Genomic DNA, 112,797 nt, shown 5'->3' on the forward strand with positions numbered 1-112,797 from the left:
GCCAGTCTGCCCAGCACCGCCAGTCTGCCCAGCGTCGTCAGTCTGCCCAGCGTCGTCAGTCTGCCCAGCACCGCCAGTCTGCCCAGCGTCGCCAGTCTGCCCAGCGTCGCCAGTCTGCCCGGCGCCGCCAGTCTGCCCGGCGCCGCCAGTCTGCCCGGCGCCGCCGGTCTGCCCAGCATCGCCAGTCTGCCAGACTCTTCCAGATCTGCCAGTCAGCCAGACTCTTCCAGATCTGCCAGTCAACCAGACTCTTCCAGATCTGCCAGTCAACCAGACTCTTCCAGATCTGCCAGTCAACCAGACTCTTCCAGATCTGCCAGTCAACCAGACTCTTCCAGATCTGCCAGTCAACCAGACTCTTCCAGATCTGCCAGTCAACCAGACTCTTCCAGATCTGCCAGTCAACCAGACTCTTCCAGATCTGCCAGTCAGCCAGGATCTGCCAGTCAGCCAGGATCTGCTGAAACCACCAGCCAGCCAGGAGCTGGTAGATCTATCTACCTGCCTGAGCTTCCTCTCACTCCTGAGCTTCCTCTCACTCCTGAGCTTCCTCTCACTCCTGAGCTTCCTCTCACTCCTGAGCTTCCTCTCACTCCTGAGCTTCCTCTCACTCCTGAGCTTTCTCTCACTCCTGAGCTTTCTCTCACTCCTGAGCTTTCTCTCACTCCTGAGCTTTCTCTCACTCCCGAGCTTCCCCTCAGTCCCGAGCTGCCTCGGTCCCGAGCTGTCCTTCAGTCCCGATCTGTTCCTCAGTCCAGTGGGGTTCTGGGTGAGGACTACTAGGCCATGGTCGGCGGCGGGGTGGACTATCCAGGGACGAAGGGAGAGGGGACTAAGACATTAAAGGAGTGGGGTCCACGTCCCCGCGCCGGAGCCGCCACCATGGACAGACGCCCACCCGGACCCTCCCTATTGTTTTGAGGTGCGTTCGGGAGTCCGCACCTTAGGGGGGTTCTGTCACGCCCTGGTCAAAGTATTTTGTGTTTATCTTTATGTATTTGGTCAGGCCAGGGTGTGGCATGGGGTTTTTGTAATTGTGGTGTGTTTGTCTTGGGGTTTTGGTGGTGGTATTGGGATTGTAGCTTAGTGGGTTGTCTAGCAAGGTCTATGGCTGTCTGGAGTGGTTCTCAATCAGAGGCAGGTGCTTATCGTTGTCTCTGATTGGGAACCATATTTAGGCAGCCATATTCTTTGAGTTTGTCGTGGGTGATTGTCCTTAGTGTCCTATGTGTACTCGTTGTTAGTTTGCACCAGATAGGCTGTTTCGGTTTCGTTTATTGTTTTTTTGTAAGTTCGTGTTTCTTTGTGATATTAAACATGGATCGCAATCGACACGCTGCAGTTTGGTCCGACTCTCCTTCATCACCACTAGAAAACCGTTACACTGTTGTGCTTTCTTCACCACATTGTCTGTGAGGGTGTGGATCATTGGGGCTGTCAGCAAATTGGAGTGAGTCTAGAAGTGAGTCTAACTTTGTGGAAATTCATATTTGTGTCATTCTCAAAAATTTTTACCACGACTGTTCAGTACATGGAGCATTAGTATCAAGGTGCAGGTCTGAGTACTGTAAAGGTAGCTGGCTAGTGATGGCTGTTCAACAGTCTGATGCCCTGGTGATAGAAGCTGTTTCTCAGTCTCTCGGTCCTGGTTCTGATGCTCCTATACTGTCTGTCTGCTAAATGGAAGCAGAGTGAACAGACCGTGTCTGAGGTCCTAAAGGATCTTCTTGGCCTTCCTTTGACACTGAGTGCTGTAAATGTCCTGGAGGGCAGGCAGTGTGCCCCCGATGATGCGTTGGGCTGACCACACCACACTCTGGAGATATCCTTGATAATAAACACATTTAGCATCTCCTGGCTTCCACGCATTGCATACAATATTTTTATTATATTATAGTATGAAGAATACAATTGAACATTGCTGAATAAAATAGAAAGGATATTTTCTCCAAACTATTTAAAAGGAAGTGCGCACCTGTGGCTATTCTGTGTTGAGAGGTTAACAAACAAACAGGTCCTCCTAAAGTGCATTTGAAAAGTATTCAGACCCCTTGACTTTTTCCACATTTTGTTACATTACAGCCTTATTCTAAAATTGATTAAATAGTTTTTTTACCCTCATCAATCTATACACAATCCCCCACAACAACAAAGCAAAAACAAGTTTTAACTTTTTTTTGCAAATGGATATTTAAAAAAAAAAGTTTTAAAAAAAAGTTTTCAGACCATTCACTCAGTACTTTGTTGAAGCACTTTTAGCAGCAATTACATCATTGAGTCTTCTTGAGTATGACACTACAAGCTTGGCACACCTGTGGAGAGTTTCACCCATTCTCTGAAGGTGAAAATTATCCCCACAGGATGATGCTGCCACCACCAGGCTTCACCGTAGGGATGGTGTCAGGTTTCCTCCAGATGTGATGCTTGGCAAAGAGTTCAATCTTGGTTTCATCTGACCACAGAATCTTGTTTCTCATGGTCTGAGTGTCTATAGGTGCCTTTTGGCAAACTCCAAGTGGGCTGTCATGTGCCTTTTACTAAAGAGTGGCATCCATCTGGCCACTCTACCATAAAGGCCTGATTGTTGGTGTGCTGCAAAGATGGTTGTCCTTCTGGAATATTCTCCCATCTCCACAGAGGAACTCTGGAGCTACGTTAGAGTGATCATTGGGTTCTTGGTCACCTCCATGTGTTCTTGAGGACCTACAATGCTGCAGAAATGTTTTGGTACCCTTCCCCAGATCTATGCCTCGATACAATCCTGTCTCGGTACTCTACGGACAATTCCTTCAACCTCATGACTTGGTTTTTGCTCTGACATGCACTGTCAACTGTGGGACCTTATATAGATATACAGTATACTAATTAATATGTGTGAAATTAGTTTTGATTTAGCCAGAACAATTATCATGAACCTGTCTCGGGACAGGGGCATGGGCGGATTTTAAATCTATTAACTTAAATTGTGAATAGAGGAAGCTTTTCCTGTGGTTCATTTTCATGCCAGCCAGGTAGGCTTTTGACTGCCGTCATGACTCGTGACCGCCAGTGTGCCAGTAATACGGTCTCTATAACAGCCCTATGCACTGTAGCAACATTGACAAAATCATCACAGAATGTGCATGACAAACATACAGTACTGTAGCTTTTTGATGACGCTGGTGATTTCTGGAATGCGGATTTCTGGCTCAAGGACCCTGTATCCTCGTATCTCTCGTCATGTGGTGAGAGTACATAGTGTCCCTCAGGCCATATGCCCTCACCTGCCCTCTACCCACTCTGATAACATACCTCTCGAACCCCCTCCACCCTTCCTCTGCCCCCATTCCCCTTTCCCTCCCCTTTTTCTCTCTTTTCCATTCACTTGCTTTTAATCCCCAACCTTTACTCTTTCCCCACTCTCCACCTTCCAACCACAACCCCCCACACCACCACTCAGGTTTCTCTATAGGTTTCAGGTGGGGGGCGGGGGGGTCTGCGGGTTAAGGAGAGTGGAACACACACTGGATTGAAGGGGTCATGCAGTGGTGACTATAGTGAAAGAGTGGCCAAACCCTCTCTTCACGTCTCCCGAATGAGTTTACCTCTGAAACATGAGATGGGAGCCTTGGAGGGACAATGGGGCTTTTGTTATGCAATCAGGGAGGGATGAAGTTCCCACAGTGATGAAAACTGGGGGTCAGAATGCAGGGTGCATGTGTACCTGTGTTTATGTGTGTTTATTTGTAAATGGGGTAGCTGTTTCTGTATTTGGGGGTGCAGGTCAGGTCCTAAAGGGACCTTGTTCTGTCCAGAGGGGCAAACCAGGGAAGTAGTGACTGGAGGAAACACGGGTCTCCTCACATTCAATTATTAACCGGTGTCATGACGTTGTCCTGGGGGGTAGATTTATGACAGTCATAAATACCTCTTCCTCCCTTTTTCCTCTCTCTACCCTACTGATGTTACATTTGAAAAACCCTTGGTTAACATAGAGATTCTGGGAACATCAGAAGGTGGAGGGAAATTAACTATATTCTGGTAATCAGACCAATTGAACATATGTGGTGGTACTTAATGAATATGATGTCAGTTCGGTTGTCATCTGAGACATTCTCATCAATGATAAGATTACATAAACTCTACAGTGGAAAGTCTACACATCAGAGTTATCGGATTCACATGGAATTGTTGTTCAATTTAAATGTTTGAATATGAAATGATTCGTGATGGGATGAAATGTGATTTTAGCTTCTAAAATGTGAGATTTGGGTTTTCATAAGATAGGGCTCTGCTCAATCAGTGGCCCGCCCCTGTGAAGGGACATGGGCTATAAAACTTTTCAAACACGCCCTCCTCTCCCTTCCTATATAAGCCCTTGACGACAATGTAACCTCCTGTTCCGAGGATGTGAGGACGACGGTCCTATGTCAGAATGGTTCAGATAATAACTACAGAACGAAGCCAACATCAGCGTGAGCTTTGGATGCGAATGGTATGAACTTTGAACTCTTATTCACTACAGAAGTGATACCTCCTAGCCGTTGAGATAGAAACAGCCGCTGCAAACGAGGATTAGGAAGGAACAGACAGAGTATCCTGTCTACCACACAACGACGTTACTACAACTTATTCAATTTACCAGCAGAGACATTCTTCAAGGGACAAAGGACTCAGTTGGGCAACACGGCCTTCCATCTACCACCAACCTGCCGAAGCGCAGCTCAGAGTAAATATTTATTGCATTTTCCTTTTCCAAATGGGCGGTAATTTAGAATGCATAAGATACTGTATTTACGATAGCACAGCTTCACCCTTTGTTCCTCAGTCTTCCCGCTCTTTCACTTAAACCCAGCCCCTTTTCTTTTGTGTAACCAGCTGTCATATCTGTTCTGCCCGCTATGGACGTTTTCCTTTATGACGTAATTTGTAATCAAGTTATGACTTAAATATGTGTATGTGTAATTCTGTGTGATTAGTTAGGTATTTAGTAAATAAATAATTAAACCCAATGTTGTATTGCTGATTCAACTTGTTAGCCAGGGTTCGTGCAGATAACCAAGAATTTACAACTTTCAGATGAGACTGAAATAAGGGGACGATTAATATTGACTGCTATTGATGTAAAATATTACTAGGTCTTTAAGAGTTTATTCGGAAGATAACAGCTCTATAAATATTATTCCGTGGTGCCCGACTCTCTAGTTAATTACATTTACATGATTAGCTCAATCAGGTAATATTAATTACAGAGAAAGTAATTTATAGAATAGCATGTCATATCACTTAATCCGGCATAGCCAAAGACTATGTAAATGTAACTTTATGTAAATTATTGAGGTGTTTTTGTTTCTCCTATGTCACCAAGAGCAACAGGAAAACACTAACATGTGAGCCCCACTTGCTGACTGTGCATCTTACAGTGAGCTCTCCCAGTGACCATAACTTGAGCATCTAAATGTGATTGAGGGTAAGAGCGGATTACTGACACAAAATCCAGATCAGACCTCATCTCCTCTCAAAGTTTTGCAGACAGAGGATTTGAAGAACGAAAAAAAAAGAAGCCTCTTTTTGGAGAGTTTCCTTACCAAGACCCTTAGCATGTTGATTAATACATGGCTTATAATCTCAGCAAAAAAAGAAACATCCCTTTTTCAGGACCCTGTCTTTCAAAGATAATTCGTAAAAATCCAAATTACTTCCCAGATCTTCATTGTAAAGGGTTTAAACACTGTTTCCATGTTTGTTCAATGAACCATAAACAATTAATGAATTATTATAACAATTAATGAATTATTATATTAATTATTATGAATTAATTCCTCCTGCAGTACTATGTATTTAAAAATTTTAGGTCCACTGTTACTTAAAATGATCAACACAGCCGTTCACAAAGGTTCATTTGAAAGGGATGTAAATACTGCACTAATTTCGCTTTTGTTTAAAAAAAGGATGCCACCCAGTGCTCTCACTTTGATAAACACAGATATTAAACTATTTTCAAAACTTCTGTCTTCCCGTCTCAAAACATGCATACCCAAATTGGTACATCCGAACCAAAGCGAGTTTGTTAAATAACGATTGTCCTCAGATAAGATATTACATATCTTACACGTTTCATCAGAAACCAAAGCTCCTTGGGCAGTTCTGTCTCTCGACGCAGAAAAAGGCTTTTGATAGACTAGAATGGTCATATCTTTGTCCAGTTTTGGAACATATGGGGCGGGGCTACAATTTCATTAATATGATTAAAATACTATATGCCAATCCCTCAGCCATAATAACAGGTAATGCCTGCTCTGTTTCGTTCTGAGTTATTAGAATTATCAACAGCGAGAATGAATGGTGCTAGTCAAGGAACAATAGAGGCCTGGGCAAATACACTTGACCCTGTAAAGAATAATCTCAGCTAAAGCCCAACACATACAAAAAACAATATACACTTTGTGTACAAAACAATAAGAACACCTGCTCTCTCCATGACATAGACTGACCAGGTGAATCCAGGTGAAAGCCATGATCTCTTATTCATGTAACTTGGTAAATTCACTTCAAACAGTGTAGATGAATGGAAGGATACAGGTTAAACAATTGTTTTTAAGCCTTGAGACAATTGAGAATGGATTGTGTACGTGTGCCATTCAGAGGGTGAATGGGCAAGACAAAAGATTTAAGTGACTTTGAACAGGGTATGTTAGTAGGCAATGTTGTTGGGTTTTTCAAGCTCAACCGTTTCCTGTGTCAAGAATGGTCCACCACCTAAAGGACATCCATGGTGGGTGACCATGGGTGACTGATGAGCAACCCTAGTTGTTGGAGGTGGTTGGAAAGGGGTGGGAAACATGATTTTTGGGAGGGCTGTGTGTTGGATGGGGATATGTTAGCTGGGTGGGGTTGTGGGAATGGGATGGGAGGTTGGGGCTCACTTTTCTTTTTTTTTTTACAATAGAATAGATAAACTTTTCTACTATGGAGGATAGAAGATTAACATAGGCTAGTGATTTTTCCTGTTTGTTACTCATCTTGTTGGCATCTTCAAAGTGCACATCAGAATTAGGTAAGAAGGGCTGCACATCGTTGCATCCTTGACTTGCATGTTCTGTTAATATGAATTACCATAATCTAAATGTAATTTCTGGCATTCTAATCACCATGAGTGGAAACCCTGACACACACACACATATATTGTTATTCTTTATGCATATAACTGTGTATATATATATATATATATATATATATATATATATACTATACAGTGGGGCAAAAAAGTATTTAGTCAGCCACCAATTGTGCAAGTTCTCCCACTTAAAAAGATGAGAGAGGCCTGAAATTTTCATCATAGGTACACTTCAACTATGACAGACAAAATGAGAAAAAAAATCCAGAAAATCACATTGTAGGATTTTTTATGAATTTATTTGCAAATTATGGTGGAAAATAAGTATTGGAGGTGTACCTGTGGATGTATTTCAAGGCTTACCTTCAAACTCAGTGCCTCTTTGCTTGACATCATGGGAAAATCAAAAGAAATCAGCCAAGACCTCAGAAGAAAATTTGTAGACCTCCACAAGTCTGGTTCATCCTTGGGAGCAATTTCCAAATCCCTGAAGTTACCACGTTCATCTGTACAAACAATAGTACACCAGTCTAAACACGATGGGACCACGCAGCAGCCATACTGCTCAGGAAGGAGATGCATTCTGTCTCCTAGAGATGAACGTAATTTGGTGCGAAAAGTGCAAATCAATCCCAGAACAACAGCAAAGGACCTTGTGAAGATACTGGAGGAAACAAGTAAATTCACCAAACTTATTGTGGGAAGCTTGTGGAAGGCTACCTGAAACATTTGACCCGAGTTAAACAATTTAAAGGCAATGCTACCAAATACTAATTGAGCGTATGTAAACTTCTGACCCACTGGGAATGTGATGAAAGAAATAAAAGCTGAAATAAATAATTCTCTCTACTATTATTGACACTTCACATTCTTAAAATAAAGTGGTGATCCTAACTGACCTAAAACAGGGAATGTTTACTAGGATTTAATGTCAGGAATTGTGAAACAGAGTTTAAATGTATTTGGCTAAGGTGTATGTAAACTTTCGACTTCAGCTGTGTATGTATGTAAATTGTAGTCTTTTTGTCTGTATTTTTTTTAATGTGATGGGACCCCAGGAAGACTAGCTGTCACCACTGGCGTTGGCGAATGGGGATTCTAATAACAACCATAAAATGATGCGTGGTTTATGCTTATGTGGACATACCTTCAGTAAAATGAAGAGGCACGTAGCATTCTATAGGAAGTGATTGATGCCTTTTTATGTTAAAGCATTTCACTGGGTCATGCATTATAATTGCATGAGAATCATGGTTGTTGTTTGCTCCCTGATCCTATCAGTTGACCTTTCAGAATGGTTTACCTCCCCAACATGCCCACAAAAGCAAATCTGGTTCACACTGGTTCTAATGCTCCATCGTAGCCTTTCAAATAATTAAAAGTTGTCAGGCGTTTGGTTCAAGCCTCCAATTGCTGTTTGTTTTCACACCACAGAGTGGTAAAGAAGTGATAATGTTGCACCACTGAGGCACAATAACACATGTTCAAGTGAGTGGAACTGAGCCCTGTACTATGAATTAGGTTGAGGATTTACTGAGGTAACTTTGGTCAACTCTGATTTCAACTCAGGATAACCGGTCACACAAATGTGGCTCACCTTTAAGCCAGGTACATTTCTATGGCAATGAATCCATCAGAACTAACCTACTCTGGGACAGGCTAACTTCATTGATCCATTGATTCAAGTGTCTGAGCTGCCAGTTGAGAACACATTAATTCAGATTATCTTCCTCTCGCAAAGATATCATCCCCTTCACTTGACTTATTAAATATTGTATTAAACAAATGTTTTTTGTGTTAAAATAGTCATGTTAAAACACCTATCACATTACACATTTAGTAATGACAGATTGCATTTGAAAATTCACCAGAGTAAAACTTTTGCATGACCTAAATACAATTATTTGATCTATAGGAGTGGGGGGGAAAGGTGCTCCTGCATTGATAAAGCCAGCTAGCTCTGTCTCACGTCAGAATTAGACATTCATCCATGTTTATCAAAAGTCAAATTTCAAAGTTGTTGCAAATGTCAAATTTCGAAGGGTTTAAGGTTAAGTTTAGGCATTAATTCAGAAATCTTAAGGTTAGGCATGAACTCCAAATGGTTAAGGTTTGGGATAGGCTTAAAACAAAATGTTGTATTGCTGGAATTGAACATGCAACCTTTCGATTCAGAGGTAGATGCCCATCTGTCATCCCTGTCCACAATGCCCTAGCAAAACTGAAACCTACTTGATGGTACCAGTGCTCACTGTTGCCCCTAGTGGCCGGTTTCTACATAATCTCCCGGCGTCCTCAGACATGGATGGTCGTCGAATAATGATTTGTATCACGGGTGACCTGGCTGGATAAAGCATTGATTTGATGGCATTAAAGATGGCATTAATGATACACTTAGTAAAAGAAAGACTGCACTTCTAACACCCTATTTCACACCATAGACTGCTGAATTTGCAAGATAACTTTTTGATTTTGGCACAAAAGAAAATGTGGTACTGACTCACCCATGGAATGATGATTCAGCATTGTCTCAATGAAGTGTTCGGCATTAGAATAGCCATGTGCAACATGAACGTGCAGTTACAAACCCAGCTCGAGCAGGCTCGAGTAAGCGGTGGGTGCACGATCAATATCCACCTCCGTAATACGGATATAGCCTGAGTGGAAATGTGAAGCTAACTGAAGCTAGCTTGCTTTATAAAAGCCTGAATAGATGTACTGTACCTTGCTTCATAGTATACCACTCAGGTCTGTGACCTGCATGGATAAAGGTTACATTTTTACACTTAGCAGACGCTCTTATCCAGAGCGACTTAAAGTAGTGAGTGCATACATTTTCATAGTTCAATGTTTTATCTGTCTTGGATACCACCAAGTTAGATTTTAAAGACTCATAATAACTTACAGGACCTTTATACATATCACCTGCCAGTTCATCTAGTCTGTGTTTTCTAGCCTCCAACATCACTGTGCTTAACACTTGTTTCACTTCACATGTTGACTTTCTAAAATGCTAAGGCCATAATCATCATGTAAGACCAAGAGGTATGAGAGCTTTCCTGCTGTTCTTTTATAGATGTTTATAGAAACAGCCTACTTTACCTCAATGCTAACTACAACAGTAAACACCATGCAGGCAGTGGCATGTAGTCATGGATGCCAATGGAAGCCAGGCTTCCCCCAAATACGTATGTATAATTTATCTTTTGTCTCTCTGTGTTTCATAATATTCCTTCAGGCTAAATGTATCTCACAGGAGAAAGCATCCGAGGGAGCGAAACAGCGCCCCTGTCTCAGCCATCTATCTGATGCTGTCTGGTCCAAATGAGTATGACATTGTTTACGCCCATAGCTTTGACAGCAAGGGAAGACAGCAGGGAAGACAGCGGATCTGGGTTCCCTTGACGAAAAAAGTATAAACATTTTCCAATCAGCATTGAGCTAAACTGAGCGAGCTCAACTGTGAATGGTCCTGGCGCACCAAAAAAAAGTATTTCGGGAAGCCAGCTTGGATTTGGCTTCACTCCTATCGAATCCCATTGAGAGCATATGTCATTGACAGAAAATTTTGAATTTTTGCATCTAGTTGTGTTGTTGTCCTCCGGTGGCCAGCCAGCTAGCTAAAATTGGCCCTTTCTTTAATTAGCCATAGATGGAGATAGGGATTTGGACTTGTGGGTTTACTTAATTCTCTGTACTGGCCAATGATTATAACGGCAACTCTGATCCAACTATTAATTCATACATTGTTGTGCCCCCGGCCTGAGAGAATGGAAGTTCAATATGTAGCTAGATGTAGAAGGCTAATGTTAACTAGCTAACGTTTACCATGAATGGGTGTTAGGTTAGCGAGCAAGCATTTTAGCCAGTTAGCCTAGGACAACAAAAAATAAAAGCGTGTACTGTAAGTGATAGATCATTTTGTCAACATGAAAGAGGGGAAGATGGCATTGGCGTTTCTCTACAAGTAGGGTGAGTCAACATGTTTTTCTACTTGCATGAACACGCACACACACACAAACAAAAATCAGAACCATGGACAGCCACATCATATTTAGCTTATGGTGACTGGACTAAATGGTTTTTGGTATCTTTTAGTTGTCACTGGCTTCCCCAGTGATTTTACCAAAACACCGCTACTGCATGCAGGTAGGAGATGGGATGCAAAGTAAGACAAATGGATGTAAATCAATGCAAATTCCTTCCTCAGAAAATGACTGCATGCAAAGCGCAGACTGTAGAAAATGGGAGCAATGAGGACTTGCCTATGAAAGTGATTTTGAGAGGGAACACTGATGCTTGATGATCCTCACTTACCAGGCCCTGTTAGCAAGGCTCATGTAGAATTGTCAGTGTTTCATCTTGACACGTGATCTTTTTGTTTCTTGAGCAACACTACCACACATCTGGCAGGTAGCCTAGTGGTTAGACCGTTGGGCCAGTAACCAAAAGGTTCCTGGATCAAATCCCTGAGCTGACAAGGTGCAAATGTGTCTTTCTGCCCCTGAGCATGGCAGTTAACCCACCGTTTCCCAGGCACCAAAGATGTGGATGTCAATTATGGCAGCCCCCGCACTTCTCTGATTCAGAAGGGTTGGGTTAAATGCAGAAGACACATTTCAGTTGAATGCAGTCAGTGGTACAACTGACTAGGTATCCCCCCTTTCATTTCCCATCCCTATGAATGGCAAAAATGTTCTGACTCTGAATTAAATAACTCCACCTCAAACACTTCATACAAAACACAATTCCCCTGGTGCACCATCAGCACTTGTCTTGTTGCCAACCAATACAGTACACAACCTTTACAGAGCTTCACTGTGATCCAAAGCAGGATTACTGGAAACTAAGGAGATGAACATGTTTGGTTGATGCATATAATCCTAGGGTTGGGTGGTTTAAGTGACTGATAAGATGCTTTGCTTACAGGGAGCAGAGGGACACAACTATTTGATTGAAACAAATCTTAAATTACCACAATCAAAATCTTGTCATTTAAATTAACCATTGGAAAGAACTTCAGGCTCTGCTTCTAAATCTGAAGAAACAATATGAATCTTGTCAAGTGATTTAGAATGTAGATTACCCTTCCTTTGGACAAGAGCCAAAAAGCGAGACCCAAAATCAAGATAATGGAAGGATTCGAAAAATACAGAATCCCACTTTTTTGATTTAGATCAAATATACAAAAGCAGGTTGTTTATTGTCATGAATCTCACACTGGAGGCAGCTCTGCAGTGGTCGATAACTGGCACAGCCACAATCATAAAAATCTGATTTTAAACATAACCCTCATCTTAAATTAAGACCAAAAAGGTCATTTTTGTTTGCATACATTTTTACGCTGTAGCCAATTTTGACTTTGCAGCCGAAAATCGCTCAATTCTGCCTCCAGGGCAAGATTCATAACAATAAACAACCTGCTATACAAAATGCAGACAGCCAGTAAGCATGTTAAGAGTCATGAAAGTGGTGCCAAGTAGGCCACCAAATTAAATTGGTCACATTGTTTGAGATAGCTGAAAAATGGCTGCCCTTGAATGGCAAATGCTAAAATAAGGACATAAGGTGGACAGTCAAACCAGTTTTTAACTCAAACCACTGGGAGGCCTAGATACAGTTAATTCGGGAAAGTATTCAGACTACTTGACTTTTTCAACATTTTGTTACGTTACAGCCTTATTCTAAAAATTGTGGGGTTTTTCTCACCAATCTACACACATTACCCCGATAATGACAAAGCAAAAACAGGTTTTTATAAATGTTTGCAAATGTATAAAAAAAAAACTATATATGACATTTACATAAGTATTCAGACCCTATACTCTGTACTTTGTTGAAGCACTTTTGGCAGCGATTACAGCCTCAAGTCTCCTTGGGTATGACGCTAAAGTTTAGCACACCTGTATTTGGGAAGATCCTCTCAAGCTCTGTCAGGTACGATGGAGAGCGTCGCTGCACAGCTATTTTCAGGTCTCTCCAGAGATGTTCGGTCGGATTCAAGTCCGGGCTCAGGCAGGGCCACTCAAGGACATTGAGACTTGTCCCGAAGCCACTCCTGCGTGGTCTTGGCTGTGTGCTTAGGGTAGTTGAACTAAAGGTGAACCTTCGACCCAGTCTGAGGCCCTGAGCAGGTTTTCATAAAGGATCTCTGTACTTTGCTCTGTTCATCTTTCCCTCGATCCTCACTAGTCTCCCAGTCAGTGCTGCTGAAAAACATCCCCACAGCCTGATGCTGCCACCACCATATGGATGGAGCCAGTGTTTCTCCAGATGACACTGCATTCAATCTTGGTTTCAGACCACAGAATCTTGTTTCCCATGGTCTGAATGTCTTTAGGTGCCTTTTGGCAAAGTCCAAGAGGGCTGTCATGTGCCTTTTACTGAAGAGTGGCTTCTGTCAGACCCCTATCATAAAAGGCCTGATTGGTGAAGTGCTGCAGAGATGGTTGTCCTTCTGGAAGAATCTCCCAGCTCCACAGAGGAACACTGAAGCTGTCAGTGATCAGGTTCTTGGTCACCTCCCTGACCAAGGCCCTTCTCCCCCAGGTTTCTCAGTTTGGCCAGGCAGCCAGCTCTAGGAAGAGCCTTGGTTCCAAACTATCATTTAATGGAGGCCACTGTGGGACTACAATGCTGCATGAATGTTTTGGTAACCTTCCCCAGATCTGTGCCTAGACCCAATCCTTTCCTCAAAGCTCTAGACATTTCCTTTAACCTCATGGCTTGGTTTTTGCTCTGACATGCAGTGAACGGTGGGACCTTAGGTGTGCCTTTTCCAAATAATGTCCAATCAATACCACAGGTGGACTCCAAGTTGTAGAAACAGGATGCACCAGAGCTCAATTGCAAATACTATTGCAAGGGATTTGTTGCAAAGAAAAATGTCTAAACCCGTTTTCACATCGTTGACAGTCAAACCAAGTGTAGTGTAGAGTATCCAAAATATTTAATGAATTTTATAAGTCTAACTTGTTTAAGTCAAGGGGTCTGAATACTTAATGTTAGGCCTTGCCACAGAAGTTGGTGTAAGTGCCATTTGAAGACAGCATGGATTTCTATGGTGACCCATTAACAGATTTTCCCCCAACAGTTCTAGCAAAAATTGCCCTTTGCTAAGCAGCAATAGAAAACTCTGTAAGGCACAATTGTTAACCAGTCATTTGAGAAAGACCTGCAGCATTGGATTTGTAAGACAGACAAGAAAAGCCAATGAATGCCAAGCTTTGGAATTGACAGGATAAGTTAGTTATATTAAATGTCATATTTTATTGTACAAGGACATTAAATATTAATCATGACAAACACATTTCAAAGCTTTATTGAACCTGACATAAAGAGATCTAAAAGCATCACTGACTTACATAAGTCACATGTTTACAATATAAAATGCAATAAGTTCATCACAAGTGTAGGCTACATCAAGCCTCTGACAAAGTATCCATTGCAGTTGCAGGATTAAGAATAGCACTGTTAAGGACATAAGTGCCACAGATCAGACAAATATAGGCTGTTATTTTCCAATGCACCTCAAACAGTTGCTGATTTCCCCAGGCACAGCCAAAATGTACACAAGATAAACTCTGCTGTCTGAAATCAGGAACAGTGGGACCAAGTGAAGCAAAGGAGTAGGGGCGTAACTTGATTAAGAAACGCACTTTGACGCGCACCACTGGTCCGTGGCCATGTAGTTCACGTTGGGGACAACAGTATCTAAAGCTAACACTTTACCTCATTCTCCTAACCTGGCACACAAAGTCACCTAACCGACCACGTTAACTATCCTTACCGACCACGTTAACTATCCTTACCTGCCTTGTAAACAAATGTCAAGAAACGGTCTCAACACCAGAACTGACAAATTCAGGGTGTTTTACCAGGAAAACCAGGCACCAATGTGCTTCTCCTGATATCCAGAAACCCCATGAATTGCAGTCTGCAATTACACAATATTGAGTCAAAGAATAGAGTTTAATAGAGCCTCATGGCCTGCCTCCATGGAGGCAACAGCCAGGTCACTAAAGAACCACTGCAAAATTAGACATCTTTCCAGGTAAGCAGGATGTCAGGAGATTACTTCAAAATTGGCCACTAGGGGCAACGGTGAGCACTATTACCATTAATTAGTCATGTGTTCAATCCCAGTGCTAGGCACTTTAAATGACTTGACCCTATCCCAAACCTTACCCATTTGTGAATTAATGCCTAAACCTCAAAAAGGTATATGGACAAATGTCCCATTCTGCAGTGAGACAGCTTGTTGCCAGGCCATGGCCTTGGGGCCAGTGAGCAGAGTGTAGGCCTACGGTTTGAAGCAGCCAGGAGGTGCGAGCACAAAGTAGTGTTTTTGCCCATGCCGCCGAATCCCGCAGCTTAGGTGCGCAAATGTCTACCTTCCGAGAATTAATGTGCTCTTTGTAAAACATTTGCACATCTAGGCTGCCGATGTTAGTCTTGGCTTTTGTTCAGTGCAGATGAACCCTCTAGAAGCAGCCCTGTAGGAGCGAGCCCACCACAGGGATGAGGAGCGTGAATGCACTGGACTGCAAGGTCACACTGGCTCCTTGAGGAATGGAGACATTCGTGGTACTGACGTTCGTGGTACTGACGTTCGTGGTACTGACGTTCGTGGTACTGACGTTCGTGGTACTGACGTTCGTGGTACTGACGTTCGTGGTACTGACGTTCGTGGTACTGACGTTGAGCATCGAGGAATTCGTGAAGTCAGCTTTGGTCACATTCGTAGGAAGGGACTGTGTGGTAGTGTTCTGCGCATGGACCTAAAACAAGAGGAGAGGGGCACATCATTGACTGGGCATTGGCCAGATGGGAGAAACATAAAAAGTTAACCTGAAACATTTGACAATAGGGACAAAACATCTAATAACTTCCGGCCAACTCATTTTGAAGAGCAAAAACACATGCGTAAAGTTTAGATTTAGGCACACAAATGGGTGTGGCATAAGACAATCCTATGGCAATATGTTTTAACATAATGTATTTAAATTAATACGCATGTTATTGGTGTTGAGTGGCATCACCTTTTGGGAAATGCGTTTCCCTAGTCTAGGCCTATAGGGTGACGGACAATATCCTGCAGTTGAATTTCGCAGGGGAGAGAAAATAGTCGCACTCAAATGATATAAACCTATCTGAAGTCATTTCACGTCAAGACTATCTGAAAGGAGGCATTACGGTGTCATGTCTCTTGACTCAAATTATGGCACACTAGGTCGCCAAATATTCTAAATGACTAACTGAAAACATCTGGAGGCCAATTACCCGCGCCATCATTAGTTTGTCAATGAGAAAATACATTAAGTAAATCCAACATTTAGATTGAAACCGTAAAAAAAAAAAAAAAAAAAAAAAAGGAATAGCCATTTTGAATGTTGCACCTGTTGAAATGCCTTTATTTTCCAGAATGGGTAGGTAGGTAACGTTATCCTAATGAAAACTGAGTAGACTTAAAATCAAACATGCAACGAGTTTTGTTAGAAGAAACGCTCTTACCTGTGATGAAAAAAGCATGGCAAGGAGAAGGAATCCAATGTAAACGGTCGTCATTTTGTTGGCTGTCTCTGTTCCAATTATCTACGGTGTGACTGCTTTGTCTACGGCTTTTCTCACTGCGAATGACTGCAGTATAAATTCAGGGGATTTTTATAACCCCCACCGATTGTGACGTCGGGTCAACAGTGCGAATCCCCAAAACCAACTGCCTATCCAGTCTCCCTGTCCCCCTATCCATAGAGATAGATAGAGGACTCTAGTCCCCCAAGCGCTATTGAGGACTTTCACCATTTTTAAGTAGTCAACTGGGAGGGACATCCTATAGGTTATGGAAGGATCACATAATTCTATACAGGTCGGCAGGCGGGATCAGCCAATAAATTACATTCATCACGCCGGCTACCACCTGGTTACTCAACCCTGCACCTTAGAGGCTGCTCAACTGTAGACATGGAATCACTGGTCACTTAATAATGGAACACTAGTCACTTTAATAATGTTTACATACTGCTTTGCTAATTTCATGTGTATTTATTATATTCTACTGTATTTCAGTTAACGCCACTCCAACATTGCTCATCCTAATATTTATATATTTCTCAACTCTATTCTTTGTGTGTGTTGTTGTGAATTCTTTAGATTTGTGTATGTTGTTGTGAATTGTTAGATATTACTGCACTGTTGGAGCTAGGAACACAAGCGTTTCACTACACCCACAATAACATCTGCTAAATATGTGTATGTGACCAATAAAATTGGATTTGATTTCATGAGCAAACATTACATAACTGCAGTATATCGCCAACCTTGGCTTTTTGTTCAAACATCACAATCCTGGTGGCAGTACGCACACTTTATGTTTGCTTGCCAACTCAGAAGTAGTAGTTTAAGAACATTGACTAATTCAAAATGGAGATGGCCTCAATGGTGCTGCCTGTGCTTTCACAGATGCCATAATGGGACAATGATGGGATGTCTATTTAACTTTATGAGTTTATTTGAAACCTCCCATAAACCACACCACTGATGCTGCATTCATAACCAAGTGGGAATCCACATGAACGCCCCTCCAACTTGTAATTACAAGTGGAAACTTGTCTATAATTCCCTGAGCTCCAATTTCTTCCACATGCAGACCTCTGATGCCATGTACTTAGGAAATTACCTTGATAAATGTAACTATAATTTGTTTGTGATTATGATAGCGGCAGCCTACTTTTAGTTTATGGTTGACACAGTTTATTGGCCATTAGCCAAACGAATTCAAAGCATGTGAATGCATCCAACTGATGTCTACGACTTCACAACTGGTAATTACCACATTCACACTTGATTATGAATGCCGCATTAGGCCTCTTCCTTTACATCTTAGGGTGTGACATCAGTAACACAAATGGCCTGCATTTATTATTTAACGGTCAGAAAATATTATAACAGGTTTATAATTTGAAAAGCTTGATACCATTATGGTCTCTCCTCCTCAGAGTTTATCACGGTTGTCCTCCCTGAATGTGATGGGGTCATTTTCTACAATAGTAGGCCTATAGGTTGTCTAGCTTATGTTCAAAATAAAATATAATTTGCCTGATAAATGGCAACAACAAAAAATACTCTTATATCGACCTCTTCCGGTAAATATAAACTATTTACCACAATACTATTTCATTCATATGTCCCTTCAGTAGTGAATTGAAGAATGGTCAGATGAAGTGAATGCTACACTACAGGACTGTTTTGCTAGTGTTACCCTTTCTATGAGCTTATAATATAAACTACAACACAAAAGGTACTGTTTACTTTACTTTTAATCATGTCAGCAGAAGTAACAGCAGTTTACAGCACTTTTTGTTCATTTTTCTTCCTCTCCCCAATTCACTAAAACAATATTTCTTTATTACCCATGGGTTTCACCAGAGTACCCCCTAGTGGCTGGAAGACAACTTTATTAAGCCCCTTAAAACACCCCCTTGCAAAAACTAAATTTTGGCCCAAATATTTCACTGGCCTCAAAACAAACACAGAGGATCTATGTTCTGGTCTTGAGAACACTAGGGAAAACTGGGCTAACAGCCATATAACTATATAGACATGCCCAGTTTACCTTTATGGACAAAGACACAACCCCCACTAAATATTATCACATTTGGATTAGTAAAGTTAAACAAGAAAATATATACACATCTGAGCATCTCTAGTTTGTATCCTGATAAGAGCTTTGGCAGCCTTAAAGTGTTATAGGTTAGAATGTCTCTGGGCCTCCTCTGCCAGGCTGAACGGCAGGGCAAGGTCATGGGTGACCCCAATGAATCAGTGTCCACTTCGTCATGAGATGATTGAGTCTCTGAGCCTTCAGCTGTTTCCATATTTACCCCCGTCCTCTCTGGGCTCTCCCTGAGGACTGGTTGGCACTCCTTCACAGTGAAGTTTCTATCAGTCTGACCACGTTTCTCAATATTATCTGATACTAGCTGTGTGCTACTCTGTCGGCTCTCTTCATCCCTACGTGGCCTGTTGATGACTACTGGATAAGAATCCTCATCTGAGCTCTCAGACTCAGCGCTCTCTGCATTTTGCTGATTTTGCAACAGTTCACTTTGTTGAGGTTGGTGATGATCCCCTTCCTCTTCATCAGATGCCTCTTCCAGGCCTTCTTCTTTGGGGGCGTGGCTTGCCTAAAGATGACCTGTTGGGGAGGGCTCACCCTCACCTCGTTGGGCATGTCCCCTTGAAGCGGTTGTTAGAGTGCGTGCATGGTTGACTATGTAGCCCTCCAGTCGCCGAGGCTGCTGTATCTGCCGTCGTGGATGCTGACATTACTATTACTTTAAAAAATTAACAATAACAATTTATAGTAAGAGAAAAACAACAGACCATAATTCCTCTCAGGAGAATTAACATTAGGCCTACCGATACACCAACTGGTGAGCTAATCACATAATGGTAAAAAATGGTAAGAGAACTGGTGAAGAAGGTTAACACTCTACAAACAAATTACTTGTATTTACATATAACAATAGCAACAGGAATATTATAAATGTGAAATATTTGGTCAAAAGCAATATTTCTCCCTGCAAAGGAAAAATGGTGAGGTCTCGGCCAAAGCCAACTGAAAACTAAGAAAAAAATGTTCCGTTTCTAATCTAACAATTGGCTGCCATGGGGAATAATCCAATACTAATTGGTAAAACATGAAAAACAACAGAGTTTACCGGAATCTCTAAATAAAAAATACTGGCAGATTAATCTATTATCCTTGTAGATCTAATTAAATTTAGCCCAATCACTTGAATGCCCCTACAACTCATAATTACCAGTGGGTAACTCAGGGTCTATCATCCCTGAGCCCCGACTTCTCCCACATGCTGACCACTGACATCACCTGTTAATAAGGAAATAACCTCGATAAAGGTCTTTTCGGGGGAGCCAAGATGGCGTCGCTGTGAGAGGGAGCATTTTCTCTATTGTCCAAGCAACTTTGAGGGTTAGGTGGTTATCAGTCTAATATTGGCTATCAATGTAGCAAGAAACGAACTATAACTTGTTTTAGCTACGTATGGCAAGTTTAGAGTTGGTTCTTCCCAAGTTGAATGGGAAGAACACGACAGAAAGACAACAGAAGACGGAATATCCAAGCCTCACAAAAGATGGCAGGCATGCTAGCTAGCTACGACAAGAGCCAGAGCTGTGATTGAGGATGATTTCCACTCAGTTTCCGATTCACCTGGGTCAATAGAAGAAATTAGAGGTTCTGAATTAAATTAAAAAAGGAAAATCACCTGGTCCTGATGGCCTGTCAGTTGAATTCTATAGACAGTTTTGGGAGTTGCTAGAAGCCCCTAATTTTTATGTTTCAAGGTTGTATTGAAAATGGTGAATACTTATTTTCCACCATAATTTGCAAATAAATTCATTAAAAATCCTACAATGTGATTTTCTGGATTTTTTTTTCTCATTTTGTCTGTCGTAGTTGAAGTGTACCTATGATGAAAATTACAGGCCTCTCTCATCTTTTTAAGTGGGAGAACTTGCACAATTGGTGGCTGACTAAATACTTTTTTGCCCCACTGTACATATTACTTCAACTAACCGGTGCCCCTGCACAATGACCCTGTACCGGTACTCCCCTGTATATAGTCTCGCTATTGTTATTTTACTGCTGCTCTTTAATTACTTGTTAGTTTTATTTCTTATTCTTATTCATATTTTTTTTTAAATGTTACTGCATTGTTGGTTAGGGGCTCGTAAGTAAGCGTTTCACTGTAAGGTCTACCTACACCTGTTCTATTCGGCGCGTGTGACTAATAAAATGTGATTTGATTTGAAACTTCCACATGTACATTTTTGTACATATTTTTCATTGCCAGAGTAATCTAATGAATTTCATTTGTCATTTTAGCTAAAATAGGGCTATCACCTCAGTACAAACTTATTAGGCTAGTTAATATCGCAGCCAGCCACCATTACTGTGTAGATATGCCTATTTCTCACATCAATACAGACACAAGGGCTTATTTGTTAGAGGTAACCCTATTCAGAAACAAGAGGTAGTCTCTAGTGGAGCCTTCAAAACAACTTGGAAGTCGGTAATCTCTGACTTCCGACAGTGCGTTCAAGACAACTGAGAACTCTGGATAAAAGCGAGCTCAGTCAGGGGTAAAGTGGCTGAGCAGCAGGATAAAAAAATCATAGCAGCAACATATGGCGTGTGTGTTAGGAGAGAGTCAATTGAATAGAGACACTGCAGATAGTGCTGATGACTGTTCTGTCCGAACCACAAATGAAAAACGGAATCTATTTTCGGGGAGCCCGTTTCTGCCCTGCCCTTGACTTTGGTGCAGGTCAAGTGATGTCCATAGCCTCTTTGTCGCAAAACTCCTTGATCTTCTCAAAAAGATACGTTTGTCTAGCTGTGTCCAGTCCAGATGGTGCATGAAAAGGCAGACCATCTCAGGGACGAAGGATGTCAGCATTGCGCAGTAGCTGAAACCTGGTCCCGACTGAGTCTGAATGCTCCTTGGCGACAACACCACCAGGCTCCAGAGCATTGAAGCTGTAAAACAGGAAATAACAAAAAAATAAAAAATGAGAAGACATTACAACCTTGCCCAACATCAATTCACCTCCCAAGTTTAGATAAGAATAAGAATAACCTCATACAATGCAATGAAAACGATATTCACCTGAAGTGCTGGTCTGCTGGTCTGTGGCAGTGGCCTGAAGTACGGAGTCAAGTGTTGTTGCAAGCCATAGCTTTCCAACAGCACCGTACCATCCTCCAGTCCAACCAGCTGTGGGATGTAGACCCCTGTCATGGTGCTGTACCTTCACAACACCAGCAATCTCAGACAAAGTATTCACTCTGGTCTTTCTGAAGCGCTGCTTGATGAGCCCGAAGCACCAGTCGGGGGCAAACTTGGTGTGGCCTGTGATCAGGAAGTGAAGGTCCAGACTGTGGTGGAGCTTGTGCATGGTCCGCCAGACACAATACCAGAGCACAAACTTGTTCTTGTTTTGGCCACTGCAGTTATCACAATTCCGATGCACACGTGTTTCCCCAACTCCGCAGTTGGTGAAGAAATGGTGCATGTAGTTGATGACTGTGCTGCCTTTGCTGGATGACATGCCTTCATGAAGTACAGTTGAAGTCGGAAGTTTACATACGCTTAAGTTGGAGTCATTAAAACTTGTTTTTCAACCACTCCACAAATGTCTTGTTAACAAACTATAGTTTTGGCAAGTTGGTTAGGACATCTACTTTGTGCATGACACAAGTCATTTTTCCAAAAATTGTTTACAGACAGATTATTTCACTTATATATCCCTGTATCACAATTCCAGTGGGTCAGATGTTTACATACACTAAGTTGACCGTGCCTTTAAACAGCTTGGAGAATTCCAAAAAATGATGTCATGGCTTTAGAAGCTTCTGCTAGACTAATTGGAGGTCAATTGGAGGTGTACCTGTGGATGTATTTCGAGGCCTACCTTCAAACTAGGTGCCTCTTCGTTTGACATCATGGGAAAATCAAAAGAAATCAGCCAAGACCTCGGAAAAAACATTGTGGACCTCCACAAGTCTGGTTAATCCTTGGGAGCAATTTCCAAACGCCTGAAGGTACCATGTTCATCTGTACAAACAGTAGTATGCAAGGATAAACACCATGGGACCACGCAGCCGTCATACCACTCAGGAAGGAGACGTGTTCTGTCTCCTAGAGATGAATGTACTTTGGTGTGAAAAGTGCAAATAAATCCCAGAACAACAGCAAAGGACCTTGTGAAGATGCTGGAGGAATCTGGTACAAAAGTACCTATATCCACAGTAAAATGTGTCCTATATCGACATAACCTGAAAGGCCTCTCAGCAAGGAAGAAGCAACTTCTCCAAACCTGCCATAAAAAAAGCCAGACTACAGTTTTCAACTGCACATGGGGGACAAAGATCACGCATTTTGGAGAAATGTCCTCTGGTCTGATGATGCAAAAATAGAACTGTTTGGCCATAATGATCATCGTTATGTTTGGAGTAAAACAGGGGAGACGTGCAAGCCGAAGAACACCATCCCAACCGTGAAGCACGGGGGTGGCAGCATCATGTTGTGGAGGTGTTTTGCTGCAGGAGGGACTGGTGCACTTCACAAAATAGATGGCTTCATGAGGTAGGAAAATTATGTGGATAGACTGAAGCAACATCTCAAGACATCAGTCAGGAAGTTAAAGCTTGGTCGCAAATGGATCTTCCAAATGGATAATGACCCCAAGCATACTTCCAAAGTTGTGGCAAAATGGCTTAAGGACAACAAAGTCAAGGTATTGGAGTGGCCATCACAAAGCCCTGACCTCAAACCTATAGAACATTTGTGGGCAGAATTGAAAAGGAGGAGGCCTACAAACCTGACTCAGTTACTCCAGCTCTGTCAGGAGGAATGGGCCAGAATTCACCCAACTTATTGTGGGAAGCTTGTGGAAGGCTACCCGAAACGTTTGACCCAAGTTAAACAATTTAAACGCAATGCTGCCAAATACTAATTGAGTGTATGTAAACTTCTGAAACACTGGGAATGTGATGATAGAATTAAAAACTGAAATAACTCATTCTCTCTACTATTATTCTGACATTTCACATTCTTAAAATAAAGTGGTGATCCTAACTGACCTAAGACAGGGATTTTGTGAAAAATTGTGAAAAACTGAGTTTAATTGTATTTGGCTAATGTGTATGTAAACTTCCGACTTCAACTGAAGTCTTACATCTTAGCCAAATACATTTAAACTCAGTTTTTCACCATTTCTGACATTTAATCCTAGTAAAAATTCCCTGTCTTAGGTGTTTGTGTCCTGGGTGGCATCCTCGTAATATTACTGCATTGTCCTCTGCATAGTTGTTGATGAAATTCACCACTCGCAGCAAGTCCTCATGCTTCAGGTGTAACCAGCAAGCCTTAGCTTGGGGTCTTTTATTTAGACATGTCATTTTAACATTACCTAAATAAAAAAATGAAATCAAATCCCAATCAATAGAGTAACGTTAGCAAGCCAGCTATCTAACCTCCGCTACTGTTAGCTAGCTAACAGCAAGCTTTCACCTGGGGTCTTTTTGTTTAGACATTTAACATTAGCTAGCTAAAAAATGAACTCAAATCCCAATCCATAAGAGTAACGTTAGCAAGCCAGCCGTCTAACCTCAGCTAACGTTAGCTAGCTAACAGCAAGCTTTAACTTTGTGTCTTTTGTTTAGACATGTAACGTTTTTACCTAAATCAGGGATTTCCTCATCGTCTGATTCATTTTCAGAGTAAGAGAGAGTCATCATGGCATGATTGTCCTCCAGAAAGTAGTGCATCACAACTTTTTCCAACTGACTTTTGTCAATAGTGCCTGATCAATTCAGGGTAGCAATGTTATTGAGAGCAGAAGCAACATATTTGCAGTTCTCTATGGCTAAGGTTATATCTTTCGAAAAAACTGCAGTAGAAAGGATTATCTACGCATTACGAGCAGCTCATTTTATAGACACAAGATGCAACACCACAGACCAATCCAAACTCATCTCTCAGCATGTCCAACCCACTCATTCTCAGCCAATCATGGCTAGCGGGAAGGTTGCTCCCTTTCTCTGTGGCGAAACCAACTCTGCTTGTAATTTATTCCTATTTACAGATAACATACAAGTTTGATATTAAGGCACAGGAAAGTTCACATGTTCTAGAAAGCATTTCTGTCAAAAAAAACACATTTTGAAAAAAATATTTACTTTCGAAAAGCTCTCTTATGAAGTCGTGACAAACGACATACGCCAAGATTCCTGAATCATGTCACATATGCTACCACTTGTTTTCTTTGCTATAGAAAAAGTAACAGTCCAGATTATAAATTCAGCAAAAAAAGAAACCTGCTCTCACTGTCAACTATTTTATTATTTTCAGCAAACTTAACATGTGTAAATATTTGTATGAATATTTGTATGAACATAAGACTCAACAACTGAGACATAAACTGAACAAGTTCCACAGACATATGACTAACAGAAATTGAATAATGTGTCCCGGAACAAAAGGGGGGGTCAAAATCAAAAGTAACAGTCAGTATCTGGTGTGGCCACCAGCTGCATTAAGTACTGCAGTGCATCTCCGTCTCATGGACTGGACCAGATTTGCCAGTTCTTGCTGTGAGATGTTACCCCACTCTTCCACCAAGGCACCTGCAAGTTCCTGGACATTTCTGGGGGGAATGGCCCTTGCCCTCACCCTCGATCCAACAGGTCCCAGACGTTCTCAATGGGATTGACATCCGGGCTCTTCGTTGGCCATGGCAGAACACTGACATTCCTGTCTTGCAGGAAATCACGCACAGAACGAGCAGTATGGCTCGTGGCATTGTCATGCTGGAGGGTTATGTCAGGATGAGCCTGCAGGAAGGGTACCACATGAGGGAGGAGAATCTTCCCTTTAACGCACAGCATTGAGATTGCCTGCAATGACAACAAGCTCAGTCCGATGATGCTGTGACACACCGCCTCAGACCATGACAGACACTCCACCTCCAAATCGATCCCGCTCCAGAGTACAGGCCTCGGTGTAACGCTCATCAGTGAAGAGCACTTTTTGCCAGTCCTGTCTGGTCCAGGGACGGTGGGTTTGTGCCCATAGGCGACGTTGTTGCCGGTTATGTCTGGTGAGGACCTGACTTACAACAGGGTGGAAAAATGCACAAAATGTTTCTTGAATTTAACATAGAAATGCTACCAAAAATATGCTGAAATGCGTTGCAAATAGTCATCCATGATTCAAATCATATTTTGAAAGAGGAAGCAAAATATTAAACATGTTCTCTTTTCAGTTTCCTCTATATTCACAGAATGATGATAACTTAAGGATTTCTTACCTAATAATAATAATGTAAAATTAACAACTTTACAGAAAGACCTGTATGAAGGCCAACTCATAGAAGAGGAACTTTGAGGCAATAAAATATTTTCAGTCTGGAAAAACACGAGGGCTTGATGGTATATGAGTATAGGTATATCAGACCTTTTTTTATGTACTCAAAGATCCATTATTGGCATGTTTTAATTACACCTACAAAAATAGCAGACTTTCAGGTATTCATCAAGGTCTGATTTCATTACTACTAAAACACAGGTAGTAGTATAAAGATCCAGTCCATTTAAAAGAACTGGAGGCCTCTTATAATGTGATGTAAAAATCCTGGCAAAATGCATAGCACATAAAATAAAAGTGGTTTTCCCAGATATTGTTCATCCTGATCAGACATGTTTTTTACATGGATGATATACTGGAGATAAAGTTGAAGTTTACATACACCTTAGCCAAATACATTTAAACTCAGTTTTTCACAATTCCTGATATTTAATCCTACAAAATATTCCGTTTTAGGTTAGTTAGGATCACCACTTTATTTTAAGAATGTGAAATGTCAGAATAATAGTAGCAAGAATTATTTATTTCAGCTTTTATTTATTTCAGCACATTCCCAGTGGGTCAAAAGTTTACATACACTCAATTAGTATTTGGTAGCATTGCCTTTAAATTGTTTAACTTGGGTCAAATGTTACAGATAACCTTCCACAAGCTTCCCACAATAAGATGGGTGAATTTTGGCCCATTCCTCCTGACAGAGCTGGTGTAACTCAGTCAGGTTTGTAGGCCTCCTTGCTCGCACACGCTTTTTCAGTTCTGCCCACAAATTTTCTATGTGATTGAGGTCAGGGCTTTGGCCACTCCAATACCTTGACTTTGTTGTCGTAAAGTCATTTTGGGGGTGTACCTGTGGAGTACGTTCATCTCTAGGAGACTGAACGCGTCTCCTTCCTGAGCTGTATGACGGCTGCGTGGTCCCATGGTGGTGTCCCATGGGGGTCTACAAAAAGATGTCTGAGGCCTTGGCTGATTTCTTTTGATTTTCCCATGATGTCAAGCAAAGAGGCACTGAGTTTGAAGGTAGGCCTTGAAATACATCCACAGGTACACCTCCAATTGACTCAAATGATATCAATTAGCCTATCAGAAGCATCTAAAGCCATGACATAATTTTCTGGAATTTCCCAAGCTGTTCAACTTATTATATGTAGACTTCTGACCCAATGGAATTGTGATACAGTGAATTAAGTGAAATAATCTGTCTGTAAACAATTGTTGGAAAAATTACTTGTGTCATGCACAATGTAGATGTCCTAACCGACTTGCCAAAACAAACTATAGTTTGTTAACAAGAAATTTGTGGAGTGGTTGAAAAACAAGTTTTAATGACTCCATCCTAAGAGTATGTAAACTTCCGACTTCAACTGTAATATTCAACAATTACTTGAAACAATTGAACATTATGAAACATCGAAGATACCAGGCCTGGTCTTCAAAGGAGATTTTGAAAACGTGTTTGATAAAGTACGACTAGAATTTATATATCTATGCCTGGATTACTTTCATTTTGTTGAATCTCTTATACAAATGGGTTAAAGTTATGTACAGCAACCCCAGATGTAAAATAGTATATAATGGTTACTTCTCAGAAAGTATTGAGCTTTTAAAAGGAGTAAAACAAGGTTGTCTGTTGTCTCCATATATATTAATTATGGCCATTGAAATGCTAGCCATTCAAATGTGATCCAACAAGAACATTAAGGGGTTAGAAATCCAGGCGATAAAAAATGTCAATGTATGCCGATGACTCAAGTTTTAAGTCCTCAAACTGGATCCCTGCACAGTCTCATGGAAGATCTTGATCACTTTTCTAGCCTTTCTGGACTAAAACCTAATTATGAGAAGAGTACATATTGGTTCGTTAAAAGACAGCATTTACCAATAAAATGGGTGGTGAAGTAGACATACTTGGTATTCAAATCTCAAAAAATATGAACTTACCATAATCAATTTCAATAGAAAGTTTGCAAAAATTGCTATGATTCTGCAACCATGGAGAGGTATTTGATAAAGTACGACTTGTCTATTAATGGGGGGGTGGGAAATCACATTGTCTATTAATGAATCACATTTATGAACTTTCATCCTATAACAGTTTACTTACTGGTGCTGCCTACTCCAGACTTAAAATCATGAGCAAGAAAAAAATTATTTGGACAAAATTAAATATACCTATTTATATGAATGTGTGTTTGGGGGGGCAAAAATTATGAATGCTTTAAACCTCACTAAAAGCTTCACTCATGCATAATACTTAAAGCCCAAATGGTTCTCCAGTAGATTAAGGGTCATCATTTCTTTATAAATTGCCTTTATACAGTCTACTTCTCATTTCCCAAATAATTGAAAATTAAATTTTGGAACCCTAGTGAAACGGAGACAATTTCTACACGCTGTGTGGCATGTAGAAATCCCATTCTGTGTGGCATGTAGAAATCCCATTCTGTGTGGCATGTAGAAATCCCATTCTGTGTGGCATGTAGAAATCCCATTCTGTGTGGCATGTAGAAATCCCATTCTGTGTGGCATGTAGAAATCCCATTCTGTGTGGCATAACACTGAGCCATTGTTGCTTTTAGACAATATAGCGCAACCATAACACTTAATCAGGGCAGCTATAGTAGGAAAGAAAATGAAGACTTATCGGCAAGGTGGTATCTGACAGTGCTACATTCAAAGTCACTGAGCTCTTTAGTACAGGTCATTCTGCTGCTAAATGTTTTTTTAGTAAGACTGCATGCACGGTGGCTGAACTAGCCAATCCACCAATTTGAAGGTTTGTCTACATACTTCTGGCCATGTTGCGTAGCAGCCTTTATGTAGGCCTACAGTCAAAGTGTCATGAAAATAAAGCTTGAGCCATCAGCCACAAGAGTCTCACAGCCAGCCAAAGACCAAAAAGTAATTTTAGTTGATGGGAAAAAGTGCTCAAGTCTTATTTCTACACCATGCTAAAGTATGGACTTCCATTTGACAGGTAGTGTTATTCATTTTATTGTACAACATTGAATATTAATTGTAAATGTCATAGCTTTATTAAATCTGGCAATACAAAATAAATCTAAGCATATTACATCACCGCTTAACAGTTAAAATCAAAAGTCGAGAACTTAACATAAAATGTTGACAAAGTATACATTGCAGTTTCAGGAGTAGAAATAGCAAGTGTAACAGGTGTGAAGTGACTAGCTGGTTAACAGTGAGAGGCAGTTGTGTTCAGATGGTCACTGGTTCAAACCCAGGTTGGAGCTTGGACTCAAGTGCCAGAGAAGACAAAATATAGGTTACATTAATTACAGAACGCATCTCAACCAACATTATATGCAGTTGATTTCCCAGGCACAGCAAACATTTAGCTTCAGAAGTTACAAAACAGTCCAAAACGACAGCCTGCTGTCTGGACACTGGAACCAACAGTCAAAAAGCAGAGTTCAGTACATCCTCATGGCCTGCTGCCATTGAGGGGACCACACCATAGGGCCAGTAAGCAGAGAGTGTATGACTACCTATACTGGGTTGAAATAGCCGGGGAGGTGTGATCCAAATAATTCCCATCAGTAGAAAGGTGTTCCGTTCCACCGATTGTATTCGTGGCAGTGTGTTTAGTGCAGATGAACCCTCTATAAACGGCCCTGTAGGAGCGAACCCGCCAACATGAGAATGAGCAGCGTAAACGCACTGGACTGCAGGGACATGCAGGCTCCTTTGGGAATGGTGATGTTGGTGGTAGTGACAACATCGGGTACCTTGGTCATATTGGAACGTGCGCCGCCGTCAACTTTGGTAGTGTTCACAGTCATCGCCGGGGACCTTGTTGTAGGCCTACGCCTAATGTTTTGTGAGAAGACCTGAAACATGAGCATAATAGGGGCGCGTCAGTGGCAACAAACTTCACGTATAGAATTTTTTTTTTTTAAATCCCAATTTAAATCTCACTTTCGTCCGACAAATTTTTAAAAAACGCAAAAAAGTGTGAAGCTACCCTATGGCAGGCAATATGTTTAATTGAGAACTTACAATTACGTGCCATCACCTTATGAAAGAGGCAATTTTCCCCAAAAATTACCTTTATCTTGGATTCAGTATCTGAAGGCATTACGGTTTGACATTGCGCTCGTCTCATTATTAAAGACACGTTAGATTAAACAGTCCAGTCAGACTGGAAACACCCGAGGCTAATTAGCCACGTCATCATTAGCGTGTCACTGAGAACGCGTCTATTTGTAAACTATATGCAATAGCCTATGCAATTTGACCTTTCAGAATACCTAGCGTACTCCCCAGAATGTTGGGTAGGCCTAACGTCATTTAATTAAATAAAGTGTATATTTCACAAATCAAACATTACAAATAATTTCAGAAAAAAAAGTATCTTACTTGTGATAACTGCATGGCAAGGAGAAGGAAGCCAATGTAAGTGATCACCATTTTACTCATGTTGTCAGGTTCTTTCTTAGCCTCAATTAGGTGAGTAGCGTAACCTGTCTGTCTATTGCTATTTTCCCCACTCGCGGTAAATGAGTAGAGTGTAAATCCAGGGGATTTTATACCCCCACTGATTGTGACTTCAGGTCAACAGGGCTCGTCCCCATAACCACCTGTCTAGTTTGCCCCTCCAATGGAAACCTACAATTTACCCTAAGCCTCCCATAAAACATGCTTTCTAAAACTTGGTCCTGGCCTTTCAATTAGGACATAGACAACCAGGTGAGGGGAGTTCCTTGCTAATTAGTGTAGCGACTTTATTTCATCAATCAAATACAAGGGAGGAGCGAACCGCAGATACTCGGCCTCATCCTGGAATGAGGTTGACACGTGCTTTACAGCGTCTTTGATTTACTGTCAGCAATTCAAATAATAACCTTTGTGTTTTTAATCACTGTCTTTTTTAGGCCTATATATCACGGTCAGTGAATATGCCTATTAATTCACAAGTTTATAATTTGAAGAGCTTGACACTATTATGATCTCTCCTCAGAGTTTATCACCTGTTGTCCTCCCTGAACATAATGGGGGCCTATAGGTAGTTTATGATGTTGAAAATATTGGCTATTATGTTATATCCTGATGATAAACGTCAAATGTTTTACACAAAAACAGGTCTAACGGTAAATATAAACTATCTACCACAATGACAACTAATTTGGCCTTTACATGTTCGATGCACTGTTGAGAGCTACATCCTGAGGGGTTCGTGCTGATTGTATGGAGATTGTGACAGCCGGTTAAATGGCGTCCCTTGACAATGCAAGAACAAGATGTTGGTCAGGAGAAGTGCAGTATTATCACAAGGAGAGTGACCGACCCTAAATGTGTCATCTTTCATCCTCCCATACTGCTCAGTCAGCAACATTAAACCTGTCCAGCAGGTGGTGCTGTTGACCAAACAATAAAACCAGCAGATATCTTGACTTGCCACTCAGTATATCAGTAATGTTCAGAATAGTACTTTAATATGATATGATCCAATATACTTGGAATATGGAGGAGGAATGGAGGGAAAGAGAGAGAGAGGGAGGAAGAGGGTGAGCTTGGGTCAGTTAAATGATGGGAAAAAAAGATGGTTTGTTAAAGAAGAATGGTAGAAAGTTTAAGCAGAGAGAGTTGGACAGGAGGAGAAGTGAGTGAGGGGGAAGTATTGGAGGTGGTAGGTGTGGGCAAGTTGTCGGGGCCCGAGGCTTGCATGGAGGGTCAGGATAAAGATTAGTCTGTGAAGTTTTTGGAAAAAGTGGACCCTTGCCTATTGGCTGATCCATTTGAGGTTTCAGGGTCAATGAAAACAGAGTTGGTGGCTGTGGAATTGATGAGGGTAACCAAAAGTTGAATTGTGATCATTTTATTGTATTACTGCTGGTCAGAGGGTGCAGGCGCTCTGTGTTAAATGAAAGGGGGCAAGAGATGTGAATTGTTTTGCTCTCAAAAATAGGGCGCCATTGAAAGGAGTCATTACTGGGGTAGCGGTAAATGTGAAAGCTGACCAACTGAAGGGGAAGATTCCCGGTGTTTGTGATGCTTGTCGTTTGGTGCGACGCAGACAGGGTGGCATGTGTGGAGAAACAGAAATCATTGTCTGTTCTTTTGAGTTTTGTTGAGTCTTTGCCCAACAGTGATGTTAGGATATATAAATGATCCTCTATGAGCTTTTATGCCGACTACATTACGTTGTTACAGGTGTCAAGCTTAGGGGCATGTGGCAGCAGTCTGTAGGAGGGAGGTTCCTAGGTGTGAGAAGAGTGCAGAAGGGCATGAGACAAAGGAATGTGTAACATTGGGGAAAGTAGTGGTATGTGTTGATTGTAGGGGTGCCCATGGGGCTGGGGATCAGAAATGTCCCGTGCGAGAGAGGCAGGTTAAGGTTTCCAGGGATAGAGTAGTACAGAAGTTGTCATATGCTGAGGCAGTGAAGAAAGTAGAAAAAGATTTGGTCAAGGGGGAGGGATCTGAGAGGAGTGGTGTGAGTAGTAGATCTGTACCAGTACAGAGGGATGGGCCAACAAGTGATATATGTTTCAGTAAGATTTGACTTTTGGCATTTATAGTAATGGTTATCAACTGTACAGCAGGGATGGAACGTAAGTCGCAGAAAATAGAGGTTGTGGTTGCAGCTGCGGAGAGGTATTTGTGTGTGCGAGACACAGGGTGTGTCAAGTGGTTGTGTCCCATCCTTTCAGGCTGTTGGCCTGAAGTAGGACTAAATGCATTTAAATAGTGGAGTATGGCATTTATTATTATTTTTGTTTGTGTAGTGTTAGATGGTTGGGTATTTTTTTAATTTATTTTTTATATAAAACCCCCCACAAATTTAAGCAAAGTATAAGGGAGTTATACTCCAGTTTAGTAGGTGGCAGTAATGCAACATTTATTGGATGCCAACAACCGTTGAACCTAATCGAAGAAGACAACTAATTTGTCCTTTCACAGTTTCCGTAGTAGTGTGTTACGTCCAGTACTTCCGGAAAACAAGAAAAAAACGATCCAATACTCTTAAGAGGTCGCAATCAGATCGATCACAACAACAAACCTGTTTTAGAATTTTGGTAGGTAGAATAGTACGAAGTGTTTGCCTCTCCATGCTGCTGTGCCGCATTTCAGCAGTTAGCCAGAGCGTAGCGAGATGGGGAACGAGTGTTCGGAGAGGCGCCCTTCTCCACCCCGCACTCTCCTTCAACACCAGCCGTTGTCAAAATGTCAGCTCCACCGAAGGTACGGTTCACCCTGCAGCCGCCCAGGGTGCCGGGCCGTACCGCGACAGTGTGTTGCTTCCCCGTACTGAATTCCCCATGAAACTAACCGGACAGAATCTCATCGACCGGGAGGTACAGATACAACAGGTAAGACGAGTGCTCTAGTCTAGCATGCTAATGTCATACTAACTAGATAGCTTACCAGTGAGCCACATGTTTCGAAACGGGCGCGCGTGACCGATTGCTAAAGAATGTCAGATAAACAAACAAGAGGTTAACTAGCCACTGCAAGACTCATTTTGGTTAGCTAACTAACTAACCTTTCTCAATGAGACTGTGTCTGAAATTCAGCTCTGTGCCTGTGTTATGACTATAGACTTGACAGTAATATGTCAGTGTATCGATTCTGTCTGTGTCTAGGAGTGTGGCTTTGCAGAACTCTACTCATGGCAGAGAGAGAGGAAGGCCAAGAAGGAATACTGTCTCCACGATGGCCCCCCATACGCCAACGGGGACCCACATGTGGGACATGCCCTCAATAAGGTGTTGTTATTTGCTCATTTTAGTCATTTAGCAGAGAATCCAGCTGTGCAATATTTCTCAACTGGACTTGAACCCAGAACAGAGATGAATCTGTGATGGCTCTCACTGGCAAGACGAGGCCTTTATCATCATGATTCTTTGGTGTTGTGTGTTCCAGATCCTCAAAGACATCCAGAACCGCTTTGAGATGCTGAGGGGGAAACAGGTTCACTATGTCCCAGGCTGGGACTGCCATGGGCTGCCCATTGAGCTGAAGGCACTGGGAGAGCTGGGAACCAGTGGACTGAGCCCTCTGCAGATAAGACAGAAAGGTCAGTGGGGCAGGGAACAGACAGCTGATACATTACTGGTCACTTATTGTGGATGGATGGAACTGACTAGGTATCAAACCCAGGTCACCAGCGAGACCTGGCAAGGATCATGTTAGCCTATTGAGCTGAAAGTGTAGGCTGTTAAAAGCGTAGGCATTCGCTTTTGGAGCTTACACAAATATTCAGGTCTCAGACAAAATTACTCATCACATGACTGTGGTTCACTGAAACACAAAAACAGCTCTGCCTATTGATTTAATAGAATCTGATATCCCCCTGTGTATGTATGACACCAGAAAATCAGCTGTGTGTGTTGATGAACTGTGGTCCCTCTGCTCTCCAGCTCGGGAGTTTGCGGAGGGGGCGATCGCTCGTCAGCGCGCTGCCTTCCAGCGCTGGGGTGTGATGGCGGACTGGGATAAGTGCTACTACACCTTTGATGGGACTTATGAGGCAGCTCAGCTTAAGGTCTTCCAGGACATGCACAGCAAGGTGGGATATATTCTATCAATTTGGGTCAGCCTGCCTCGCCAGAAGATCTGACACTCATTCTTTCGCTTGCTCACTCTCTCTCCCCAGGAGCTAACTGTTTGTTCTTGTGTTGTAATTTCTAGGGTCTGATCTACCAGGACTACAAGCCAGTTTTCTGGTCTCCTTCCTCCAGGTAGGCAGCACTTAGTGGCTTCTGGATATAGTCTCTGCTACATAGCTCTTCCACATACTTTTGGCCATGTAGTGTATGTGGATACCCCTTCAAATTAGTGGATTTGGCTATTTCAGCCACACCCATTGCTGACAGGTGTATTTTATTTATTTAACTAGGCAAGTCAGTTAAGAACAAATTCTTATTTACATTGACGGCCTAGGAACAGTGGGTTAACTGCCTTGTTCAGGGGCAGAAAAACAGATTTTTACCTTGTCAGCTCTGGGATTCGATCTTGCAACCTTTCGGTTACAAATCCAACACTCTAATCACTAGGCTACCTGCCGCCCATGAAGATGAAGCAAAGCAGTGCGACAAAAACAACAACACAGAGTTGCACATAAACAAACGTACAGTCAATAACACAAAATAAAATAAAAATAGAAACATCTATAGATCTGTAGAAGAGTAGGGAGGTAAGGCAATAAATAGGCCCTAGAGGTGAAAATAATTACAAAGTAGAGATACTGGGGTGCAAAAGAGCAAGAGGGTAAATAACAATATGGGGATGAGGTAGTCAGGTGTGCTATTTACAGATTGGCTGTGTACAGGTACAGTGATCGGTAAGCTACTCAGATAGCTGATGCATAAAGTTAGAGAGGGAGATGTAAGACTTCAGCTTCAGTGATTTTTTGCAATTTGTTCCAGTCATTGGCAGCAGAGAACTGGAAGGAAAGGAGGCCAAAGGAAGTGTTGGCTTTGGGGGTGACCAGTGCAATGTACCTGCTGGAGCGTGTGCTACGGCTGGGTGTTGCTATGGTGACCAGTGAGCTGAGATAAGGCGGGGCTTTACCTAGCAAAGACTTATAAATGACCTGAAGCCAGTGGGTTTGGCGACGAATATGTAGCGAGAGCATACAGGTCGCAGTGTTGGGTAGTATATGGGGCTTTGGTGACAAAACGGATGGCACTGTGATAGACTACATCCAGTTTGCTGAGTAGAGTGTTGGAGGCTATTTTGTAAATGACATTGCCGAAGTCGAGGATCAGTAGGATAGTCCGTTTTATGAGGGTATGTTTGGCAGCATGAGTGATCGATGCTTTGTTGGGCAATAGGAAGCCGATTCTAGATTTAATTTTGGATTGGAGATGCTTAATGTGAGTTTGGAAGGAGAGTTTACAGCGTCTAACCAGACACCTAGGTATTTGTAGTTGTCCACATATTCTAGGTCAGAACCTTCCAGAGTAATGATGCTAGTCGGGCGGGAGTGTGTGGGCAGCAATTTGTTGAAGAGCATGCACTTAGTTTTACTAGCAGTTAAATGCAGTTGGAGGCCATGGAAGGAGTGTTGTATGGCGTTGAAGCTCGTTTTATTTATTTTTTAGCACAGTCTCCAAAAAAGGGCCAGATGTATACAGAATGGTGTCGTCTGCGTAGAGGTGGATCAGAGAATCACCAGAAGCAAGAGCGACATCATTGATATCTATAGAGAGAGAGAAGTCGGCCAGAGAATTGAACCCTGTGGCACCCCCATAGACTGCCAGAGGTCCAGACAACAGGCCCTCCGATTTGACACACTGAACTCTATCTGAGAAGTAGTTGGTGAACCAGGCGAGGCAGTCATTTGAGAAGCCAAGGCTATTGAGTCTGCCGATAAGAATGTGGTGTTTGACACAGTTGAAAGCCTTGGCCAAGTCAATGAAGACGGCTGCACAGTACTGTCTTTTATCGATGGCGGTTAGGATATCGTACATGAGTACAAAAATAAAAAAGTTTTTAAAACGGGTAACAAAAACTTCTAATTATAAATGAATTGATCAGTAACTATGATCACCATGCGCAATGTCAAGCATCGGCTGGGATGATGTAAATCTTGCCGCCGTTGGACTCTGGAGCAGTGGAAACACATTCTCTGGAGTGATGAATCACGCTTCAGCATTTGACACTCTGACAGACTAATCTCCATAGACAATTATTCCTCCATAGAAAAGATTGTAAACGGCCCTTCAAATGAGTGGATTCAGCTATTTTCCGAATCCACCAATGGCATGCTCCTGGCGGATGTCAGCATAGTGCCAACTGTAAAGTTTGGTGATGGAGGAATAATGTTGAGGCTGTTATTCGAGGCTGTTTTTTGTGGTTTGGGCTAGGCTCCTTAGTTCTAGTTAAGATAAATCTTAATGCTACAGCAAACAATGACATTCTTGATGATTCTGTGCTTCTAACTTTGTGGCAACAATTTGGGAAAGGCCCTTTCCTGTTTCAACATGACAATGCTCCCATGCACAAAGCGAAGTCTATACAGAAATGGTTTGTTGAGATTGGTGTGGAAGAACTTGACTGACCTGCACAGAACACTGACCTCAACCCCATCAAACACCTTTGGGATGAATTGGAACGCCGACTGCGAGCCAGGCCTAATCGCCCAACATCAGTACCTGACCTCACTAAAACTCTTGTGGCTGAATGGAAGCAAGTCCCCGCAGCAATGTTCCAACATCTAGTGGAAAACCTTCCCAGAAGAGTGGAGGCTGTTATAGCGGCAAAGGGGGGGGATCAACTCTATATTAATGCCCATGGTCTTGGAATGAGATGTTCAGCGAACAGGTGTCCACATTCTTTTGGCCATGTAGTGTATCTCTGCTGCGTCTCTCCCCCCACCCCTCCTTTCATTCTCCTCCTCCTTACCTCTAATTTTCTCTCTCTCTCTTGCTCTCCCCCCAGGACAGCTCTTGCAGAGGCAGAGTTGGAGTATAACCCACAGCACGTGAGCAAAGCAATCTATGCCACCTTCGCCCTGGCCACCCTGCCCCCTAAGATGGCGGAAGCTGTAGGGGAGTTGGGCAGCATTTCTGTGTTGGTGTGGACCACCCAACCATGGACCATCCCAGCCAACCAGGCTGTCTGCTTTATGCCCAATGCCCAGTAAGTGCTACTGTCAACAGACATCCCCTCACACACCTACCTGCACCTTCAGTACTATACGGTATAACTCCCACCTTTTGTAAATGTGTTTTAATATCTCACACACAGGTACTCCGTAGTGAAGAGGAGAGACAGCTCACAGCTCCTCCTAGTGGCCACTGAGCGCGTTTCCAGCCTGGCAACACTGCTGAGCACAGAGCTGGAGAGTGTGGGCACTTTCACAGGTAAACTGGACACACACACACTCAGACAGACAGACACATAAACATTGTCATGTCACTTTCTCTTCCCATCCCCACCTCCAGGTACAGAACTTGAGGGAGGAGTCTGCCAGCATCCCACCATTCCCAGGAAGGAGGTTCCATTGCTTCCAGCTAATTTTGTGACCATGGGCAAAGGAACGGGACTGGTTCACACAGCTCCTGCCCATGGGATGGAGGACTACAGTGTGGCCTCCCACTTTAAACTATCAGTGGTGGGTTCCTTTACTAATATATAAATGGGATTGACAGAACAATATCAGTTGGCTAACTTCAAAAACATTCTGGCTTCCAGGCTAAAAGTCTTCATGAACTTCCAATGACATCTGTCCTAGAGATGGGCACGGTTTGTATTTCTAATAAGGATTCCCATTAGCTCTTCCTGGGGTCCAATCTCTTCCTGGGGTTAATGTTAGTATTTGTTTACTTGAGTGGGTGTTCATTTTCAGAGTGAACCAATTTCAGGACTATTTTAACAATGAAAAAGCTTTTGTCTAAATTACATTATCCTTGTGACATTTTTACTTGCAATGATATACCCAAGAGTTTAATAACCACTACATTTGACATTCCTAATTTAATGAAACTGCAAACTTTTGAGTGTAGTTTTTATAATGGTGCATTACATTGCTATTGCCCCACTTCAAATAGCAATTACAGGCGCTCATCTAAGAGTTTCTACAATACCTGACACAGATCAATGCAAAACACTCACCAGAAACACTTTTTGTAACAATCAGTTATATCTTAGTGAAAATCACACTTCTCGTTCACTGTTGCTGTTAGCCAAACTACTGATGAAAAGCAGCATGGCCTCTGTTTACCTCTGCCGTGTGCATTTGTGTCGTTCTGATTGGTCGATAGTCTATAGTTTTTTTGTGTAACTCTTTATATAACAATGAGAATTTTGACTCCGTATATCTGAACGTCATGATATTATTCAAATAGTAAAATCATTTCAATTACCCACCCCTAATCTGTATGGCTGTGTGTGTTTCCTCTGTTCTAGGAGTGTATCGTGGATGAGGAAGGCAGGTTCACTGAGCTGGCTGGGCCTGAGCTACAGAGTCTGTCTGTGATGGGGGAGGGCAACGATGCAGGTAGGAAGAAACGGTGTGAGAGACAGGGAGGATAATGCTTAACTTGTATTGTCTAGTTCAACTTCTTGCTCTCTTTGTACAAGCTTTTGTGTGTGTTTTGTGTGCATGTCAGTGATCTCCATGCTGAAGGCTGTCGGTTCTCTAGTGAAGGAGGAGGAGTGTGTCCACAGTTACCCGTACGACTGGAGGAGTAAAGAGCCTGTAGTCATCAGACCCAGCAAACAGTGGTTCATTGACATCGCCAGCCTCAAAGACAAGGCCAAGGTAGGAATCACACACTGATGATAACTCTTACTTACTTCCTGACTTTATTGTCCCCGTGGAGAAATTCTGTTGCAGTGTCATGTCCACATTCAAAGTGGTGTTTAAATACAAAACACGATTGACAAAACAACTTTCATAACATTTACGCACCAATAAAAATAATCATAGTAAGAAATAAAACATTAAAAAGAAGAAAAGACCAGCCTGCTGGCCTTACGGGGGTCAATGGGAACATTCGCCCGAGCTATTTAGGAGGGATATCACACCTGGCACAAATGATTGTCTCGTTCTGTTTTTCCTGCTGAGAGATGCCCTATACCTGCGCCCAGAGGGGAGTAGTTCAAAGTCCAGGTACAGGGGGTGGCTTGGGTCTAATATGATTTTGTGAGCCTTACGGAGAGCCCTGACCTTAAAGATCTCATCCAGGCCTGTCTGTTTGACTCCAAGTACCTTGCTTGCTGTGGTAATAATCCTTCTCAGCATGTTTCTCTGGCTGACAGTGGCATTGCCAAACCAACAAACAATACAAAAAGTTAAAATACTCTCAATAAAGGATTTGTAAAACAGAGTCAGTATAGTACAGTCGACATTAAAAGAACCCAACATTTTTAGAAAGTACAGTCTCTGTTGGCTCTTTTTGTAGATCAGGTCTGTACATTTACTCCACTGAAGCTTATTGTCCAAAAAACACCCAGATATTTATATTCCTCTACGATTTCTATATTCTGACCTCTGATAGATGTTGCAGAGGTAGGTGTTGTACACTTCCTGAAGTCTGTTCTGACCTCTGATAGATGCTGCAGAGGTAGGTGTTGTACACTTCCTGAAGTCTATGTTCTGACCTCTGATAGATGCTGCAGAGGTAGGTGTTGTACACTTCCTGAAGTCTATGTTCTGACCTCTGATAGATGTTGCAGAGGTAGGTGTTGTATGCTTCCTGAAGTCTATGCACATATCTTTGGTCTTGTTGGTATTAAGGACCAAGTGTGATTCGTCACACCACTCTACAAAGTCATCTAGGACCGGGCTATGATGATCCTCGTCATCATGCAACAGGCTGATCAAGGCAGTGTCATCAGCAAACTTAATGAGGTGTCTGTCAGTATGGGAACTAGTACAACTATTAGTGTACAAGATGTACAGAAGTGGGGACAAAACACATCCCAGAGGACAGCCTGTGTTGGTATTGCGTATGTCCGACACACATGGGGACCTATTTTGACTCTCTGTGAGCGTTGGCTCAGGAAGTCCAGCAGCCACAAAACCAGCCCCCCGTCTAAGGAGAAGTCCTGAATGAGTCTCTGTGCCAGAATGTAAGGCTGGATTGTGTTGAAGGCAGAAGAAAAGTCAACAAACAGAACCCTGACATGGGATTTGGCTCTAGATGTCTATAGACCATGTTAATACCCCCTCTAGATGTCTATAGACCATGTTAATACCCCCTCTAGATGTCTATAGACCATGTTAATACCCCCTCTAGATGTCTATAGACCATGTTAATACCCCCTCTAGATGTCTATAGACCATGTTAATACCCCCTCTAGATGTCTATAGACCATGTTAATACCCCCTCTAGATGTCTATAGACCATGTTAATACCCCCTCTAGATGTCTATAGACCATGTTAATACCCCCTCTAGATGTCTATAGACCATGTTAATACCCCTCTAGATGTCTATAGACCATGTTAATACCCCCTCTAGATGTCTATAGACCATGTAGATGTCTATAGACCATGTTAATACCCCCTCTAGATGTCTATAGACCATGTTAATACCCCTCTAGATGTCTATAGACCATGTTAATACCCCCTCTAGATGTCTATAGACCATGTTAATACCCCCTCTAGATGTCTATAGACCATGTTAATACCCCCTCTAGATGTCTATAGACCATGTTAATACCCCCTCTAGATGTCTATAGACCATGTTAAGGAGGGTAAGAATGGCATCATCAACTCCTCTGCTAGGCTGATAGGCAAACTGAAATGGGTCGAGGACCTTCTGGGTGACACTGAGAATATGACTTTTCACAATTTTCTCAAGGCATTTCATAACTAAGGATATCAAAGCGACAGGGCGATAGTCATTCAGCACAGAGAGATTAGATGCTTTAGGAATTGGTATATATTTTTTTCTTTTTTTCACAACACTGGAACGTGTTGCTGGTTGAGTGAGGATTGGAAAATGTCTGTAAAAACACCAGCCAGTTGTTCAGCACAGTGCTTTAACACATCCCCACGTATTTTGTCTGGGCTTTTGTATGTGTTACATCCCCTGAACAACTTAAGAACATCAGACTGTTGAACAACAACTCTCTAAAACATTTGTAATGATGCTTCCATTTGTTTTACTTCCGACACGAAGTTGTCTGATTCAAATCTTGAGAAGAAAACATTGAGTTCATTAGCCGTGTTCTGGCCCTCATGTCCCCCAAAGTCAGCACTGGTTGTTCCCCTGCCTATATGGGGGGCACTAGCCATGGATTTAATGCCATGCCAAGCTACCCTTGCATTTCCTGAGGAGAGGGTCCTCTCCACCCTTGCGTTTCCTGAGGAGAGTGTCCTCTCCACCCTTGCGTTTCCTGAGGAGAGGCTCCTCTCCACCCTTGCGTTTCCTGAGGAGAGGCTCCTCTCCACCCTTGCGTTTCCTGAGGAGAGGCTCCTCTCCACCCTTGCGTTTCCTGAGGAGAGGGTCCTCTCCACCCTTGCGTTTCCTGAGGAGAGGATCCTCTCCACCCTTGCGTTTCCTGAGGAGAGTGTCCTCTCCACCCTTGCGTTTCCTGAGGAGAGTGTCCTCTCCACCCTTGCGTTTCCTGAGGAGAGGCTCCTCTCCACCCTTGCGTTTCCTGAGGAGAGGGTCCTCTCCACCCTTGCGTTTCCTGAGGAGAGGGTCCTCTCCACCCTTGCGTTTCCTGAGGAGAGGCTCCTCTCCACCCTTGCGTTTCCTGAGGAGAGGATCCTCTCCACCCTTGTGTTTCCTGAGGAGAGGCTCCTCTCCACCCTTGTGTTTCCTGAGGAGAGGATCCTCTCCACCCTTGCGTTACCTGAGGAGAGGCTCCTCTCCACCCTTGTGTTTCCTGAGGAGAGGCTCCTCTCCACCCTTGTGTTTCCTGAGGAGAGGCTCCTCTCCACCCTTGTGTTTCCTGAGGAGAGGCTCCTCTCCACCCTTTGCTTGTTTGCCTCCTTGTCCACCAGTATCTGTCTTTTTGTCTCACGTTGTACATCTCTTAAAGCCTGTCTATCACCCCTAGAGATGAATCTGTTCTCACTGCGATACATTGAGGGATTCTTTCAAACAGGTGATGATTCTCACTCGCATACACTTAGGACAGGTCCCACTCAGTAAGTTAGACTCTTAGAAACTGAGAATGATTCTTCTTATAGAGCAGGGATCAACTAAATTCAGCTGCGGGATGAGTTTTTTCTTCTTCAGTGGATGGTCAGGGGGCCGGAACATAATTACAAATCATTTTCTGGACTGCAAGAAGCCCAAAAAAAGAGAATATTTGACTAAAACATTTAGTTGTGTCTTTCTGACTGTGTGTAGGAAGTGCTGGCTAAGGTGCGTGTGATCCCAGAATCGGCGAGGGGCAGTCTGTTGGCCCACCTGGACAGAAGACCGTACTGGTGTATCTCACGCCAGAGGAGCTGGGGTGTGCCCATACCTGTGTTCTACCACAAGGAGACAGGAGAGCCTCTCATTAACAAGTAACTACACACCCACAAACATACACACACACACAACGCCACCCCGCTCTGACCCCTGCTCTCTCCCCCTAAAGGCACACTGTATCCCATGTGACCCAGCTGTTCTCAGAGAAGGGCAGTGACTGCTGGTGGGAGCTGCCCCTGGAATCTCTACTGCCACCAGAGGTGCTCAAGAAGGTGAGTTACCGCAGCACTTTCACTCACAAGTCAGTGAATATGGTTGTATGATTAAAAGAGGATTTTAGCACCTTGTGTGTGTGAAGGTTAATGTATGTGTGTGTTTGTCAGAGTAAAGCAGGAGAGGTAACAGACTATGAGCGTGGAGATGATGTGTTGGACATCTGGTTTGACAGTGGAACCTCCTGGGCTGCTGTTCTTGAAGGTGAGGCTCTGTGTTTAGCTAACCTGGCGAAGCTACGTACGACATCTGCCAAGTGTTCTTACACTAGCGATTACGCGTGTGTTTTCTTAGAATTCAAGGCTGTGTCCGAAGGTTGTTTTCTTAGCTAGGCCTAGCTAAATCACAACTTTCTAAGTGTCCTTACTGCACTAACCAGTTTTTGAATACTGTACAAACTGCCTGGTGATGCTATCTCTCTCTGGCACATGGCTTATTGTGAATTGTTTATGCATTAGAAATGACTTCTATCTAATATGAAGCGTGTGTAGTCCTCGTACATCAGCCATTAGCTTTATCTCTCTCTGGAACACACCTTACTGAAGTGTTCTATAGTCACATAATAAGGAAGACTTTCATTTGTTAGGATATTGTTCTTGTTGTGGCATTTGGCAAGACTGACATCCAACATCCAGCCACACAATTTCCCAAGGTTTACCCATGTTGTCCATGTGAGTGGTTGTGTTGTGTTTTCAGAAATGAAGGAGGAGAGTGACACTGACTCTGAGTCACGGCTCAGCTGGCTCCCTTCCTCCCTACGCAAACCCCTGGTGCCAGGTTAATAAATCCCAGACCCCTCTTCTACTCATCCCCCCCCTTCTACTCATCCCTCCTTCCCCCCTCTTCTACTCATCCCTCTTACTTCCTCTCCATCTCTTCTCTATATTTCCTTTTTTCTATTGATTTCTGTTTCTTTCTCTCACTATCCCCCCCCTCTCTCTGACTCTCTCCTGCCCTCTTCCCCTTCTCTCCTCAGCATGTGGGAATCTGATCACCTTGTTTGGGAGCTGAGCACCTTAAAGATTGGTTATCTATAAGATTCACTCCCTGACTGCACTCTCTGTTTAGTCAGCAGTCTCTCTCTTTGGCAGCAAGGGAGCCTCTCCCCCTGAAAGCCTGGTGGCTGTACCTGTGCTATTGTCTAAGGCAGGAGCACTACGGTCTCTAAGCCTCTCTCTAACCTCTACAGTACCCCGTGGCTTTGGAAGGCTGCCTCGCCATGTAACGTTTCTGTACTGTCTCTCCCAAGGCTGGCCAAGGTGGAATGTCTGTCGCTACCACTTTCACGCAGGGCAATCTTGGTATACTTGTCATGCATTGTCTCAATGTCCTCACTACCAGTGGCTGTGGTCTCTGTCCCTCTAGACTTGTCCTACCTCTTGTGGACAGAGTCAGTGACGTTCCCCTGATACTAACCATCTGCCTTTCTTCTCTGTTTGCATGAATTGGTTAAGAACAAAACACTGCAAAGAACTAAACATGTTTTTCCGCTCGCTCGCTCTCTCTCTCGTCAGACTCGAGGGCTGATGTGTATGTGGAGGGAAAGGACCAGATAGGTGGTTGGTTCCAGTCCTCTCTGCTCACCAGTGTTGCTGTGCAGAAAAGGGCTCCCTACAAGTCAGTGAAATGCTTTTTATATCTATGTGTGCTTGTTGTAAATGTGTCTGTAAGAAAGCCAGAGAAGAATCTGTATTCATAACTTTCTCTCTCAGGGCTCTGATGATGCATGACTTTCTCTCTCTTTCTCTCTCAGGGCTCTGATGATACATGACTTTGTGATAAGCGAGAAAGGAGAGAAGATGTCCAAGTCTTTAGGCAACGTAGTAGACCCCGATACAGTCATCCACGGGGGGGAGGTGAGAGGCTGTGGATGAGACCTAACCTTTCTGGAGAAACATACACACACTCCCAGGGTGGTCAACAGTGTTAGTCCTTAAAGGCTTTCACCCTACCCCACTCTCCTATCTCTTTCCCTCTATTTCTCCCAGGACCCCAGTGTGTCTCCTGCCTATGGAGTGGATGTGTTGCGTTGGTGGGTGGCAGAGTCCAACGTCTTCTCTGAGGTCCAGATCGGCCCCAACGTGCTCAACTCAGCCAGAGACAGCATCAATAAGGTGAGTGTCATGGTGTCTACTATCTGTCAGTCTGTGTAGGAGTCTTGTTACCTGCTTCTCCACACTGCTGTAATAACTCTTCCTCGTCTCGTTCTAGTTGAGGAATACCCTGAAGTTCTTGCTAGGGAATCTGCAGGGTTTTGACCCTCGTACTCAGGCAGTGGACCCTAAAGAAATGCACTACATTGACCAGTACCTACTGCACCTTCTACGGAACTACAGTATGAAGATGACAGATGCCTACAATGATTTTGGTGCGGGCAGGGCCATCCGCCTGCTCCAAGCCTTCATCACCAGAGACCTCTCCAAGTTCTACTTCAGCATCATCAAGGACAGGTACTGATACTCTTGCTAAATACTACTACCACTGCTATTGTTATTACATTGTCTACTACTACTCTGTTACACTTATGACAACACTATAATGACTAATGTCATTGCTACTATATGGCACTATTAATAGTCTGTTACTCTCTCCCTCTCCCAGGCTGTACTGTGATCCTGAGGACTCGTTGGGTCGGCGGTCCTGTCAGACGGTTCTAGAGGAGATTCTGGACGGAGTGACGCGCTCCATCGCTCCTATCCTACCTCACCTGGCCGAAGAGGTCTACTTACATGCCCCAGGACATAACGGTATGGCCTTGTGTGTTTGTGTGTGCGCGTGCGTGCCTGCATGTACCTGTGTGTGTGTGTGTGTGTGTCTCAGTGACTCTGAAAGTCTCTATCTTCAGAGGGGGAGACCCTGTTCAGGAGTGGCTGGATTAAGAGCAGTCCTGTGTGGCGGAGGCCGGGATTGGAGGAAGCCGTGGAGGGGGCATGCGCTATCAGGGATTCCTTCCTGTCCTCTATCCCAGGACGCAATGCAGCCGAGTATGAGCTTACCATAGAGATTGAGCCTGGCCTACTGTTTGAACTCATTGAGGTAAGGGGGCAGAATGCGCTCTCTGATGTCCTCCTCATAATCGCTATACCACAAATGGCTGAGATGTAGTTGTATGGAAGGGACGGTCTTTCAGGTCTCAGAAAAGAGACTCCAAGTTTTTTATTTTTTATTTTATTTCACCTTTATTTAACCAGGTAGGCCAGTTGAGAACAAGTTCTCATTTGCAACTGCGACCTGGCCAAGATAAAGCATAGCAGTGTGAGCAGACAACACAGAGTTACACATGGAATAAACAATTAACAAGTCAATAACACAGTAGAAAACAAAGGGGGGAGTCTATATACAATGTGTGCAAAAGGCATGAGGAGGTAGGCGAATAATTACAATTTTGCAGATTAACACTGGAGTGATAAATGATCAGATGGTCATGTACAGGTAGAGATATTGGTGTGCAAAAGAGCAAGTAAATAAATAAAAACAGTATGGGGATGAGGTAGGTGAAAATGGGCTACCACAAACTTTACCTATCTAATCTCTCTTTCTCAGTCTCTCCAAGACGAACCTACTTCTTCTTACTCTCAGCTAACAGAGCTGATGATGTCATCGCAGACAACCCTGACTAGCGCCCTGCCCAGAGACCTGCCCGCTGATGCCCTCATCAGCAACGGCAGTTTCCTCATCAACCTTGAGGGTGAGTCCCAGCTAAGCTAACACTAGTACATTTACAATGCTGTAGTAGCTGAATACAAAATGAAACTCAGGGTTCTATAGGGCCCCCGAGTGGTGCAGCGGTCTAAGACACTGCATCTCAGTGCAAGAGGCGTCACTGCAGTCCCTGGTTCGAATCCAAGCTGCATCACATCCGGCAGTGATTGGGAGTCCCATAGGGCGGCGCACAATTGGCCCAACGTCGTCCGGGTTTGGACGGGGTAGGCCGTCATTGTAAATAAGAATTTGTTCTTAACTGGCTTGCCTAGTTAAATAAAGGTTACTTTTAAAAATGTTTTTATATACAATCATATCCACTTTAGCTGACATCCACAAAGCGGTTGTTTTGGCAGTGTAGGAGGTAGAACTGCGTTAGAGCTGTCAAATCCACAAGCAGCTCCTTTCCATTGGCTGCACGGAGTCACATTAAGAAATCCCATGCAGCCTTGTTTACAAGTTTGAACAATAGAATGTGAGATGTAATCTACACCTTTATTATGATGCAAATCCTCATTTAGTTTAAGGATTTTTTAAAATTTGAGCGTCATTATTTATATATAGCCTAGACTTTCTCATTCTGAACTTCTAACGCGAGTGGGGTGGATGTGGCTTCATGACACTGATCAAGATAAGCTGCTCACCTTTTTGACAGCTCCAACACAGTTAATAGCCAATTCATACTTGCTCTAGCAATGCGATCCGGAGGCTCCGTAAGGAGGGTTTGACAGTTGATGGTAGGTGAGGCAGGAGGTCCTGTATAAACACTCACCTTCTTGACAACTTCCTTCACAACATCTCTGCTCAGGGAAGCTCAAGAAGTATGTATGCTCTGACTACTTCTACGGAGGCTGCATCGCAGTAAATTCTGTACAGCCACTGCAGGTGTCGGATTGACCTTTTAGGCCTACACCTATATTGCGTTTATACAGGACCTACTGCCCCCACCTACCGTCAACTAATAATGTACATACGGAGCTATAAGGAGCCCTCTACATTGTTACAAATTTTGGGAGGCGCACAGAGATGAGGCTCCAGAGACTCCGAAATTGCATCACACCCACCTTACGGAGCCTCTGGATCGCCAACCCGGAATTGGCTTTTACACCTCAGACTAGTGTTGAACGGTATACTGAAACTTCTGTACTTTTTGAAACTAGAATATGAAAAGGGTTCGGTACTATAATTTCTGTTACTTTCCAGAAGTGTCACGTGGGTAAAATCACACGGGAAGCCAAGCCAGAAATAAAAACTAAAAAGCCATATTACAACCAGTGATGTAGTGGAGGGTAAACACTGTTTACACCTTTTTTTTATTTGTGAAAAAGCATTTACCTTTTTGGGTACCACTGCTCTAGAAAGTTGAGTGAAGTTCAATCTCATGCTTCACTCGGTGGGCTGATAATTCTAAGTGGCAAATTTTATTGGTCACATACGTGTTTAGCAGATGTTATTGCAGGTGTAGCGAAATGCTTGTGTTTCTAACAGTGCAGTAATATCTCACAATTTCACAACAATATACACATCTAAAGTAAAGGAATGGAATTAAGAATATATAAATATTTGGACGAGCAATGTCAGAGCGGCATAGACTAAAAATAGTATGTACAGTGGGGCAAAAAAGTATTTAGTCAGCCACCAATTGTGCAAGTTCTCCCACTTAAAAAGATGAGGCCTGTAATTTTCATCATAGGTACACTTCAACTATGATAGACAAAATGAGAGAAAAAAAATCCAGAAAATCACATTGTAGGATTTTTTATGAATTTATTTGCAAATTATGGTGGATTGGTGGCTGATTAAATACTTTTTTCCCCCACTGTACATATGAGATGAGTAATGCAAAAATGTGTAAACATTATTAAAGTGACCAGTGATTTCAAGTCTATGTATGTAAGGCAGCAGCCTCTAATGTGCTAGTGATGGCTGTTTAACAGTCTGATGGCCTTGGGATAGAAGCTGTTTTTCAGGCTCTGTTGCAGCTTTGATGTACCTGTACTGACCTCACCCTCTAGATGATAGCAGGGTGAACAGGCAGAGGCTCAGGTGGTTGTAGGTGTCCTGGAGGGCAGGTAGTTTGCCCCCGGTGATGCATTGGGAAGACCACACCACCCTCTGGAGAGCCCTGCGGTTATGGGCGGTGCAGTTGCCGTACCAGGTGGTGATACAGGATGCTCTCAATTGTGCATCTGTAAAAGTTTTAGGGTTTTAGGTGCCAAGTCTAATTTCTTCAGTCTCCTGAGGTTGAAGAACCACACTCTGTATTGGTGGACCATTTCAGTTTGTCAGTGATGTGTACGCTGAGGAAATTGAAGCTTTCCACCTCCACTGCGGTCCCGTCGATGTGGATAGGGGGTGCTCCCTCTGCTGTGTCCTGAAGTCCACAATGAGCTCCTTTGTTTTGTTGACATTGGGTGACAGTTTTATTATTCTGGCACCACAATCCCAGGGCCCTCACCACCTCCCTGTAGGCTGTCTCGTCATTGTTGGTATTCAGGCCTACTACTGTTGTGTTGTCTGCAAACTTGATGATTTGAGTTGGAGGAGTGCTTAGCCACGCAGTCATGGGTGAACAGGAAGTACAGAAGGGGCCTGAGCATGCACCCTTGTGGGGCCCCAGTGTTGAGGATCAGTGAAGTGGTGTTGTTTCCTACCTTCACCACCTGGGGGTGGTCCATCAGGAAGTCCAGGTTGCAGAGGGCTGGGTTCAGACCCAGGGCCTCAAGCGTAATGATGAGCTTGGAGGGTACTAGGGTGTTTGATTGCTCAGTTATAGTCAATGTACAGCATTATTACATAGGTATTCCTCTTGTCCAGATGGGATAGGGCAGTGTGCAGGCGATTGCATCGTATGTGAATCTATTGGGGCTGTAAGCAAATTGAAGTGGGTCTAGAGTGTCAGGTAAGTTATATGTAACCTTTATTTAACTAGACAAGTCAGTTAAGATCAAATTCTGATTTACAATGACGGCCTAAGTTAGAGGTGATATGATCCTTGACTAGTCTCTCAAAGCTCTTCATGGTGACAGAAGTTAGTGCTACGGGGCGATAGTCATTTAGTTCAGTTAACTTTGCTTTCTTGGGTGCAGGAGACACAGATCGGATACAAGCAGAGAGGGGTTAGTAGTACAGTGGTTCCCAAACTTGGGGTCGGGGATTCATACGGGGTCCCCTAAAGTTGAAATTATCAAACATATTAATAACTTATCTTTAAATGGGTATAGAATCCAATATTTTAGAGTAAACTTTTACTGTTAGAATGCACTTTAATGTCATTGTGTTGGGACAGCCTGTGGAACCTAAAATTGATTGAAATATAAAACTGCTTTACAGATAGTAGTGACACAAACAATGTGAGGCTGAGGCAGGCTGCAATGCAGGAAGCAAACAGAGGTTACAGTTGTTCCCAAACTTGGTTGGTGGGGTCCCCTGAAATGTAAATGTGGTCCCCAGAGAATCTAATCTTAACAAACACAACAAGTTCATCTTCAAATGGGTATACTGCCCTTCCAAGCAAAAAGGCAGTAACTGTTCATAGCGTGGAACTGAGAAATGGCTTTTATTTACCTTGGTTTCACAGTCACTTTATGCAGTTACTGCTTTTCTCCAGAACACAATACAATAGAGGCAGGATACTTGTCCACATATTTAAGCATGTATTTAATTTAGCAAAAATGACTTAACTAATTTTTGACCAAATGAGCAGTTACTGCCTTTTTGCTTGGTAGGGCAGTATAGACTACAACATTTTAGATTCAACTAAGGGCTTTTTATACGGGTGCACTTTAGGTGTTTACAATACAGAACTGAATTACATGAGATACTAAGAACATGAACGTGATATACATTAGGCCTTCCCAATAGACCTGCATGAAAATCCAATCAAACAATACAGTTCTAAAAATGTTTTGGTTTATATCGGTGGTTGTTCGTCTTCTCTTTAGTTTACCCCTGCTCCTTTTCTTACCACTACATCCCTGATTACAACCTGTGTGTTGTGATTGCATTGGTTGCTCTAGAACCTGTTAGTTCATATGCCTTCCCACCGTGATAATATAGGCCTAAGTCAGAGACTATAAGAGACAGAATAAATTCAGCCACACCTTTTTCATCACAAAACCAGAGAGCAACATCCGGTTTCGTCCACAAAGCATATTGTCCGGTTTCGTCCACAAAGCATATTGTCCGGTTTCGTCCACAAAGCATATTGTCCGGTTTCGTCCACAAAGCATATTGTCCGGTTTCGCATGGTAAAGCAAGTTAACATTTCCGACTACTAAACAACTATGGATTTAGAACCATGGAGAGTTACCGCAAGTCACAAAGAAAACAGGAGCTCCACTATTCCAGCACCATTTCAGCTAAATGCTTTGTGAACGTTTCAACATCATCAAATAACTTGTGTTTTAGTCTAATGCAGTGATAACTAAAAGATTCCAAAAACAATTTAGTCCAATCAACGTAAGAGATCACATGGCCTTCCATGGTACTTATGTGTGTGTGTGTAAGTAGAAAAAACACAGTTGACTCACTCTACTAGTAGAGAAACGCAAATGTCATCCTCATGTTGCCAAAATGGTTTATGACTCTGTCATACAGTACACACTTAGTTTTTGTTGTCCTAGGCTACCTGGCCAGGCCAGAGGCACAATGTATGAATTTATGGTTTGATTAGATTTGCCGTTATATTCATTGGCCAGTACTTAAAATTAAGTAAAACCACAAATCCAACTCCCTATATCTGTCAATGGCTAATTTAGGAAATGTCCAATTTTAGCTAGCTAGCCACCAGAGGGCAACAATTACATTTTTTTCTGCCAATGAAGTTTGGGTTGATGTGAAGCCAAGTCCAAACTGGTTTCCCTTTACACTTTTGTTTTGGTGTGCCAGAACCATTCACAGTTGAGCTCACTCAGTTTCTCAATGCTGATTGGCTATTATTATATACTTTTTTTATTAAGGGAGGCCAAATTATTTGTAATCTGTAGCACCATGAAATCAGCTAAATCAAACTCAATAGCGCAGTGCATGCACACACTTATTGAATATGCATTCATTCACCTGTATTGTGAATAAGCCTAGGCTACATCGTGACTTACCGTTCAAATAAATTATTACCATTGTAGTTAAATTGATTGTGTGGTTGATTTATTAATGCATACATGGCTGTCTTTCTAAAACAATCTAATGTGATAATAAACAGCAGTTTCTCTGACTTTGGCTAATATGCCTTTTTTCGCATTGTGATACTAAACCTGGTATCAGTATCTAAGTCAATTCTGGTGTCTGTTATCGCCAGTTAACACTTGATCTGATTGAATCTTTGCCTTAGGCTTCTTTTTTTTTATAGGCAGCCCAATTCTGAACTTTGTTTTCACTAATTGGTCTTTTGACAAATCAGATCAGCTCTAAAAAAACAAGAGCTGATGTGATTGGTCAACACCAATTAGTGTAAAGAATATCAAAATTGGGCTGTCAGTTTAACGCAATCAGTCTGTTCAAAACAGCAACCTGGTTCATGTTCACTATACACCAAACCTTAACTTGTCGAGTAAGAAACGTTTTAATATGGTGTCTGGTGTGCACTAATGAATATGACCTTTTAACCTCACTAATCATAGCCCCTAGTAACCTTTTCGCTCTGTCCAATCAGGTGGGGTTATCCGTGAGGACAGTGCTTACCAAGTAGCGGCAGTGCCCACCTCCATGGCCCGGTGCCCGAGGTGCCGGCGGTACACCTCAAGCTCTCCAGACTGCCCCTGCCCCCGCTGCCAGACCATCCTTACTAGGGCGCAGTGACACGTCCGCCCGCACCATCACAACCTGCAAATTGCCGTTTAACCCGGTCTGTCTGCTTGAACTGACTCCTGACAACCAGGGGTCAACCAAGAAAGACCCTGCTTAGCAACGCACTGAGAGGGGAAACAGCGACAGCCAGACTGTCTGGCAGTTACCTAAATGACTATCTTTCTTCAGCTCTTCAACTGACATTGACTCTGGCATGTTGCCGCATGCAGTGAGGATGGATGGTTTACAAGACAGGCTTCGTAAAACAAAGCACACATTTTATTTTGATAGAGGGAATTGTCATAAGAGCTATGCAGTACTTTTGTTCATAAGACACCTCTCCCAAAGAAGGGCACATCAGTGATGTTTCCTAGAAAGGGACATGTATTGATAGTCCTGGACCCCTCCTATGAGGCACAGAGTGCAGTAATATACCTACTAAGAGAATCAAGTCATCGGGTCTGATTATTGTATGTATTAGAAGGATATATAGGGGATGGTACAACACTGAGCGCTTAGTTTTTTTTATTTGTATTCATGTTTAATGATAATCTGTATAGTTCTCCCGTCCACTTGTACGAATTCTATTAAATAAAGGATGATCATTAAAATACACCCTGAAGCCAAATAAGTGCAATATTCCTAAAAATCCTCTTAAACCAGTGATTCCTATCACCCTTTGAAAACCAAGGTGTCATTCAGTAGGGTACAAATATCTGATTCTACCTGAATGGTCTGGAGAGAATCCCATGGCGGTTTGTACTGAACGCCACATTTCCCCAAAACGTTCTTGAGACAGACATTGAAGTACGTTTGCTCCATTTAGTGTGTGGCTTGACATATTAAGGGCAGTGATGCATTTAACCCACAACACAACCTCTCCCCATTTTTTCAGAACAGCACCGTTTCCATTACTCAACGCAGCCATGTACTGCTACCATTTTTGTAAATGACCAGTGTTAACTGTTCTTACCCCAGGCCCAGAGAGAGAGAGAAACCATGCTGAGCATTAAACTTTTTTATTCTGCTGTCTGCCCCCAGTGGGGTCCCTCAGCCAGTGTCTAGATTACAGCTACAGAACAGTACAGCTAGTAGTACTGCAGCATACATCACTAATCTGAGGGAGGGATGCTTACTGAACAATCATACGGCACACACCCTGCAACCCCCTTTTGAGTGGGTTTTAAGTATGTTAAAAGGTAGAGTACTGGGGCTGCTAGGTATAGCTGGGAGACAAAAAGTGACTTCCAACTCCATCTAGGCCCCCCATATTCCATTCTGAAATACAGACTTGGCCATTGATCAACCTATTACAATGTTACTTATTTGAATTGGAGTAAGATGAGTGAGCACTGAATTAAATTAAAAACCCATCCTACCCCACCCCCCCATCATCATTTACACTTAATTAGATTCAACCTTTTTCTCAACTGAACACAAGTGTCCCTCTCATAACAGGGTACCTCTGCTTCCTGTACTGTACATGATAGGTAATATACCCGTTCACTACCACTCTCTCACTCCTATATTGAATGCTAGCAAGAAAAGCAAGAACGAAAATGCACAGAAGCCCATCTAGTTCCCTCGCTTCTACTCCCTCTCTCCCCCTCTCTGTCCTCTCTCTGCAGGTCTTCTACTCCCCCTTTCTCAGTCCTCTCTCTGCAGGTCCTCCACAGCCTCCAGTAGGTGTAGTGCCAGGCTGTACTGGCCGTGGTTCTCAGGTAGGATCTCTATGAGGCGGCTCACCAGCCTGCTGGTCTGACTCAGGGGCACCGATGGGCACCCCAGCTCACTGGGGTCCTGGGGAAAACACACAGATACACATGAATAGCATCAGTAACTCACACAACTAGGGGGTTGAATTAGTTACGCAAGATGATGTTCAGTGGTTATAGGATGACGTCGAAGACTAGCTGGTCTCGCCATGGCCTTAAGTGTTATGAAGGTGCCATAACATGTGGTTATAGTGTGTATTCAGGAGGCTGGTAAGTCTCACTATAGGCTTGAGCCAGGTGTTCTACAGTGGTTATAACATGTTATAAGGTAACACAGAGGTTGATCTCACCATAGCCTTGAGCCAGGTGCAGAGTGTGGGGGGGAGGCGAGCCAGCAGCTCCATGGCGGGCCGGGTCTGGGTCTGGGTGTGGAGCAGGGAGTAGCTCAGCCTCTGGCCTGTTAGAACCAACAGCTGGGAACCCAACACGTCCTTATCCTCCACCTCAAACATCACCTGACAACACACACACCGCAGGCTTCAATGTCATATTTTGTGTGAGTGATCATATTCATTGTGTGTATAAAGTTATTAAATATGACAAGTGACATGTGTATGAATATGTACACTCATAGGATAGTTTTAGGTACACCACCCGCTCACAAAAATGGATCTCTCCTACAGACAGTGAGTCACGTAGCCGTGGCTTGTTTTATAAAGCAGACCGACGTCGATGCATTCGGTTACTGTTCTATTGAATGTTAGAATGGGCAAAACCAGTGACCTAGGTGACTGAGCGTGGTATGATCATTGAAGCTAGGCACTCCGGATCCAGCATCTCAGAAACAGCCACCCAGGTTTACAGAGAATGGTGAGACTGACATAACATCCAGTCAGCAGCAGTCCTTTGGGCGAAAACAGCTTGTTGATGAGAGAGGTCGAAGGAGAACGGCAAGAACCGTGCAAGCTAACAGGCAAATAACAGTGCAGTACATCAGTACAGAGCGGCATCTCTGAAATGCACAACCACCCTGGGTTCCACTCCTACTAGAGAAAAACAAGAGGGCTCCAGTGAGAACACGGTCACCAACACTGGAAAATTGAGGAGTGGAAGAACATTCTGTTTACTTGAGTAGCCTGGTCAGTCCCCAGACCTCAACCCAATAGAGCATCTTTGGGATGAGATGGAACAGGCTGTTCGCAGCATGAATGTACCAACGTCCAATCTGCAGCAACTGCATGATGCCATCGCGTCAGCATGGACCAAAATCCATGTGGAACATTTCCAACACCTTGAAGAATTCAGGCTGTTCTGGAGGCATAGGGGAGTCCAACCCGGTACTAGATGGGTGTACCCAATACACTCACTGGGGGGGTTTATGTTTTAGTATGTGTATCAGTTTCTATCCAGTTACCAGCAGATGTGTATTGAGGACCTGTTGGTGTATGACTACCTACCTGCTCTGCCCGTGGGTCCAGGCCCTGGTTGTACAGCTCACACACCAGATGTCTGCGCAGGATGTCTGGGTTGACCTGCAGCAGGAGTCCCAGGTCCAGACACAGAGAGGGCCACGTCTTGTCCCCTGACCCAGACCCAGGGCCCTCCACCGCCTCCCTCTGGGTCGTCACCCAGCCTGTCAACACCCTGAGCAGGAACTCCTGTCTGAGGGAGACCAGGCCAGGGTCCATGTCTCCACTGGGCATCAGCTGGATGGACGACAGCTCTCTAAAGAAGGCATTCTTACCCTGGAAGAAGGAAAGACTCGCAGTGTATAGTGTAGGTCAGTGTTTCCCAACCCTCTCCTCAGGGCCTCCCAGACATTTCAAATGTTTGTTTTAACCCTAAAAACTGGCACACCTAACTCAATTAGTCAACTAATCATCAAGCCTGTGACTAATTGAATCAGGTGTGCCAGTTTAGAGTTAAAACAAACATGTGAAACATCTGGGGAGGCCAGAGGAGAGGGTTGGGAAACACTACTGTAGGTGTTATGCATGTGTGTACTCTTTGGTTTACTCTACGTGTTTGTCTCACCTTGCTGTCGAACAGGCTGAGTGGTTTGACCCTGAGACTGAAGGTCATAGCAGTGTGGAGTAGAGAGGCCAGGAGATAGTGGTGTTGTACAAGGGGGTAGTGAACTCCCTTCTGCTCCAGGGCTAGCTCTGCTAGGGAGGCAGGACCCTCTGCTTCCCCCCACACCTCCTCCACACACAGCTCGGGAGGAGTCACCTCTTCTACCCCCGAGTCTGCCTGGAGGAGAGAGGGGAGAGGGGTTCAGAGTAACCAAGGACCAGCCTCACTTGCCAGTATCACTATTAAAAACCATCCAAAGCGCAGTCTATCTGTGCAACTACAGATGCTTTAGTTCAAAAATAATTATTCTAAATCCCCGTGCTGCAGTAATGGTACACTGTGACAAACTCTCTTGCATGGTGACATGCACATATACCCACTTGCATGCAGCACATGCTTTTTACCTGTGCTGCAACGCAGGGAAACATTTTAATCTGCCCAACTGTATGCATCCATCCATCTTTTTTGATCCGTACCTCCATCAGAATCTGTAGCAGCTGAACACAGGAGCCCAGGAATGCTGTCATGGCACAGTCTCCCATTCCCACATCCTGAATACACAGACAGACGTTATCTACACGTCTATTCACAACCAAAACACAACAAGAGAGGTGTGTTTTTCCCAATCAGAGAGGTATGTAGCTGTAAGGCTGAATAGGGCAGGGCTGCTCACCCGTCGACACAGGCGGTCCTTAGGGGCCTTCCCCACCTGTGGAGAGAGAACACAAACAGACGATCAATTGGAGCACTATGAAGAGGATCAGAATCAGGACACACCGGGGACTGATTTGAATGTATTTATTTTATTTGACCTTTTATTTAACCAGGCAAGTCAGTTAAGAACAAATTCTTATTTTCAATGACGGCCTGGGAACAGTGAGTTAACTGCCTGTTCAGGGGCAGAACGACAGATTTGTACCTTGTCAGCTCGGGGGTTTGAACTTGCAACCTTCCGGTTACTAGTCCAACACTCTAACCACTAGGCTCCCCTGCCGCCCCGAATGGTTACATCCCTACAGAATGTTTGTTTTGTATGTGAGAGTTCTGATGAACATATTCTGTAGGGATGTAAGCATTCACAGATATGCATCGATCTCCGGTTCAAATGTTTAAGATGGGACTGAAACGGTCAGAAACTCGATTCAAACGTTACGTATCGCCGGTTCATTAACATGGCTCATATTACTTTATTTCCTCTCCTTCAGTGTCGAGCATTTAACTGTGTTGACAGTAGCCTAGTCAAAGTGCACATTGCCTAACGCGAGGTCGGCCACCTGTCACCTTCAGCATTCAAATGTTTAAAATGGCTTGCGCAATATTAGGCTTTATTAGTTGAGTGACAAGTTCAACCGATGTAATTTCAAGGTTATTGTTATCAAAGGTGCTGTTGAAAATAGCATTTTACTGGAATAGCCTAAGCTACCGCTGGAGACAACTCTCATTTGGATATAGTGGACTAAACTCCACTCCATGGTGAAGGAAGATTGTGATGACTCCACAAACAGTGGAGCAGAGACCTGGGTTTGTGGAACCTAGGACCACCTCCATTGATTCGCCCAAGGTCAATCCTTCAAATGCATTTAATTATCGAACGCCTACCTTCTACCTATGTCTGCCCTCTAGTTGTGTGCCTTTGTTTGCTGAAATCCATACATTTTCAATAAATGTTAATCAAATACAACCACCGACTTTTTCCTTGTTGAGATTCAATTGGCACATGCGCATTTGCGACGAGTTGCCATCTGAGCAACAGCAATGAGCAAACAGTCGGTGGTTGTTTTTGTTGAAAGTTTGAAAAAGTATGGATTTCTGCAAAAAAATTAATCCAAAAAGCTGTGCTATATATTCATTTTAACAGTGGGGGGGAACAAAAAGCAAACATTGCCCCCCCTCCCCCCCTTTATCTGATAGTGGGGTGGCAGGTGCCCAGTCTCCCTTGTGGCTTTAGCCCTACATACTGAACAAAAATATAAACACACCATGTAAAGTTTTGGTCCCATGTTCCAAGAGCTGAAATAAAATATCCTAGATATTTTTAATATGCACAAAAAGCTTATCTCTCTCAAATGTTGTGCACACATTTGTTTACATCCCTGTTAGTGAGCATTTCCTCTTTGCCAAGATAATCCATCCACTTGACAGGTGTGGCATAGCAAGAAGCTGATTAAACAGCATGATAATTACACAGGTGCATCTTGTGCTGGGGACAATAAAAGGCCACTCTAAAATGTGCAGTTGTCACACAATGCAATTGGCATGCTGACTGCAGGAAAGTCTGTCCACCAGAAGTTAATGTTAATTTCTCTACCATAAGCCGTCTCCAATGTCGTTTTAGACAATTTGGTACTGCGTCCAACTGAGCTCACAACCACAGACCACGTGTAACCACGCCAGCCCAGGACCTCTACATCCGGCTTCTTCACCTGCAGGATCGTCTGAGACCAGCCACCCAGACAGCTAATCGAATAATTTCGGCACAAACTGTCAGAAACAGTCGTCTCAGGGGAGCTCATCTGCGTGCTTGCGTCCTCACCAGGGTCTTGACCTGACTGCAGTTCGGCGTCGTATCCGACTTCAGTGGACAAATGCAGCACGGCCCCACGCTGAAAAGTGTGCTCTTCACGGATTAATCCTGGTTTCAACTGTCCCGGCAAACCGCGTGTATGGTGGCGGTGGAGTTGTGGTATGGGCAGGCATAAGCTACGGACAACGAACACAATTGCATTTTATCGATGGCAATGTGAATAGACAGAGATACCGTGACGAGATTCTGAGGCCCATTGTCGTGCCATTCATCTGCCGCCATCACGTCTCAGCATGAAAATGCACGGCCCCATGTCGCAAGGACCTGTACGCAATTCCTGGAAGCTGAAAATGTCCCAGTTCTTCCATGGCCTGCATACTCACCAGACATGAGCATGTTTGAGATGCTCTGATTTGACATGTACTACAGCGTGTTCCAGTTCCCACCACATTCAGAAACTTTGCACAGACATTAAAAGAGGAGTGGGATAACATTCCACAGGCCACAATCAACAGCCTGATCAACTCTATGTGAAGATGTGTTGTGCCAGATGAGGCAAATGGTGGTACTGACTGGTTTTCTGATCCACGCCCCTACTTTAAAAAAAAAAAAGGTACACTATATATACAAAAGTATGTGGACACCCCTTCAAATTATTGGAACGGCTATTATTTCAGCCACACCCATTACTGACAGATGTATGCAACCAAGCACACAGCCATGCAATATCCATAGACAAACATTGGCAATAGAAGTGCCTTACTGAAGAGCTCAGTGACTTTCAACGTGACACTGTCATTAGATGCCACCTTTCAAACAAGTCAGTTTGTCAAATTTCTGTCAGCCCGGAGGACGCATCTGGGTTTGGCAGCTGCCAGGAAAACACTACCTGCCTCAATGCATACAGCCAACTATAAAGTTTGATGGAGGAGGAATAATGGTCTGGGACTATTTTTCATGGTTCAGGCTAGGCCCCTTATTTCCAGTGGCATTCTAGACGATTTTGTGCTTCCAACTTTGTGGCAACAGTTTGGGGAGGGGCTTTCCTGTTTCAGCATGACAATGTCCCCGTGCAGAAAGCGAAGTCCATACAGAAATGTTTGTCGAGATCGGTGTGGAAGAACTTGACTGGCCTGCACAGAGCCCTGACCTCAACCCCATCAAACACCTTTGGAATGAATTTAAACACTGACTGCGAGCCAGGCCTAATTGCCCAAGACCTGTGCCCGACCTCTAATGCTCTTGTGGCTGAATGGAAGCAAGTTCCCGCAGAAATGTTCCAACATCTAGTGGAAAGTCCATGTTAATGCCTGTGATTTTGGAATGAGATGTTCGACAAACATGTGTACTTTTGGTCATATAGTGTATCTGTGACAAACAGATGTAGAACTGTATTCCCAGTCATGTGAAATCCATAGATTAGAGCCTAATTACTTTTTCAATTTTCCTTTATATGAACTGTAACTCACAAGCACACACACACACACACAGAGAAAGAAGTCAGCTCAGACAGATATAGCACACACACACAGAAAGAATTCAGCTCAGACAGGTATAGCACACACACACAGAGAGAGAAAGAAGTCAGCTCAGACAGATACAGCTCAGAGTCCTAGCTCTGCAGATTTTAATTTGTAATGGAAAATGTATGTGTTTATGCAAACCAATTCACATCGATTCCTTTCAAACTAAAACGTATCATTCCTGTATCGGAGCCCGTGCATCTAGATATCGAATCGTGTTGAAAGGGAAAGATGCACATCCCTAATATTCTGCTCACCTTCTCTATAAGGAAAGCAGCAGCTGAGAAACATTTAACGATGAACGTGTTCCACATCATTGAAGAGATGCCTGCAGGAGAAAGAGAGAACCATCTTATAGCACAAACAAAGGGACACACTGAGTAAATATTGCATAACGTGAAGCGTAGTCTCACCCAGCTGGATGTGAGGACTTGAGACTAGCTTCAGATGTTCCACCGCCCAACTAAGATATCTCCCCTCCTACAGAGTGAGAGACAACAAAACATTTGATTGTACACCTCAAACTGTATATACAGTACCAGTCAAAAGTTTGGACACACCTACTAATTCCAGGGCTTTTCTTTATTTGGACTATTTTCTACATTGTAGAATAATAGTGAAGACCTCAACACTATGAAATAACACATATGGAATCATGTAGTAACCAAACACGTTTTAAACTAATCAAAATACATTTTATATTTTAGATTCTTCAAAGTAGCCACCCTTTGCCTTGATGACAGCTTGGCTCACTCTTGGCATTCTCTCAACCAGCTTCATGAGGTAGTCACCTGGAATGCAATTCAATTAACAGGTTTGCCTTGTTAAAAGTTAATTTGTGGAATTTCTTTCCTTTATGTGTTTGAGCTAAATCAGTTGTGTTGCGACAAGATAGGGGTGGTATACAGAAGATAGCTCAACGACAGTCCATCATTACTTTAAGACATGAAGGTCAGTCAATGCGGAAAATTTCAAGAACTCAAGTGCAGTCGCAAAAACCACCAAGCGCTATGATGAAACTGGCTCGCATGAAGACCACCACAGGAAAGGAAGACCCAGAGTTACCTCTGCTGCAGATGATAAGTTCATTAACATTTCTCTACCTCATATTGCAGCCAAAATAAAAGCAGCAGACACATCTCAACATCAACTGTTCAGAGGAGACTGCGTGATTCAGGCCTTCATGGTCAAATTGCTGCAAAGAAACCATTACTAAAGGACACCAATAAGAAGAAGACTTGCTTGGGCCAAGAAACACTAGCACTGGACATTAGACTGGTGGAAGTCTACCCGTTGGTCTGATGAGTCCACATTTGAGATTTCTGTCTTTGTGAGACGCAGAGTAGGTGAACGGATGATCTCTGCATGTGTGGTTCCCACCGTGAAGCATGGAGGAGAAGCTGTGATGGTGTGGGGGTGCTTTGCTGGTAACACGGTCGGATTTATTTAGAATTGAAGGCACACTTAACCAGCATGGCTACCACAGCATTCTGCAGCAATACGCCATCCCATCTAGTTTGCGCTCAGTGGGACTATAATTTGTTTTTAAACAGGATAATGACCCAAAACACACCTCCAGGCTGTATAAGGGCTATTTGACCAAGAAGGAGAGTGATAGAGTGAGGCATCAGATGACCTGGCCTCCACAATCACCCGACCTCAACCCAATTGAGATGGTTTGGGATGAGTTGGACCACAGAGGGAAGGAAAAGCAGCCATCAAGTGCTCAGCATATGTGGGAACTCCTTCAAGACTGTTGGAAAAGCATTCCAGGTGAAGCTGGTTGAGAGAATGCCAAGAGTGTGCAAGGCTGTCATCAAGGCAAAGGGTGGCTACTTTGAAGAATCTAAAATATACTTTCATTTGTTTAACACTTTTTTGGTTACTACATGATTCCATATGTGTTATTTCATAGTTTTGACATCTTCACTATTATTCTACAATGTAGAAAATAGTCAAAATAAAGAATAAAGAAAAAACATTGTTTAAGAAGTGTCCTAACTTTTGACTGGTGCTCTAGATGTGTATGTATGTGCATGTCTGTGTTGTGTAAATGTGAGTGTGTATATAGATATGTATGGATGTCTGTGTGTATAGATGTGAGTGTGTTGGATGTGAAGGTCTGTGTGCCGGTACTGTACAGAGCCCCACCTCTGGGTCTTTGTTCCACTGCACCACGTACTCCCAGCAGCAGTGGGCAAACAGCAGGTCAGGAGAGAGGGAGTCTGGGAAACGCTGACACACAGACACCAGCAGCTCTGGAGGAACACAGGAACACGCACTAATATAACAACAACAAATACACTTCCCTATGGAGGAATCAGGTTAGTGACCACAGGAGTACACACTCACCTGCTGCCCTGTTGAAGGCTGCATCCTCCTGGCTCTTTTCTCCCTTCCCCTGCTCTGGCTGGGAGGACTGTTCCGTGCTCTCGGCCTCCCCCCTCCTCTGCAGCATGTCCTTCAGCCGCTCAGGGGCCAAGTCCTGCCTGAACACCCACTTAGCCACGCTGTCTGCTATACCACCTGAGAGAGGACGAAGGGGAGAGAGAGAGCGTAGGTAATCAATGATCTACTGTATATGTGATTGTATTGTATCACTCTCACCAATCCCAACCCTCTCAGATCTGAGATTCCTTCAGGGATTATGGACTTTTTATTTCTTATAGTACGTATCCAGTACCTCTGCCCCCCTCCAGCAGGGCTTTGACTGAGCAGTGTGGTGTGGCGCTCCCTGGTGTTCCCTGAGGAGGAGGCACACACAGCAGTGTCTGCAGGGACAACACGTCCTCCAGCTGTCTCACACACACCGCCCACTGCTCCAGCTCCAACGACACCGCCTCCCACTCCGACTGGAACTGATACACACACACACCGAGTCAGTGATGAAGCACACATATCAGTGTGTGTGTGTGCTAGGGTGTGTGTGTTCACCCTCTCCTTTGCCAGAGCCAGGTGATTTATATATGTGTGTGTGTGTGTGTGTGTGTGGTGTGTGGTGTGTGGTGTGTGACCTTGGTTTCAGCCAGGATGGTGATGTTAGCTTTAGCAGCGCGGTGAGCCACTATTGCAGCCAACAGAGCGGCAGCAGAACTGTGGGACTGGACACACGCAGACCGCACCTGCTGCCACCAGGGGGAGACACACTGCATGTCCCACGACTCCTCCACCGCACCTAGGGAGAGGAGGAACACAGCAGTCTACAGAAGTCAATGGGAGTCTAGCCACATACCATCTAACCACAAGCTAACTCAATGTCATCACAGCACAGACCACATTGGAAATAAGATGTGCTCACACACCTTTCATGGAGCTGAGGGCAGTGAGCAGTGTGTGTAGGTGTCTGACGGCCTCTGTTTTTTTCAATACTTCCTTCTCTCTGTGCAGCCATACACTCAGCAGCAGAGACTGAGGGAAAACACACACGGACAGACAAGATGGATGAGTAACATTTCATTCTATTTCAAACAGTCCATTCTTCCTCCCATACCCAAATCCTCCCTTTCTAGAATCGTCTTCCTCTTATTCCTCCACCACCTCTTCACCCTCTCTCCCACCTCTCCTCACCAGTAGTTGCTGTGGGCTGATGCCGGTCTTCTGCAGTGTGTTACAGACTTTCTGTAGAGGGCTCTCTCCTGTCAGACAGCCCCAGAACAGAAAGCTCCCTACAGGGGAAAAACACACACACACACAAACTAACCTCTAATACACTTATAGGTAATAGTGTGTGTGCGTGTGTCTGTGCGCATCTTTGTGTCGTGTGTGTGTGTGCGTTTTCATTCTACCAAGCTGTGTCCAGTCTGCGTTAGGCCCTGGCACCACTCTGATCTCCTCTCCCTCACACTCCATCTGGGACAGAAAGCTCCGGACAGGAAGTGATGCGTCGCTGGAGTCCAGGGCGAAAGAGACGGAGGGGCGGGAGCCGGATGTGAGCTCTGCGTAGCGCTGCAGGGTAGGGGAGACACGGGCCAGCTCCTCCTCTATACCTGCAACCTCCGTCTGAAAAGGAAGAGGTGGATGTGGAACAAGAGAAAATAGAAGAGTGGTTCTAGATTCCAAATTGGTGAGTGTTGCTGACAACTCAGCAATGACCTGCCGTTTACTGCCTTGAATGTAGCTAGTTAATTCAGTGTCAGACTGCTGTACAACCAGTGGTGTTTGTTGTACTCACAGGTTCAGTGTGTGTGTCTGTGGTGGCCTCCCCAGTAGAGTGGAGCTGTTGGATGTCTGTGTAGAGCTGCAGCAGTTTCAGCTGGGAGGAACACAACTGGAACAAACCTTCATCTACCGCCTCAGGGTCTGCAGGGACAGAGCACACGGGCAACACACACAGGCATTAACCCACACACACAGACATTAAGACACCTATTTGTACACGGTTTAATAATATTCAACCTCAATACATATCCAGAAATACACAGTACCTTGCCCTTTGAGACTGGCCAGTAAGACTCGGGTGATGTTGGTCAGACAGGAGACTGGAGCATTCTTATTGGCTAGCAAAGACTCCAGGGCCTAAAGGACAGAGAGCAGTAAGTAGTAGTACACAACATTCCCTGGGTGTACTGACCCCACTATGTATGTATGTGTGTGTGTGTGTGTGTGTGTTGACCTGTTTCTTAACGGCAGGGTGTTTGATGTCCAGCAGTACACTCTGGGCCTCGCTCTCCAGGATATCTGTAGAGAGGAGGTCAAAGGTAAGAAAGAGTTCTTCTGGTTTGCCCTGTTTAAATACTTCCGTAAAGGGTATCCTCCCATCTTTTAATTTCCCCCCTCCATCTCTGTCGTACCTGGTTCCACCTCTCTGCTCTTCAGTAGTGTGGTCAGTCTCTTCAGCAGGTGCATGTCCTTCGCCCTCTCACTCTTCTTATCACTGACATAGGGAACATAATCATTATGTCCCTTTGGTAAAACTACACAGGCTGTGTATGGTGCATTCTGAAAGTATTCAGACCCCTTCACTTTTTCCACATTTTGTTACGTTACAGCCTTATTCTAAAATTGATTAAATAAATAAAAATCCTTATCAATCTATACATAATGACGAAGTGAAAACAGGTTTTTAGAAATGTTTGCAAATGTATAAAAAAAATTAACTGAAATACCTTATTTACATAAGTATTCAGACCCTTTGCTGTGAGATTCAAAATTGAGCTCAGGTGCATCCTGTTTCCATTGATCATCCTTGATGTTTCTACAACTTGGAGTCCACCTGGGGTAAATTCAATTGATTGGACAAGATTTGAAAAGGCACACACAAAATCAAATTTATTTGTCACATACACATGGTTAGCAGATGTTAATGCGAGTGTAGTGAAACGCTTGTGCTTCTAGTTCCGACAATGCAGTAATAACCAACGAGTAATCTAACTAACAATTCCAAAAGAAAAAAAACTACTGTCTATTACACAGTGTAAGGGGATAAAGAATATGTACATAAAGATATGAATGAGTGATGGTACAGAGCAGCTTAGGCAAGATACAGTAGATGGTATCGAGTACAGTATATACATATGAGATGAGTATGTAAACAAAGTGGCATAGTTAAAGTGGCTAGTGATACATGTATTACATAAAGATGCAGTAGATGATATAGAGTACAGTATATACGTATACATATGAGATGAATAATGTAGGGTATGTAAACATTATATTAGGTAGCATTGTTTAAAGTGGCTAGTGATATATTTTACATCATTTCCCATCAATTCCCATTATTAAAGTGGCTGGAGTTGAGTCAGTGTGTTGGCAGCAGCCACTCAATGTTAGTGGTGGCTGTTTAACAGTCTGATGGCCTTGAGATAGAAGCTGTTTTTCAGTCTCTCGGTCCCAGCTTTGATGCACCTGTACTGACCTCGCCTTCTGGATGATAGCGGGGTGAACAGGCAGTGGCTCGGGTGGTTGTTGTCCTTGATGATCTTTATGGCCTTCCTGTAACATCGGGTGGTGTAGGTGTCCTGGAGGGCAGGTAGTTTGCCCCCGGTGATGCGTTGTGCAGACCTCACTACCCTCTGGAGAGCCTTACGGTTGTGGGCGGAGCAGTTGCCGTACCAGGCGGTGATACTGCCCGCCAGGATGCTCTCGATTGTGCATCTGTAGAAGTTTGAGTGCTTTTGGTGACAATCCGAATTTCTTCAGCCTCCTGAGGTTGAAGAGGCGCTGCTGCGCCTTCTTCACGATGCTGTCTGTGTGAGTGGACCAATTCAGTTTGTCTGTGATGTGTATGCCGAGGAACTTAACTTTACTACCCTCTCCACTACTGTTCCATCGATGTGGATAGGGGGGTGTTCCCTCTGCTGTTTCCTGAAGTCCACAATCATCTCCTTAGTTTTGTTGACGTTGAGTGTGAGGTTATTTTCCTGACACCACACTCCGAGGGCCCTCACCTCCTCCCTGTAGGCCGTCTCGTCGTTGTTGGTAATCAAGCCTACCACTGTTGTGTCGTCCGCAAACTTGATGATTGAGTTGGAGGCGTGCGTGGCCACGCAGTCATGGGTGAACAGGGAGTACAGGAGAGGGCTCAGAACGCACCCTTGTGGGGCCCCAGTGTTGAGGATCAGCGGGGTGGAGATGTTGTTGCCTACCCTCACCACCTGGGGGCGGCCCGTCAGGAAGTCTAGTACCCAGTTGCACAGGGCGGTTTCGAGACCCAGGGTCTCGAGCTTGATGACGAGCTTGGAGGGTACTATGGTGTTGAATGCCGAGCTGTAGTCGATGAACAGCATTCTCACATAGGTATTCCTCTTGTCCAGATGGGTTAGGGCAGTGTGCAGTGTGGTTGAGATTGCATCGTCTGTGGACCTATTTGGGCGGTAAGCAAATTGGAGTGGGTCTAGGGTGTCAGGTAGGGTGGAGGTGATATGGTCCTTGACTAGTCTCTCAAAGCACTTCATGATGACGGAAGTGAGTGCTACAGGACGGTAGTCGTTTAGCTCAGTTACCTTAGCTTTCTTGGGAACAGGAACAATGGTGGCCCTCTTGAAGCATGTGGGAACAGCAGACTGGTATAGGGATTGATTGAATATGTCCGTGAACACACCAGCCAGCTGGTCTGCGCATGCTCTGAGGGCGCGGCTGGGGATGCCGTCTGGGCCTGCAGCCTTGCGAGGGTTAACATGTTTAAATGTTTTATTCACCTCGGCTGCAGTGAAGGAGAGTTCGCATGTTTTCGTTGCAGGCCGTGTCAGTGGCACTGTATTGTCCTCAAAGCGGGCAAAAAAGTTATTTAGTCTGCCTGGGAGCAAGACATCCTGGTCCGTGACTGGGCTGGTTTTCTTCTTGTAGTCCGTGATTGACTGTAGACCCTGCCACATACCTCTTGCGTCTGAGCCGTTGAATTGAGATTCTACTTTGTCTCTATACTGACGCTTAGCTTGTTTGATAGCCTTGCGGAGGGAATAGCTGCACTGTTTGTATTTGGTCATGTTACCAGTCACCTTGCCCTGATTAAAAGCAGTGGTTCGCGCTTTCAGTTTTATGCGAATGCTGCCATCAATCCACGGTTTCTGGTTAGGGAATGTTTTAATCGTTGCTATGGGAACGACATCTTCAACGCACGTTCTAATGAACTCGCACACCGAATCAGCGTATTCGTCAATGTTGTTATCTGACGCAATACGAAACATATCCCAGTCCACGTGATGGAAGCAGTCTTGGAGTGTGGAATCAGCTTGGTCGGACCAGCGTTGGACAGACCTCAGCGCGGGAGCTTCTTGTTTTAGTTTCTGTCTGTAGGCAGGGATCAGCAAAATGGAGTCGTGGTCAGCTTTTCCGAAAGGAGGGCGGGGCAGGGCCTTATATGCGTCGCGGAAGTTAGAGTAACAATGATCCAAGGTTTTTTCAGCCCTAGTTGCGCAATCGATATGCTGATACAATTTAGGGAGTCTTGTTTTCAGATTAGCCTTGTTAAAATCCCCAGCTACCAATGAATGCAGCCTCAGGATGTAGAGATTCCAGTTTGCAAAGAGTCAAATAAAGTTCGTTCAGAGCCATCGATGTGTCTGCTTGGGGGGGAATATATACGGCTGTGATTATAATCGAAGAGAATTCTCTTGGTAGATAATGCGGTCGACATTTGATTGTGAGGAATTCTAAATCAGGTGAACAGAAGGATTTGACTTCCTGTATATTTCTGTGATCACACCACGTCTCGTTAGCCATAAGGCATACGCCCCCGCCCCTCTTCTTACCAGAAAGATGTTTGTTTCTGTCGGCGCGATGCGTGGAGAAACCCGCTGGCTGCACCGCCTCCGATAGCGTCTATAAAGGTCCCACAGTTGACAGTGCATGTCAGAGCAAAAACTATGCCATGAGGTCGAAGGAATTGTCCGTAGAGCTCCGAGACAGGATTGTGTCGAGGCACAGATTTGGGGAAGGGTACCAGAAAATGTCTGCAGCATTAAAGGTCCCCAAGAACAAAGTGGTCTCCATCATTCTTAAATGGAAGAGATTTGGAAACACCTATACTCTTCCTAGAGTTGGCCGCCTGGGCAAACTGAGCAATCGGTGGAAAGGGCCTTGGTCAGGGTGGTGACCAAGAAAGGTCCATCTGACAGAGCTCCAGAGTTCATCTGTGGAGGTGGGAGAACCTTCCAGAAGGACAACCATCTCTGCAGTACTCCACTAATCAGGCCTTTATGGTAGAATGGCCAGACAGAAGCCACTCCTCAGTGAAAGGCACATGACAGCCCGTATGGAGTTGCCAAAAGGCACTTAAAGGACTCTCAGACCATGAGAAACAAGATTCTCTGGTCTGATGAAACCAAGATTGAACTCTTTGGCCTGAATGCCAAGTGTTACATCTGGAGAAAACCTGGCACCTTCCCTACAGTGAAGCATGGTGGTGGCAGCATTATGCTGTGGGGAGGTTTTTCAGTGACAGGGACTGGGAGACTAGTCAGGATCGAGGCAAAGATGAACAGAGCAAAGTACAGAGAGATCCTTGATGAAAACCTGCTCCAGAGTGCTGAGGACCTCATACTGGGCAAAGGTTCACCTTCCAACAGGACAACGACCCTAAGCACACATCCAAGACAATGCAGGAGAGGCATCGGGACAGGTCTCTGAATGTCCTTGAGTGAACCAGCCAGAACCCGGGCAGGAACCCGATCGAACATCTCTGGAGAGACCTGAAAATAGCTGTGCAGCAACGCTCCCCATCCAACCTGACAGAGCTTGAGAGGATCTGCAGAGAAGGATGAGAGAAACTCCCCAAAAACAGGTGTGCCAAGCTTGTAGCGTCATACCCCCAAAAAACTTGTCTGTAATTGCTGCCAAAGGTGCTTCAACGAAGTACTGAGTAAAGTGTCTGAATACTTATGTAAATGTGATATTTCAGCTTTTTATTTGTAATACATTTGCAAAAATTTAAAAAACGATTTTATTCATTTTAGAATAGGGTTGTAATGTAACAAAATGTGGTAAAAGTCAAGGAGTCTGAATACTTTTCGAATGCACTATATATGTGGAATCTTTCACAATACAAGAATTGTACTCCTGATCTTCCCAAGATGTCCCAACTGTACTACGAAGTGTGTGTTAGTGTGAAAAGTCACCTGAGGGCCAGATGGAAGGGGACAGTGACAGTGCGTAGCACTCCAGTAGCAGGGTCAAACAGACACACCTGCTGTGTGTGGAGCAGCCAGCCCTGACTAGTCACACTGTTCACCCCCATCAGCCGGTAGCCTGCATACAGCAACCTGACACATACACACATAGGAGAGAAGGAAATGGTTACTGGTTAAAGTAGTTCAAATGCTCTAGAAACATACGATTAGAACTGAATGTGTGTGTGTGTGTGTGTGTGTGTGTGTGTGTGTGTGTGTACCTGCAGTGTTTCCCTACAGTGAAGGCTCCTACTCTGGGCCCCTGCTGTGTGCCCCACACCTCCAGGATGCCTCTCCTGGGTGCATAGATGACCAGGAACTGGGCGTGGCGCCGAGGGAGGGGTGCAGAGGGTGAGGACTCGCGCTCGCCCCGCCCCTCAGACACCTGTACCCAACCCAGCTGGGCATCCCGGTATCCTGGAAAAACACAGAAATAGGTTATTATAACTAGATAAATAAGTAGGGCCTTTTTCCAAGTCAAACACTAGACCCTACTCAACATTAGCTGTCTTTATACTAAACCAGATAATTAATTTGCTGATGAGTTGGGCTGTGATGATACCAGTATTGCAATATTTTTTCCATGGCAAAAATGAAAACAAGAAGCAGACCAAACTCTTTGGTCCTTTAAAAACCTGCTATATGTTGAATATTGTGTACTATAGCTTGGAAATAAATGTGACTCTGGATGACATAATGATGTTTGTTTCCAACATTAGGCCTGTTTTCATATTTTGTTTTCTTGCCACGATACTAATGATACTGATATCGTTCCGGCCCTACTGTTGAGTGTTGAAGGGAGAATTCTCTTTCACCCTTCCACATGCGGATAGCTATGCCTCTTCCCACGTCAAGCAGCGTGACCCTGCCGAAGTCGTCCGTGACCCCAGCCAGAGTGTTACAGGGGGACAGACAGATGAACTCCCCGTGGCGCCGCGAGTCTGGGAGACCAAACCTGAGGGCGGGACACGAGAGGGAGGAAGGAGTTTGGGCTAGGCAATCAGTTAAGTGAGAAATGTAAAAAAAAATAAAAGGCTAATTGATTCATGTTAAAGTTAATAAAAAGATAACTTGGCAATTTGACTGCGTAGATTGCATGTGCAGCACAAACAGTTCCCTAGTTCTTCTGACAAAAGGGATGGTGTTGGTCACCTGACTGCCATGGGCGTGGCCGGCTCCACCTTGGGCTTCTGTTTCTGAGTTGGCTCCTCCTCACTCTGTTTCTTCCAGCCCAGCCACCCACTGACGAGAGAGCGAAAGAGATCAATGCGAAAGAAAGGCAAGATAGGAGAGAGAGAAGGAAAGGGGAGAGAAAGAGTGCAGAAAGAAAGAAGCCATGCAGAAGACAGACAGAGGGAGAAGAGGGAGAGGACATACAGAGTTATATTTAATTAGTTGTCAGGGAAGAGAGGCTATATATCAGTGTATTGATGTTGCTGCTTTGTGTCCTGTGTGGCTGTATCAGAGGTAGCATGGCTCAGTGAAGGCCCAGCCGTATCAACACACCCACACACAGCACCACAGGGAATACTCACCATGATTAAAGGGAGCAGGAGGCCAAGATACTGACAACCGGGAAAAGACTCATACATACAATCACCAAGAAAAACACACACGCACCTGGCGGCGCTGAACAAGGCCGATGTGAGTTTGCTCGCCACAGCCAGAGCCACATGGGAGAGGAGAGGCTGGGAGCTACCCTGGAGAGAGATAAAAACAATCTTTTATGACTGGACATTTTCGTGCTGATTTGGTGGAAATCTCCGCTCTGTTTACAGCAGGGGTGGGAAAAATAAGGCAATCCAGTCGGCGGGAGATTTGAGTAAAAACCATTTTTTGGGGGTGGGGGGTAAACTATTTTGGGTTAAAATAACACTACAGGCTAGATAGAAAGTATGTAGAAATTATAATGGACCTTTATAAATGTTCAAATAACTGCCCTTTTTCAAAATAACATCCCTCCTCTGAATTTAGAAATCCTGATGTGGCCCACGAGCCAAAATTATTGCCCATCTCTGCTCTAGAGGGAATAGAAAAGTCAAAAATCACTGCTACTGGTCTGAACTAATGCCAACTGTGCTTACTTCTTAAAGAGTAACTACCAATCTCTCAAGGAGATAAATAGACAGGCATGAGGTGAAGAAAAAGATGGACAACACACACCTCAATGGCATAGTAGAAGCCTGTGTAGGGTCCTCCCCCCACAGTTATGTACTGACTCATGGCGGGGGGGCTGCCCTTCACAGAGGCATGGAAACCCCCCAGGATAGACGCATTCTTCATCTGGTCAAACACACACAGCGTCATTATACCTGACAAGGGAGGGAGGGGCGGAGAGAGAGAGTACCGTTATAATGGCGAACATAGCTACACTTTCACTGTCTGTCAACCAGAATCCATAATCTTCTCCAACTTCTGTTCACCATGCACCTGTCCTCCTGCCCAACTCCCTGTCCTCCTGCCACTCTCCCTCCAGCCCCCCCCATCCACTCCCTGTGCCCCTCCACCCATCTGACCCTCCCTCCTCGACTCTCTCACCCACGCTGCTGTGGTCTACGATGGTGTCCATATCCTGTAGACCCCACTTCTTATAGGCCAGAGGAGGAGGATGGACCACCTCACTGCCTGCTGCCGCTGCTGAGGGGCCGAGTAGGGAGAGAGAGCGGTAAAGACACAGAAAGTTAGGAATAATGAGTAAGAGAAGGGGTTTGGAGAAAGAGGTTAAGGAAGTGAGGGTTGCCAGAGAAAGAGGAGATGAAGGAAAGAGTTGCGTAAATGGTGTGGCATGACTAAAATCACCTCAAGCCACAATACACAAAATATACCCCCAAAAATACTACATGTACTACTCTAAGTGTCAAATACTAGCTTTTGTACGTGTGTCAGTACCTGCATCCTTTCTGGCAAACTCTGTCAACCCAGCCAGCAAATAGAGAAAATGGTTCTATTAAACATCATGTAACCTTTTATAGCACAATTACTATGGTACTGCAACTAGTTTTACAACTACGAACACTAACCTACAGCGCTGTGAAAAAGTATTTCCCCCTTGCTAATTTTTTCTACTGTTGCATTTTTTTATACTGAATGTTATCAGATCTTTAACCAAAACCTAATTTTAGATAAAGGGGACCTGAGTGTACAAATAACACAACAATGACATACATATTTTATAAACAAAGTTATGCAACACGCAATGCCCCTGTGTGTAATTGCCTTACACTCAATAACTGTTTGTGCCACCTTTAGCTGCAAAGACTCCAACCAAACGGTTCCTGTAGTTGTTGATCAGTCTCTCACATCACTGTGAAGGAATTTTGGCCCAATCTTCCATGCAGAACTGCTTTAACTCAGTGACATATGTGGGTTTTCAATAATAAACTGCTCGTTTCAAGTCCTACCACAACATCTCAATAGGGATTAGGTCTAGACTTTGACTAGGCTATTCCAAATGTGTTGCTTTTTAACCATGTTCATGTAGACTTGATTGTGTGTTTTGGATCATTGTCTTGCTGCATGACCCAGCTGCACTTCAACTTGCAGACGGATGGCCTGACATTCTCCTGTAGAATTCTCTGATACAGAGCAGAATTCATGGTTCCTTCTATTCAGGCAAGTTGTCCAGGTCCTAAGGTAGCAAAGCATCCTCAAACCATCACACTACCACCACCATGATGATTTACCATTGGTATGGCAACACAGTGCCATCACTAACACAGAGAGGCTGCTGCCTACATACAGACTTGAAATCATTGGCCACTTTAATAAATGGATCACTAGTCACTTTAATTAAACCTGTTAAGCCTCCCCCCTACTTTTTCGGAAATTCTGTTAAAAATCGCGCAACATTTTGGCGTCCTGCTACTCAGGCCAGGAATATAGTATATGCATATGATTAGTATGTGTGTATAGAAAACACTCAGACGTTTCCAAAACTGTTTAAATCACGGCTGTGACTATAACAGAACGTCTGTTTCATCGAAAAGCGCAGGAAAATCTGATCACTGGAGATGGGAAAAAATATCCATGCGCCACTTCAACCCATTGTTAAAGGTGAACCGTATTAAATGAGGCCGAGCTTGCAGTACCTACAGCTTCCACAGGATGTATAGAGTCTCCTCATTTGATTCTGATTTGATTCTTGGTAGATCCGACCAAAGGGAACCGATTCCCTCCGACCACCAACCTGAGGCATTGTCTCTGTGTTTTTCCGGACATTTTTCCACACGACCAACTATCGAATTTACATCGCCTCCTGATGATTTTTATAGCTTATTAACGTGTAGTTATACCTAAAGTTGCATTAGAAAGGTATTTCGAAGTGTTTTGTGAAAGTTTATCGTCGAATTTTTAACTTTTAAAAAATGACGTTACGTTATGAAACGCTATTTTTTTCCGTTTATCACACAGTCTTCATAGATCGATATCTAGGCTATATATGGACCGATTTAATCCAAAAAAGACCCAGTATTGATTATGGGACATCAAGGTGTGCCAAGAAAGAAGATGGTCAAAGGTAATTAATGTTTTATATTTTATTGTGCGGTTTGTGTAGCGCCGACTATGCTAATTCTTTTGTTTACATCCCCTACGGGTCTTTTGGGGTGTTGCATGCTATCAGATAATAGCTTCTCATGCTTTCGCCGAAAAGCATTTTAAAAATCTGACTCGGTGGCTAGATTCACAATGACTGTAGCTTTATTTCAATACCAAGCATGTGTATTTTAATGAACGTTTGCGTTTTAACTAATACTATTAGCGTGTAGCGTAGCGCATTTGCATTTCCAGAGCTCTAGGTGGGACGTCTGCGTCTCAAGTAGGCTCAAGAGGTTTTATAATGTTTACATATCTTGCATTACTCATCTCATATGTATATACTGTATTTTATACCATCTATTGCATCTTAGCCTATGCCACCCTGTCATTGCTCATCCATATATTTATACTTATACTTATTCCATTCCTTTACTTAGATTTGTGTGTACAAGGTAATTTTTGCAGAATTGTTAGATTACTTGTTAGATATTGCTGCACTGTCGTAACTAACTGTGGAATGCAGTTTTTGGTTTTCGCCAGACATAAATGGGACTCATCTCATCCAAAAAGTTGACTCAAGATGGCCAAAAAGCACCTGGAAACACCTGGATGGTCATCAAAACTCTAGGATGAATATTCTATGGACAGATAAGTAAAAAGTATATGTTTTTGGAAGACATGGGTCCCATTATGCCTGGCGAAAGCCAAACACTGCATTCCACAGTAAAAACCTTATACCAACGGTCAAGAATACATTCTGCTCTGTATCAGAGAATTCTATAGGAGAATGTCAGGCCATCCGTCTGTGAGCTGAAGCTGAAGGGCAGCTGGGTCATGCAGCAAGACAATGATCCAAAACACACAGTCAAGTCTACATGAACATGGTTAAAAAGTAACAATTTTGAAGTTTTGAAATGGCTTAGTCAATGTCCAGACTAGAGGTCGACCGATTATGATTTTTCAACACCGATACCGATTATTGGAGGACCAAAAAAAGCAGATTCCGATTAATCGGACGATTTAATTTTTAAAATATTTGTAATAATGACAATTACAATAATACTGAATGAACACTTATTTTAACTTAATATAATACATCAATAAACATCAATTTAGCCTCAAATAAATAATGAAACATGTTCAATTTGGTTTAAAAAATGCCAAAACAAAGTGTTGGAGAAGTAAGAGTGCAATATGTGCCATGTAAAAAAGCTCATGTTTGAGTTCCTTGCTCAGAACATAAGAACATATGAAAGTTGGTGGTTCCTTTTAACATGAGACTTCAATATTCTAAGGTAAGAGGTTTTAGGTTGTAGTTAATATAGTATTTATAGGACTATTTCTCTCTATACCATTTGTATTTCATATTCCTTTGACTGTTGGATGTTCTTATAGGCACTATAGTATTGCTAGTGTAACAGTATAGCTTCCGTCCCTCTCCTCACCCCTACCTGGGCTCGAACCAGGAACATATCGACAACAGCCACACTCCAAGCAGCGTTACCCATCGCTCCACAAAAGCCGCGAACCCTTGCAGAGCAAGGGGAACAACCACTCCAAGTCTCAGACCGAGTGGTAGGCACCCCGCTAACTAGCTAGCTATTTCACATTGGTTACACCAGCCATTAGGCTGATAGGCTTGAAGTCATAAACAGCGCTGTGCTTGCGAAGAGCTGCTGGCAAAACGCACCAAAGTGCTGTTTGAATGAATGCTTACGAGCCTGCTGGTGCCTACCATCGCTCAGTCAGACTGCTCTATCAGTCATAGACTTAATTATAACATAACACACAGAAATATGAGAATTTGGTCATTAATATGGTCAAATCCGGAAACTATAATTTTGAAAACAAAATGTTTATTATTTCAGTGAAATACGGGACCGTTCGGTATTTTATCTAACGGGTGGCATCCCTAAGTCTAAATATTCTTGTTACATTGCACAACCTTCAATGTTATGTCATAATTACGTAAAATTCTGGCAAATTAGTTCGCAATGAGCCAGGCGGCCCAAACTGTTGCATATACCCTGACTCTGTGTGCAATGAACGCAAGAGAAGTGACACAATTCCACCTGGTTAATATTGCCTGCTAACCTGGATTTCTTTTAGCTAAATATGCAGGTAAAAAAATATATACTTCTGTGTATTGATTTTAAGAAAGGCATTGGTGTTTATGGTTAGGTACAGTCGTCCAATGATTGTGCTTTTTTCAAATCATCCCCCAGCGTTGCATCGATTATATGCAACGCAGGACACGCTAGATAAATGAGTAATATCATCAACCATGTGTAGTTATAACTAGTGATTATGATTGATTGATTGTTTTTTATAAGATAAGTTTAATGCTAGCTAGCAACATACCTTGGCTTCTACTGCATTCATGTAACAGGCAGTCTCCTCATGGAGTGCAATGAGAGACAGGTGGTTAGAGCGTTGGACTAGTTAACTGTAAGGTTGCAAGAATGGATCCACTGAGCTGACGAGGTGAAAATCTGTCGTTCTGCCCCTGAACAAGGCAGTTAACCCACCGTTCCTAGGCAATCATTGAAAATAAGAATGTGTTCTCAACTGACCTGCTTAGTTAAATAAAGGTATAAAATATATATATATATAAAAATCGGCGCCCAAAAATACCGATTTCCGATGGCTATGAACACTTGAAATCGGGCCTAATTAATTGGTCAGTCCGATTAATCGGTCGACCTCTAGTCCAGACCTAATCCCAATTGAGATGTTGTGGCAGGACTTTAAACGAGCAGAAAATTAATCCACAGCCAAAAATTAATCCACAGCAATGTGAGAGACTGATCAACAACTACAGGAAGCACTTGGCTGCATTCATTGCAGCTCAAGGTGGCACAACCAGTTATTGAGTGTAAGGGGGCAATGACTTCTTCACACAGGGGAATTGGGTGTTTCATGTTAATTAAATAAATAAAATAAGTATCAATTGTTGTTATTATTTGTAAACTCAGGTTCCCTTTATCTAATATTAGGTTATGGTTGAAGATCTGACAACATACATGTATCAAAGATATTTTTTTTTAAATCGAGAAAATTATTTCTAATTTGCTGTCAAAAAGGGGAAAAGCCTTTTTGACAGCACTGTACCTCTACTGCTACTACAGTACCTCGACAGACACAAAACACACACACGGAGCAGTACCTCGACAGACACAAAACACACACACGGAGCAGTACCTCGACAGACACAAAACACACACACGGAGCAGTACCTCGACAGACACAAAACACACACACGGAGCAGTACCTCGACAGACACAAAACACACACACGGAGCAGTACCTCGACAGACACAAAACACACACACGGAGCAGTACCTCGACAGACACAAAACACACACACGGAGCAGTACCTCGACAGACACAAAACACACACACGGAGCAGTACCTCGACAGACACAAAACACACACACGGAGCAGTACCTCGACAGACACAAAACACACACACGGAGCAGTACCTCGACAGACACAAAACACACACACGGAGCAGTACCTCGACAGACACAAAACACACACACGGAGCAGTACCTCGACAGACACAAAACACACACACGGAGCAGTACCTCGACAGACACAAAACACACACACGGAGCAGTACCTCGACAGACACAAAACACACACACGGAGCAGTACCTCGACAGACACAAAACACACACACGGAGCAGTACCTCGACAGACACAAAACACACACACGGAGCAGTACCTCGACAGACACAAAACACACACACGGAGCAGTACCAGGACAGACACAAAACACACACACGGAGCAGTACCTCGACAGACACAAAACACACACACGGAGCAGTACCTCGACAGACACAAAACACACACACGGAGCAGTACCTCGACAGACACAAAACACACACACGGAGCAGTACCTCGACAGACACAAAACACACACACGGAGCAGTACTCGACAGACACAAAACACACACACGGAGCAGTACCTCGACAGACACAAAACACACACACGGAGCAGTACCTCGACAGACACAAAACACACAAACGGAGCAGTACCTAGACAGACACAAAACACACACACGGAGCAGTACTTCGACAGACACAAAACACACACACGGAGCAGTACCTCGACAGACACAAAACACACACACGGAGCAGTACCTCGACAGACACAAAACACACACACGGAGCAGTACCTCGACAGACACAAAACACACACACGGAGCAGTACCTCGACAGACACAAAACACACACACGGAGCAGTACCTCGACAGACACAAAACACACACACGGAGCAGTACCTCGACAGACACAAAACACACACACGGAGCAGTACCTCGACAGACACAAAACACACACACAGAGCAGTACCTCGAGCCACCTGGTTTCTGCAGGCGCGTAGAGACTGAAAGAGACTGAAGCCATCAATAGTGACCAGGGCTGCTGGGTAAAGAATGCTCAGCTCCTCATGCTAAGAGAGAGAGAGAGAGAGAGAGAGTGAGAGAGCGAGAAATTCATAAATACAAAGTGTCATGAAAAGAACCTTGATACCCAGGCCCAGACAGCTATCAGTGTTTTGGTGTGTGCTACAGCCGTACCTGCTCGGTGACACCAGGGTGGCGGGGGATCTCGTAGGTGCGACACTTGAGCCTCAGGACAGGATCCTCATTCAACAGCTGGGCTAGGAGTAGGACCCCACTCTGACAAAAACACACAAAACACCACTGTTAGAATAACATTAACACACCAGCCAGACTTCCAGGTAACAAGTCAATACTGCTGTACTGCACCTCTGTGTAGAAGCGAACATAACCAGATGAGAAGCCCACTACAATACAAGTCCAGTCTGGCCGACCTGTGGAACTCCTGAACACACACACAGACAGACCGACAGACAGAGTTAATACTTATCATTAGAACACAAACCTACATACACATTGATATGTACACACAAGTGATCATACGTGGAGGATGGACACACACACAGACAGTGTCGGACATACTAGATGGCTTACCTTTTCTGGCTGGCCAGAGGTATACAGATGACACTGCTCACACTCTCCCTGTAAAGAGGCAGGCACGCACACACACACAGTCGATATGCATACTTTTACAATGTAAGTAATAATGAACTTGCCATGTCAATAAAGTCAATTGAATTGAATTGAATCTGGAATCTAATCTTGACTTCTTTCTGTGTCCTTTCCTTTCCTCACATTCTCTCAGTCTAATCCCCTCTCTCATTCATCCACCCTTATGTTTCTTCCCGCTCCTCCTCCTCCGTTCTCTTTCCCCCCCTCCTCCGTTCTCCCCCCCTCCTCCCCGTTCTCTCCCCCCCCTCCGTTCTCCCCCCTCCGTTCCGTCTCCCTCCCCCCCTCCTCCGTTCTCTCCCCCCCCTCCGTTCTCTCCCCCTCCCTCCTCCGTTCTCTCCCCCTCTCCGTTCTCTCCCCCCCCTCCTCCCGTTCTCTCCCCCCCCCCTCCTCCCGTTCTCTCCCCCCCCTCCTCCCGTTCTCTCCCCCCCCCTCCTCCCGTTCTCTCCCCCCCTCCTCCCGTTCTCTCCCCCCCTCCTCCCCCCGTTCTCTCCCCCCCCCTCCTCCCGTTCTCTCCCCCCCCTCCCCCGTTCTCTCCCCCCCCTCCTCCCGTTCTCTCCCCCCCCCTCCTCCCGTTCTCTCCCCCCCCTCCTCCCGTTCTCTCCCCCCCCTCCCCCGTTCTCTCCCCACCCCCTCCTCCCGTTCTCTCCCCACCCCCTCCTCCCGTTCTCTCCCCACCCCCTCCTCCCGTTCTCTCCCCCCCCCTCCTCCCGTTCTCTCCCCACCCCCTCCTCCCGTTCTCTCCCCACCCCCTCCTCCCGTTCTCTCCCCACCCCCTCCTCCCGTTCTCTCCCCACCCCCTCCTCCCGTTCTCTCCCCACCCCCTCCTCCCGTTCTCTCCCCCCCCTCCTCCCGTTCTCTTCCCACCCCCTCCTCCCGTTCTCTTCCCACCCCCTCCTCCCGTTCTCTTCCCACCCCCTCCTCCCGTTCTCTTCCCACCCCCCTCCCACTCTTCCCACCCCCCTCCTCCCGTTCTCTTCCCACCCCCTCCTCCCGTTCTCTTCCCACCCCTCCTCCCGTTCTCTTCCCACTCCTCCTCCCGTTCTCTTCCCACTCCTCCTCCCGTTCTCTTCCCCCACTCCTCCCGTTCTCCCCACTCCTCCTCCCGTTCTCTTCCCACTCCTCCTCCCGTTCTCTTCCCACTCCTCCTCCCGTTCTCTTCCCACTCCTCCTCCCGTTCTCTTCCCACTCCTCCTCCCGTTCTCTTCCCACTCCTCCTCCCGTTCTCTACCCCCTCCTCCCTCTCTCCCTCCCCACTCCTCCTTCTGTTCTCTCCAACCCCTCCTCCCCCGTATTCCCCCTGTTCTCTCATTCCCTCCTCCCCCTGTTCTCTCACCCCTCCTCTGTGCTGAGAGTTCCACTCCAGGACACAGCCAGGGTCATCTCCTCTCGGCCGCCATCATCTGTCCGCCACTTCGCTGCAAGAAAGAGGAGACAATGTCAACACACACCCCGCCATCAGCAGTGTATGTGTCATTGGGGAGATGTTTATTAAGTATTTGAGGACATTGACTTTGTTTCATGTAGCCTTAATAAGGGTAGGGTAGAGAGCATGTGTGTGTACATTAACATGCGTGTCTGTGTTTTGGGACACATACCTGAGAGAAACACAGCCTTGTGGTCTTTGGCAACGACCATCAGGTCTGAGCAGGGAGACAGAGAAACCACACAGTCCTGCAGCCAGGGGGCACTCCCTGCAGCACTGTCCTCCTCCACCCCCTAAGGAACACAACAACAGGACCAAACCTTATAGATCACAGAGGGCTATGGAAGGGTGCTGTCTGATTTAGGCTAGTCTTCAGTTAAAGAATATAGATAGTGTAAGAGACAGACAAACTGACCGTGGTGGTGCCACTGCCATCTTCTTTGGCCTCAGGGTTATCCCATGACCCCCAGTCTGAGTCGTCCCAGGCCAGCTCATTCTCTGAGCGAGAGAGATCAATCACAACTATTAGGTGGTGCAATCCAGAGTCAATTGTCAGTTAAAATGTTAGTGGTTATTTGTAACTCAGCTGGTAGAGCATGGTGCTTTTAATGCCAGGGCAGTGGATTTAATTCCTGGGACCACCCATAAGTAAAATGTATGCACACATGACTAAGTCGCTTTGGTAAAAGTGTCTGCTAAATGGCATATATTATTATTATAATAGTTAGGCTATAAAGCTAAACATTTATCAAAATCAGGTGATGCATGATACACACTTGTACACACATCTTTGGACTGGCAGGGGCAAACTAACAAAGAAGGCGGAGAGAAAGCTGAGCATCAAGTACAAGAGACCTCCCCCGACCCAAAGAGAGAAGAGATGAAGTTGGAGATGCTATAAATATCAGTAAGTGGGAGAAGGAAAGAGATTAACAGAACTCGCATTGACAGTGGGACTCCTGTTGACATAGTCTGACTGCAACATCCATGTACAATGGCTCAGGGCTTTGAGTATGTGTATGTATGCTTATGTGTGTGAGTGTGTCTTCCTTTGTACAGCATCATGCGGTAATCTGTTCAAGCGCCCTCCTGTAGGATGACTCATATGACAAAGGGCAAATCCCCCCTCCTTCCTCCCTCTTTCCATCTTCATCTGCCTCCCGCTGGTACTGCAGCTCTCCAGGTCTCACCTGCACTACACCTTGCGCTCATCAACTGCTATAATCTCTAATTCTATTATTCATGATGTGACAGGTCAAAGATTTAAAGAGACATAGGAATACGTGCATTCTTTACACTCCCTGGTATTTGTAGCACTTAGAACACTGGAACAAAATTTGCGACTTGAGTTGTCAGAGAGAGTTGTCAGATTCTGCAGGCATGAGATGACAAGTGACGTAGCCCATAGAACAAATTACAGTCTAATTTCAACTGGATTGTCAACAACAAGTTGTGCAATTTGTGAACCATTATTTGGTCTCAATTTTTTTTTTACACACACACACACACACTTTATAAGTCTATAGCAAATGTTGCGGTTTGTATACCTCGTCTCTTTTTTCAAAGCAATCAAACAAGTTGGTCATAACCAGCAATTTAGCTCGCCCAGAGCTGAGCGTTAGCTAGTTAACTTACCTGTTTTCTTGTCCCCCAAAGAAGGGTTGTTTTGCTGGTTCTGGAACAAGAACTCCCGGACTGCTTTGAGTTCTTGGACCCGGCAGAACTCGAGCAGGCAGCAGGACATTTCGACCCCGTCCCGACGAGGCAGAGGGGATACAGGGAATTAGCCAGCTAAGCTAACGTTAGCTTGCAGCTGCAGTCCAACGGGGAAACAACAACGTTGCAGTATGATGAAGTTAGCGCTAATCAAGAAGACAAGACTCCTCAGGGATCCTTTGCGTTGAAATATGTATCGTTTCCATGAATGTTAGCAAACAAATACATGTACAAGGTGTTGCTGTCAGTGGATTTCGTTAATATTTGCACCGTTTCAACCCTTTACTTCAAGTGTTTTGGTGATGACCAATGACTGACTGTATTGTGATGACACATCGCTAACCATAAAATACAATCTCAAGGCACTTTTACAGAGACGATTTCGTGTACGTCGCCCTCTATGGCTCAGGAAGGCAGGTTCAACAAATAAAATTGAGCTTTGTTCAAGGTCAGCAAAGGTTGACAATTCAAACACAGCAAAAAACGCCTACCCTTCAGGCTTGAATCGATAATTACATTGGTGCCAGTAAAATAATAATATGTTAAATCTATTGGTGCTGCTTTTTCACACGGGGTTTAAACCTGGGATGCATCTTGAGAGGACAGCACCGGCTTTTGCATAATATGAACCGTGTACTGTTCTTGAATGCACCACAAGCCTGCGAACATTTCACTGCGCAAACCATAGAACAAACGGCATTTGTTATGACTCTGACATTATCAAACTCGTTCTAATTTGCTGTTCATGCCATTTGATTTTTCCACGTTGGATGTAACAAAACGTCATACATAATGATGATAAACAGCTTGTCCTAGTTTATCGCTTTTGATACAATGTAACTCTTCGTCCTGAGTGTTCGAAACAGCGGCTTGCTGGAGTGGACAGCTTCTTACTTCCTGATGTATGTTTCAACAGCGAATGGAAATTATTATGGAGGGGTTGTGCAACCCAGTTTGTGGCATGAAATATCTAGCGCTGCAACATGAAAATAAATCCTGTGTCTAAATAACTGACTGGTCAGTTTAACGGCAGACAGTATGCTAATACAGCCTGTTGTATTCTAGCTTGCTCTGCGGAATCCTTACAGCCTTCAAGATGCTTGAGACTCCTCCTGGCTATCCCTTCGAAGAGATAGAATATGAGGACATAGAAGTTGAAGAGGTAAGTGTCGTATGATAGCTGCCTATAGTACCAAACAATTCGCCTTTTGTGAGGGGAAATTACAGTAACCTTGTTGAATAGAAGTTTAGTGTTGTGATCATCCATGCCACTTCTGTGTCAGTTTCAACTATGGAGCCAAGATAGGCTACCTCTTTCAAAACACCAGCAGTATCTAATGATTTTTATAAACGGGGTGGTTCAAGCCCTGAATGCTGATTGGCTGACAACCATGGTATATCAGACCGTATACCACGGGTATGACAAAGCATTTATTTTTACTGCTCTAATTACGTTGATAACCAGTTTATAATAGCAGTAAGGCACCTCGTGGGTTTGTGATATATGGCTAATACACCACGGCTAAGGGCTGTGTCCAGGCACTCCGTGTTGTGTTGTGCTTAAGAACAGCCATTAGCCGTGGTATATTAGCCATATACCATGTTTCCTCTGGCTTTATTGCTTTAGTAGATTATACAGAAAATTACCGACCACTACTCAGCAACATGTCAGATTATAACCTAGAAGAGGACCCTTTGTCCAGGACTCACAGAAGGGACAGAAATTAAAACACAATTATTTATATACTCACTATTTATATATACCACCTCGTCTCCATCTTGGCACTACCCCACCATTGTAAAAAAAATATTTTGGAAGTTATAGAAATGCATTTATTAATGTCTACATTTGTTTTTTCCATATTTATTCTATTACAGACACCTTAATGCATAGTTTCAAATTGTACTATGTAAGTTAAACATGAAACAAAATATAGAAATATTTTCTTTAACGTATATAAAATACAGTACTAGCTGAAAGTTTAGACACCTACTCATACCAGGGTTTTTCATTCTTTTTACTATGTTCTACATGTTCTACATCTTCACTATTATTCTACAATGTGGGAAATAGTATAAAATAAGAAAAGCCCTTGAATGAGTAGGTGTGTCCAAACTTTTGACTGCTACTGTATATTTTTGACCTTGAAACATTTAATTGAAATACTGTAGAATTCCATTAATTCCTATGGATGACTGCTTCTTCTGACTGCATCAACGCCTCTCATTGGCCAATACATAGCATCAGCAATCCAAGGTTTATATACATTATTGTGAAAACATAACATTTTCCTTGAAAGCATGTTACTAGACTAGAGCTGCTGTGTTTTATATGTGTGACATTTATTTCTTTGTGTTTCTCCAGGTTGTTGGCAGAGGGACATTTGGAGTTGTCTTCAAGGCTAAATGGAAAGGCAAAGATGTAGCCATCAAGACCATAGAGAGTGAATCTGAGAGGAAAGCTTTTGTAGTAGAGGTACAGGAACCTCCTCTCCTTACCTGCTGTAAAGCATCGTGTTTCATTTAACCCTGTTTTTTGGGGTCTAGTCTATTGTTGAAATAAGTTTTGTTATCCCAATATAAAAATTCCCGCTAACATTTATGGACTCTTTTGATATTAGGTAGCAGCAGTCAAATGATATCCAATTACAATGTAAATGAAGCAATACATGAATGTTAAGATGGTGAGATCCATTTCACTTATCCATGTCTCCTTCTTCATCCAGCTCCGCCAGCTTTCCAGAGTAAATCACCCAAATATTGTCAAGCTCTATGGCTCATGTGATAATCCAGTGAGTACATTCAGGAGAGTTGTCTTCTTAGTATGATTTGCCTGGTGTTCAATTATATATTTTAGGCCCATGCGTAATTATTCATTTATTAGTGATTTATTATTCATTTAATAGGTCTACAGATTTTCCTCTATATCAACACCACGTTTGCAATCTCATACACTAAGTGTTTTTCCCTTTTTATCACAATGATTGTAACATTCTCACACAGGTGTGTCTTGTTATGGAATATGCTGAGGGTGGCTCCTTATACAATGGTAAGAAAATAATTCAGCTTCATTTCAACATAGTATTTTCTTTCATGTCATTTCTTAGCTATTTCAATAAGTATATTGTTAGTACTTCTATTTGCCAACCATAGCTTGAATCCCTCATCTTAGTCGAAGTGCATTTAACAGTGTATCAATATCCCACTATATTTCTGTCTAGTTCAGTGTGGTGTCTTGTGTAAGGGATTCTTACTGTATGTCATTGTTCAATCATGATCTGTGAGGGTCTGTGCCAGTTACCATGGTTAATATTGTATCTCTGTCTGTTCTGTGCGCCCCACCCGTCTTTCTCTCTCTCTCTCTCTCTCTCTCTCTCTCTCTCTCTCTCTCTCTCTCTCTCTTTCTCTCTCTCTTTCTCTTGACTGTGTTGTCTGTCCATTCCAAGTGCTGCATGGAGCTGAGCCCCTGCCCCAGTACAGTGCATCCCACGCTATGAGCTGGTGTCTGCAGTGTGCTCAGGGTGTATCCTATCTCCACGCCATGAAACCCAAGGCCCTCATTCACAGAGACCTCAAACCACCAAAGTATGGCCCTTTTGTTTGTGCTGTTGCTTAACTGCCTGTTTCAGGGTTGCAAAATTCCAGGAACTTTCCCAAATTTCCTCAGTTTTCCAGAAATCCTGGTGGGAAGATCCCTGGAATTACGAGGGAATAAGCAGAAAATTCTGGAGTCCTCCAACCAAGATTTCTGGAAACCCAGGGAATTGTGGCAAAGTTACCAGAATTTTGCAATCTGTTTACAGTACTTAAAAAAAATGTATATATGGTACCAGTCAAAAGTTTGGACACACCTACTCATTCGAGGGTTTTTCTATATTTTTACTAATTTCTACATTGTAGAATAATAGTGAAGACATCACAATTATGAAATGACACATGGAATCTTGTAGTAACTAAAAAAGTGTTTAACAAATCAAAATATATATGAGATTCTTCAAATTAACCACCCTTTGCCTTGATGACAGCTTTGCGCATTGGCATTCTCTCAATCAGCTTCATGAGGTAGTCACCTGGAATGCATTTCAATTAACAGGTGTGCCTTGTTAAAAGTTCATTTGTGGAATTTATTTCCTTAATGTGTTTGAGACAATCAGTTGTGTTGTGACAAGGTAGGTTTGGTATACAAAATATAGCCCTATTTGGTAAAAGACCTAGTCCATTATGTCAAGAACAGCTCAAATAAGAAAAGTCCATCATTACTTTAAGACATGAAGGTCAGTGAATTCGGAAAATTAAGAACTTTTAAAATTTCTTCAAGTGCAGTTCCAAAAACCATCAAACGCTATGATGAAACTGGCTCTCATGAAGACCCAGGAAAGGGTCTGGAAAAGGAAGACCCACAGGAAAGGAAGACCCAGAGATACCTCTGCTGCAGAGGATAAGTTCATTAGAGTTAACTGCACCTCAGATTGCACCTCAAATAAATGCTTCACAGAGTTCCAGTAACAGACACATATCAGCATCAACTATTCAGAGGAGACTGCGTGAATCAGGCCTTCATGGTCGAACTGCTGCAAAGAAACCACAACTAAAGGACACTCATGACTTTCCTGTGCAGATCCGAAGGATCAGGTTACAGTGGATCAGCTCTACAGCACCCTCTCTCTCCCACAGAGGGGGAGAGGGATGGAGTTATGCAGTTTTATGACGGTCGTAAATGAACTCAGCAAAAAAAGAAATGTCCTCTCACTGTCAACTGCGTTTATTTTCAGCAAACTTAACATGTGTAAATATTTGTATGAACATAACAAGATTCAACAACTATGACGTAAACTGAACAAGTTCCACAGACATGTGACCAACAGAAATGGAATAATGTGTCCCTGAACAAAGGGGGGGTCAAAATCAAAAGTAACAGTCAGTGTCTGGTGTGACCACCAGTACTGCAGTGCACATCCTCCTCATGGACTGCACCAGATTTGCCAGTTCTTGCTGTGAGATGTTACCCCACTCTTCCACCAAGGCACCTGCAGGTTCCCGGACATTTCTGGGGGGGGGGGGGTGGCTCTAGCCCTCACCCTCCGATCAAACAGGTCACAGACGTGCTCAATGGGATTGACATCCGGGCTCTCCACTGACCATGGCAGAACACTGACATTCCTGTCTTGCAGGAAATCATGCACAGAACAAACAGTATGGCTGGTGGCATTGTCATGCTGGAGGGTCATGTCAGGATGAGCCTGCAGGAAGGGTATCACATGAGGGAGGGGGATGTCTTCCCTGTAACACACAGCGTTGAGATTGCCTGCAATGACAACAAGCTCAGTCCGATGATGCTGTGACACACCACCCCAGAACCTGACGGACCCTCCACCTACAAATCAATCCCGCGCCAGAGTAGGTGACGTTGTTGCCGGTGATGTCTGGTGAGGACCTGCCTTACGACAGGCCTACAAGCCCTCAGTCCAGCCTCTCTCAGCCTATTGCGGACAGTCTGAGCACTGATGGAGGGATTGTGCATTCCTGGTGTAATTCGGGCAGTTGTTGTTGCAATCCTGTATCTGTCCCGCAGGTGTGATGTTCGGATGTACCTACCCTGTGCAGGTGTTGTTACACGTGGTCTGCTACTGTGAGGATGATCAGCTGTCCGTCCTGTCTCCCTGAAAGGGATAAAGAAACCAGTTGTTTGTGTCATCCGTTTCGGGACAGTACCTGAGTAAGTTCACTCAGGTGCTTCGCTATATCACATTTGACATTGTCCGTAAGCTTGAGTTAATTTGCAAGCAAAAAAATCATACAGTGATGGAAAGACCTGTGTTGTCCTTGTTAATGCAGACAGAAAATAGCTCCAACTTCTTAATCATAGACTCAATTTTGTCCCGCACATTGAATATAGTTGTGGAGAGTCCCTGTAATCTGTGTTGTTGTATGTGTCGAACTGCTTTGCTTTATCTTGGCCAGGTCTCAGTTGCAAATGAGAACTTGTTCTCAACTAGCCTACCTGGTTAAATAAAGGTGAGAAAAAAAGTAAAATCCTAAACTCAGCAAAAAAAGAATTGATAACCAGCACATATCACATTTCTGTCCCTTGATAACCAGCATATTTCTGTATGTTGTAAAAGCGTTACATGGTCGCTGCCCATATCATTGCATAATGCAGAAAATACATGAGAGTTCAGGGGCCTCGCTTTAACAAAGTTAACCATTTTCACTGTAGTGTGCAAAACGTCTTTCAAGCTGTCAGGCATTCCCTTGGCAGCAAGAGCCTCTCGGTGGATGCGGCAGTTTACCCAAGTGGTGTCGGGAGCAACTGCTTGCACGCGCGTTACCACTCCACTATGTATCCCTGTCATAGTGTCTCGGAACAAAGCGCAGCGTGAAATCGGTTCCCCCCAAAGGTGCGGCAAAACCTGACTCTATAGGGGAGGGTCCGGGTGGGCATCTAGCCGGCACAGGTGGCACATCTAGCCGGCACAGGTGGCACGAGGATGAGACACAGGACGTACCGTACTGGGAAGGCGCGCTTGAGGCCTAGTGCGTGGAGACGGCATAGGTGATACCAGACTGGTGACACCCACTTCAAGTGCGAGTAGCAGGCACAGGACGTACTGGACTGGGGAGACATACTGGAGACCTGGTGCGTGGAGCCGGCACAATTGGTACAGAACAGATGACAACCTTCACACAGTGAGTGTGGGGAGCTAGCACAGGATGTACTGGGCTGTGGAGGCGCACTGGAGACCTGGTGCGTGGAGCCGGCACAAATTGTACCTGAACGATGACACACTTCGCACGGCGAGTGCGGGGAGCTGGCACAGGACGTACTGGGCTGTGGAGGCGCACTGGAGACCTGGTGCGTGGATCTGGCACAGATTTTACTAGACTGATAGCACACTCCTCAGGACAAGTACAGAGAGCTGACTCAGGTGGCATCAGACTGATAACACGCTCCTTAGGGCAAATGTCGTGCATCATACATCAACACAACAACTCTCTCATTTCTCTCTCCTCCAATTTCTCCGTCAACCCACTGACGGTCTCTGACTCTCTCCGGTCACTCTCCTCCAATTTCTCCCTCTTCTCCCAGACTGGCTCTGGTTCACTCCTCGGCTCCGCCAACCACCCCGTGGCAGGTAGCCTAGTGGTTAGAGCATTGGGCCAGTAGCCGAAAGGTTGTTGGATCGAATCCCTGAGCTAACAAGGTAAAAATCTGTCATTCTGCCACTGTTCCCCGGTAGGGTGTCATTTTAAATAAGAATTTGTTTTTAACTGACTTGCCTAGTTTAAAAAAGGTTAAATAAAAAATAATAAAACATTTTTAAAATTATGTAACCAGCCATCATATCGGGTTAATCCACTAGTGACTTTTCATTGCATCATGTTAGTAACCAATGTATAATCTATCCTGTGTGTGTTTATGTAATTCTGTGTTATTTATTTAGTTAGTAAATAAATAATTAAGCCAATTTGTGTATCGCTGATTCATCCTGGAGACTAGGGTTGGTGCAGATTTGAAGTCAACAACGTTCTGAATGAGACTGATGAGGTAATAATGATAATTAATGGATGACTGGTATAACGATATATTTATATCTGTAGAGTTAATTTGGGAAACGGTAACTCATTATAACAAACTTTCCGTGGTGACCCAAGATTGCTAATGAGTTAATTGTTACATGATTAGTTTAATCATCGTAATAATTAAACATAGTTAATTGATTAGATAAAATAATCGTCATCGCATTAATGGTACCAACATCACGACAACAACAATAAGAAGAAGAGACTTGCTTGAGCCAAGAAACATGAGCAATGGACATTAGACCGGTGCAAATCTGTCCTTTGGTCCAAATGTGAGATTTTTGGTTCCAGCCGCCATGTCTTTGTGAGACGCAGAGTAGGTGAACGGATGATCTCTGCATGTGTGGTTCCCACCGTGAAGCATGGAAGAGAAGCTGTGATGGTGTGGGGGTGCTGTGCTGGTGATACTGTCAGTGATTTATTTCGAATTGAAGGCACACTTAACCAGCATGGCTGCCACAGCATTTTGCAGCGATACGCCATCCCATCTGGTTTGCACTTAGTGGGGCTGTCATTTGTTTTTTTCAACAGGACAATGACCCAACACACTTCCAGGCTGTGTAAGGGCTATTTGACCAAGAAGGAGAGTGATGAGGGCTGCATCAGCCGACCTGGCCTCCACAATCACTCGACCTCAACCCAATTGAGATGGTTTGGGATGAGTTGGACTGCAGAGTGAAGGAAAAGCAACCAACAAGTGCTCACCATATGTGGGAACTCCTTCAAGACTGTTGGAAAAGCATTCCAGGTGAAGCTGGTTGAGAGAATGCCAAGAGTGTGCAAAGCTGTCATCAAGGCAAAGGGTGGCTACTTTGAAGAATTTAAAATATTTTTTTGATTAGTTTAACACTTTCTTTGGTTACTACATGATTCTGTATGTGTTATTCCATAGTTTTGATGTCTTCACTATTTTTCTACAATGTAGAAAATAGTTTTTAAAAAATAAAGAAAAACCCTTGAATAAGTAGCTGTGTCCAAACTTTTGACTGGTACTGTATATTTAATCCTGAAGGGTCTATTAACACATCTAAGTAAATCATTTTTAAATCCCATCAGAATCCGTCAGTTTAAGCTAGAGATATCAGTTTTTTTGCATAGGCTGCGTCTCAATCCACTGCAATGTCAGCCTTCTGCATCTGGGGTGGAAAGTGGCCGAGCTACAGCTGTGTTTTTCAGATCATGAGACATCCTGAAAATCGCTAGTCTCACTAAAATTCCCCCCAACAGCTTAGACTTCTAGAGGTTAATGAGGTTCTACTCTCTGAACCTAAACCATAGCCACGTGTTTCAGTCTGCTACTTGTACAGGGTGGCACAGTGTTGAAGATCTGCGACTTTGGGACAGCCTGTGACATCCAGACACACATGACCAACAACAAAGGAAGTGCAGCCTGGATGGCACCAGAAGTGTTTGAAGGCAAGTAACCTTTAGCAAGGGGTTTTCCTCCTTTCATTCAAAAGCAGAAGACCAAAATGGACCAAGCACCAAGTCTCTCTGTTTCACCAATAGAACAATCTAGGATCTCACTCTAACCTGTATTCCTTCACTCACCTGTATCTCTCTGTGACTGTTGTCCAGGCAGTAACTACAGTGAGAAGTGTGATGTGTTCAGCTGGGGCATCATCTTGTGGGAGGGGATCACTCGTAGAAAGCCCTTTGACGAGATTGGAGGATCGGCCTTCTGCATCATGTGGGCCGTGCACAGAGGTGAGAGGTTAATAGACGCTTAGTGTAGTTACATACACACAGAGGAATAAAACCGAAACCGCAAAATGTCTGTGTAGTGAAGTGGAATATAGGTTTGAAAGAAAATCTTACCTAGTTGTTAGATGAAGATGAGTAGAGGAAGCCACTTTAGGCTATTTATATTCCCCCACTGACATGCCATTCTCTTGTATGGGTTATCAGGGACTCGGCCCCCCCTGATAAAGGACCTCCCGGAGCCCATTGAGAATCTGATGACACACTGCTGGGACAAAGACCCTTCCCAGAGGCCCTCCATGGAGGAGGTCAGGAACACCATGGCAAACCTCATGAAGGTACAGTACTGGAAAACCCCACTTCACATTCACAGCACTAATAATAACCCATAGATGTTAGTAAAGACCTGCAGCTTCTTTCTTAGTTATTATCAAATGGTGTCTCTTCCACAGTTTATGAGAGTTTGATTTTAGATCTGCGATTCCTGTTTAGCATTGTGTACTCTTCCTCCATGTGTATGCAGTACTTCCCAGGATCTGATGAGCCTCTCCAGTACCCTCACCAGTGTCCAGGCAACAGTAGGAGTGGCTCATCCTCAGCCACAAGCACAGGCCAGTCCCATAGATTTAAATACTCTGTGAAGGTTGATGGGTTTTATTAACAGTTGTTGACAAGTATCACTTTACATTGTACTAACATTGTGCTATGTAGTAATTGCTTTCAAAATGCATATTCATGAAATTCAGAAGATTCTGTTATTGCAGCAGTTTCTGTAAAGACAGATTGAAAACGCCATCGTCTCTTCTGTAGGTTCCTATGCAGACAACACTATCAACAGCTACCGAACTGAAAGCAACATGGAACACAGAACAAACTGTCAAGGGAGAGATGACACCCTGAAAAGCATTGAAGCTAGATTTCCACTTCAGTTTAAACAATCAAAGGTGATGCAGATATAGTTGGAGTATTAAGTTATCTCATCCATACCAATGTTCATGCTGTTCATGTTCCTTCTCAGGGGGGAACATTACGCCCCAGCCTGCCCTCGTCCAGAAGGGCTAGTGTGGAGAGCCTGCCTGATCGTGAGCGTACACAGAGTCCTGCCCCCACTGAGATCAAAGGGCAATGTGCTGGCCAATCGGGGCCAGAGCTGAGGGTTTCTATCAGTCCCACAGGTATGGGCCCTATTTAGTTTTGGTTGTCGTAATAGAGCCAGCTTACAGAATATATTATATGACCGGAATCTACTGTATGTCTGACACATTGTCACTGCAGTGTTCACCAGGGGGCAGTACCATACAACATACAGTAAACATGTCATACTTACCAGTATGTTTTCTATGTCTTCAGATATGAATGGTTTGGACAGCTCCATCCCCATGGCATATCTGACACTGGATCACCAGCTGCAGGTACTGCAGGAATGGGGAGTTCTTTCTCCATTCATCTTCAATGCTGACTGATACTGATAACCAACCAGTCACATTTGATAGACTATCTAAAAGCTTACTTACTACCTTTTTGGGGATTTCATGTGTCCTCTACTTGAAATATGTTAAAGAAGTTAAGTAATTTACAATAAGAACAATGTGATAAATTGTAAGTGCATGACGGTGATGTGTGTTTCTGGGTTGTGTTTAGCCCCTGGCCCCATTCTCTAACTCCAAAGAGTCCATGGCTGTGTTTGAGCAGCACTGCAGAATGGCCCAGGAGTACCTTAAAGTGCAGACTGAAATCACCCTTCTCACCCAAAGAAAGTATGTCACATATTACCATATATACAGTGCCTTCAGAAAGTATTCATACCCCTTGACTTATTCATTTTGTTGTCGAACAGCCTGAATTCAAAATAGATTAAATTGCTTTTTTTCTCTCACCCATCTACACACTATACCCCATATTCACAAAGTAAAAAAACATGTTTTTTTAATTTTAGCAAATTTAAAAGAAAGTAAAATACAGAAATATATTTTTTACATACAGTACCAGTCAAAAGTTTGGACACACCTACTTATTCCAGGGTTTACCTTTATTTGACTACCTCATGAAGCTGGTTGAGAGAATGTCAAGAGTGTGCAAAGCTGTCATCAAGGAAAAGTGAAGCTACTTTGAAGAATCTCAAATATATTTTTATTTGTTAATACTTTTTTGGTTACTAAATTATTCCATATGTGTTATTTCATAGTTTTGATGTCTTCACTAATATTCTACAATGTAGAAAATAGTAAAAATAAAGAAAAACCCTAGAATGAGTAGGTTTGTCTAAAACTTTAGACTGGTACTGTAAATATTCACATCCCTGAGTTAATACTTTGTAGAAGCACGTTTGGAGGCAATTTACAGCTTTGAGTCATCTTGGGTATGTCTGTATCAGCTTTGCACATCTGAATTTGGGGATTTTCTCCTATTCTTACTTGCAGATGTTCTCAAGATCTGTTAAATTATATAGGGAGTGGCAGTGAACAGCAATCTTCAAGCCATTCCACATATTTTCTTTGGGATTCAAGTCTGGGCTTTGGCTAGGCCACTCAATGACTTTCAGATCTTTTTCGGAAGCCATTCCAGCATTGCTTTGGCTGTATGCTTAGGGTCATTGTCCTGTTGGAACGTAAATCGTCGCCCCAGTATAAAGTTGTTTGCACTTTGAAGCAGGTTCTTATCCAAGTACAGTGCCTTGCGAAAGTATTCGGCCCCCTTGAACTTTGCTACCTTTTGCCACATTTCAGGCTTCAAACATAAAGATATAAAACTGTATTTTTTTGTGAAGAATCAACAACAAGTGGGACACAATCATGAAGTGGAACAACATTTATTGGATATTTCAAACATTTTTAACAAATCAAAAACTGAAAAATTGGGCGTGCAAAATTATTCAGCCCCTTTACTTTCAGTGCAGCAAACTCTCTCCAGAAGTTCAGTGAGGATCTCTGAATGATCCAATGTTGACCTAAATGACTAATGATGATAAATACAATCCACCTGTGTGTAATCAAGTCTCCGTATAAATGCACCTGCACTGTGATAGTCTCAGAGGTCCGTTAAAAGCGCAGAGAGCATCATGAAGAACAAGGAACACACCAGGCAGGTCCGAGATACTGTTGTGAAGAAGTTTAAAGCCGGATTTGGATACAAAAAGATTTCCCAAGCTTTAAACAGTGCAAGCGATAATATTGAAATGGAAGGAGTATCAGACCACTGCAAATCTACCAAGACCTGGCCGTCCCTCTAAACTTTCAGCTCATACAAGGAGAAGACTGATCAGAGATGCAGCCAAGAGGCCCATGATCACTCTGGATGAACTGCAGAGATCTACAGCTGAGGTGGGAGACTCTGTCCATAGGACAACAATCAGTCGTATATTGCACAAATCTGGCCTTTATGGAAGAGTGGCAAGAAGAAAGCCATTTCTTAAAGATATCCATAAAAAGTGTCGTTTAAAGTTTGCCACGAGCCACCTGGGAGACACACCAAACATGTGGAAGAAGGTGCTCTGGTCAGATGAAACCAAAATTGAGCTTTTTGACAACAATGCAAAACGTTATGTTTGGCGTAAAAGCAACACAGCGCATCACCCTGAACACTACATCCCCACTGTCAAACATGGTGGTGGCAGCATCATGGTTTGGGCCTGCTTTTCTTCAGCAGGGACAGGGAAGATGGTTAAAATTGATGGGAAGATGGATGGAGCCAAATACAGGACCATTCTGGAAGAAAACCTGATGGAGTCTGCAAAAGACCTGAGACTGGGACAGAGATCTGTCTTCCAACAAGACAATGATCCAAAACATAAAGCAAAATCTACAATGGAATGGTTCAAAAATAAACATATCCAGGTGTTAGAATGGCCAAGTCAAAGTCCAGACCTGAATCCAATCGAGAATCTGTGGAAAGAACTGAAAACTGCTGTTCACAAATGCTCTCCATCCAACCTCACTGAGCTCGAGCTGTTTTGCAAGGAGGAATGGGAAAAAATTTCAGTCTCTCAATGTGCAAAACTGATAGAGACATACCCCAAGCGACTTACAGCTGTAATCGCAGCAAAAGGTGGCGCTACAAAGTATTAACTTAAGGGGGCTGAATAATTTTGCACGCCCAATTTTTCAGTTTTTGATTTGTTAAAAAAGTTTGAAATATCCAATAAATGTCGTTCCACTTCATGATTGTGTCCCACTTGTTGTTGATTCTTCACAAAATATACAGTTTTATATCTTTATGTTTGAAGCCTGAAATGTGGCAAAAGGTCGCAAAGTTCAAGGGGGCCGAATACTTTCGCAAGGCACTGTATATGCCTTTATTTGGCTCGATTCATTGTTCCCTCTATCCTTACCCGTCTTCCATTTCCTGCCACTGAAAAGCATCCCCATAGCATGATGTTTCCACCACCATGCTTCATGGTAGAGAGACTGGTGAAGAGCTGTGGCTGTTTTTCTCCAGACATAGTGCTGTGCATTCAGGCCAAATAGTACAATTCTTGTCTCATCAGACCACAGAATATTTTGCCTGATAATCACAAGAGTCTTTCAAGTACCTTTTTGCAAACTGCAGGTGTGCTGTCATGTGCCTTTTTCTCAGGAGTGGCTTCCGTCTGGCCACTCTCCCAAAAACCCCAGATTGGTGCTGTGGAGACTTTTCTTCTGGCAGGTTCTCCCATCTTAGCCAGTGGTCATTGGGTTCTTGCTCACTTCCCTGCCTGAACTCCTTCTGCTAGCTCTAGGCGGAGTCTGGGTAGTTCCATATTTTTTCAATTTCCCAATGATGGAGACCATTGTGCTCTTGGAAACTCTAGAAATCGTTTGCACCTGTCCTCAATTTGGAGTGTCATAGAAAAGGGGTGGGAAATACTTATCTATATGAGTTATTTCTGTATTTCATTTTCAATACATTTGCAAACATTTCTAAAAACATGTTTTCACTTTGTCATTATGGGGTATTGTGCATAGATGGGTGAGAAAAAAAATCTGTTGAATCCATTTTTGATTGCCCCCATCTATCTTCAGAGCTCGTGCTGCTAGGTGACCTAAACTGGGACATGCTTAACACCCCGGCCATCCTACAATCTAAGCTTGATGCCCTCAATTTCACACAAATTATCAATGAACCTACCAGGTACAACCACAAATCCGTAAACACGGGCACCCTCATAGATATCATCCTAACCAACCTGCCCGCAAAATACACCTCTGCTGTTTTCATCCAAGATCTCAGCGATCACTGCCTCATTGCCTGCATCCGTAATGGGTCTGCGGTCAAACGACCATCCCTCATCACTGTCAAACGCTCCCTAAAACAGTTCAGCTAGCAGGCCTTTCTAATCGACCTGGACGGGGTATCCTAGAATGATATTGACCTCATCCCGTCAGTAGAGAATGCCTGGTTATTCTTTAAAAGTGCCTTCCTCACCATCTTAAATAAGCATGCTCCATTCAAAAAAATGTAGAACCAGTAACAGATATAGCCCTTGGTTCACTCCAGAACTGACTGCCCTTGACCAGCACAAAAACATCCTGTGGCGTGCTGCATTAGCATCAAATAGCCCCTGTGATTTGCAACTTTTCAGGGAAGTTAGGAACCAATAGGAAAGCTAAAGCTAGCTTTTTTAAACAGAAATTTGCATCCTGTAGCACAAACTCAAATAAGTTCTGGGACACTGTAAAGTCCATGGAGAATAAGATCACCTCCTCCCAGCTGCCCACTGCACCGAGGCTAGGAAACACTGTCACCACCGATAAATCCATTATAATTGAGAATTTCAATAAGCATTGGCCATGCTTTCCACCTGGCTACCCCTACCCCGGTCAACTGCCCGGCACGCCCCACAGCAACTCGCCCAAGCCTCCCCATTTCTCCTTCACCCAAATCCAGATAGCTGATGTTCTGAAAGAGCTGCAAAATCTGGAACCCGACAAATCAACCGGGCTAGACAATCTGGACCCTCTCTTTCTAAAATTATCTGCCGAAATTGTTGCAACCCCTATTACTAGCCTGTTCAACCTCTCTTTCGGATCGTCTGAGATTGCCGAAGATTGGAAAGCTGCCACAATCATCCCCCTCTTCAAAGGGGAGACACTCTTGACCCAAACTGCTACAGACCTATATCTATTCTACCCTGCATTTCTAAGGTCTTTGAAGGCCAAGTTAACAAACAGATAACCGACCATTTCGAATCCCACCGTACCTTCTCCACTATGCAATCTGGTTTCAGAGCTTGTCATGGGTGCACCTCAGCCACGCTCAAGGTCCTAAACAATATCATGACCGCCATCGATAAGAGACATTACTGTGCAGCCGTATTCATCGACCTGGCCAAGGCTTTCGACTCTGTCAATCACCACATTCTTATCAGCAGACTCAACAGCCTTGGTTTCTCAAATGACTGCCTCACCTGGTTCACCAACTACTTCTCTGATAGAGTTCAGTGTGTCAAATCGGAGGGCTTGTTGTCTGGACCTCTGGCAGTCTCTATGGGGGCGCCACAGGGTTCAATTCTCGGACCAACTCTCTGTATACATCAATGATGTCGCTCTTGCTGCTGGTGATTCTCTGATCCACCTCTACACAGACGACACCATTCTGTATACGTCTGGCCCTTCTTTGGACACTGTGTCCAACCTCCAGACGAGCTTCAATGCCATACAACTCTCTATCCGTGGCCTCCAACTGCTCTTAAATGCTAGTAAAACTAAATGCATGCTCTTCAACCGATCGCTGCCCGCACCTGCCCACCCATCCAGCATCACTACTCTGGACGGTTCAGACTTAGAATATGTGGACAACTACAAATACCTAGGTGTCTGGTTAGACTGTAAACTCTCCTTCCAGACTCACATTAAGCATCTCCAATCCAAAATTAAATCTAGAATCGGCTTCCTATTTCGCAACAATGCATCCTTCACTTATGCTGCCAAACATACCCTCGTAAAACTGACCATCCTACCGATCCACGACTTCGGTGATGTCATTTACAAAATAGCCTCCAACACTTTACTCAACAAATTGGATGCAGTCTATCACCGTGCCACCCGTTTGGTCACCAAAGCCCCATATACTACCCACCCTTGCAACCTGTACGCTCTCATTGGCTGGCCCTCGCTTCATACTCGTTGTCAAACCCACTGGGTCCAGGTCATTTACAAGTCTCTGCTAGGTAAAGCCCTGCCTTATCTCAGCTCACTGGTCATCACAGCAGCACCCACCCGTAACACTCACTCCAGAAAGTATATCTCACTCGTCACCCCCAAAGCCAATTCCTCCTTTGGCCGCCTTTCCTTCCAGTTTTCTGCTGCCAATGACTGGAACGAACTGCAAAAATCACTGAAGCTGGAGACTCATATCTCCCTCACTAGCTTTAGGCATCATCTGTCAGAGCAGCTCACAGATCAATGCACCTGTACATAGCCCATCTGTAATATACCCGGTCCAACTACCTCATCCCCATACTGAATTTATTTATTTGTCTTGCTCCTTTGCACCCCAGTATGTCTACTTTGTGAAAATTAATATTTGTGTCATTCTCAAAACTTTTGGCCACTACTGTACAGTACATCTTATAGTATCTAGTATCTCTACTTGCACATTCATCTTCTGCACATCAATCACTCCAGTGTTTAATTGGTATATTGTAATTGCTTCGCCACCATGGCCTATTTATTGCCTTACCTCCCTTATCTTACCACATTTGCACACACTGTATATAGACTTTTTTACTGTATTATTGACTGTATGTTTGTTCCATGTGTAACTCTGTGTTGTTGTATGTTTCAAATTGCTTTGCTCTACTCTTGGCCAGGTCGCAGTTGTAAATGAGAACTTGTTCTCAACTAGCCTACCTGGTTAAATAAAGGTTAAATAAATAAATAAGAATTTTGAATTCAGGCTGTAACACAACAAAATGTGGAATATGTCAAGGGGTATAAATACTTTCTGAAGGCACTGTATATATTCACAGTCACTTAAGTCACATTATTTATGTATATTAATTATAGGTATTTAGTTTTCTTAGTAGTTGTAGCAGTTGTTTTTAATCGTTTTAGGCCTATTAGTAGTTAACAACTTTTTATGGTGTAAATGTAAGTTTCAGTTTCTTCTTCTTATTATTTCATTGTTATTATTGTTAAACAGTAATTGCATATTATTCTTGGAACTGTTTTTTTTGGGGGGGGGTACTCTTGAAAAAGAGATGGTGCATCTCAAGTTTTCATCCTGCACAATTTCAAATAAATAAACATTTACCAGCCTCCCTATGCTTTGACAGAAGATGTTCATTCAATTTGCAGACACTGTACCTCAGATGGCACTGTACTCTAGTGTGACTAATGACTTACTGGTTTACTTGTTGTATCTGTTGTGATACCAGTTACTCTTAACATGAGTAAATTCATTAGAATTTGTTTCTAAAACTGTATAGTATTTTACTGTATAGTCATTTATTGTACAGTTACAGTGAATATAGGCTACCTAAACGCTAAACATGTTCTCTCTCCCTTTGTGGTGGTGATGTGTAGGAAGGAGCTGATCTCTGAACTGCACCAGGATGAGAGGCAGCAGCAGAACACGTCCCGTCTGATTCAAGAACACAACAAACTGTTGGACGAGAACAAGAGTCTCTCCACCTACTTCCACGTTTGTAAGAACAAGCTGGAGCGGATCCAGAGTCAGCAACAGACGAGTTAGAATGCCTCCTGATGTGTGCCTGTTGCACTAGAATTGTCATCAGATCAGCAGCAGCCGAAGACACTGTCTGTCAAGTGGCCATTTTGTGATGTCTCTTCTGTTGACCCTCAGCTGTATTGGGATCAGCTGCAGCCAAATATACCTACCATATTTGTAATGAATCCTTCATATTGCTCATCAACTGTTTTTGGATGAGCAGCTAAAAAGACTGGCCATTTGTTAACACTTCCCTGTTGCTCTTAAACTGTTGTTGGATCATTGGCCAATGAGGAAAGCCATACTATTATGAATGTTTTGTAGATCCTCAACTGATCCACAGTCAGCAGCAGACTGCACACAGCTGGTCTCCCCTCAGGTTCTTGCTCTCCAATGCGCTGTACAGTTAAGATACTCTGCCGCATTCAGTACAACAATAATATTGTGCAAGATGTCTCATTAACAGCTCAGTTCATTTGCACGCATGTCTCGCAAAGACGTTATTCTATTCTGCCAGAGGAACAGTGGACTCGTTGAACAAGGGAAGCCTGGAGGCCCTGTAACATCTTCTCCTAATGCAGTTGCCTCTAGAGATTGATCTTTGGTCAGTTTTGTATTCCCCTCCTCAATGTTTAAAGTTAGGATTTGAGGAGGACAAGCTGATCCTAGATCTGTGCCTAAGTTTAATTTATGCTCTTAGTGTGGCTTCCAGGAAGTATCAGAGTGTTGTTGGTGTTGTTAAGGTGTATGACTTGCAGTAACACCTCAGACGACTTGAGGTGTTTCCTGTCTTGCGGCAGATGTCTGTCCCCTCCCCAGGGCTGTTGTAGAAGTGCTAGTATTGAAAGAAGTGGCTCAGCTTGTTGTTCTTCTCTGGCTCTGACCTCTCTGTGACAGCTAGCTTTGTATGGAGATGACTAAGATACGCACAAAAGGCTGTCATTTCATATATATTTGCGTCTTTTAAAATTTCTATGGCATTCTTATATCTTTCCCCTTTTCATATGCACTGGCTCATTGAGAAGTAAGGACACTATTTTAAATGGATCTTTATGATTTTTATATAGCCTATACTTTTCCATGTTCGGTGAATCAGCAAGGTTTTACATTTGCTTTGAGATCTTTCTTGGAGGTTTTAGATATTTCTTCTCTCATTCTCTAAATGTAGAATGCCACCATCACTAAGTATTCGTTTTTATATTTTGTTAATTTAGTCAATTATTTGACTTTTGTATCCACCCCTATAGTGTTAAATGTGTATGTGCTGGTTGTGGACTAAATGTTTGGTCTTGTTCTAGCACTTCCAGAAATGTGTTATACACTTTTGTTCGCTTTATTTGCCCTCTGTGTGCGCGTGCGTGTTCACAAGTTGCCTTAGGCTATATCTCACTTTCTGTACTGTATTTTTAAAAATAGCATTTTGACTTGCAAAACCAGATGTCGTCAATGCACTTTTGAATGTACAGTGAGCTCAAAACGTATTGGGACATTGACACATTTGTTGTTGTTTTGGCTCTGTACTCCAGCACTTTGGATTTGAAATGACAATGACTATGAGGTTGAAGTGCAGACTGTCAGCTTTAATTTGAGGGTATTTATTTATTTTCATATCAGGTGAACCGTTTAGAAATTACATCAATTTTTACCCCCCACCCACCCATTTTAGAGGACCAAAAGTATTGGAACAAATTCACTTATGTGTATTAAAGTAGTCAAATGTTTAGTATTTGGTCCCATATTCCTAGCGCACAATGATTACATCAAGCTTGTGACTCTACAAACTTGTTGAAAATAATTAGCTGTTTGTTTTGGTTGTGTTTCAGATTGTTTTGTGCCCAATAGAAATGAATGGTAAATAATGTGTTGTCATTTTGGAGTCACTTGTTGGATGTATTTGATCTTTGTTTTGGTTGTTTCAGGTTATTTTGTGCCCAATAGAACTGTAAATGGGGGACGATGTACAAAAAGTGCTGTAATTTCTAAACGGTTCACCGTATATGGATGGATTTACCCTCAAATGAAAGATGTCACTGTCCCAATACATTTGGAGCTCACTGTATATCTAAGGATTTCAAAAGTACTCAAATAAAAGGTAATGCACACAAGAAAAGGCTATTTTTACATTATTTGTATAAAGGACATCGCTAATATAATGTTGCCCTAGCATATCTTTTTGATTTAATTTGTACTTTGTGTGTCACTCAGTGTATCGGAAATGCCTGTATACTTAAGTGCATAAAACAGTTCCTAATATCTACGATTTCAATGGTTTTGGTATATTCTGTATATTCTGTAGAATAATATCTGCACAAATGTCCTTTATTTCAATTGACTTGTCCCTTTCTTTAAACCACTTGGTGACACCCTTTGAGCGCTGTTTTTTAATCTCCTTTATTTCAGTTTTGTGCACTGTTATGCGCTTGATGCATAACAAATCATTTTGGTAGCCCCTGTTCACGTGTGCTTCTCAAACCTACTGAGTAAAGTTATGAACTCCTTTAAAGCTACACGGAACACAAATATAAACGCAACCATTTCAAAGATTTGACTGAGTTACAGTTCATATAAGGAACTAGTCAATTGAAATAAATTCATTAGGCCCTAATCTATGGATTTCACATGATTGGGAATACAGATATGCATCTGTTCGTCACAGATACCTTCAAAACAGGTAGGGGTGTGGATCAGAAAACCAGTCAGTATCTGGTGTGACCACCATTTGCCTCATGCAGTGCGACACATCTCCTTCGCATAGAGTTGACCAGGCTGTTGATTGTGGCCTGTGGAATGGCTGTGCGAAGTTGCTGGATATTGTCAGGAGCTGGAACAAGCTGTCGTACACGTCGATCCAGAGCATCCCAAACATCCTCAATGGGTGACATGTCTGGTGAGTATAGAAGAACTGGGACATTTTCAGCTTCCAGGAATTGTGTACAGATCCTTGCGACATGGGCTGTGCATTATCATGCTGAAACATGAGGTGATACCTTTGGATGAATAGCACAACAATGGGCCTCAGGATCTCGTCACGGTATCTGTGCATTGAAATTCCCATCAATAAAATGCAATTCTGTTTGTTGTCCGTACTTTATGCCTGCCCATACCATAACCCCAACGCCACCATGAGGCACTCTGTTCACAACGTTGACATCAACAAACCACTTGCACTAACGACGCCGTACACGCTGCCTGCCAACTGCCCGGTACAGTTGAAACCGGGATTCATCCGTGAAGAGCACACTTCTCCAGCGTGCCAGTGGCCATCAAAGGTGAGCATTTGCCCACTGAAGTCGGGTACGACGTCGAACTGCAGTCAGGACAAGACCCTGGTGAGGACGACGATCATGCAGATGAGCTTCCCTGGTTTCTGACAGTTTGAGCAGAAATTCTTCTGTTGTGCAAACCCACAGTTTCATCAGCTGTCTGGGTGGCTGGTCTCAGACGATCCCGCAGGTGAAGAAGTCAAATGTGCAGGTCCTGGGCTGGCGTGGTTACACGTGGTCTGCGGTTGTGAGGCCGGTTGGACGTACTGCCAGGTGGCTTGTGGTAGAGAAATTAACATTAAATTCTCTGGCAACAACTCTGGTAGAAATTCCCCCCATTCAGCATGCCAATTGCACTCACTCTCAAAACTTGAGACATCAATTGTCACGTTCTGACCTTAGATTTTTTATTATGTCTTTGTTTTAGTATGGTCAGGGCGTGAGTTGGGTGGGTTGTCTATGTTCTTTTTTCTATGATTTGGGATTGCTGTGTTCGGCCTGGTATGGTTCTCAATCAGAGGCACCTGTCAATCGTTGTCCCTGATTGAGAATCATACTTAGGTAGCCTGGTTTCACTTTTGAGTTATGGGTGTTTTGTTATCTGTGTCAGTGTTTGGTCCAAACGGTACTGTTTCGGTTTAGTTATTTCACGTTGTCGTTTATTGTTATTGTGTCAGTGTTCACGTTTCTTATTAAATATCAAGATGAACACTTACCACGCTGCGCTTTGGTCCTCTCCTTCATACGACGACCGTTACATCAATGTTGTGTGACAAAACTGCACATATTAGTGTAGCCTTTTATTTTCCCCAGCACAAGTTGCACCTGTGTAATGATCATGCTGTTTAACCAGCTTCTTGATATGCCACACCTGTCAGGTGGATGGATTATCTTGGCAAAGGAGAAATACTCACTAACGGGTGTAAACAAATTTGTGCACAAAATTTCAGAGAAATAAGATTTTTCTGCGTATGGAACATTTCTGTGATATATTATCTCAGCTCATGAAACATGGGACCAACACTTTACATATTGCGTTTATATTTTTGTTCAGTGTAAATTTAGTATATGAGGAAGGTATGGAACAAAATCTGAAAGCATTTTTATGTTTCTGAAGTATGTTTTTGTGTCTCCCAGTTGAAACAGCACAGTGACAATAGATGGGGCTTGCTTTGTCTGCAATGCAGTGAGGATGACGGCTATATCACTGACTAGTGACTAACATGACTGGCTTGTGACGGTTAAGAATACTGATGATCCCACTCACCGTCATTCCTGGCATTCCTGTTACAAGCTAGCTACTGTGAAAATACAGTTAAAGTAAGAAACCTACTACAGTATCTTCATCACATAGAGCATTCACTTGTTTCTGTCCTGTAAATGTCATATTGTTCTCTGGGAGGTAAATGTTGTGGCTACAGCATGATGAGCTGCCTGACCTTAACCTGAGGGATATACCCTGCATGGTGAATAAATATACTTACATTGACTTGTTTCTGAGTATGAAGTTATATCCAAAAACTACAACATTATGTTGTGAAGTATGTATGATAGATATTGTGTTCATAATGTTTGCAAATCCAAGTTACTTGAAAGTGTTTCAAAAGTTACCATCATATTTCAGTAGCTTGATTAGGTCAAAACTGGAGTATGATGATCTTGGATGCAATAAATTGATTTGGTTCGATTTCAAGTTCTGTGTATGAAAGCTTCCATACAATCATTCAGTCTTAAACTAAACAGTTGCACAGAGTTTGAACCCAAGGCCCCACCCACCAACCTGCCCACGCAGGAATGTATCCTACATGTTTCCATCAAGACAAATAACAAGCTTGTCTGTCACTGCTGTGTCATCTGTAATCTCTACTTTAAAAAGAAAGGAGTAGAGGAAACGAGGGAATTGACAGTATGGTTTGGTGACAGACTAATTCCTCAAAGCCCCCCAGTGTGGCTAAGCCTAGTCCTCCACTTCCTTTTATCGAGAGCTCTCCTATTTTCTTTCACTTGCACAAATGTCTTGTTCAATATCAGGTCATGTTCAAACGTAGGCAATGGTCTCCTGTTGTTTAGTTTTCTGAGAGCCTTGTCAGTTTGACTGTGTGTCCTTGTGTCTCCCTGTCTATTTTGTCTCCAGTATCTGTTGTAGAAATGCATTGTTGGCAGTAGCGTATATGGGACATGACTAGCAAAGCAAAATCTGTGTTTCTTCCTTGTCAATTTTACACTGCATTTGAAGCATAGGTAAATTTTGTGATTATCCCCATCACTGGCTCCTTGCATTACCACTTTGTACATCATTTCCTGCTGTTGAGCAGATAGAATCAGCTTTGGTTATTTATACCACTTGACATTGAGAATGTGGGCTGATCTGAATATCACCCAGGGAAAATAAATGGGCTCCAGCAGCAGCAAGTCTGTGGCAACCTGATAAAACGTAATGGCTTGCCAGCTCCTTGGGGATCTGCTGTCTCTATATTATAAATCACGCTCTCTCTGCCAGACTAATGCAGCCTCTGTACTGAACCAATAGTCCTATGTTTCTGCATAATGCAGAGGAGACGACACTCTCTCAACCTCTGAATCATATCTGTCTAATTATGTAACACATGGCCATAAATGATGAATGAAATTGTGATTGTCTATAATTGATCATTCATATGAAATGTAGCTCTGTTGTTTGTCCAGGTGAGATTCTTGTTCTGGTGGAGACTCACACATTCTGTCTTACAGCCTGGAACAATTATCTTGAAATAGGTTGTCTGGATGTTTCACTGTGGGTGACTAAAGCCTTGTTCACAGGCCTTAATGCTCAAAGGCTTAATGCTCAAATGCTCAGTTTTGTTTTTGAAATCCGTTTTGGAAAACTGACTGCCCAAACTGCAAGTGACTAAATCTGGTTGGTGTGTGTTCAGCCAGCAGTCATTTGTTTACATGGCTACGTTAATTGTCATGGCGGGTGTGTGCGCAGTGGTGTAGGACGATTGGTTGTGGTGCTCATGCTTCCCATCGCTCAGAAGTGAGGTAGCTAGCAAGCTGATAAGTTGACAACAATGCCTGCCATGGATGTTTCCCAGTTGCTTTAGGTGTTCAAAATCACAGTGTAAGAACACTTTTAAAGCCTCAAAGGATACATTGATCCAACTTTCAAAACAAGCCACAGCAGTCAACGAGCTAGCTAGGCAGCTGTTTAGCTCTCTAGCATTCACCAATTTGTCTGTAAATAATTAACAAGTTAGTTAGCTAGCTACCACATGTTCTTGTCAAACTGTGAACAGAGTAGATAGCAAGCAACAAGATATGCCAAATAGCAGTCTAAAAACCACTTAAGAGCAAATAAATCAGTTGCATGGTCAGGAATCAAATCAAATCAAATCAAATTTTATTTGTCACATACACATGGTTAGCAGATGTTAATGCGAGTGTAGCGAAATGCTTGTGCTTCTAGTTCCGACAATGCAGTAATAACGAGCAAGTAATCTAACTAACAATTCCAAAAAAAAAAAAAACTACTGTCTTATACACAGTGTAAGGGGATAAAGAATATGTACATAAGGATATATGAATGAGTGATGGTACAGAGCAGCATAGGCAAGATACAGTAGATGATATCGAGTACAGTATATACATATGAGATAAGTATGTAAACCAAGTGGCATAGTTAAAGTGGCTAGTGATACATGTATTACATAAGGATGCAGTCGATGATATAGAGTACAGTATCAACGTATGCATATGAGATGAACAATGTAGGGTAAGTAACATTATATAAGGTAGCATTGTTTAAAGTGGCTAGTGATATATTTACATAATTTCCCATCAATTCCCATGATTAAAGTGGCTGGAGTAGAGTCAGTGTCATTGACAGTGTGTTGGCAGTAGCCACTCAATGTTAGTGGTGGCTGTTTAACAGTCTGATGGCCTTGAGATAGAAGCTGTTTTTCAGTCTCTCGGTCCCAGCTTTGATGCACCTGTACTGACCTCGCCTTCTGGATGACAGCGGGGTGAACAGGCAGTGGCTCGGGTGGTTGATGTCCTTGATGATCTTTATGGCCTTCCTGTAGCATCGGGTGGTGTAGGTGTCCTGGAGGGCAGGTAGTTTGCCCCGGTGATGCGTTGTGCAGACCTCACTACCCTCTGGAGAGCCTTACGGTTGAGGGCGGTGCAGTTGCCATACCAGGCGGTGATACAGCCCGCCAGGATGCTCTCGATTGTGCATCTGTAGAAGTTTGTGAGTGCTTTTGGTGACAAGCCGAATTTCTTCAGCCTCCTGAGGTTGAAGAGGCGCTGCTGCGCCTTCCTCACGATGCTGTCTGTGTGAGTGGACCAATTCAGTTTGTCTGTGATGTGAATGCCGAGGAACTTAAAACTTGCTACCCTCTCCACTACTGTTCCATCGATGTGGATGGGGGTGTTCCCTCTGCTGTTTCCTGAAGTCCACAATCATCTCCTTAGTTTTGTTGACGTTGAGTGTGAGGTTATTTTCCTGACACCACACTCCGAGGGCCCTCACCTCCTCCCTGTAGGCCGTCTCGTCGTTGTTGGTAATCAAGCCTACCACTGTTGTGTCGTCCGCAAACTTGATGATTGAGTTGGAGGCGTGCATGGCCACGCAGTCGTGGGTGAACAGGGAGTACAGGAGGGGGCTCAGAACGCACCCTTGTGGGGCCCCAGTGTTGAGGATCAGCGGGGAGGAGATGTTGTTGCCTACCCTCACCACCTGGGGGCGGCCCGTCAGGAAGTCCAGTACCCAGTTGCACAGGGCGGGGCCGAGACCCAGGGTCTCGAGCTTGATGACGAGCTTGGAGGGTACTATGGTGTTGAATGCCGAGCTGAAGTCGATGAACAGCATTCTCACATAGGTATTCCTCTTGTCCAGATGGGTTAGGGCAGTGTGCAGTGTGGTTGAGATTGCATCGTCTGTGGACCTATTTGGGCGGTAAGCAAATTGGAGTGGGTCAAGGGTGTCAGGTAGGGTGGAGGTGATATGGTCCTTGACTAGTCTCTCAAAGCACTTCATGATGACGGATGTGAGTGCTACGGGCGGTAGTCGTTTAGCTCAGTTACCTTAGCTTTCTTGGGAACAGGAACAATGGTGGCCCTCTTGAAGCATGTGGGAACAGCAGACTGGTATAGGGATTGGTTGAATATGTCCGTAAACACACCGGCCAGCTGGTCTGCGCATGCTCTGAGGGCGCGGCTGGGGATGCCGTCTGGGCCTGCAGCCTTGCGAGGGTTAACACGTTTAAATGTCTTACTCACTTCGGCTGCAGTGAAGGAGAGACCGCATGATTCCGTTGCAGGCCGTGTCAGTGGCACTGTATTGTCCTCAAAGCGGGCAAAAAAGTTATTTAGTCTGCCTGGGAGCAAGACATCCTGGTCCGTGACTGGGCTGGGTTTCTTCCTGTAGTCCGTGATTGATTGTAGACCCTGCCACATACCTCTTGTGTCTGAGCCGTTGAATTGAGATTCTACTTTGTCTCTGTACTGGCGCTTAGCTTGTTTGATAGCCTTGCCGAGGGAATAGCTGCACTGTTTGTATTCAGTCATGTTACCAGACACCTTGCCCTGATTAAAAGCAGTGGTTCGTGCCTTCAGTTTCACACGAATGCTGCCATCAATCCACGGTTTCTGGTTAGGGAATGTTTTAATCGTTGCTATGGGAACGACATCTTCAACGCACGTTCTAATGAACTCGCACACCGTATCAGCGTATTCGTCAATGTTGTTGTCTGACGCAATACGAAACATCTCCCAGTCCACGTGATGGAAGCAGTCTTGGAGTGTGGAGTCAGCTTGGTCGGACCAGCGTTGGACAGACCTCAGCGTGGGAGCTTCTTGTTTTAGTTTCTGTCTGTAGGCAGGGATCAACAAAATGGAGTCGTGGTCAGCTTTTCCGAAAGGGGGCGGGGCAGGGCCTTATATGCGTCGCGGAAGTTAGAGTAACAATGATCCAGGGTCTTTCCCCCTGGTTGCGCAATCAATATGCTGATAAAATTTAGGGAGTCTTGTTTTCAGATTAGCCTTGTTAAAATCCCCAGCTACAATGAATGCAGCCTCCGGATAAATCGTTTCCAGTTTGCAGAGAGTTAAATAAAGTTCGTTCAGAGCCATCGATGTGTCTGCTTGGGGGGATATATACGGCTGTGATTATAATCGAAGAGAATTCTCTTGGTAGATAATGCGGTCTACATTTGATTGTGAGGAATTCTAAATCAGGTGAACAGAAGGATTTGAGTTCCTGTATGTTTCCTTCATCACACCATGTCACGTTGGCCATAAGGCATACGCCCCCGCCCGTCTTCTTACCAGAGAGATGTTTGTTTCTGTCGGCGCGATGCGTGGAGAAACCCGCTGGCTGCACCGCTTCGGATTGCGTCTCTCCAGTGAGCCATGTTTCCGTGAAGCAGAGAACGTTACAGTCTCTGATGTCCCTCTGGAATGCTACCCTTGCTCGGATTTCATCAACCTTGTTGTCAAGAGACTGGACATTGGCAAGAAGAATGCTGGGGAGTGGTGCACGATGTGCCCGTCTCCGGAGTCTGACCAGAAGACCGCTTGTTTCCCTCTTTTTCTGAGTCGTTTTTTTTTTTTTTTTTTTGTCGCTGCATGTGATCCACTCGGTTACACTGGTTGTAAGGCAGAACTCAGGATCCGCATCGCGAAAAACATATTCTTGGTCGTACTGATGGTGAGTTGACGCTGATCTTATATTCAGTAGTTCTTGTCGGCTGTATGTAAAGAAACCTAAGATGACCTGGGGTACTAGTGTAAGAAATAACACGTAAAAAAACAAAAAACTGCATAGTTTCCTAGGAACGCGAAGCGAGGCGGCCATCTCTGTCGGCGCCGGAAGTACCGCCGGAAGAATCTGATTTATAATCCGATTTCAAACCACTTAAGAAGGAGGTTTGAAATGTGGTTTGAAATATCTGATTCCTTGTGCTTTTTGGCTGTTCAGACTGCAGGAAGCAGAACAGATTTGAATTGGATATGAAAAACAATTTGAGTCACTTCAAACTGCCAATGACACTATGATTTTGAACATTCAAAGCAACTGGGAAACGTCCATGGCAGGCATTTTCCTCACTTTTGTTTTCGTAAGTCTAGGTATTTGTATGTCTATGGTGGCCTGAATTGGTTCCCAATCAGAGGCAGCTGTTTATCGTTGTCTCTGATTGGGGACCATATTTAGGTAGCCATTTTGTCTAGGGTATTTGTGGGTTCTTGTCTATGTGTAGTTGCCTCTTCAGTACTCTTTGTATAGCGTAATGATTCATTTTGTTAGTTTTGTTAGTTTTGTTCAGTGTTCATTCTTATAATAAAGAGAATATACGCATACCACGCTGTGCCTTGGTCTTCTCGCTACGACGGCCGTGACAGAAGAACCCACCATAAAAGGACCAAGCAGCGTGTAAATGAGGAGCGGACATCCTGGACCCGGGAGAAAGATGAGTGGAGGACATCCTGGACCTGGGAGGAGGTAATGGCAGGGGACAAGACCTTGGAAGCAGGTGGAGATAGCACAGGAGGAACGGCGACGATACGAGGGACACAGTTAGCAAGGAAGCCCGAGAGGCACCCCCAAGAAAAATAAATTGGGGGGCACACAAGGAGATTGGCTGAGTCAGGTTGGAGACCTGAGCCAACTCCTCGGCATCCTGTTATGCAGAGATGCGCACGGTGTCTCCAGTTCGCATTCTTAGCCCGGTGCGCTCTATTCCAGCTCCTCACAGTTGCTGGGCTAGAATGGGCATCCAGCCAGGACGGATGGTGCCGGCTCAGTGCTCCTGGTCTCCAGTATACCTCCTTGGACCGGGATATCCTGCGCCGGCTCTGCATACTGTGTCTAAGGTGCGTCTGCACAGCCCAATGCGTCCTGTGCTAGCGCCCCACACTTGCCGGGCTCAAGTGAGCATCCAGCCAGGACGCATTGTGCCAGCTCTACGATGCAGATCTCCAGTGTGCCTCCACAGTCCAGTACAACCTGTGCCTCCTCTCCGCACTCGACCTGAGGTGCGTGTCCCCAGCCCGGTACCACCAGTTCCGGCACCACGCACCAGGCCTCCAGTGCACTTCCAGAGTCCAGTAAGTCCTGTGCCTCCTCTCCGCCCTGAGGTGCATATCCCCAGCCCGGTACCACCAGTGCCGGCACCACGCACCAGGTATCCAGTGCAACTCGGCACTCTGGAACCTCCAACGATGGGGCACAGTCCGGAACCTACAACGAATGGCCACAGTCCGGAACCTCCAATGACGGGCCACAGTCCGGAACCTCCAACGACGGGCCACAGTCCAGAACCTCCAACAACGGGCCACAGTCCGGAATCTCCAACGATGGGCCACAGTCCAGAACCTCCAGCGACGGTCCCCAGCCCGGGGTCTCCAGTGACGGTCCCCAGCCCGGGGCCTCCAGCGACGGTCCCCAGCCCGGGCCTCCAGCGACGGTCCCCAGCCCGGGGTCTCCAGTGACGGTCCTCAGCCCGGGGTCTCCAGTGATGGTCCCTAGTCCGGGGCCTCCGGCATTAATCCAGGGTGCCGCTCTACAAAGGCGGAGGGACCCGTGTAAAGGAGGGGGGCGGCGTCCAGAAACAGAGCCGCCACCAAGGGTAGATGCCCACCCGGACCCTCCCATATAAGTTCAGGTTTGCAGTCGGGAGTCCGCACCTTTGGGGGGTGGGGTACTGTCACGCCCTGACCTTCGTTATCTTTGTTTTCTTTATTATTTTGGTCAGGTCAGGGTGTGACTAGGGTGGGTATA

General features: G+C 43.9%; 3 protein-coding genes and 2 long non-coding RNA genes across 9 annotated transcripts; 2 read left to right on the plus strand and 3 right to left on the minus strand.

The window, feature by feature from the left end:
- Positions 1–14,401: 14,401 nt before the first annotated feature.
- Positions 14,402–16,883, minus strand: LOC112261974. The gene is made up of 2 exons (XR_002955262.2): positions 16,610–16,883; positions 14,402–15,876 (listed from the first exon to the last, which is right to left on the minus strand). It is a non-coding gene; the product is annotated as an uncharacterized LOC112261974 (long non-coding RNA).
- Positions 16,884–29,027: 12,144 nt separating this feature from the next.
- On the minus strand, positions 29,028–30,832 carry LOC112262330. The gene is made up of 2 exons (XR_002955335.2): positions 30,427–30,832; positions 29,028–29,897 (listed from the first exon to the last, which is right to left on the minus strand). It is a non-coding gene; the product is annotated as an uncharacterized LOC112262330 (long non-coding RNA).
- Positions 30,833–32,969: 2,137 nt separating this feature from the next.
- On the plus strand, positions 32,970–53,271 carry LOC112261975 (isoleucine--tRNA ligase, mitochondrial). Of its 2 annotated transcripts, XM_024437633.2 has the most exons (22): positions 32,970–33,380; positions 33,654–33,776; positions 33,934–34,087; positions 34,431–34,579; positions 34,702–34,751; positions 37,456–37,656; positions 37,765–37,880; positions 37,962–38,131; positions 38,926–39,016; positions 39,129–39,280; positions 42,829–42,989; positions 43,064–43,166; positions 43,278–43,371; positions 43,864–43,944; positions 44,682–44,784; positions 44,921–45,023; positions 45,156–45,281; positions 45,379–45,617; positions 45,769–45,914; positions 46,013–46,203; positions 46,711–46,855; positions 52,523–53,271. In XM_024437633.2, the coding sequence occupies exons 1-22, from the start codon at positions 33,120–33,122 to the stop codon at positions 52,666–52,668; spliced, it is 3,105 nt and encodes a 1,034-aa protein (XP_024293401.1). In that variant the 5' UTR covers positions 32,970–33,119; the 3' UTR covers positions 52,669–53,271. The 2 variants fall into 2 exon arrangements, with proteins under 2 accessions (XP_024293401.1, XP_024293402.1); XM_024437634.2 differs by lacking the exon at positions 43,864–43,944.
- Positions 53,272–53,659: 388 nt separating this feature from the next.
- rab3gap2 (RAB3 GTPase activating protein subunit 2 (non-catalytic)) lies at positions 53,660–83,156 on the minus strand. 4 transcript variants are annotated; one of them, XM_042330119.1, is made up of 35 exons: positions 82,768–83,156; positions 81,548–81,630; positions 81,305–81,425; positions 81,043–81,124; positions 79,632–79,679; positions 79,407–79,482; positions 79,215–79,316; positions 78,988–79,087; positions 72,986–73,006; positions 72,635–72,733; positions 72,260–72,408; positions 71,717–71,796; positions 71,249–71,338; positions 70,912–71,051; positions 70,318–70,513; positions 70,046–70,189; positions 65,282–65,364; positions 65,104–65,168; positions 64,916–65,006; positions 64,663–64,790; positions 64,277–64,490; positions 64,059–64,156; positions 63,794–63,899; positions 63,506–63,666; positions 63,175–63,349; positions 62,844–63,017; positions 62,643–62,749; positions 60,905–60,971; positions 60,749–60,819; positions 57,118–57,153; positions 56,921–56,995; positions 56,406–56,621; positions 55,829–56,116; positions 54,722–54,886; positions 53,660–54,456 (listed from the first exon to the last, which is right to left on the minus strand). In XM_042330119.1, the coding sequence occupies exons 1-35, from the start codon at positions 82,874–82,876 to the stop codon at positions 54,304–54,306; spliced, it is 4,113 nt and encodes a 1,370-aa protein (XP_042186053.1). In that variant the 5' UTR covers positions 82,877–83,156; the 3' UTR covers positions 53,660–54,303. The 4 variants fall into 4 exon arrangements, with proteins under 4 accessions (XP_042186053.1, XP_042186051.1, XP_042186052.1 ...); XM_042330117.1 differs by having other exon boundaries at positions 56,849–56,995; XM_042330118.1 differs by lacking the exon at positions 72,986–73,006 and having other exon boundaries at positions 56,849–56,995.
- A 360-nt stretch (positions 83,157–83,516) lies between these two features.
- On the plus strand, positions 83,517–102,370 carry LOC112261976 (mitogen-activated protein kinase kinase kinase 7). Its single transcript, XM_024437635.2, has 15 exons — positions 83,517–83,750; positions 83,914–84,010; positions 85,214–85,324; positions 85,575–85,640; positions 85,852–85,897; positions 86,295–86,433; positions 91,721–91,845; positions 92,008–92,136; positions 92,338–92,468; positions 92,654–92,741; positions 92,941–93,074; positions 93,149–93,305; positions 93,481–93,542; positions 93,772–93,887; positions 100,632–102,370. The coding sequence occupies exons 2-15, from the start codon at positions 83,945–83,947 to the stop codon at positions 100,798–100,800; spliced, it is 1,539 nt and encodes a 512-aa protein (XP_024293403.1). The 5' UTR covers positions 83,517–83,750; positions 83,914–83,944; the 3' UTR covers positions 100,801–102,370.
- Positions 102,371–112,797: the final 10,427 nt, after the last annotated feature.

This window comes from Oncorhynchus tshawytscha, linkage group LG11 (assembly GCF_018296145.1).
Source record: "Oncorhynchus tshawytscha isolate Ot180627B linkage group LG11, Otsh_v2.0, whole genome shotgun sequence".
In the NCBI taxonomy this organism is placed as follows: Eukaryota; Metazoa; Chordata; class Actinopteri; order Salmoniformes; family Salmonidae; genus Oncorhynchus; species Oncorhynchus tshawytscha.

What these genes read in the sequence shown, in the direction of transcription:
- LOC112261976 (XM_024437635.2), top strand. Translation starts at nt 83,945, where the DNA reads ATGCTTGAGACTCCTCCTGGCTATCCCTTCGAAGAGATAGAATATGAG. An exon ending in AGGACATAGAAGTTGAAGAG is followed by an intron (nt 84,011 to 85,213) that starts GTAAGTGTCGTA and finishes GTGTTTCTCCAG; the next exon opens with GTTGTTGGCAGAGGGACATT. An exon ending in CCATGGCAAACCTCATGAAG is followed by an intron (nt 92,469 to 92,653) that starts GTACAGTACTGG and finishes ATGTGTATGCAG; the next exon opens with TACTTCCCAGGATCTGATGA.
- rab3gap2 (XM_042330117.1), bottom strand. Translation starts at nt 82,876, where the DNA reads ATGTCCTGCTGCCTGCTCGAGTTCTGCCGGGTCCAAGAACTCAAAGCA. An exon ending in CCCTTCCATCTGGCCCTCAG is followed by an intron (nt 65,365 to 70,045) that starts GTGACTTTTCAC and finishes TCCCTATGTCAG; the next exon opens with TGATAAGAAGAGTGAGAGGG. An exon ending in CCTGCTGGAGGGGGGCAGAG is followed by an intron (nt 63,018 to 63,174) that starts GTACTGGATACG and finishes GTCCTCTCTCAG; the next exon opens with GTGGTATAGCAGACAGCGTG.
- LOC112261975 (XM_024437633.2), top strand. Translation starts at nt 33,120, where the DNA reads ATGCTGCTGTGCCGCATTTCAGCAGTTAGCCAGAGCGTAGCGAGATGG. An exon ending in TCCAGGACATGCACAGCAAG is followed by an intron (nt 34,580 to 34,701) that starts GTGGGATATATT and finishes TGTAATTTCTAG; the next exon opens with GGTCTGATCTACCAGGACTA. An exon ending in CTGGGCTGCTGTTCTTGAAG is followed by an intron (nt 43,372 to 43,863) that starts GTGAGGCTCTGT and finishes TTGTGTTTTCAG; the next exon opens with AAATGAAGGAGGAGAGTGAC.